Source organism: Lycorma delicatula, chromosome 2 (assembly GCF_047948215.1).
Source record: "Lycorma delicatula isolate Av1 chromosome 2, ASM4794821v1, whole genome shotgun sequence".
Lineage (NCBI taxonomy): Eukaryota > Metazoa > Arthropoda > Insecta > Hemiptera > Fulgoridae > Lycorma > Lycorma delicatula.
Window position 1 is genome coordinate 14,383,863 of NC_134456.1, and position 129,623 is coordinate 14,513,485.

The following is a 129,623-nucleotide window of genomic DNA, read 5'->3' on the forward strand; positions in this document are numbered from 1 at the left end:
TTTTAACATAAGTGCATAAAAATATCAGAATATTTAGTTTAAATAGCTTAAGTAGGTTACATGAATCATATTTGTTGACATCAATTAAAGACCTAATAGCCCAATTTTACATCTTAAAAACTCAGTCCGGCTTTTTAACATGTAATGTAAAAGAAGTGTTGTCTTGTATTGGGCAACCTAGTTTTTTACACAATAAATTGCATTCTTCCCATGTAGAAAAATAAAAATTTTATTAAAGTTGTAACTTAATTTTCAGTTGTAGACATAATATTGTTCTCTAAAAAAATACCATTAAACCTGCATCAATTTTATCCTACATCTGCATTTTACATTAATTATATTAATGATTGATAATTTTTAGAAATGAAAAACCCTTTTTATATTTTATAATGTTGTATCAAGAGTAAAAGGAATTACTGACTAATTTTCTGCAGTAAAAAATATTAGTTAAATTAATTTAGCTGAAATTCTGTAAACTTTTGTTAAAAGTGTTTTCTAAATTTTATTTTAATTATTATTATTTAGGAACATAAGGAGATAGTAATAGTAGTGGGACAAAATTTTACAGTAGAACTGTGCTGCTTTTTGCAGCCATGTTTCTCTAGCCTATTATAAAGTTACTACTTCACATTAGCAACAGTCAGTCTGTAACAGTTATTATCTCAGCTTACTGCCTCAGTTTACATTTAGTTTCAATGTTACCTTGTCCCATTCACACATTGTTGTGTAGTTTTCTGATAACCTGTTAAAGTGATAGTTTATTTGTTATATTAATTACATGTATAATAATTAGGTTTTTTATTATGGGTAAAAATACACCTAAATGTACAATTTGTGTATTAGCAGTTATTGCAGTTGTGTCATTTGCTATTGTTTATTTAGTAATTCATCATCATAAGGTATTTTAATTTATATTTTTTAATATCTCACACACACACATTTTATGTAAAATACATATATTTTATCAGTTTCTTTGTGATGTATTTAGCTGTAGTATTCAAATTTAAAAAAATATTATTACAACATTTTAAGAAAATACAAAACTTTGTTTTTTAACTCGTCCATATTATCAATTAAAATAATACATTTTTAAAACTCATTTGAGTTCTATTAAAAAGAAGTGAAAAAGATTGATTAGTTATTGTTTATAAAGATTATTTAGTTATTGCTTAAAACTTTTTTAACAGAATTGAAAAAAAAATTCATATTATAGATTTGTATGTGTATAATGTACTTTATTTGATATAAATAATTAGAATTTAAATTATGTATTTTAATTTTATTAAACATATTTTTTATATATTTGATGATTTATGTAATAAACGAAATTATTACTTTTGTCATGTTCCAGCCAGACCAGTTTATGTACAGATAAACACTATTAACACATAAACACTATTGTTTAAATATTTAGATTAAGTACTATTGTTTAACCGTAACATCCTCAGCAGATAAAAATATTACAAATTACATTAAAAATTCTGTTTTACTCAATGTCAATTATTTAAAAATATTTTTTACCAATTTGAAAAAAAGGAGATGGTTTTCAATTCTATCTGATATTGTTTTTATGTTGAAATTTCCTTCACCAAGTAAATTGATTTTGATGATGATTTTTTTTTTTTTGTTTTGTAAAGGAAGTTTCTCTTATGATTCTATTGTAAATTTTTCCTGATTACTTAAACAGAAGATTTTTTTTAAACAAAAATTACATTGCCTTCGTAGATGTTTGAAAATAATTTAATGATGTATAGAAGAATCTTTTTTATATTAAAAAATCTTTGCATGAAAAATTCAAGAAAATTTATAGACTTCTAAAAAAAAATTAATAAAACCACCTTAAAGTAAAGCATACTAAAAGCTAAAAAAATAATACTTTATTAGTTCATTTAAAATTTTTTAAATCAGAACCAAATTAACATTTACTATTTTTAATTTTATACCAACTTCTAAAAATTGAAATTAAAATTAAAGAATTGAAAAACTATATAAGTTTTTAATGAGAGTTTTTGGTTTATTTTTAATTATTGTACATAATTAAAACTTAATATATGTTTTATTTTACATAAATTTTGTTTTAAAATATTACTAATATTATATTTTACATTTACATTAACTTTTTTAGGTTGCCCTGTAATGCCAAATGCTGCCCTCCAAATTTTAAATGTTCTCTTTGAATTAGAATACTGTGATATTTTTTGTCTTGATAAAACTTAAAAAATATTATAGCCAAATGTTATATACATTTAACTAAGGTTTAGGTTAACAACTGGAGATTTGGGGCAGTTCTTTTTTTTAATCTTAGAGTGTCACACATGCCCATTCCATACATGCTAACTTTTAACACACCCAGAAGCTATTTTTGAAGAGTTATATTTAGAGCAAAAATTAACTCAGATTCAGGTAAAGGCTATATAACCATTACCTTAAATTGTGATGCTGTTGATTTAAAAATTTTTAAGAGTGATACATAGCAAAATTAGCATTTTTATTCTATTCAAAATATTTTTAAATGCTCTTTGTTAAATTTTACAGCAAGCGTGTGATTAATATTGTTAATCTTGTACTTATTTATAAATGTAAAATTGGTTTTTATACAAAATCAAAAAGTGATGGTAGATATTGAGATTAATTTAGTTTAATTTTTTTTTTTTTTCAAAAAAAAAATAGGTTGAAATATTTTTGTTTTTAATTACATATTTCAGAATTTATTTTAAGTCAACATTAATTTAGCATTTAAGTTATTGTATTAACTAATCCTATTAAGGGATTTTATAAATTTATTAGTATGAAGAAAGGATTGAACCTCCCTAAAGGATATAAACAGATATTGTTTTAAAATGTAGGCAATACTTTCCAGTTCAAATATGAATATTATTGAGCTAGTTCCTCTCGTTTTAAAAAATGAACTGTCAGATGATGAATGATGTATTATCCAAATAGAAATATATAGTAGAAAATTATATGTCCCTTTAAGATGTGCTGGTTTAAAAACTAATCAGCCAGGAACTTGATTTCAGGAAATAGAAATTTATAAATATCTTTACACTATTGTAGAATCTCATTTTATTACGCCTAATTAAAAATAAAATATCTATTTTTGATGTAAAACTTCAAAATTAGATAATTTGTAAATTTACAAGTATCACATATACGTATTAATTTACACTTTATCTTCCTCTGTTTCTCTCTCTCTCTCTACAAATGTATATATGCAAATGACATGTGGATGAATTAACTGATTCCCAGCTTGATTGACATTTTTTCATTAGTCTCCACTTCATATCATTACATTGTAGGCTTCATTACAAGTATAAATATCGGCTGGAACAATCAATAAAAAAATATCATTTGTACATTAATAAGCTGTTGATACAAAAATATTTAATACACTAGGGCTCTTGTAAATGTATTATATGATACTACTTTTTTATACTCACTTGTACTTCATACTTAATTTATCAGTATGATAAATATTTTTTTGTTACAAACGTGCAGCATTTTTAAGTGTAATGAAACAAAAGTTCAGTTGTTAAAGGTATTTTTCTTTTTTTTTAATCTGCTGTTACAGTCTTATTAAAAGAAGTTTAATACTTTTTTGGAAAGTTTATAAGTACTTTATTCTTATCTCTTATTTCCATCAATAAAAGTATAGCTGTTTAATTAGTATTAGATTGATAATCTAATGTGCTCATTAACACACAAAATAAATTTAGAATAAGTTTATTATTATTTTATTTTGCAATAATTAATTATTTTAATAAAATAATTTAATGGGTAGGTGTGCTAGTCTAAGGATAAATAAATGAATTATCCCAGTATTTGTTTGGAAAGATCAAGTGGTATACCTGGATCAAAGTTTTTTTTTTTTTGGACGTAAGTTATATGAACTAGTCATTTTATTCATGACTGAATTCCTAAAATATTTTTAAAAATAAATATTCTATGATTCTGAAACAGACTGATAGAAAATTTAAATTAATTTTATCTTAAGTTACAGTGGATCTTTTAGTTTATGAACAGAACTTGTAGATTTTTGTAACAATCATTACAATATTTATTCAGACTCAACAAAATGGAATTATCCACTTTAATTTTTTTATTGCTATACTTATCCTGTTCATGACAAGTTTCTCCTGGATCATTTTTTGTGATTTCTTTTATATTTAAAATCATTCATTCATTCATTTCTTTTAAAATATTTATTTTTGCTAGGAAATGTAATAAATATCTATTATACAAATTTTAATTTAAAATATTTTTAACTTCTTTATATTACAATCCTTCAAACACGCATTTATACATCCTCATTAATCAGTAACCTGGATAAATGAAATGAAATTATCTAAGTAAATATAATTTATATGTATGTGTTAAAAAAAATTATATTTATATATATATATATATATATATATAATTTTATGTTACAGTTTTATGTATATACATAAAACAGAATATTTTTATTTTTTTGAAGTGTTAAGGTCTTCTTTGACGGTGATGAACCTTGGCTTGATGAGTTTCATCTTTCTTGCTTCCCAGATTTTCTTCATTCGCTCACTTCTAGCTTTCTGTTCGTCAGTCCACTTTAAGCCCGTTCCGCATACCTGATTTTATTCCTTAAATTGCTTCCAATTATCTATCTTTTTCCTAAAAACATTCCTGTCATCTACTTCTTCTTCCAGGATAACCATTTCCACCAGATCACTTAAGATTTTGTTGTGTTTGAGTTTCGTAAGATGATCAAAAATCAATTTCATCAGCCTGCTTGTGTCTCTGCCCGGCAAATTTCAGTTGCTTTCTGGTGGTGGCCATTTTCAATGGTGTAGTATGGATTTTATCGGTAAACAAAACAGAATCTATGCTATTAACATTGTCCAGAATCCAGTAACAAATAAAGGAATATATATATATATATATATATATATATATATATATATATATAATTGTTTTTTTTTTCTATAATTGCAGTTACAACTCTTAATATTTCGCTTTGATTTTTGTGATGTTGAATTAATACCTTATAGTCACTGAATAAAAGATTTGGACAAAATTTATTTAAATTTAACTATTATATTTTCACCAACTATAGCTTATTTTATTTAAGAACTCTGATTTCGTGATTAACTGATGTGTACAACATTTTCATTACAATATCATACTGGTTTGATTACTTTATTACAGTATTTAGATGTGGTTGTGCTTTAGAACAACATATGCTTTTAAAACAATTTTTTTTAGGTTTTAAATATTTTTTTAAAACATAATGTAAAGAATACAAGTATTAAAAAAAAGGGTTTGAATTGTATTCAATATAATTTTATAAACATTTTTAAAACCAGTTAATTATAGATTTTTTAAGGAAATTCTTTGAAAATAATTTTTATAATACCTACAGTATTCTACTCAACAAATTTTTTTTAAAGTGACCTTCCCATGTCATTGATGTTATCTTTGTTATTACATTGTTATTATTTCTGTCCTTAATAGCATTTTTTTTTATTCAGTTATATCTTGCATGTTTTATTTTTGTAAGAATTATGATTTATCGTTTAATTATCGAGTCATATTTTACTTACAGATTTTGAATTATTGATAATTGAGTTAATATTATTATTAAATATAAAATATAGTATTACTATAATTCCATTTACATTACACATAACTATTAATAGCATATGGTTGATTAATTACTTAAAAAATTCATCTTTTGTTTGAAGAAAAAAATATACTTGTATACATATACAGTGATTGGTGAAGAATGTAACAAATATTCAGTTCTTGTTGTATCGATGAAAATAAGTAAAGTTAATATAAACGTAAGTTCGGAAACACTTTCTAACGAGTGTCGGCTGGTGACAAAGATTCCCCCTGATTTCTTGGAATCCTAATTATGGGGTAAATTCCCCTTTGCATTATTGTTTTGTTTGAAATCTGACCTGAAAGATTGGAAAAGTTTCAGAACTGTATTTTAAGTAGTTTTCGAGAAATCTGGCGTGAAAGACCCCAGATTGTAAACACGAATTGAAAAAATATTATTTTATGTGATGCGTAAAATAACTTTGTTAAATCGGTAATAAACACAAAGGTTTCAACACAACTTGTAGAGAATTTGGTTCTGAGTAAAATGGTATGAATAAAGATCCACAGAAACAAACTTGAAAGTTTGAAGTTTATTAAAAACAAAACATATCAAAATGCGTCACACGATTTTAACTAGGTACTAAACGAAACATTTTCAATATTACAAAACATTAAAATTAAATATTTTACAAAAATAAGGTATACAAATAATAAAACAAATTTAAACAATTAAATAAATAGCTAAAAATATCCTCCGCCACAGTAAATGTAGCAGCACTCTGTCCGGTAAATAATGTTTTTGGTGGCTTTCCGGTGATATCCCGTTTCGATGGTGCAGTTTGGATTTTCTAAATTACATATGTGATTATTTTAATTAAAAATCTCATTTCGAGTAAATGAGGCTTCATCGGCAAACAGAATAAAATCTACGTTATTAATGTTGTCCAGAATCCAGCAACAAAAATTTAAACGTATAGAAAGATCTGTAGGAAGTATTTTTTTACTTTTTGTCGATTAGAAGTTTGGAATTTACCTTTTCTTAGTATTCGCCGTACATTACTTTTTGTTAAATCAGTCCAGCAAGAAGCGTCTCTGGTTGATACCCGGACTACATTCAATGTGGTAAATTACGTTTTCTTCTTCTCCGAATGAATGTTCTTGCCGTTCAGCAGTACACGAAGAGGACTGCAATGATCCATCGGTATGTAAGCACCGAAATACGGAAGGAAAGGTTTTCTGGCCTGGAATCCTACTGTTCTTTGATGTTAGTCTCGCTGTGCAGTTCGTGCGTTTCCTTTGTAGACCCGTAAACAAAAATTATCTTTACCTATTCTTTACTGAAAAATTTATAAACCATCGCATAATGACATATGTTCTATTCCATTCACTTATTTAAATGTTCATTCCTATTCAAATCCAATACAAAAAACTTAATTGTTGGAATCAGCTGTTAATATTATTAGCTGTTGTTTTTTTCAAACAAACAAAGTTCATTTTTTATTAGCTTTAAAGATGTCGAATAAGTTGATTTATTTGATTTTATTTTTTTTAATTTAAATTTTTATTTTTCTAAAATATTTAATTCTTTGGTTTGTAACATTAAAAATTTTGTTTCGTTTAGTATCTAGTTAAAATCTGCCACATTTCGATATATTGCATTTAATGTATTGCGTGTACATATATATATATATATATATATATATATATATATATATATATATATATATATATATATATATATATAATATACGTTATATATGCGTTTGTGTTTGTTGAATTTTACATTTAATTTTGAAATTATGTATTAAAATTTTCTTTAATGTAATTTTTATAATTATAGTTTAAAAGATATTTTGAATTTCAATTGCATTATTACTAGTTGATATGTAAAGTACAATTAAAATATTTAATCGTTTATTTATTTTTAATTACATCAGTAAAATAATATTTATGAAAAAAAATAGTTAACAAAGGAATGCGATTAGACATTGCAGATCTAAGTTGGATTGTATTTCATTTAAAGTAAATTATTTTTGTATGAATAGTTTTTAATTTTAAATTAATAAATACTATTGAAATGAAATGCTGTAATCAAATATACATTCATGAACGATTCTGTAATTTGATTAGGTTCTATTACTTTTGCATATTTTATTATTCTTAATATTAAACTTTGTTTGCATATTCATAAATATATATGTATATATGTATGTATATATATATGTGCAAAGATCTAAGTGCTTCAAGTTACGGTTCACTTTGGGAATTTATTAAAAGAAGACTGTTGGAGAAAACTGGAAAATTTGCCGTTAATTAAATGTGATATTAATTACTTAAAACTTTTCACGGTTAATTTTTTTTTCTGTAAATTTACACCCCTTGAAGATAACTATCGTTACAATACAGTTATCAAAATCTTAACTCGGGCGAAAGTGATCATCCGTAAACGAACCGTATTATTTGTTTTGCCGACGCAATATTTTAAATAAATTTGGCGTCCAAAACATGAAGCCACATTTATACGGAACTTAAACAACGATTTTTAACTGAAGGTAACGAATGCTTTTTTAGATTTCATAATAACTAGTGATGAAACTTGGATTCATCATTTTGAGCCGGATCCAAGCGTCAGAGTAAGAATGGAAACATCCGATTTGCTCGCCAGGAAACAATTCAAAACCTATACGTCAACAGGTAATGTAATTCTAACGGTGTTTGAGACTGTAAAGACCCAATTTATTGCGGTTATTTGGAAGAACAACGTTCAATCAATAGTACTACTGAGACACGCTAAAAAATTAGGTGAAACCCACAATAAGGTTGAAACGTCCTTGTTCTTTTCCAGAAGGTGTAATTCTTCTGCACGTTAACACCAGCCACCATACGCTCAAAAGATATAGGAAGCTATTCAAAAGTAGGGTCTGACAGTATTACTATACCTTACTTGGTACCTTACAGTCCCGATCTCAAACCATCAAAATTTTTTTTGTCTTGTCCTCAAGGAGTTTTTACATAGCACCAAATTCGGCAACAATGAGCAAGTCGAGAACGAGTCAGGTTCCGAGATGAACAATTATTTACTGCCGGATTAAGAAAGCTCACAGAAAGATTGGACAACTACCTAAAAATAGTCAGGATTATGTTGAAAAACATTAGTTTTATTGTCATTGAATAAAAATAATTTTTCACAGTCATTTATCTCTTTAATAATTGAACGATGTGATGTTCGTATAAAAGAACTACCGACTAATCCTTAATTTGTCACAGGCTTCAAAACGTTTTAACTAAGGAATTGTTTAAAATATTTTTATTTTTACTTTTTAGGGTATTTTTTATATGGACAGGTCAACAAAAAACACCGTTTGCATGAAAAATAAGCCGTTAAAGAAAACAAAGCCGAGATAAAGAAAGTTATATAGAACGGAACGCAAGGATAGCGGAAGATATATATCTCTGCCTATTAATCGAAGAACCTGGAAAATAGTCACTTGCTGCTGGGTCTTTCTTATTATCGGGCGAATATCTGTTATTTAATGTTTGTTAATATTAGTTTTGTTTATGGAAAGAATTGTGGATCGCGTCGCTATCCTTACAGATTAATTTGAAAATTGATACTTGGGATGACCTTGGGAGACCAGCGATGTATTTGCGTTTTCCTCCCGGCAAGATTCCCTTCGGTCCGTCCACTGAAGTCCTGTCAGTCTAGTGCTTTTCGAACTAGCAGGATTGCGCTTTGATGGGATCCTAGTTGTTGGAGGATGCATGCACTCTTTTCGCCGGAAGGAATCGCATGAGCTAACAACGGGTCTAAATTGTAGGGTAGAAGAAAGAAGAATGGTGAATTAAGGTTCGATAGACTCTTCTTTACTTTCGCTTTCCTCTTTGTCTTGCATCGTCCGGGTCATGGCTGGACCGGGTTCGAATTCTGATACGTAGTTACTTTTTTCTTCTTTAGCCTGCCTTTCCTTATTTCCGGTTGTAAATAATTACAGACCGTAACCTCAAAAGACTTGTGAACCCTGAAAAGGACAATACAGGAGAAGTACTGGCCCTTCGTTCTTCCGTTGGGCGACTGCTGAGTTTCTTCTTCCATCGTCATCATCTTCTCTGAACAAGATAAGGATGTTTGGGTGGTTTGCGATACGTAGAGAAACAACGTTAAAGAGATTTATATAATAAAAAAATAAAAATTATTTGAAAAACTAGCAATGTGACCAGCAAAGGACGTTCGTTCACAAAATAAAAAAGATTTCATCGAAATAGATCCGTTCATTGAAGAGCAACAGTTAAGCAAGCATTTAAAAAAATACATATGGAGTAAATGGAGAATCTTATTAAGTATTTTTTAAAAGAATAAATAAGCTTTTAAGCTCCAAAGCAAGGGGGACTCATTGGCTTAAGAATTTACAGCTTTTTTTTATAATTTTTAATAAATTGTTTAAGTTGTGGCTGTTATTAAAAATTGTTATACAAGGTAGCTGTCGAGCAACGCGGTCAAATAGGACCAAATCTTTTAATAAAGATATTAATATTTTTTCTCTGCTCTACTTTTAAGATTGCTTAATTTTAAAGGTAAAAACGTAATTTGATCAAGGAGCTCAAATCGGACCCAAATTTTGATTAAAAATTACTGAATAATTGTACTCTAAATATTATACAATTAAATCATTAATATTTAAAAACTCTGTGACGTATTTTAAATAAAAACTGTCTAGGACAAAGCCGGAAAATTTATGTAAGCCTTCACCCTTTCTTTTAATAATCATTTAAATTTGAATGGCACGTAACATGCATCATGCATACAACAATTGTTTTTTTTTTTTTATAGTTACTAAATCTCTAGTGATAGCAAATTAATTTATTACACTTCAAAGCTTTTATCTGTGTAATGAAATGTAATTTCTTAAAAGATTTTCTTGTTCTTGACAAAAATTGTGATATATGATGATAATAATAGTTAACTCTTATCTATAAATATATAAATAATAGTTAGTAGAAGGTTTATTTGCAGGTACAAGGAGATTTTGTTTTTATGGATAGTTCATTTTTAATCAATACTATATTTATTTTATACTTTTATTATTACTGCTTACTAGTAATTCTAAAATGTAAGTTAAAAAATGTATAGTACTCGAATAATCGGAGAGTAATTATGATTTGTTTACATAACGATCTAATACAACTTTAATTGTTTAGTTCTTTATAAAATATTTATTTGAATGTACGTAACTATCTACGGAATTGATCTTAATCAACAGTTAGTTGTGGTTGTCATTTTTTTTGAAGAAGAAACTTATTAGTAAAATGCTTTTTTTTACAATAACTTATCAAAACCACCTCCACTGCCTAAAGAGATTAGATTTTCCTTCCAACAGTACTTTCTACCCGTACCAGTTAGAAGTAAAAATTAAAATTGAACATTTTCAGTTGGTCTTGTACCTGTTAAAGGTAATAAAGACTACAAAAAATAAAAAACGTGTAAAAATATTAAGAGACGTATAATTTAAATATTAATGGCAACGTAAAAAAACTGGAAAAATGACTGCATACATAAGAAATCAATAAATGTCAATAGTGTGGTTTAATTTTAACTACATGCACCAAAAACGAAATTAATGTTATTAAAAAAATTTGATATTCCAGTACTTTTTCCAGCGCCCATCGACAAAATGCTACTCTTAAATCAAAGTCGTTGCCATGCAATTCCTGATGCAGTGAAATATGGTGCAGGTGGTATTTCAGACGTTTTAATATTCTCAGAATATTGGTTTTTGATATCCCGGAATCGCGCGAAATTCTACTTGAAGTAACATGAGGATCTACAATGACTGCCACAGCCACCGCCACCGCTATTTCATTGTTTTCTACTATCACAGTATTTTGACGGTTCCTATTTTTGGCCTCCACACTTCCAGCATCGTTAAACTGTTTTAAAATTCTATACACAGAAGCGCAATTTGGAATATTTCTAATGGGGAATCGTAGAGCATACAAAGTACTATCTGATCAACTTATCGGTAATATTCCTCCTAAAGCAAAATTACCTCAGTTTTTTCTCGAATTGTAAATAGTTTCATAATAATTCTAATAAATAAAAACTAATTAATTTAATATTTATTAATATTCGGCAAGTAAAAAAGTAATAAAAAAATTAGTTGAAAACACTGATAATGTGTTCACTTAGACAAATGTTATCTGCAATTTGTACTTCGCTTTTACGTTGTTTTAAAAAGTTTGCTGTGTTTACATGCTCAATTTCTTTTTCATTATTGTTAGCTTCATTATTGTTAGCATCATGTTTTTTTTTTTATTTATTTAAAATTTAATTTTCTTTTATTTAAAATTTAACATCAGCCGGATGTAACTCGTCAGCTGGGCCAGACCTAATGAAACTAAAAACACCAATTTATAGGCCTACAGCATTTTTGAAGATGAATAACTAAAAAAAAACTATCAATTTTAGAAAAAAAAAGTTTGAAATGAAATTTTATTTTTTTTTCAAAGAATTCGATTCTGCAATAAAAAATATAGGTTCCTGTTTAAAAAAATAAGTTGACCTTGAAATTACCTTTATTTGACCTTATCAAGGACTACATAGGTTGTGAACATATTTCCCCCTTGAAATGGAAAAACTTTAATAGAACACATTTTTTTTAGTTTTTGAGATATAGATTGGCTCAGTTTAAATAGTGTAAATATATAAAACGCCCGCTACAAAAACTTTCGTCAGTCGCCTTTCTTCAGAAACAATTGTGAAATTTATTTATTTTATTTTATTATAGGCACTATAAAGGTTAATTAACTTCCAAATGAACCCGCTTAAGAAGTGATTTCTGTAACATCTGAATAATAATTAATCATCATTTGTAGAGTTTTTTAAAACAAAACTTTGGGTAAATCTTTAATGAGGTAATATATCATGAGAATTATTAACCGATTCCTGAAAAATGTTCTCGTTTAAAATTACTTTTAGTTAGGTAAAAACAGTTTGAGAATATTTTACATCGATTTGATTGCGAAAAATTATATCTTCGCCTACCAACGAAAGTTGTAAAAATTGTTTCGTTAATCGGTTTCGAACAGTTTAACTGATTTTAACAAATGAATTAATTGTTCTTTATGCAACGAGCCTGTAATGAAAGCCATTAATGCACGAGTGCGAAGTAAGTTATGACGCGGCCTTGACGAATGTCGTAAACTTCGCAAGAGTCAATGATAGAATATAAAATTTACGGAATATTTTTTTTAATTTTTCAAAAAATACATTAGGCAATAGGTTATCAGTCATAAACTCTGCCTTTTCTTTAAATTTCGATCGGTATTAAAGACAGTCTTCCTCAGAATCCTACATAATTAATAAAAGGATAAACAGTGTAATATGGAAACTTAGTTACCTATTGGTGTACTTTCAAATTAACCTCTGTTTGCTAACTACTAAATCGAATTAAAATCAAAGTAAAAAAAACAACTGATGCGTAAGAGAATATCTACTTCTGATCGGTCAGCGGTTGAAAAGAGTAGACTTTTGATTAGTTGGGCACCTCTATCGTAAAAAAATCTATTTCATAATGACCCTCATTACAATACAGGTTCCAGCCGCGTAATACAACCGAAGGAAGAAAAAATTGAATATTTTTTAAACTTTATTAACAGGAACTATGCAGTTTTCTCTTAAAGAACGTTATTTAATCAGGGCCTTAGACTATAACTACACAAAGGATTGCTTTAAAATATGACCATCTCTCAGTTTAACCCTACTCCTCATCTAGTAATGATGTTCATGTTTAGATTTACAAATATGACTTTCCTCAAAAATCATACATTACAACAATTCTTCTTGTGTAGAAGTAACATTGCTAATCATGCTATAAGAACTTCCATTAATTATCATTTTTGTTAGCAATAAAGCGAAATTTTTGGGGTTTTTTAAGTGACAAATCCTCGCGGAATGATCAAATTGATTTCGTTTACAACAAATCAAATCTTACTGATGTGTTTTGTAACGTTTTAATAAAATGCTAATTTTATCATCTCGATTAAATATTTATTATGCCTAGTATAATGATATCTCCTTTCTCAAAAAATCTCAACCAATTTTCAAGTTACAAAAATGTGCAATCAGATCGTTGTTTAACTGACATAAATATGAATCTTGTGGATTAGGATTTAGAAAATTAAAAATGACTTATCCTTGTGTTTACATTTACGAATTTTCACAACCTTTACTAAAAACAGTAGTTAGTTATTACTAAAAAAAAAAAAAAAAAAAAAAAAAAAAACAATATTAACCACCTCTTATCAAACCAAACTCTCCCTTTTTCCTGTTTAGCCTCCGGGAATTACCGTTCAGGTATTACTGCAGAGGATTAATGAGGATCATATGTTTGAGTGTAAATGAAGTGTAGTCTTGTACAGTCTCAATTCGACCGTTCCTGAGATGCGTGGTTAATTGAAACCCAACCACCAAAGAACACCGGTATCCACGATCTAGTTTCAAACCAAACTATTTTCATGTAACTCAACACAATTTTTAGGCTTACAAGGGATTTTATAGTTCTATGACATTTTCAATAAAATAAAAGCTATTTAAACTAAAATCAGAAAAATAAAAATTATTCGGTGAATGAATTTTCAAATAATACTAATAAAAAATAAAAATATGAATTTCTTGCGTCTATGTTTAACATGTACATAAATATGCTTAAATAATCATTTTCATTAAGACTTTCTATGATTTATTTTGTCTACGTAATTAGTTTATATGGATTTGTATTATAAATTGAATATGGACTTAAAACACTTCTACTTTTTAATTTACAATTAATTGTGTATTGTTTAATACTGCTCTGATCAAGGTTTTGCCAAGATTTCCCTTAATCTATCCAGGAAAATATTATTGGACTTTCTGTTTTTTATCGGTGTAGTAAAAACGATAAAGAAATTTCCATTTCTGATAATGTATATAATATAAGAGTGTCCCACAAAGAAACAGTGAAACTTTCAAGGAATGTTCTACTGGTAAAAATAATGAAAAATATTCATAAAACATAGGTTTGGGAACGCTTAGTTTTCGAGTTACGGCTAGCGAAATATTTAGCCCGGATTTCAGCACTTGTATAAAAAGATCCCTACTGTAATTTTTGGGATCTAAATTAAGGAGTAAAGTTGATTGTTTCTTATGTAATTTGACTGAGGAAATTTTGTAAAACAGGTCGCAGAATTTAAAACCAGTAGTTTTATAAGATATTCGACGTAAAACACAAAATTCGGTATCGATAAATAAGTTTTTTTAGGTTTGTAGTACAATCGCTTTGTTAAATGACTAATAAATGGGGAAGATTTAGTAAAAAAAACTTGTAGAGAATTTAATTTTAAGAAAATTAATGTAATTATAGTCAATAAAAAGTAAATAAAACTTTTAAAACTTGTTTTTTTATTGAAGCAAGACAGACGAAAAATAGAAAATCGTATTATTCTTTCTATACTTAATAAACATTAAACGCTAATTTTTAAAAACATAAAGGCTAATTACTGAAAATAACTTTAAATGATTCACAAAATTTATAAAAAAAAATATTTTAGCTGTGTATATTCAATAATTTACGCAGCTAAAACTAAATAATTACGTAAAAAACTAAATTGAAATGTATGTTACTTTTTTATTTTAAAAAATTTTATTGTTTAGGTTGGCAATACTAACAACTGATCAACAATCAAATTTTGATTGTTGATCAGTTGTTAGTACTACGTTTGAAATTGTTGTAAATTATTATACAGGTAAAGGAAGTGTAGTGTTATCATATCGTAGTGTAAAAATGCCATTTCAATTTTCTAACGTGGATTATGGGAATATAATCATTGTTTATGAATTTTGTAATGGAAATTCTGAAGCTGTTCGACCTGAATATCAGGAGAGATTTTCTGAAAGGCGGATTCCAAATATGAAAACTTTTTTCCGGTGTATCAGCATTTACGAACGAAAAGGTCATTTCCAACGTGTTTATTTTCTGTTGAACGCCAAGTAAATCGTGTTAATGATGAACATCGTGTGATTCAGCGTAGCCGAAACACTAGTACAAGGCGAATTTCATTTCGCACTGGTTTGTTAAAAAACAAACTGTGGCGTATCCTACGGAAAGAAAAATCTTCTTCCTTACCGCCTGCAGAAGGTTCAAAATTTGTGTACCCTCAGTGGTTAAACATCTGTCACTGGTTACTAGACAATACTGATAAGTTAAATTCAATTTTATTTACTGATGAAGCCACTTTTACGAGAAACGGAGTCTTCAATTCTAAAAATAGCCATTTATGGAGTGAAGACAAACCACATGGTAGTGTGGAAATTAGTTTCAAACATAGATGTCACATTACGGTCTGGTGTGGCATTATTTGTGACAGTATTCTGGGACCGTTTTTTTTCAATGCAAACCTTACGGGAGATGCATACGTTCATTTCTTGAAAAATAATTTTCCGGTTCTTTTGGAGAATGCACCTTTACAAACATGATTACAAATGATTTTCCAGCACGATGGTGCAACGCCACATTTTTTTTTAGTAGCTAAAAATCACTTTAATAAACCTCAGTTACAGTAATTGTTTAAAATTCCCTCCTTCACAACCCGACCAAAACTCTGCCCGACTAAAAATATTTCCGGTGGCTTTCCGTATCATCTCAGGATCGTTTCGTGTAAATTCAATAGGATTTCGTATTTTAATGAGCAATTCTTCTTTAGTATTAACTTTTTGTCGGTATACTATCGTTTTCATATGTTCCCAAATGAAGTAATCTAGTGGCTTTAAGTAAGATGATCGTGGTGTCCAATTGCTTGGTCCACCGCGTCCAATTCAGTTTAAGAAATTAGTATTCTTCTCTTACCGTTTATCATTTTATTTTTTTGTTTTGCTATATTAAGATTAATGTTTATTAGGTACAAAATGATATGATTTTCTGTTTATTTTTTATCTGTTTTGCTTCAATAGAAAACCGATTTTTAAAGGTTTTTATTTAATTTTTATTGGCTGTATTTACATTAATTTTCTCAGAATTAAATTCTCTGCAAGTTTTGTTACAAAATCTTCACATTTATTAGTCATTTCACAAAGCTATTGTACTGCAAACCTAAAAAAAAACTTTATCGACACCGAATCTTGTGTTTTACGTCGGATATCTTAAAAACTACTTGAGTTCTGGAACCTGTTTTATCCTATTTCCCAGCTCAAATTACATAATAAATCACCAACTTTACACCTTAATTTGGATCCCAAAAATTACAGTAGGGCTTCTTTTTATTAGAAGAGCTGAAATCCGAGCTAAATATTTCGCTAGCCGTAACTCGATAACAAAGAGTTCCCAGACTTATGTTTTATAAACTTTTTTCATTATTTTCACCAGTAGAACATTCCTTGAAAGCTTCTCCGTTTCTTTTTGGGACACTCTATAATATACCGTTCAAAATAAAAATGTATTTAGTTGTAAAGGAATCACTCAGATCAGTAGGTCTTGAGTTTTAGGTGGATATGGATGAGAAGGGATAGCACTATTTCAAAATAAATTAGCATATTTAAAAAAATATATACATACTTTTTTCAATTATAACACTTTATTTACAAACTGATTTGTTTTCAATACAATGAAATATTTTTTTCATATATTATTTTTCAATTAGGTTGTACTAAAATAAAAGAAAAATAAATTTTATTTCAGCATTTTTAACTTTTTTGTTGCCATTCGTAATAGAAAAAATGATAGTTTTTGATGTATTAAACTTTAGAAATAACAACGAAAATGATATCGATTCAGCATAATCACAGTCGACTAAACTTTCTAGTTTCCTTGTATCCCTTTCGGCTTGATTATTATATTTGAATAGTTCAATATAAGTTTGGACCGCATAAAACTGCTACTATTAATAAAGACACAAAACGAGTTATTCAACTGAGATGAGATAGTATATTATTATATATAGATAGTATATATATTTGTTGTATATGAACAGGCAACTTATAATTACTCGTATTTATTATTCATTAATTACTGTTCTATTTGTACATTACTCACTACATTTTACATTGCTGAAAAATTTAGTAGATTTAAGTATATAAAATTACATATCTTACTAACAATAAAACTATTTTTATTTCGTTATAATCGTTAAATTAAATTATATTTATAAAATATTACGAACATAATTTCAAGGTAAACCCGTACTACTAGTTATGTAAAATTTTGTCTATAAAATCGTAATAAATGTGAATTGTTTAATATAAAACTCACTGCCTGTTAGAAGTAGATGCTACGCAATAGATAGATTTTCCCTTATTTCAGTACACAGAAAGCAGTTTATTCTGTTTTAACTGTATTTATTATAATTTAATTGTTAAAAGCAGTTGAAAAACCTGAATTCTAATAAACAACTCTTACCCGCTAAAATATGTGAAACAACCATGTAAGGAATTAAACCATCCTGGAATTCTAAACACTTAAAGCATTTTTAAATATCCACCTCTATTTTTCAGGCTTAGGAAGTATTTTCAGATTGTTTTTTTTTTTATAAATGTAAGAGAAAATAAAGCAAAGTTTATAATTTAGAACATAAAATTTGAGCAATTTTGAACATTAAATTTTGATTTCACCATTTTTATGATATTCCCTTAATTTATTTTGATAATGAGGATTAAAAAATATTCAATAGACAAAACTGAAATATTTTGCAAATGAAATTAACTTCACTTTTAAGAATTTTGGATAGTGAGGCATCCTACTTTCGGGTTCTCAAGAGAAACCAACTTTTGTGTGTGCAACAGCCACTGAGTCTAATAATTTGCGTCAAATCTTAATTTCCTTTAATTACATTTCTAACGTTAACAGAGAACAAAAGTATTTTGATACTGTTGATGTGAAAACTGTCAATTTATTGGAGAATTTATGAAATGATCAGATACAATCTATTTCAATAATGTTGAGGTATATGTAATATCATATATGACTACATTTACTTACTTTCATAAACTCATAATCTGTATGCGTTCATTGTAGTCGTTCGTTGTTTAGTTTTTTGTTAATGTAAAATGTAAGTAAATACTTTACTTAGCTCGTAATTCATCTATACATTATATGTCATGTAAGGAGCGGTAGGTTTATGATTCCACAAGTAACAAATAGAATCATCATTTTCCTAAAAGAATCAAAGAGAATCATGGAAAACTTTGATTAGAGCAGCGTTGCGAAATACAAATTTAGATAAAAAAGAGATTACTACACTTGAGTTTTAGTTTATAACTACACTTGAGTTTGAGTTATTACTACACTTGATCATCCTCTGAAGTATTATCTTAACGGTAGTTACCGGAGACTAAACAGGAAAAAGAAAGAAAGAAAGATAAAAAGAGATAATCACAGTTAATAAAAATTCATTTAAGTAATTATTTTATGGAATAATTAACGATGCAGCTATGCAACAATAACAAATAAATGAAATTACAATTTTAAAGGCATTAATTGCTAAATATTTTAGTACAAAGAAGTATGCAGAAAACTCGGGTTCATCTAATTTGTAGCTATTATTTGTAAACGAAGTATTAAGTTAATATTATTCCTGTTAAATGAAATCTTTCATTTAATTTTAAATTACAAATCATATTAAAAATAATGTATCGGGTTTTTTGCAAATTGTAGTTGTAACGATTAATCGACAGACATTTCGATGAGCTGGTCGTGAATCTCAACTGGTAACTTAGCAGCTGCAAAAAGGTTTTCATTAAATGGATTCAGTGCTCATCTCTTCCAGAAATCATTTTTATCAGCCGGAAAATACCTCGCCACTGAATTTTTAGCTCACGCAAATGAATCTTCATGCTATCTAAACTGTGGTGGATAATAGTGTCTTCTTCATCCAAATTTTTCTCAGTGTAATCGGAAGTGAATGGAAACATTCAAAATTTAGGCTTTGAAGGCGAATAATGCAGATATTAAGCTTCTTAATGAAAGCGTGAACTTTGGCTGTCATTAATAAAATGTTATTATCACGTCCTTATAAATTCACATTCAAGTCGTTTAAATGCGAAAATACATCAGCTAAGTAAGCCAAAAGCAAAATATACTCATTATTTTGTAAAATCCTTGAGAATCGCATCCTTCAATCCGTCCAGTAGTGAGGCGTAAATATTCGGCGTTGATGATTCTGGCTTTTTCCAGGTAGTCTATGAACACATACGAGGATCCAAAAAAAACCGTATCCGTGACTTTTCTTGCAGATGGAACTGTTTTCTCTTTTTTTGGCGCAGTTTCACCTGCTCGCACTAACTGTTTGGCCTCTGTGGCGTGTATTGGTGAATCCATGTTTCATCTGATGTTGTTGTAAAAGGTCCAAAAAAACTCGGCGGAATTGCGTTTACATAAGTCTACAACAACCTTGAGAATAGTTTAGTCGATTGCAGTTTAGGTTGACTGTTAACAAACGCGGCAGCCATAGAACGGAAAGCTTTTTCATTTCTAAAGTTTCGTGTAAAATGTAGTGGACGCAGTCTATTGAGATGTTTGCAATGTCACCAAGCTCGCATACCTTCAGTCGTCGACCATTTAACACGGCATTGTGGATTTTTGTGTTGTTTCGTCTGTCATATCAATTTCTGGGCGTCCCGAGCGTTCATCAATTTGAATGGGTGTAGTATATCCACGTTAAAATTAAGCCAGCCCACTTTTTATCGTAGAAATCGTAGGGGAAAGAACCTTTAAAGTGAAATCTAAATCTTTTTGTATGTTTATCGTGGTTATACTTTTTAAAACAAGGTACTTTATAACAGCTCAACCTTCAATTTTTTTCATTTTTCAGAAAATATGAAAACTTCTTTGATTTACTCGCACCAAAAAGTAACCAAACGCATGCGACTGAAAATTTGCAGAAGGCCATCATTTAAACGCCATTCTCTGTCAGGCTGAGAAATTTCTGAACAATCCTTGAAAAAAAAATGTGCCTACATAATGTACTTGGAATGCAAAGTTGGCAGAAGTCCACCACTCCCCACTCTATCGCAGAACCTGGACAGAGTCCCTCGCTGCTGGATCCCTCCAATCGGGCCTGTCTTTTTAAAAGGTTATTTTCAATCTCGGATCCAATTTTTCAATCCCTGTCTATTATTACTTTAGTGAATTTAAGACGGATCCAATTGCATTCCAATCCGTTGTTGAACCAGCGTTATCGAACCCATTTCATGGGCCGACCGCGGAAGGCTAGGCTTATGAAGCCTGTCCTCCCGACGTAATTCCCCTTCAGACCGTCCACTGAAGTCCTTTCGGTGCTAACTCTTTAATAGGCTAGCAGGAATACGCCACAACGGGGCACTACCTGTAAGGAGGGAGCAATGCGTCCCCTTTTCCGGAGGAGTCGCAATTGCTGGGTTATTTTTTATTTTTTTTTTTCTGATTGTAAGTTTTGAAATAGGAGAGGTTGTGCAGAAGCTCTTCATCCGCTTCTGGTATGGCTGCCCTTCAGGACGCATCTCTGCTGGGCTCTGTTCCGGACTCCAGTCCGTGATGTTGAGACGAGTGGGTGGTCTTCCTTCTTCTTCATCTTCATCTTCTCCCTCTTCTTCTCCCGAAGACCTCTTCGTTCTTCTTTGGCCTGCACTTTCCAAGAATTGGTAGTAACCGAAGTTACATACCATTAACCTTGTAATTCCCGAAGCCCCGAAGGGCTGAACGGGGGAAAGTGCAGGTTTCTTCGCTCTTCTGTGCTGTCAGTAGCTGCTGTGCAGGTCGCTGCTGGGCAGGTGGCTGCTGGGCAGGTGGCTGCTGGGCTTGCGACTGCTGGGCTGATGGCTGCTGGGCTCGTTCCCTCTTTCTTCTTTCTTGAAAGGAAAGGAAGGTAATAGGGAACTTACAAATGGTGATACCTATTCGCGATCGCGGTTTTGGGGCGGCGATTTTTGTGGAAGAAGCAAACAGTAATTATTCACTCCACGTAATTATTAACCTTCAGACACACGTGTGTCTGAGAAGGGGTTGGGGGGACCGCGTGGCCGCAGTGAAGAAACCATTTGTTTTGTGGTGGCTGTTGGTATCTGCAACAAAAGAAGCAGAACACACACACGAAAAAAAAAAAAAAAAAAAAAAAAAAAATTTTTTTAATTATAACTTTTCTTTCGGCTGGCAGGATGAGACGGCACGTCGAGTTCCACATCCACGTTTCTCCCGTTTCTGAAACAAGAGAAACAGAACAAAACACACGCGAAGAAAAAAAAAAAAAAATTATTAAATTTAGACCGCGTTTTTGTTGTATGCGCGACTTACCGTATTTGAAGTCTTCAAATTATATAACTCGCGAAAAACTATTCACTCGCGACCCCCGGAAACGCGTCTGACGCACTATTCCGTTTATGGCTCACGCGATATGGAGGCCCCTAAGCCTGGTTTGTCGATTTTCGGCTACCGCACCGCACCATCACGGTGGTTCGTCCAGTACGGCGTGAGGCCGCTTCCTTACAACTGTCGGAGTTGGGTCCTCTCTGCAGATGTCCCGAAGATGACTGTGTTCGGACACAGCCGCTCTCCCGAACAGTCTGCGCGCCTGCATAATGTACTTGAATAGTTTAGAAATTTTTCTCTTTGTTTATTAATTTTTAATTACATCTTTCGTTATATTTTTTAATTCTACCGTTACAAGATTATGAGCCATTAATTGATGCTTTCTTTTTCTTTCAAATTCAAATTGGCCATACTTATATAAGGATAGACATCAAGTTACTAGTAAAACTTCTATCCTTATAATCATAATAAAATTATCATTGACAAACTGATGACATCAGCTTTTTGAAATGAACACTTCCAATTGTTTTTTATAAAACAAATAAACATGCCAGATAAGCATGAAATTCCCTGTGGGGAAGTTTTCTTGTATACAGAAGTGAACTTATCTCAAAAAACCTTGACATTCAACTACCCGTATATTTAAAACTATTAATCACCTGCAAAATTGAAAATTTGTATGGTTTTTTTAATGATGACATAAATAATTTAATGCTGATATAAGTACATTAAGATAGGAATTTTATTGTAATATTTTGTGTTAGATTTCTATTATGAACTACATGAGAAACTTTATGCGGCTTAACCTTATTTTAAAAACGTATAAATCAGTTTTAAATAACAGATTTAATAAATCAAATCAAAACAAAAAATTAATCAGTTTTAAATAAAAACTGATTTTTTTTTTAAATGAATAATTTTGTTTTCATTTTCTGAAAATTGATCTACTAATCGATAGATTATCATATTTCTCAACTAAAAGAAGATCTGTGTTCTCTTTATGAATTCTGGTAGTTTTAACTTTTTAAAAGTTGACTAAACATCATATTTCTAAAAGGGTATATATATATATTAACAAATTACATATCACACTACATTCAGAAATGTTGCACTTCGAAATGATAGAAATGCATACAAAGCTGCAGATACAGTTGGTATTTAATAACCGTAATGATGTGCTTTATTTTATATTCAGTTGTTATAAAAGCAAAACAGTAAGATTTTAAGCTTGCAAATAAAATCAGCAGGTTTATTCCTTAAAAATTCAACCTGTTTCTTATTCTCCAAAAATTTAATGCAATGAACAACAGATATAGTAATACGAGAAATGATTTCTAAACTGTTTTCACTATAATGTGCAATTTAAATGCATTTTGAAACAATTTTTCTCATAATAAAACTAAACGTCAGATAAAAATTCAAAAAAGCAATTACATTCTTTCACAGTTTCATTCTAGATACATTAAATCAAGAATTTTTTTTTCTCCCAATGACTTTTAAGAAATATAGAATATTTTTTTCTTGTATTCATTGAATATAGTTTATGCATTTTTTGTATCTGATATTCTGTGAAATGTAGCTAGCAATTCTACTATAACAGATATAAGCAAATGTAATCTATCTGTATTGTAATAATTTACTGTAGTTAACCATCAATCTAATTTAGAGAAATTGCTAATTTATTCATTAAAAACAGTAGACGAATTCCTAAATCATCTATATTTTTTTATGACAAAGTAATGGTAAAAACTAGTTGGACTTAAATTAGTAATTTAATCTGCCATTGCTACTACAAGGTAACAGTTTTACAGACATTATGTTACATTTTGAATCGAAAACTTTCTTTTTTTAAGATGAAGTTTCAACAGACTTTATATGGGCAATAAGGTTTGTCTTTAAACAGATGTAAAACACTTGTCTAATTCCAAAATCACTAAATTTTTTGTTAAAAATTAAATTTATTGTTAAAAAATGCAGAACTGAATTGAAAAACTTTAATCAGATTGCAAAGCAGTATGTCACAAACAAGAAGAGATTTAATGAGAAAGAAAGTTCTAAAAATGAGAAAGATATTCTTAAAAATATTTATGTGATATAAGTGCTTTTTTGTAAAGGACAATAGTTTAGGACAATAGGAAAAGGAGAAAGTAACTAAGTAGAGGCCATTGAAAATTGGTATGCAGGAGTAGGTGGGTTGATGAAGTACAAAATGAAATGGTCTTAAAATAACAGGTGAGGTGAGATATTTGTGGATGAATCTTGTAAAGAAATGAACCAGGTAAGTTGTCATACATTAGCACATCAAGGTTTAGTTAATTTAGTAATAGAGGATGTGAAGAGACTAAAAAGTCTAGAGATAGACAAATATTAAAATATAAAAAGCATACACCTGAGAATATAAGATGTAGTATTTATACAGACGAAAAAAAAAATAAATGCAGAACAGAAAGGATTAGAGAACAGTGTCAAATCAATAAATAATTAATGAATTTAAAAAAATCCTACTGATATTTTTTTTTCTATTATTGGTAATCTAAAGATTAATTTGTTTCATAAAAACCCTTATTTTGAAATACAGCTTATTTTTTTTTAACTTTATATTAAGTAAATATGTTAGAATGTATTAATTCTTAGGCATGATTGTGTAAACATGAGTTTTAATGAAAATTAGTATGAAATATTCTTACACCATTTTCCCATTTAATAAAATTAATTGTTTTAAAGTCATGTAGTGTTATTTACATGATTTGGCATTATATGTTTAAAAGATCATCAAGGTTAGAATCTATACCTATAGCTTTCAATGCAACATTGACATTGATATAACAGTTACTATGTCAATGTAGTATTATAATAGTTTCATATTTTCATGAAAAAAATCTGATAGAATTAAATTTACGGTATTTATTTATATCTACTTTATTTACGTAGGAATATCATAAATTTTAAAAATCTATTAACAATGTTGATAAATTCTTTCTTCATTTGAATACAGCTTAAAATTTATTCCTTCTCTTCCAACCATGACACAATTGTTGCTCTTTCTATTACCCTATCGATTATTTACTTATTTTCTTTAAACAAAATTATAAAATAACATTATAGCATGGTTTTAAAAATATTTTACCTTCAGCAATTCAGTAATAGTTTTTAAAAAAATTAGTGCAGATTCAATCCTCTGCAAATTAGTAGTTAGTGGCATAAGGTATCACAAAAATTAGCTGTGATATTCTAACACTATAAACAATTTGTGATACTTAAATTACACTATAAACAATATTTAGTTATTTAAACAAGAAATATTTATTTGTACTAAACAAAACATATAAATGAAATATTTATAATAAATATTCAAACTAGAAAACAATATTTAAATAAAAGTGGAAATCTTAATTTTGTCATGAAATATGAATGGAATAAGCAGAAACAAGTAATTCAAAACAGGAATGAAAAAATCTCTATAGAAAAGTAAAATATGCGCCAACTAATCACAAAACTAGAGACCAGTTTTGTGATTAGAAAATATATCTTCTAGTATCTCACTAGAACATAAATTTTCTGCTACTAGATTTTTTTTTAATATAAGGATATATTGCATAATTTCAAATTGCTAATGACTAAAGCAGATTTATATAAGGCCTATATATATTTTTTGTAAGTGGGCAGTATCTATCTTCTTGTATTTATAAAGAGTGTCCCACAAAGAAACGTAGAAACTTTCAGGACTTCTTCAACTAGTAAAAACAATTTCATATAAAATAGGTCTGGAAACACTTTGTTTTCCAGACGAAGATATTTTGCCCGGATTTCAACTTTTCTAGTAAAAAGTAGCCCTACTGTAATTTTTGGGACCCAAATTAAGGAGTAAAGTTGGTGGTTTCTTATGTAATTTGAGCTGAAAATAGCATAAAGCAGATCCCAGAACTGTAACTTCAATAGTTTTTAATCCGATGTAAAACACAAAATTTGGTATTGAAAACAAGTTTTTTTAGTTTGCAGACAATAGCTTTGTTAAATGATTAATAAATGTGAAAAATTTATTAATAAAACTTGTAGAGAATTTAATTCTGAAAAAAATAATGTAAATACATTCAATAAAAAGTAAATAAAAACATGTTAATCCTCCCAACTGAAATGAATATTTGGCTGCCAGCTCTAACTAGCTCGTGAACCAACACATTTTGCTCTTTATATCTAATGTCACTAATATATATGGAAGCCTATAGTCCTGCAACCTTAAAGCTTTAAGCAGAAATTTAATATGTTATCTGAAGATAGAAAGTATAAAAATTCCACAAACATTTCTGAGTAAAGCACATAGCTTTGTATGCTTGTGGGGTACCAAATAATTTCTTTATAAAAATATTTCTGGAATTTTTTAATCACTCCATTTTCCTACAACACCAAACCTGTGCCTCCATAAGTCATTACAGATCAACAAACAGCTCCATATATACTATTACATAAATAAATATTAAATATCACATATATTTAATATCACATAATATCACATATATCACATAATATCACATATATCACATAATATCACATAATATCACATATATTTAATATATAAATATTTAATATCACACAATATTAAATAAATAAATAAATATTACATATGCCATTTTGCAGATATAGATACGTTGTTTTTAGCTATTACTTTACTGCAAATAAATTTAACGGCGTACTTTCCTGTTGTTACCTTTTCTTTGCAATGCTGAATAAAAAGCAACAAAGATGTGACCATTACTCCAAGGTACTACTTAATTGCTATTTCAATTACATTCTCCCAAAAAGAACCATCGTTCCTCACCACTCACCTTTATCCTTCACCGAAATGCTATTATTTTAGATTTATTCATATTAACTGAAAGAACATTGGAATTGCAGTACACCCCCAGATTATCTAACACAACTTGAAGGGCACACAGCTTGTGAAAGGATCAAGATGTCTCCTGTTCAAAACAAGATTCTGAATATAAAATTATCAATCTTTATACACCCCCCAACCTAATTTCCCATGCTTATGTATTTTAATAAGAATTTCCCACCATATCAATAAACTTAATAGACAGACCAATATTATGTAAATTATAAAAAAAAATTGCTTCTCTATCTACACAGTCAAAGTCTGCTGTCAAAATCCACAAATAACAATACAATTTATTCCCTTTACTCAATAATCATAGTTGAATTACTCGTATATTACAAAGATCTATTATGTTAATAAGTTAAATATGTTGTCTATTTTCACAGGTACTGATGTAATGCAGTAATTTCTTTTGAACTTTGATCCATTCAAATAATACTGTCCTGTGAACTTACACAATCATATTTGTCCCATTTTTTCTAAATTTTAAAATCTGACTTCCTACTATTAGTTATTGCTTTTTTAAATAAAGAATAAAGGAACAGTTATCAGTTCAATTGTAGGTCTTTAAAAGATTGTTTTCAGATTTCTTTAACCCTACCATGTATCTGATTTTCTACATCTTTATTTATTTTCTTTTTTGTTTTAATTTTCTGTAGTCTTAAAATTTTTCTAATTTTCTTTTAGGTATTGTTTTAGTTATTTTTTTAAAGCATATTGAATATTAAACAAGAGATATTCTTTATGGGGTTTTAAATGGATACTGTTTTGAAATTTGAAGGTTGAATTTGATATTTCATTAATTGCTAAGTAATGAATTCCCTACTTCATATATTAGATTTCCAGGTAGACAAAAAACAGTTATATTTATCTGTCACATCTTACTTTCTCAAGAATCAGATTACTATAGACAGCCAGATAGATATATTTGTAAGCAGTAATCAAAATTCAAAACTAGAAAATCATGATTAAGACTTTTGTCAGGAGATAAATTTTATTAATTATTGTTTTTGCAATCAAAGCAAGAATTCCCTTTATAGATGTCTAAGGAGAACGAGAACCCCTAGCTTATTTGTACTTGATATGCTTTAGTAATCATTATCCTATTATATCAACTTATTAACAGTCTTTTATTGATTTAGTACATTTTTATTAATCAAATTTTATACATTATTATTGTATAAAATTATTCCATTAAAATATTGGAAGCAATACTGATTTTCTGAAGAATTTTTAAAATTGACTTCTTATATTAAAGTATAAGTAGGATAAGTTTTCATAACCCAATTTAAAGTTAGTTAATTTTAAAGTACAATAAATTTTGAATATCAAAATTCAAACTGATTTCTTTTTATTTCAGCCCTGTAAAGATGGAGAATGCATAGTTAAAATAGATTTAGGACATCTGAAAGGTCGTGAAAGAGTTACAGTTGTAAACAAAAAAACATATTATTCTTTTCAAGGTATACCCTATGCTAAACCACCGATTGGATCTTTGCGATTTAAGGTAATATTTGTTTTTATTCTCTGTATATTTAGTTGTTTATTCTTTTGTGACATAATAATATTCTGATGATATTGCTATAAAAATTTGAACTATCAAAGTTGTATGAAATGATTACTCAGGTGATAGTAGATACAATATTAATTTATTTTAAAACTGAATGATTTATTGATATTTGATGTATCACACAATGTGTTTATTACATATTGCGTGATACATCAACTTTAATGACTAAAAGCAATGTTTTCATTGCTTGTCCAGTATTTGAGATGTTAATGAACTCTGTAAATTATGTTAAGGCTAATAAATATAAAAAAATAAAGTAATTCACTGCAGTGTTTTTAAAATTTTCTCAAAAAAAAGTTCTGTAAAAATTATTAAAAAAGAAAAAAGATTCCTTCAGAAATATATTTTAAAAATCAATAGAATAATGCTAAACATAAATTCAAATTCTCTTTTGCAAATTTTTACAGTTATTATGTAGATGTAGATTATTTGGGCATCTATATAAAAGTATAACACTAATTATTAAAACTTTGAATTGTAAACAAATTCTTGTTAAAATTTTCTTCACAATTCATGATAGTACATTAAAGCAAATGAGCCATGCATTGCACTTATTAAATTGATTTTACTACTCTCCTTTTAGAGAATTCCCTTCTTTTTCTTAATACTCTCACCACCAATGGTATTTAGATTACTTTAACACCACTCCCCAAGAATATTTTTAGTACAGTATGTCAATAAGACACACACAAAAGTTAAAAACATAGCTGTATTTGTTTGACTATAACTCTGAGTGTAGTCAGACAGTCTCAAGGGTGTAGTATTTAACTTCCAGGACCACCATTAGATATTGCTTCAGAGGATGAGAATAATGATTTGTAGTGTGTTAAAATGCCATACCTAACTGGGATTCAAACCCGGAACCTTTCATCCGGAGGTCGTGGGTTCAAATCTGGGTCAGGCATGGCATTTTCACACACTAAAAATCATTCATCTCATCCTCCTCTGAAGCAATACTTAACAGTGGTTCCAGAGGTTAAATTGGTTTTTGTAATATCAAAAACCAATTTAAACATGCTTAGCTGTATGTAGTTACAGATAAGCTGTAAGATAAATATAAAATGGTCATGTGTTTCAAGCAACGTATTTGGTGACAAAGAATGTTAAAGTACTGTATATCTTCTTTTCTTTTGTTTTTGAAAAAATTTTTGATTTTTTTTTTTTTTTAAATTCAATCTATATTTCATAATTTGTTATTTTATTGTTGGATAAAAAAATCTAGCTGTTAATAAGTAAAATAATAAGTCTGCATTCCTTAGAATGTGAAATAATCCAAATTCTCAAAACCACATTGAAGTATAGAGATTTTGGGTAGCTTCCAAAAGAACTACAAAAAAAAAGATTAAATAACTGTGATCAAGAAGCCCAAGCTACCCAAAAAATTAGCAAACAAATTAGAAAAAAATAGACAAGCACACTCACACACACACATATATTTACAAAAAATCAGACATTACAAATAAAATTAATATATACATAACTCAGATATAATCACCAACAAAATCCATTAGAGCTCTTAAATGATTTTTGAGTTGCACAAATGCAAGCATGTAAAACAAAATATAATTAACATATCAAATTGATTATCCTTATTTGTGAGATGATTGGAAAATCTTTACAGCTCCGAAGTGGATATTCAAATTAACCACAATTATATTAAATTTAATATAAACTAATCTTTCTCTCTTATAGTTATTATTCTGCACTTCCATCTTCAACCAAGTTAAGTACACTGAATGCCTTAATGTGTTCTTTTTACATAATTCTGTTACAAATCTCTTTCTTCCCCATTTTACCTTAGAACCTTCATTTCATAGTCTACCAAAGATCCTAATTTTTAATATTTATCATCATGTTTCAAAGGCCTTTATTTTTCTGGCTTCACTACTGTTTCATTACCATATAGACTACATTTACATAATAATATTTTTAAATTCCATGCTGTAAATTTGAAAGACATCATGTTTTTTTTTTTAATTTATTATCTGTATTTACTTATACACTTTATTTAAAATTTTAAAAAAATGCTGGCAATGTGGTTGTGAAAGTTTCCAGGCTGTAAATAGCCTCACAATGGACTAAAGATTAACTGTTACTTGTCCCTTGTTTGATTTTTCTAAACCTTTAATAACATTAATGTTCTGTACTAATGAATTATTATTCTAAATTTCATGATCATATGTTAATTAATTGCAAAGATATTACGCAAATTAGACCCTAACAGAAACACTCACACATGCGTGTATGTGCACAAACACACACACACAAACAAACTTCCATAATACACAGTTCACTCTCAATATTTTGTATTTTTGGACATGGGCGACCTTCTCTTTTTATTTTTTCTCCAGAACTACCGTAAGGTATTAATTCACCATTATCCACAATCTAGAATTCAAATTCAAATAAAAATAAATGCCTTTACTAGGATTTAAACTTTAGAACACTCAATTTTGAAATCAGCTGATTTGCGATGACAAGTTCACCACAACCCGGTGGGTTGGACATGGGTGCCTCAAAAAATTGCAAAAAATTATGTATCCAAAATTTTTATCCATTAGAGTACTTTCTGCCATAGAAATTATAGTAGCCAGAAAACTGAAAATTCCCATCTGAACAATGAAATGGGATTGGAGTCCTCAAAATTTAAAAAAAGTGAATTTTTCCAAAAAATGTAGAATATTTTTTGACTAATTTTAAAACCATACTATCAAATAATGATCAAGAACTATTTTTTGTTAAGAGATGGGTTAGCCTACTCTTAATATTTTAAGATATTAAAGAAATGATGTTGAACACAATAAATTTGTCTTTCACATTTCATTAAAAATTTATTCTGCTATTCATATAATTATAATGGCTTCAGTGCATAATCATGTCACTCAGGACATTAACATGCATAAACATTCACTCATTTCAGAGATACTAAGCAAAATATATAGCAACATGCACCCACTCACCCACACACACACACACATGCAAGGTGAACATTCATCCATACAGATAGAATTGTACTTTAATTTTATTTGGGGGATTCAGGGGACCTCATATTTGAGTAATAAAAAAGTACTCAAAATTTTGGTCCAGTGTTATACTTTCCCTTATACAGCGGGTAGGTACAGGGAAACCTACATATTAAACAGTAAAATTAAGAAGGTTCAAAATGGAACCTTGGGAATTAAAAGAAAACTATGAATATGTGAAGAAAAAAGCTAAATATTCATCATTGACTAATGCAGTTTTCATAACAGAGTAAAATGCATTATTCCTATATTATCCATACCTTCCATTCTAATTCTTCATATCTACATTTTATTTAATATTTTATTCATTAGAGAGTCTATGATATATTTTTTTTGAGTATTTTTCAAAAAACAACTTCTTGTGAGTATATCTCAGATTTACAAATTTTATTTAATCCAGCAAATAAAAATAAATGGTGTAGAAATCAGTTTCATAGTTCTGAGAATGTACTGGCCAAAACTCAGAGTGCAGCACTACAGTACCACAAATAATTAATTTTTTTTTAATCATTCTTATAACTAAATTTTTATATATACTTCTGAAAAAATATAATTTCCTTATGAGAAAATAAATTAATAAAAAATATATCTACTTACAATATAAAATAGTTTCCTAAAAAATGATCAGAAATTGTTACTAGTGTTTTTTTTTTTTGTTTTTTTTTTATAATATTACATTTATTGGAATATTTTACACTGATATCAGCAAATTATTTTTTCTGAGGACTTTAGTAAAATATTTTATCTTACATGTGAAAAATTTATGAGCAAAATTAAGATGATATTTAGATAAAAGTTTGTATTAATTTTACCACTGGTTTCTATGTAATAAAAAATAATTATTACCTTAAGGATTCTGTTAGTTTGTTGTGATTCTCATATTTTAATTTTATAGTAGGTGAAGGTCCTTCCCATCTCATCTGGCCTTGTAATCTTTAATCTTTACTATCTGTTTAAATATGCTGTCTGATTTATTTTGTATTTAATCTCATCAGCTATCAGTATTTGTTAAATACTAGTAAAATCAATACTAGCTAATCAATCTAGTAAAACCATTTTACTAGAAATTAGTTTCCAATTATTAATAAAAATAATAATAATAAATACATCTAAATCACAAAATATCTCTTCTTTAAGTTTGTAAATCCAGTAAATCATATTAGATAAATAAATAAACATTTTATTCAGATCAGACAGAATTATGCATTATATAAACTACACTGGGAATGGATAGATCTGCTTTTTCATGGTTAAAAAAAGAAACTGCCTCAGCGTTTGCCTGCAAAGATCAAGGGTAACTATGTGAAAACCTTGATCAGAGAGAATAAAAAACACAAAATTAATAAATAAATTACAAATGTGTTGAAAAAGTAAGAAATACATAAATTAATAAATTAAATAATTTGGAAGGACATTAATTGAATTATACAAGTACATTATTTTTACATGTTAATCAAGATTAAGGAAAATTCAGATTTTAATAGATTGGATTGAATTTAGATTGTAATAAATTGACAGGAATACCTTTTAAATAGGTAAATAATTTAATAAAAATAACATAATAATGTATTCTCTGAAAGAGTATTGAACTGTATTATATAAAAATATTTTTTTTTTCTAATTTGATAAAGGGAAATGTTATTCTTTTTAGGAATAAATGAGAATTTTCTTTTTTTTAAGCATATCCATAAGGAAGCATGTGCGTGCGTAAATATAGAAGTATGGAAAAGTTAGATTTTTAATTTAATAAATGTCAGTTTATATGATTCTTATTTGTGGGGCTATCAAAACAATGCCTATTTGTTTTGATAGCCTATCTTGCATTCAAGAAATGCTTTTTTACTTTTTTTTAAAGGAACCACAAGATATTTATTTACTGGAAGTAAACAAACTTTCCATCTCTATTTCTGAGATAAGGAAAATAAATTGTTGCAATCATCTGCTATAAAGGAGTAAAAAAAAAAGAAAAAAGAAAAAACCAGAAAGAAATATAAGTAAACTCATGTAATGTTAGGACAATGATCTAAAAGGAAACTGGAGGTACCAGGAACTCAAAAGTTTAGCTGGAAATAAAAATACATGAAGGTAGGAAAAGTGCAAGGGGACCGCCTCATGGGGACCTTTATATTGGAAACACATGAACAATTATTTACTTACTTTTTTCACAGCAGATAAATTTTGTTGTGTATAAAAAATCTAAAACCAGACCAGAATTTGAACACATAGTCTAACAGATAAGTAGCAGTTAATCTCACTCTGCTACAGATGTTAGTAGAGTAACAATGACTCTTTATCATGTAAATGTTGATTCTTTTTTTTATAAAATCTATTTTGTTTAGTACTATTTGGAACAATTACCATTATATTTTACTAAAGTTGTCTCATAATTTCTTTGTAGAAAAAGATTATGATTTAAGTTTTCTACTTTCAGAGGAATGTGCATTTTGTAGATGGAACTCTAATTTATTTGTTTTATTGCTAAACACGAAGAAAACTGTAAATAAATGTCATATTATTTTTTGATAGTTCTGTTTTTTTGTAGAGTTAAGAGTTTAACTAGCCATTATTAATATAGTACTAAATATTTATTAATTTTATTGTTGCATACTTTCCTAACTACAGTTTAATGCCAAATTATTTAAGTGTAAAAATTGTCATCAATCCCTATGCAGTCTCTTCCTTAGTGTAAACTTTTTTACTATTAAATAAGTATTTTGTACACTTTTCACTTTTAAAGGCTAATTTTAATATTTTATATATTTATTTTAATTTGCTTTATTCACAAGTAAATAAAACTTATTTCCAATTACCATTTTTTGATAGCTCCAATTAACAACTTATCCTGGTCTGGTAAACATAGAACAAAACTGAATCTTTATAAAGAGTCTGGCATGCTGACACTGGCATGTTCACCAGCTCTTTACAAACAAGGAACACAGTTTTCCACTACGGGTTGCAACTAAATAAAGCTGCACCAGATTATCTCTAAAACTTCCAAATTATCATAAAAATTGTTCACAAAAATTTACAGATCTTTTATCTTTGTTTTAGTTTAGTACATTGATATTTTTTCAACTTCAAATTATATTTCACTAAACAAATGAATCTGATTATTGTTTTCTTTTAATTATTTTTATGAAAGATTTTACTTTACAAGTTACTAAATTTCAATTTGCAGGAACCAGAACCTGTTGAGCACTGGCATACTGTAATAGATGCAACTAAAGAAAGCAATTCATGCTTGCAAAAGTATCCGTCTCAAAATAGTAGTGTTGAAGGATCTGAAGACTGTCTATATCTTAATATTTACACTACACAGGTATTTATTTATGGTGTGAAATTTTTATTGCTTTTATTAGATTGCAATTTTATAATTAAAATAAATTTACATTAATTTCTTAATATTAGAATCATTAATTTTACAGTTAGTTGTATCCGTTCAAAATGCTACAACAAGATAGTTATTATGGTTACCAACCTGAAATTTGATACAGACATAAAGAAATATCCAAGGTAAAAGTCCACCAAGATATTAGATGTGTTCATAATATTTTGGACGCCATTTTGGAAGCAGAAAAGGACTATTCTTTTTTTTATAAAAATTAAAAATAGTAAAAGATTTTTAAATTATCCAGGTACTAAATTTTTAAGATAACGTTTAACATACAAAACGGCGCATTTTGTTTCTTACATTTCTTTTAGCTGTAATTTAAAAGCATTATTTTTAATTATATGATGACACATTTTATTTATTCAAAGAAAAAATAAAAATAGTACAGAATAAAATTAATTCTAATTTGCAAAATTCATATACTAATCCTTTTTTAAGAATTAAGAAGCAATTTTGCCATACTCTAGAATGATTTTGAGAAGTATAAGGTTGATTTTTCAAATCAAGGTTAAGGATTTTTTAAATAGCTGAAATAACATTAGATATAAACCATACAGCTTGAGTGCAACATTATATGACACTCTTATTGTCTAGTAACAGTATAGCATAAGGAAGAATAAGCAATTTGTACTCATCCCTATTGGGATTTACCAAGTTATGGATTTGAAACCTAGATCATGTATACTGGTGTTCTTTGGTGTTGCGGATGCCCAGTGGCTGCCGCATCGTGGCTTATGCCGACGATAGGTTGCTGCTAGTCGAGGGCAACTCGCGTGCCGAGATAGAGCTCAGGGTGACACAGGCATGCAAGGTTCTCAGGTTGTGGTTCTTCAGCATAAGATGGTTTTCAGTTCGGAGAAAACCACTATGATGCTTCTTAAAGGACGTCTAGCCGCGACTCATCACCCGCGTGTCGTGATGGACGGCCTTCCGATTAGGTATGTCACCGTTCAGAAATATTTGGGTATCATCCTTGATGAGAGGCTTCAATTCAAGGGGCACCTTCAGTTTGTCGCAGGGAAGGCCATTGATGCCTTCTTTGGTGTTCATAGAGTCACCCATCCCGATTGGGGGTTGAATTATCGTACCATGTGTATTCTGTACAAAGGTGTCTGTGAGGCCATAATGTTGTACGCTGCGCCCGTCTGAGTTCATCGTTTACAATTCCAATGTTATAGGGTCATTCTATTGCGAGCTCAGCGTCTTCTATTGTTAGCTGTTGTCGGTGGCTACAGAATTGTCTCGAGAAAGTGATCGCAGGCATTAAACCCATTGATATTCTAGCTACGGAACGTAGCAAGCGGTATGTTTCTAAGAAGGGAGGCCTTCTTACTTCTGGGCGTATGGGAGAAATCGAAGACCAAGGTTTTGACTCTTGGCAAGCCAGGTGGAATGATTCTTCTACTTGTCGATACACAATTGGTATTTTTCCAAATGTTAGGGAGCTACGAGCAATTAGGTGGGTCTCCCCCAATCGGTACACATCTCAATCCCTTTCAGGAGATGATGTTTTTAGGAATAGTTTGGCTAGGTTTGGTTTGATTGATTCTGGCTTGTGCCTGTATTGTAGGGTCGATGACACTGTAGACCAAGTCCTTTATGTTTGTCCCCGGTACGAGGCTGAACGTACCAGAATTGTTAGGGAACTGGAGAGAGTAGATTCCTTCTTTGATCTACGAATCAGCGGGAAGACTCGCAGAGAATGGATTATTGTGGCTGGCTTCCTCCGTTTCCTCGCCCTGAGCAGGACGGCTGAAGGGGAATAGTAGAGTAGCGCCCCGAGTGGCTAGGGACCGCCTGGGCAGTTGATTGGCCGGAGGTAGGCGTGTTGGCATCGAGCCACAGTTAGATAGAAATTGTGGTGATTATTATTGAATGTTAGCTGTCGGCGGAACGGCGACTGCACTGCCGAGGGTATGGGTTACCATGCAGCCGTGAGGTGTAGCACTGTTTTGACGAGGGCAGTTTTTGAATGAGCAAACATTTCTGTCGGCGGGATGGCGACTGCACTGCCGTAGGCATGGATTCCCGTGCAGCCGTGAGGTATAGTGGCATCTCAACGATGGTAGTACGTGAAGTAGAAGTCAAGCGGGACTCTGCGATGGAGCTGAGTGCGAGTAGGAGGTCTGTCCTCCTCTCCCTTGTAGACCCGACCGGAGTCCGTAAATTAACCAAGTCAGGGGTATGAACTGAAGTTGAGTTCATTAATGGCACTAGGACTAAATTTTCGTTGTTGCGAATATTTTTAGTGGTATGTTGTTTTTCAATTTGCCTCGAAATCTATGAGACATTTATAATAAAGTGGCTCAGTAAAAGTAGAACTAAGCGCGGGTTTCGTGCTTCCGTAAACTCGGTTAACTAGTTCAGAGGACAACGACGAATGACATTCAAGATGTCCGGACGAGGCCTACAGCTGAGTTTAAATATGTAAATGTCTACCGAAGCATTTACATCGGTGGCATCCCAACGAGACCTGGCTTATTACTGTGAGATGTAACGAGTTAAAAAGTTAGAGTGCGAAAGACGACTCCCGTTAAAGCCCATCAGAGCTATGAACTTGGGGGGATGGCGACCGGAAGCGTCACACGGCGGGTATCTTTCCCTACGGGTTTGGGATGGTGTTCTTTGGTGGTCGGGTTTCAGTTAATCACACCCTTTTTTTTTTTTATACTGTACTCCCATGGGCCGGTCCGACTGGTTGGTTTTACGCCTCCCAGGGGAGTATCTGCTATACTCTAACGAGCCTTCCCGCCTACCGGCTGTTTGTCCGGCATGGCAGGACGGCTCGCCGGTCAGATCTTTTGAGTACTTATTTTATTTTTGCCCTCTTTTCTGACACCACGCCATACCATGATTTGTCTTGACGTGGTGTCGGGTCTTTTCTCTTTTATTTAATTTAATTTTACAATTATTCCCCTAACCTAAATTCCCATGGAGTCCCCAGTAGATCCTTGAAGCCGGCACACCTCAGCATGCCGACCCTCACTACTGGGGCTGTCCGCCCTTCCCTATTGACAGGAATGGTCAACCTGAGACTGTACAAAGCTACGCTTCATTTACATTCATACATATCATCGTCATTCATTCTCTGAATAATACCTTACGGTGGTTCCAGACGCTAAACAGAAAAGAAAGAGAATTAAAGGATTGTTGGCCATGAAGATGATATTACAATCAGGGCAAGCAAGCTCCTTATTACCTGGTAAATCCTAATAGGAATAACTGTAGTCACTTGTTCTTTCATATGTAATACCGTTGCTATACAAAGTATCACGTAATGCTACTCTTAGGCTATTCTTTATTGTTTATATCTAAAATTTTTTTTTAACTTTTATAGTTTTTGCAGGTGAAAATTATTTTTTAGACATTATTACACCGCTATTAACATACTACATGCTGCTTAAATTTAATCAAGATACATGGTGACAACCTTCCTGATGCAAGTTTTATTAAAAAACCAGAAAGAAGAGGGTTTTGCCTGTAGTTTTGTTTTATTAGAAAACTACTAGCCTATTGCCTATTTTATTTCCACAAAACATTACATATACTCTACACAAATATTTTCAATAAATTTCTTTAGAATTCTGCTTTTGATGACTAAAAAATTTAAGGTAACACGTTTTCCTTTTTTAAGAATTAAGATAAAAAAATAATAATACAAATTCTGCATTCCAGAGAGCCCTTATTCTATATGGGGTAGTTCGTGTTGTTTTTTTCCACCGTTCTTATTTTTATCAAGACTCAGGTTCGTGGTTTTGCATTTCTTGTGAATAATATTTTTTCTCACGAGCATTTTTTTATAGGATTACACTCTTTATAAATAAATTAATAAAAGAACTAAACAGTTTCAATCCCTAAAAGAAAATTTAAAATCAATTGTTTAAACAAATGCATTAAAAAGTAAAAAATTAAAATATCAATAATTAAATTTTTTTCATTTTAAAATTGGTATCAGATTAAAGGTCAGTAAGTTGTTAATAGTTGTGGTAGTTTTTACTTTGATATCAACTTCAAAAAATTAAAATGAAATATACATACACTTTTTGATCGGTATTTTTTATTGTACGGTGTATATCCTTGTACTTCCTTGTACGAAGTAAAGGAAGTATTGTGATCTCGAAAAATTTCGGTTTTCAGATTTCAACGGAAATATTCATTTTAATCATCCCTGAATCCATTTAGACTAGTTTCGGCATTACGTCTGTACGTACGTACGTATCTCGCATAACTCAGAAACGGTTAGCCATAGGATGTTGAAATTTTGGATTTAGGACTGTTGAAACATCTTGTTGAGCACCTCCCCTTTTGATTGCAATCGACTGGACCAAAAGTGTCCAAAAGCCCTTACTGAGCGCTTTTCAACAATATATCATAAGCGGTACTTATTTTCATTGGTTCCAGAATTATATCCAAATAAAATTTTAATAAATTAAATATTTGGATCTTACAAGGAGAAGGCAGATCGATTCGAATCCGACCTCATCTCCATCTTTTTTTAAACTTTTAATTTAAATATATTGATTTATTAATAATTATTAACCTCCGATTGTAAAAAAAAGTTTTACAATGAATAATAATTCAATAATAACAATAAAAAAAAATATGAAAAGATATCAGAAGTTATTAATGAAATAAAATTTTATTTCATTTTAAAAAAATGTGTATATGTAACTTAATAGGCGTACAAGGAAGTCATGTGGTGTCCACATCAGATTTTTTATTTTTTACTAAAAACATAAATTTTAATTGTTGTCTCACCATACTCACCATGTATTTGTAAGACATTTAGTCTTATCAGAAAAATTTCTGATAAGACTAAATGTCTTACAAATACCAAAAATACTTTGGACAAATGTATGGTAAGACGATAATTAAAACTTGGTTTTAGTAAAAAAATATATATATAATTTGTTTTAATGCAGTGTTGAGTAAATCTTGTATTTATTTTTTTTTTTAATTTATAAATCAGAAAAGTAATAAAATTTATTGTAATCACAACTCACTTTACAGCTGTTAACATTTAACAGGTGATTTTTTTTTTTTTAATAAAAGTATTCTATGAAATACATAAACTTATATGTTGTTTTAGGTTAAAAACATTTTTTGTTTGTTGTTATTTTGATAAAAATAATTGCAGAGTTAGTTAATTTAATTACCTCTTTAAAATAATTAATTTTATAATGATTAAAATAAAATGACCAAATTTGTTTCTTCTTTTAGAAATTATTCCAATAAGTATATTTCAAATAAAGTACTAAATATTGATAACATGAACCAGCATATTGTTAATATGGAATATAATATTAAAAGTGAAATATTGAGGAGAGCTAAAGAAATAATTGAAGAGCTTAATAAGGGAGTTGATAAACCTTTTGCTGAACTACTAAGTGCTACTGCGGGAGATGCACAAGGTATTGGTCAACCACCTATAACGTTTTTAAGAGAAGTACTATCACTGTGTCTATTTCCCGCGGCAATTAATTACTGTAAATTTCCTGAAGATGCTATTTGTAGAGCAGAATATATTTTATCAAATTGTTCAAACAGATCCATCGGTGCGTGTACTGAACCGCAAGGTTTGTTAGCTGTTAGGAAACACATAGCGGAATTTATTACTAAAAGAGATAATGGTGTTAGCTGTAATCCTGATAATATTATTATGCAAGATGGTGGTTATTGCATGAATATGTTTTTTAATTTATGTAAATATGATAAAAGTGGTAAACCTGTAGGTATATTGATACCAAAACCTGGGTATCCTTTATTTAATAGTAAATTAAGTGAATTTAATATGATGCCTATTAATTATTATTTAAATGAAGATAAAAACTGGGAAATAAATGTAGATGAACTAGCAAATATTATTGAAGAATCAAGGTGTAAATGTATACCAAAAGGTATCATCATTTTAAATCCTGGAAATCCGACCGGACAAGTTTTAACAAAGAAAAATATGGAAGAAATTATTAAATTCTGTCTAAAAGAAAAATTATTTATTGTAGCAGATGAAGTCGATCAAAATAATATTTATGATAAAAGTTTAAAGTTTCATTCATTTAAAAAAGTTAAACATGAATTAGGTTGTCCATATACAGGTATTGAATTACTCTCAACATTTTCAGCATCAAAAGGCTGTATTTCAGAATGCGGGTTACGTGGAGGTTATCTAGAATTTGATGGTTTTGATGATGAATTTAAATCAGTATTACTCAAAGCAATATCAATCAATTTTCCAAATACATCTGGTCAAATTGCAGTAGATGTGTCTGTTAAGCCACCTGATAAATGTGATGAGAGTTATGAAAAATTTTTTAAAGAAAAAACAATCATATTGAATAATTTAATTAATAAATCTAAATTTATTGTTGATAAATTAAATTCAATTAATGGTATTACAGTTAACCCATTACAAGGTGGTTTGTTCGCTTTTGCAAATGTTGATATACCTAAAAATGCTATATATGAAGCTGGAAAACTTAGTATTTCTCCCAGTTTAATGTGGTGTTTACAGTTACTTGAAGAAACTGGCATTGTTCTTGTACCTGGTAGTTCATTTTTGGAACAAAAAGGAGCTCATCATTTTAGAATTGCTATAGTACCACCAATAGATGTTTTAGAAAAAGTTGTTAGTGCTATTGAACATTTTCATTCAGATTTTATTAAAAGATATAAATAAAACTATTAATTTTTAAAGTGTTTTTTTAACATTGTAAAAATTATAAACGCGCGCGCGCGCGTGTGTGTGTGTGTGTACATTTTCCATTCAACTGCAAAAATCGGTCAATAAAGTTGAAATCTCTTCAAATCTGAAAATTCTCTTCCCACACAACTGGAAACATACTGGTCTATGTCAAAATTGTGTTCAGAAAAATCTTATTCTCCTCCCCATTCCAAAAACGTCTCGACTGATTAACTTGTATCTTAAGTTAACTGAGTTTGTGAAAAATTAGCATCATACTATACCTAATCAACATGTTACAAATTAGCACTCACTGAAAATTAGTGATGATAGTGTTTTGATTTTGCATATTTATTTACTGATACTTGAAGCAGCATTCTTTTCCTTTCATTTGGCCTGTTACATTACCTATTTAATATGCAAAGTATTTCTGAATTAATTATATAAAAGTAATTTTTAATAATGGAAAAAAGTAAACAACTTGCAGATTTATTTGATACAACCCTGAATACAGTATACAAGTTTAATTACCGCCTAACACCGTTAAGCTGGATTTACAGATGTAGTGTGTGCGGGTTGGTCTAGTGGTGAACGCGACTTACCAAATCAGCTGATTTGGAGGTCGAGAGTTCCAGCGTTCAAGTCCTAGTAAAGGTAGTTACTTTTATACGAATTTGAATACTTGATCGTGGATGCCAGTGTTCTTTGGTGGTTGGGTTTAAATTAATCACATATCTCAGGAATAGTCGAACTGACCCTGTACAAGACTATACTTCATTTAGACTCATTCAGAACATCCTCATTCATCCTCTGAAGTAATACCTGAACGGTAATTACCGGAGGTTAAACAGGAAAAAGAAAAGAAAGGTGTGCGCGAATTGTATCGCTACCGTGTCGTGACTGTTTCAAATGAAAAATGAAACTTGCACATGAAGGACTGTACGCATTCCGTGTTCAGACCGTACGCTCTTCGACTGCTTCGAAGACGATTCATCAAGGTCATGACAGACGACAGTCCGAACACACGCATTTCAGAACATTTCACGCACAGACGCACAAACAAACAATATATACTCATATTTTTATTTCATTTTTGTTCAATTTTTTATTGTTTATTTATTCATCTTTTCTCATTACAATAAAGTTTTTATTAATTCATAATAATTTCGTAAAGGAAAAAAGACGGTAACAAAATTTTGTATAACGAATTAGGAAGTTTATTTGTAAATGAAACAGAAACGAATGAAAATTCAAACAAATTATTAATAAAAGAATTAAATACATAATCATTTTTTATGTCGGAAGTGTTGTTACATTTCCGTTAATCTTTGCCAGCACTAGAGCCTCTTCTTATAGCATCAACTTGCCATGTAACCGTTCCTGGTCCTTCAAAATAATCACTGAATTTTCTTTAATGATTTAGTGACTTTTCCGTCTACGAACGAGAGAGTACTACTAATAAAGTAAAAAAAAATCACGATGGAAGGAATATGCGTAAAGTTTTTCAACAACAGTAATCTGAGTTCCGTACGAGCACAGTACCATATGTGTAAATTGAGATGGTCGAAGACAGCTACGACACGGTAGCGGTACAGTACGCGCCCAGTACTACATGTGTACCTTTATTTTTCCTGTTTAGCCTTCGATAATTACCTTTCAGATAATATTTCAGAGGATGATATGTATGAATGTAAATGAAGTGTAGTCTTGTACAGTCTCAGTTCGACCATTCCTGAGATGTGTGGTTAATTGAAACCCAAAGGGTGTTTGTTCCTTCGCTTCCAAGGAAATATCTATGAGCTGCGTTACCGGATAACACAAACGGTTGCCAATATGGATTAAGGCATGCTTCATAGAATTGGCAGAAAATTGATTACAGATGGAACTTTTGCCATATTAAACATTTGTAAATCAAACTTGAAGATGTACTGTATTCAATGTTGTATCAAATACCTCTGTAAGTTATTTACTTTTTTTATATTAAAGATTACTTTTGTATAACTAATCTAGATTAACTTGTAAATATTTATATATAACTGCACCTGTTTTTTTAATTTTCTTAAATTAATTTATTGAATGAAAAAAATGTAATCAAATTTTTTTATGAATGTACCTTTTTACTCTTAAGAAAACAGCTTTCTTCTTAAAGTATTTGTTATTAAAACATGGTTTCAAATACACATGAAGCCTCCACAATTTCTATATTCAAATTGGCTAAATTTAAAAAATTAAACTATTATGGAAAAAAGTGTTTAAAAAATTCACAGAGAACTTATTTTCTACCTAAAAGAAAAAGTTCATATCACTTTATTTTTTACTGTTTATGAATTTTGTGGAAACTTAAGAATTCGACAATTCTTAAAAATAATCAGTTTTTATATTAACTTAGGAGAAAATTACAATTCGGATAAATAGACAGACTGTGCCATAAAGTTTATTTAATCAGTGAATAAAAATCTGTTACCAGAATCAGAATGTCAACTTTAAAACTACAGATTTTCATGATTTTTCAGTTCTGATTTTTTGTTTATCCATTGTTTATATTAAGTACTGATAGTACAATATAACTCTAATATTTCAGTATATGATGAGTTTATTAATTTGATAATATAGCACAAACTCATCCAACTCTTATTGAGGTAATTTACAGTACTCTGTGGAATATTGTAGATTATTATACCAACTTGTGGTATAATTGAATATTAAAACCCAGAACACAATTTTCATATGAAATAATTAAATAAAATTAACAATGCAAGGCTAAATAATTTACATCTGCCTAGTAGTCATTTTCTGCAATTTATTTGGTAATTATTTCTTAAATACTCACCTCTAATTAAACCCGCAACAAAATTGCATTAATTCCTACTGTCAAGAGTCCAAGCCTCAAGTAGCTGAAGTATGAAGAGGACTATGTATATACAAATGTCTAACATACTAGCGGTACTTGTACAAGGACACATTTATCATATTATAAAAATTACCTTTTATACTATAAAAATAGCTTTCATTAAAATCATAGTCGGCAGTGCATTTCAGTTGGAAATTGGTAGCTACAAACATATGGATAGCTCTATTAAGACATTACTGACAGATTTAAAAACATGGACACTGCATTCCTTCCAAACAGTTAGAGGTTAAACTCAGCCAGTAATTAATACTCAGTGTGAAAGTATATAATTGAATAAATGGGAGTAGATTTTTTCTTTGCTCATTTTTTATTCAGGTTTTCGGTTTAATAGTTTTCATTATTATAGTTTTGTGCAAATCACACATCTACATATCTGTTACACCCTTCATTCTAAATTTTCTGTTTTATACATTCTAACTTGTCTTCTTTTATTAATATTTAGTTTATGTTAAGTGGACTGTAAATAAAACTAATACTGATTCGAACTAACAATTATGTATATTCGTGATTTAATTTAATTTATTACAGTGTTGAAAAATATATATAATTTAATGTACGTACATATCTACTGTATAATGTGTAAAATATGAGTCTTCAAATGACAGATCGAGACTAGACTAAATGAGATGAGACTGGCAAATTGTAGTGTTGAGCCGACTTATAGTGTAGATAAAGCCCAGTGAACCTCCAGGAGCTGTGTGAATCATACAAAGCCGAGTAAATTGTCAGGAGCTATAGAAATCATACGGAGCCGAGTGAATCGTATGGAGCTGTGTTTCAATATACTGCCCGCCATAATTTAACACATCTTACGATAATATAATAAGATTGAATCCAACAAGCCTGGCGACTAGGCCGTATCGTATGGTTGCGTGATATGCACTGACAATTAATGAATAAAAACAAATGTTCAATAAAATACAAACAAATTATGTTGAAAAAAGGAAAAACTAATATTTAACATCACATGGTGGCAGACCCAAGTTTAAAAATCATAATAGAAGAATATACATATGGAAAAAGCCAGGCGATACTGTAAGGTATCAGATAGATTATATCATGGTTAAGCAAAGATTTAGAAATCAACTCGTAGACTGCAAAACTTACCCTGGAGCAGACATTGATAGCGACCATAATTTGGTGATAATGAAATGTAGATTGGGGTTTAAAAACCTGAAGAAAAGGTGTCAGATGAATCGGTGGAATTTAGAGAAGCTTGAGGAAGAGGAGGTAAAGAAGATTTTTGAGGAGGACATCGCAAGAGGTCTGAATAAAAAAGATAAGGTAGAAAATGTAGAAGAAGAATGGGAGAATGTTAAAAAGGAAATTCTTAAATCAGCAGAAGCAAACTTAGGCGGAATAAAGAGAACTGGTAGAAAACCTTGGATTTCAGATGATATATTGCAGTTGATGGATGAACATAGAAAATATAAGAATGCTAGTGATGAAGAAAGTAAAAGGAACTATAGACATTTAAAAAATACTATAAACAGGAAGTGCAAACTAGCGAAAGAAGAGTGGATTAAAGAAAAGTGTTCAGAAGTGGAAAGAGAAATGAACATTAGTAAAATAGACAGAGCATACAGGAAAGTTAAGGAAAATTTTGGGGTACATAAATTAAAATCTAATAATGTGTTAAACAAAGATGGTACACCAATATATAATACGAAAGGTAAAGTCGATAGATAGGTGGAATATATTGAAGAGTTATATGGAGAAAATGAATTAGAAAATGATGTTATAGAGGAAGAAGAGAAAGTCGAAGAGGATGAACGGGGAGAAACAATACTGAGATCTGAATTTAAGAAAGTATTAAAAGATTTGAATGGCAGAAAGGCTCCTGGAATAGATGTAATACCTGTAGAATTACTGCGCAGTGCAGGTGAGGAAGCGATTGATAGATTATACAGACTGGTGTGTAATATTTATGAAAAAGGGGAAATCAGACTTCATAAAGAGTGTTAAGGAATGATACCAAAGAAAGTAGGAGCAGATAAATATGAAGAATACTGAACAATTAGCTTAACTAGCCATGCATCAAAAATCTTAACTAGAATTCTGTACAGAATAATTGAGAGGAGAGTGGAAGAAGTGTTAGGAGAAGACCAATTTGGTTTCAGAAATAGTATAGGGACAAGGGAAGCAATTTCAGGCCTCAGATTAACACTGGAAGGAAGATTAAAGAAAAATAAACCAACATAATTGGCATTTATAGACCTAGAAAAGGCATTCAATAATGTAGACTGGAATAAAATGTTCAGCATTTAAAAAAAATTAGGGTTCAGATACAGAGATAGAAGAACAATTGCTAACATTTACAGAAACCAAACAGCAACAGTAATTATTGAAGAACATAAGAAAGAAGCTGTAATAAAAAAAGGGAGTCTAACAAGGATGTTCCCTATCCCCGTTACTGTTTAATCTTTACATAGAACTAGCAGTTAATGATGTTAAAGAACAATTTAGATCCGGAGTAACAGAACAAGGTGAAAAGATAAAGATGCTACGATTTCCTGATGATATAGTAATTCTAGCTGAGAATAAAAAGGATTTAGAAGAAACAATGAACAGCATGGATGAAGTCCTACGCAAGAACTACCGCATGAAAATAAACAAGAACAAAACGAAAGTAATGAAATGTAGTAGAAATAATGAAGATGGACCACTGAATGTGAAAATAGGAAGAGAAAAGATTGTGGAGGTGGAAGAATTTTGTTATTTGGGAAGTAGATTTACTAAAGATGGACGAAGCAGCAGCAACATAAAATGCCAAATAGCACAGGCAAAATGAGCTTTCAGTCAGAAATATAATTTTTTAACATCAAAAATAAATTTAAACATCAGAAAAAGATTTTTGAAAGTATTTTTTGTAGCGTCGCTTTATATGTAAGTAAAACTTGGACAATCAGAGTACCTGAGAAGAAAAGATGAGAAGCTTTTGAAATGTGGTGTTTTAGGAGAATGTTAAAAATCAGATGGGTGGATAAATTGACAAATGAAGAGGTGTTGTGGTAAAATAATGAAGAAAGAAGCATTTGGAAAAATATAGTTAAAAGAAGAGAGTTAGAGGCCACATATTAAGGCATCCTGGAATAGTCGCTTTAATATTAGAAGGTCAGGTAGAAGGAAAAAATTGTGCAGGCAGGCAACGTTTGGAATACGTAAAACAAATTGTTAGGGATGTAGGATGTAGGGGGTATACCAAAATGAAACGACTAGCACTAGATAGGGAATCTTGGAGAGCTGCATAAAACCAGTCAAATGACTGAAGACAAAAAAAAGGTGCCAGACAGCAGTACCTGAACAACTATTTTACTTTCTATAACCAAACTCACTAACGCTGGATGTGTTAATGCATAATTAATCTACCAGTCTTGTACATTATTTTATAATATTCTTCTATAATCTTCTTCCTTCTTTATTACCTCTTAAAAGCTCATCAATTCATATTTTATCTAACCTGAAATTTTCAATATTTTTTGTAACATTTTTTAAAAGCGCTATTGTTTTGTTTTTCTCAGTCCCCTTTTTACTGTATATGTTTGCTTGCTTATTAAGAGCTACACTTCATACAGTTGTCTTACCAGAGTTAAAGGTTTGAGGATTAGCCACTATGCTCTCGAAGTTTGATTCATTCCTCATTCTGATAGATGTTATAAATTTTGAGTTTCTTGTTTACAACCCTATTGTCAACTATGATTAAAACATAGATGGGTAGGGTTTTTTTGGATTAGTTTCTTGGGTAGGGTATTTTGGGTCACGGTTTTGGATAGGTGAGAAATAGAATTGGCGTATAACGCCATTTCTGGCTCAGCTGAATTCAAAACACAGCAGAATGCTGTGTTTTCTGTTACATGTTTTGACCTGCACCTACATGGATTAATCTTGTCCACTTAGGGCTCACTCTTCAGTATTAGATATGATGTCATAATATGTGACTACATATTTAATTAATTTTTTAATATTGTTTATTTATCGCATACAAATTATGTTAACAAAGTTAAACGATAAAAAATGAGCTTCCAAAATACAATATAGAATCTTAAAATGCTGATTATACGTTGAAAAATTAAGAAAATCCTTTAATAATAATTTTAACATTTTTCAGTATTGGTGAGTGATAGAAAGATTTTGAATTCATATTAGTTTTCAGCATCATAAAACAGATAAAAATCATGTATTGCATGTTAGGAAACAAAAATTATGTTAATCGGTGTAGTGATGAATGTCGGTGAATATCAGTTGTAATCTTTGATACTGAAGAGTGAATATTGTTTGTCATTGATTTAATTTTTATTGGCTTTTCTCATATAGATAGTTACTAAAAGAACCATTGAGGGGGGTGGATGTTTGGTCTAATCTGAGAAACTTCCTATTTTGATACATTGAGGGTGGTGAATATTAAGTTTAATCTGAGATACTGAAGAGTAAAGGTCTGTTGGGATTGGTTTAATTTTTATCGGCTTTCGTATTTTAACTGAATAATTACTGAAGTAGTCTTTGTGAGCAGTGAATGTTACATGTAATGTGTGATACTGAAGAGTGAAGGTCTGTTGGGACTGGTTTAGTTTTTTTGGGTTTTCTATTCTGATTAGATAGTTAAGGAAGTAATCATTGAAGGTGGTGAATATTAGTTGTAATCTGAGATACTGAAGAGTTAATGTCTGATTCACTGGTTTAATTTTTATTGGCTTTCATATTCTGATTGATATTTAAGTAATCAGTGATATACGGAAAAAAAAATTTATTGTTCTCTAAGTGTGATACCATTTATTGAATTGCTTTTTTGCATACATTACAAATCTTTAAATACAATTTTTCTATCACCCTTAGTTTTAAATAAATTACGCATCAAAAAAATTAAGGAAAAATATTGTTAAAATATGAAATATTTATAATTTTGCATGACTATACCTTTGTTAGAATGATTCCTAAGAATTTTACAGTATCTTTCCCAACTTATTGCTGCCCATGTTTTTCTTCAACCAAACAAAAATCCGACGCCTGTCACAATACCTGCTTATGTGCGCAATTCACTAGGTACACTATATACCTGCAAATTATGTTGTGCGAAAAAGCTCTCAATTAATTCATCGCCATCATGTGTGAAGCAGCTATGCCACAAAAGTGACTTAGCATTGACATCTGCAAAAAGAAAGAATCGACTGGCACCTGAGAATCGTAGGATTTTTTACCAGAACTAAAGATGATGATCAGCAGTATCTCTACATGGAAAATATGAACTTCCAACATGCAGTTGAGAGTTCTGATCATCCGAATGGACAACAACGTGATGATCGTTTGTGAATTGTCGAATGAAGTTCCTTTCTGTACAATGCAGCAGACATGTTAACAGACACAAATTAAAATCTTTTACAACAAGAAAAACCTGGCAGTTACTGGATACATCATAGGATGCTGCAACAAAACAAAATCCAAACCCTAGCGCATGGCGATCTCGCCAATTTCAATTTGTGGAATGTAAGCCCCCTACACAATTAATTGGCGAATTTTAACCATCTAAAGATTTTAGATTGTAATACATTATGAGAGCCTACTTATAACGCGCACAATCCTAACTATTTACAGAGTGCTTTACTCTCATCCACAAAGTGGAAGCACACTACCGCCAGATGATTACACAGTTCAACTGTGTGTTCAACCGACGGCATTTGTACGAACGTTGAACATCTACAAATTCTTTGGCCTTAGACGAAGAGAAGTCAGTAAACTACCTGCCCTCAGATTGGACGCCTTATAATAATTCAGAAATCACCTAGAAGACAACAACCTGGCTGACAGTGGTCTCCTTCTGGTCGAGGGAGGCTTGTGGGCAGATGTTGAATCTCAAGTGACTTATGCATGCAGGATACCCGAGCGAAAGGATCATGCGGCTAGTCAGTGTATCGATGTCTGGAACACGAAATATATTCTAAGTCCTCACAGAGACAATTATAAGCAAATCACTTTATCTAATTTTTCTGACTTTCTGTTCGTCCCAGAACAAAACCAGGCCCAATCTCCATCGATTTGGGTCTCCACTATCTTTTGACCCGAAATCCAAAAAACCCCAAAAATTACCCCCCCAAAAAATCTTTGCCAGGCCAAATCTTGCTGTTTCTAGGCATTTCACATTTTTTTCTTAAGTAGGGTATTTTGGGTCAGGGGTTCGGATAGGTCAGATATGGTGAAAAACATCTAGAAATGGTAGGATTAGTACCAGCGAAGATTTTTTTGGGGCGGGGAAATTTTTGGGGTTTTTTGGGTTGGTGGTCAGGAGATAGCAGTGGCCCGGATCGGTGGAGATCCAGGGGGGGTTTTGGCCTCAGACGAACAGAAAGTAAGAAAAATTAGATAAAGTGATTTGCTTATAATTGTCTCTGTTCGAACATCAATACGCCGACTGGCCGCCTCACAGCTAAACTGCCTTTGAGGAGCATCATCGTGGACTTCTCTGAGCTAAAGGACAACTTATGTTGATGACCCTTTACCTCGTGTATCCTGCATGCATGAGCGACTTGGAATTCAAGCTCCTTCTACAAGCTTCTCTCGTCCAGCAGGATAACATCTTCAGCATAAGCAGAGATGCGACACCGGCTGAGAAACCTGAATCAAACCCTACCACTCACAAAAACTGATAAACACACTTCCCTGCGGACAACCCTTTTACAGTATCTTCCCCAACTTATTGCTGCCCATGTTTTTCCTCAACCAAACAAAAATGCAGACAATTATAAGGAGAATCACTTTTTCTAATTTTTCTGAATTTCTGTTCGTCCCAGACTAAAACCACCACGGATCTCTACCGATCAGGACGTCCACTATCTCCTAACCTCAAATCAAAAAAAACCCAAAACTAACCCCTCCAAAAAAAAAATCTTGGCCGGGCCAAATCTTTCTGTTTCTATGCGTTTCACATTAAATGTGAAACGCACTTTATTTATTGCTTTTATTATGATGTGACCATTTCTGTATTTCTGTGGAAAAAAGATCTTATAATAACTTCCCTCATTTTGTTTCTGTCTAATGTTAAATAAGCTGACATTAACTAAGTTTTATTAATATTAAAGATTTACTTTATTCTACTTATTGACAAAACTTCATACCGTCTTAGTTTCCAGACCACAATATAACATTACATCCAGTTATGGTTTTTATTCATGGTGGTGGTTTTACAATTGGAAGCAGTTCAGAAAAAGAACTTGGTGCTGACTATTTAATTGAAAAAGAAATTGTTTTAGTTACATTTAACTACAGACTTGGTGCTTTAGGTAAGTATGTAATAAAAAAAATATTTGATATGCATGGCTATGATAACCTCTTTGTTTACCTATTTAAATCAGAAGAAAATATTTTTCAATTTTATTGCTGTAATTTTTTTTTTTAATTATTAAATATTAAACAGGTCATTTTCAAGTTAATAATTTTTTTTCTTTCAAAGCCTTTCAGTTATTGGCTCCTCCTCAGTGGAGATCTAGTAATATCAGAATAATTCTAGAAGAACTACAATACCCTAGAAAAGTATTCCAGTGCTAACCAGGATTTGTAGCATCTGATGTTGGTGTAATTCTGTTGGACCAAATATTTCACTGAAGAAGAAGAAGAAGCCAATAATTAGCCTCAAAAAGGCCTTTGGAAGAAAAATTGCATTAATTTGAAAGTGAATCTTTTAATACCTAAGTTTTAAGTGTTTTCGCATTCTATCATGTATTTTAATAAATCCTTTTATTATAATTTTTTTAACCTACTTACTGCAAAAAAGTGAGATTTTTTTTACTAGCTCTTCAATAAATTATATAGTACATGTTCATAAAAGAGAGAGAATCTAAATTAATAGTAAAAGTGATAGAAGCAGTATGCTAAGAGTTTCATCTTTGGTAACGGTTATCAACTAACCCACTGTAACTTTTATCTATAATAATACAAATATCAATAATAAAAATTACAATTCATAAATAACTTATTCAAATCATGATCAAAGCACATATATGTATCTATAAATGAGTCATACATTTTCTGAGAAGTTGAACAAAAACCATAAGGATTCTACGTTTCATAAGGATTCTGAATTTTTACTAAGATAATATAAATGATCAGGGCTCTGAAAACTTCCCTGCAGAACACACACGTACTTGGGAACATTCAACATACAAACATTAGTGCAGGCAGGCAAGTTACACAATCTAACCAACAAATTAGCAAAACAAAATTTCCAGATCCTCGGAGTTCAAGAAACCCGATTTCTAGACTCACAGACAATGGACTACAACGGTTATAGAATTTTTAAAAGTGGAACAAACAGGAAAGTCTGCAAAGGGGTGAATATGCTGGAAATGGCCTTCCTAGTAAGTGAGAAAGTTCTGGATTCTGTACAAGAAGTAAAAGTAATAAGCAACAGGCTTATGACAATGAGAGTCCAACCCACAAACAAGAAATATACATTTATCAACGTACATGCCCCGACTATTGAACAAAATAGGAAAGACCCGGAAATGACGGGCAAATTTTGGGAAGTACTCGAAATCGAGATGTCCAAAATCACAAAGAATGATGTAAAAGTTCTACTTGGAGACTTTAACGCCCAAATTGGCAGAGAGCGGAAATATAGAAAGACAGTCAGCAAGTACCCCGCACATAAGTCCACGAACAAAAACAGAACCTGCTTAATCGAACTCTGTCAACAAAACAATTTAAAAATCATGTCTATCTCCCTCAGGACAATAGAAATTACTATGCTTGAACAAACAAAAAGGTATGTGAGGTACTGGAACTGTAGGTCAGGCCTGAGGCCCAGAGATATAAATACTGCCAAGATTCAGTGGAGTGACAGAATGTACACATACTAGCATTAGGCCATGTAATGCCACCTGCGCCAAAAACCACTTGCGCCATGATTTTACATAACCCATCCTTTCCTCCTAAAGAAGACAGAAAGAGAAGAATGAAGAAGCCTCTTCTCTCTTCCTATTAGTTCTTTTCAGAACTAGAAGACCACCCTGCAAAGTAAGTATGTTCTCTCGCTTGCATAGTTATTTTCAGAACTAATGGTTATTCAAAGGACAATAGTAAAGAAGAGAGATAGACAGTACAAGATCACTTGGGAAAATCACTTCACCATCCTGATTGCTTTTCTTATCCAATTTCACTGACCAGGCAAACCTAGTGTGCACATCCTAGAAGATCCCAACCAACTGCACTTGACTAGTTGCAGTAGATTGCCACATAGGATCAGGCCCTAAAATTGCCTCCAGCACCCACCGCTTACAGGAAGTTGGCCCCTAATTACAAGGCTCTAAAAGGAGTGCATCACGGAAGATAAGCTTACAAGTAAATCGTTACATCGGGTTCTTACCCCATAAACTGGTCTGGATCGGAATGCAATCCCAAAATTCACATAAACCATGAATATCAGTAATTTTTTTATTTAATATCTGCCAGTCCACTAGAAAGACCCAGCAGCAAAGGACGTAAGTTCATATACTGCATTAGGCAAGAGGTATCCGACATCCTTCCGCTCTGTTCTGGAGTGACAGTGCATTCCTGCTAGGCCAAAAGAAACTAGCACCAAGAGACCTTTCTGGATGGACTGAAGGAAAGTCGCATCAGGAGAAAGACGCAAATATCTTGCTAATTTCCCAAAGAATAACATAAGTAGAAATAATGTTTCAAAATGCTGTTTACAAAAGATTGGGATGCAATCCCAAACTCCGCCCTTCTTAAAATAAAATAAATATATAACCATCATTAAAATTTAAATACCCACCCAGCAGGTAAATAAGAAGGACCCAGCAGGAAGGGACCGATGTCCAGGGTCTGCAGTTAACAGGGGAATAAAATATTCCCCGATACAATTGCATTCTGTTATGTTTTGGAGTGATAGATCAGCACAGTGTTCAGTAAACATGAGTACAATTTGCAATCAAGTGTGTGGTAACAAACAAGCAAAGAGTGCATCATGAGTATTCCATTTTGGTGAGTGGTTAAGAAGGAGAAATTTTTGATGAGTTCTTTGTGAGCAAAAGTCAAAGTGACTTATTCATTCATAAAGTGTAAGTTTAGTTTGTTTCTGTAAACATTAAATGAATTGCTGATTTTGTGATTATTATCTTGTATTAATGTCTTGTTAATTCTGTATTAATTTCCATTTGCTATTGTAAGGTGTACTGAAAATCAGAATTATATATTGCTATTTTATATAATTATATATTATATATTATATATATATACCTATTATTATGTTACCTGTTATTTAAGAGTAATAAATTGTATTTGTAAGAATTTTTACATGTGCTATCTTTTGATATCCTTGTCGAACCACGAACAATGTTGATATAAATTGATATTGATATAAATCAATACTATCAAATCACGAACACACCACAGTATTGTGCAGACAGTCTTCTCTCAGATAAGAGAAAGAATAAAATTATCATTAAAGTTTCTACTAGAAAATTTTATCTTTTCCTTTTAGTGACCATAAACAATCAGTTATTATGAATAGCGCTGATCTACCATAACAACAATGTTTTATAGCACAGTTTTTTTAGTCATTGAGATAAATTTTTATACTTTTATCCATAACAAAAACATGACATTTTTTTAATTTAGATTTTTAAACAACAACCGATTCAAATTTAATACATATAATGATTTCAAAACTCACATCATAACTTTTTCAGTCAGTCTTGCAAATATGATGAATGACTGGAGCTGCTGTTCTCAATCATGTTTCAGTTGTGGTGATACTAGGTTTTTATTAAACAGACATATTCAAAGCATATACACTTTTCAATGTCATTCTAGATACTTGTCTGCCTATTCAATAAAAACACCAGGTGATGTCAAGACCATTGCAGATGGCTATAAGAGTGATTGAAAATGTTGTGATGTGTGTTTTTAAAAACGTTATCAGTTTAGTTTGATTTGACACTTAAAATGTTGAATGTTATAACTAAAATAATGTTATAACTACATAATTCTAAAAAAAAACTATAAGCACACGAGATATTTGGTTTGCTTGGCATTTCTCCTGCCACCATCCCATTTGGTTGCTCTAAAGCATAAGACCGAATGTTTGTGCCACAAACTGCTACTGAGCCTTGAAACAGTTTATCAACCAGTGTCCTAACTAGCTCCTTAAGCTAACCTAAAAGCATGACGATATAACCTAAAAGCATACAAGATATGAATTTTATTTCAATTTATATACAAAAACTCTTCCAAAATTCTCTTTATACAAGTGTTATTTAATGAACAAGATTCAGTTCTGGAGCAGTAAACCAATGTTTTTAATGAGGCCATTAATTAACTTATAACTTAATTTAAATTAGTTTATTAACCAAATTTTTATTATGCTTTTTAAGATAAAAATAATACCTTACTGGAAATAATGTAGTTAGTGTAAATCTTTGATTAAATCTAACCACTTTGTTGCTGTAATGAACTATTACTGGCTTTATTCAGTTGTAAATGTTCTAGTGTACTTTTCTTTGATGTTTTGTAAGAAAATATTATTTTCTGGTTAAAGGTTTTTATTAAAATAAATAATACTGATTGTGAATGTATTAGTAAAAAACACCTACTTTATTAGTAGATAATAAATAAATTTAATTAAAACACAAAGTTCTTTTTCAGACACCTGTACCTTAATTTAAAATATAATTGCAACAATAAGCTTAACCAAATTTATAATAAAATATTTTTAAAAACTTACTTCAAACCATTTTTAGCTGTTTTTGCAACCACCTTCAGTGACTAGTGATGCTGTTTTTACACATATCAGCTGGTGTTACTGCTGACAATTTTTTATTTATTTAAGCAAACATGTATTTAGAGTGTGGTTTAAAAATATGTTTGATTAAGCTACATCTTAATACACTTGAACATACAGAAAAACACAACAAAGATGTACTAGGTGAACAGTTAGAATTCAAATGCAATACAGTTTTCTACTCCATTTTACATATTTGTCTCCCTAATTAAAAAAACCCACACAGTTGATTCAGTGTGAGAACAGCATCACCAGTCACTGAAGTTGCACACAAAGATAATAATTGTAAATGTTTTGATATAGGTTTTTAAAAATATTTTATTACATATTTGATTCAGTATGTCATTGTTGGTTATTTTATTTTTTATTTTTTTTTTTTAATATCATTTCCGACTATTACAGAAAATATATATTTGAAATACTTAATTTTCTTACCATACTTATGGAACTGCTTGCTTCTTTCCTGCGTTAATATTTACTGCTCATCATTTAATCAAAAACATTTTATATATAACTTTTTTACAGGTTTTCTATCATTAGACAATAATGACATACCTGGTAATGCAGGACTAAAAGACCAACTTGCTGTACTGAAGTGGGTTAAAGCACATATTAGTCACTTTGGAGGTGATCCAAACAATGTGATACTCTTTGGTAACAGTGCAGGATCAGCATCTGTTGTTTACCATCTGTTATCTCCATTATCTAAAGGTTAGTTGTCTGATTAAATTCTAAAAGATTTACCAGCAAATAGTAAAATTAATTTTATAAATTATTTCTAAACATGAATTTTGATAAATATGTGACTCATGGTTATATCATTTCACATAAAAATTCATATGTGAGTTCCATATAAATGAACTTCAGAAATTATTATAACTTATTCTGAAAGCAGTCAAATTTAGTCTTTTAATTTTCATATTCTACAGCTCAGTGTCACAATCTTCCTTTTGCACTGGTTTTTAATAAAATATTACTTATCAGCAACAAGTATGTTTTCTGTTTATTTAATTATTAATACCATTCATCAACATTGCTGATAATTTTATTTCATTAAAATATAGACTATTTTATGCAGAAAAAACTATGTAATTATCAATAACTAAATTGTATAAATTTTACATTATGTTATGCATACTGTGATTTACTCATAACATAATAATTTTGTGTAGATTTAACATTCATGAGTTGAGATTCATTCACTACACTCATGAGTTGAGGGTTTATAAATGATTTAAGATAAAAATACCTGAGCACAAAAATGATTATAGAAGTATTTATTACTATTTGCTAAGCCATTTTCGTGAGCTATTTTGCTCACGAGAAGCATTTTTGATCAACTAAACATAGTACCAGAAGAAAGCCAGTGCTGAATATTTACAAAGTTTCATGTTTGCTATTACTATTTTAAGGTTGCTGATGCAGAAGCACCTGGAGTGGAATATTTTAATGTCATAATATTTTTTTACCATAGAAGTCTTACCAAAAGCAGCAGGAAATTTGTCACTAGTTTACTTAGCTTACACCTAGAATGAAGTAAAAACCAGTCTCTTGGTTGATAATATGTTTTTTTTCCTAGTAATGTGTTAAATGTTTTACATTAATTTTTTTTTACTTAATCATAAGGTAATAGCCCTATTCTACAAAAGTAGGTATCCAAAAGTGTTTTTATTTAATTAACTTAAATTTTTCTTTGATCCTGATTGAAAATAGATGGATTTCTAAATAAGACAGGCCTAAAACCTAACTACAGTCCAAAGAGACCCAAATTCCAGTAATTTTTTAAAAATACAGAAATGAACAATACTGATACAGAGGTTGTACACATGCTTAAAAATTGAATCTAAATAAGATGGTTAACAAATAAAGAAAAATTAATGTGACATTAAAAGAAAACAGATAGTTACATGTATCATTCTTTTTAGCCTTCATAAAATTTAACAGTTACTACCCTTGCCTCATTACTATCCCCATCATTAGACTTAGGCTTTTTATTACCTAAAAGGAGACCAAACAAGATAGTCTGGTGACATTAAATCTAAACTCTATGAAGGGTGAGGTGGCACATCCCACTTGAGACTTGAAGAGTTTCCATCACTGAAGCATCAATGTGAAGGTAAGCTTGGTCGGTATTCATTTCACTAAATTTTAAATAGTATTCATTAATTATATAATACTAATTAAAACCTAATGGTAATTCATTGATTTTTTTTTTTTAATAAGTGCTTCAATTTTAGTCTGTCTCCAGTGACTGAAGTTCTTAACCAACAAGCATGAAATTCATTTTCTATTCTCAGCCAAAACTATGAATAACTTGCTCCATTCATAACTCTCAAATACTTACCCCCTAACGATTTTTAACACTCGTGTAAATCTTAAATGGAATGATATCAAAATTTTTATAACCTTAATTTGTCATACTTCTTAACGAACTTTATTCATAAAAAACTTAATAATAATAATAATTTACACATTACATGCTCTGTACTTTCTGCTGAAACACGTTGACTACAACTGACAACAAATTCAGATATGCAAAATTTTGTCCACTGAGTCATTTCTTCTTTGAACTTTTTAAAAAAGTAAAACATGAAAATTTTTGTTTATATACAGAAATTACTCAAAAGAATATATTTTTTATAGTTTATTTTCATACAAGGAAGAAATTGAATTATATTTGAAATTCCCTCTTATATTAAAAGAAGCATTATGCTTTATTAGTCAATTCTTTCCTTCCTTCCTTAATAATCTCATATTATTGACTAATAATTAACCAAATAAAAATGAATAAAGCAAAGTACAGTATTCTGAATGGTGGTAGCTAATAGAAAAGCATATATGTAAATGCACCCATGAATCTAAGTTAGGTAAAAACCAAAGAATACCAATCAGAATGAAGAAAGAGATTGTTATAAAACTTTATAAAATATTGTTGTTACATCTATGAATATGCTTCTCAGTTTTATAAAAGAATATAAACGTAGCTTACAAGAAATTCCTGTGATCTGTTGAAAACAGTTTACTTAGATGCATTATTATATAATTTTTATGTATTACATAATTTATTTATAGAAATGAAGTGTTTAGACATCTGTTACAGTTCACTGACTGATTTGTAATTTAGTAATATAGAGAAAGTTGTAAGAATGCTTTAATGAAAATTTTCAAGAAATTTTATTATTTAATACAGAAATAATTACTGCTGGTTTTTTATTATGTGGATACAAACAAAGCTGTTTCAGACTGACTCTAAACCATAAGGATTTTTATTGTGCTGATCTTCATCATGTCATCACTACACCATCTCAATGGTATTGACACTTTCTAAAGTTATGGTTTTTTCAGGTCTTTTCCATAAAGTGATTATGGAAAGCGGTAGTGCTCTTAATCCGTGGGCTTTTCAAGAAGACCCTCTTCAGAATTCATTTAAGTTGGGTAAAATTCTTGGCACCAATACAACCAATCAATATGAATTAGCTAATTTTCTAAGGAACATATCTCCATCAGACATTGCTTCTTCACAAAGCAAAGTTATTCTGCCACAGGTAAATCAATTTTAGTTTTTCTCTTATTATTATATACCCATATAATTCAAAATTATATGGGTATATAATTTTGAATTCAGTCGTATATGCTAGGTTATTTACTCTCTTCAAAAACATGCTACGTCAAGATTTTTAATGATTCAGATACCCTTCATTACCTACTGAAAGGAGATTTAACCTGTTTCCATAATTTGTCATAAAGCTATTTTACATTCTTGTCAAAAGTCAGTGATATGAAAAATATCAAAAACACTCATCATCCAAAAAATTACTATTTTAAGTAGCTACATTTTTGGGAGTTTGTCAAAATTATTTATAAAGTTAAAAAAAGATTAAGAAGAGAAACAATAAGAAACTGATAAGTATGATATTAAAAGGCATGAAGGGAGTAGATTATTTTGGAACTTTTTATCAGTTTAGTATCCATAGTTACACGTACATACATAGAAAAAGATATAGATTTCCATTTAGAGAATTGAAGACTGCACAGATAATGATAAAATTCATTCAATTGAAATAGGATTCCCTTCTTTTTTTAAATTCTAAGTGAAAACAAAATATTATTGATTTTATTATACAGAAACCCCCACTTTTATCTAGCAACCTTTACCAAAACATAACGTACTAAAATGCATCTAGTAAAACTTTTTAAATTATTATAATTATTACATAGATAAAATTGTACAAGAAAATGATTTTATATAATTTTTGTTTTACCTTTCCTGTATTCAATAACAATATAACTTGCTTATTTATCATTAAAATATTAATTATCTTTGTTTTAAGTTCTTTAGCATAACTGAAGTTTTACTGAAGTAAAATATATTAATTTAAAATATTTAATATTATTTATCATTTCTTTTAATTAACAATTTTCAAAAAGTACTTTACTTCTTTAGAGCTAAACACTACATTTATATATATATATATAAAACATGTGTTATTTTAAGATAATATTTTACATTCATTCAGTATCTGTATGTAGGATCTTTTCCATTAAGAGAGACATTAATAATAATTTAGGCATGTGCTTGGGCCCAGGGTGGCAAATTTGAGTAAAAATGTGAAATTTTTTAAAAATATATTTTACACATACGTACTACTGACAAAATAAAATAGGAAAACATGTCCTTTTCAAAATAGTTTAAACCACGATAATTGCGGCAGATCAGTTGTAGTATAACGTTATCTTTTTCCAGTAAATACATGAAGTCTGTTAAGTGTACGACAGGCTATACGTAAATCGGTTGGAGCGAATGGCTGCAGGCGATGGTACAGTGTGGGCAGCACGTAGTCATGATGCTGTCTCGTGTGTGTGTAATGAGTCACCACTTTGAGCCTCATCGCTTAAATTCAACAACCTCCAACCAGAATGTTTACTGCCGACCGTTGCGGGCGCTGAAGTCTATTTGTTGAAGTTGATAGCCTGGTGTGTTGTCATTGCTCCATTACCATTTTTGTATTATTCTACTGTTACAGTGAAAGTTTTTGTTGTGTGTATATAGTTTTTTTAAATGTAACTTGCTTCAATTCAAATCATATTCCTAGTATACCATATTGCATTTATTTTGTAAATACTCTGTTCATTTAGTTTAGTTTTTTTAAGTTAATTTTGGTTATGTTATTTAACCAAAAAAATGGATGCACGTAAAAGGCTTAGCGGTGAAAAATACAGAATTGTAGTGGGCGAGAGGAAAATTAGAGCGAATGAAATAATAAGTAATACTGTAAAATTAGATAATTTTTAAAAAATTAATCTTAGTACAGAGGAAACTTCTTACTGATCTAATTCAATACCTTCACAAAGTTCAAGGATCGATGAAGAAACATGTGTTGTCGAAACAATTTTTGTTGATCCTGTTATGCCTACTACCGAACAAGAAACTCGAGTTAAATGATATATCTAGTGGATCGTTGTCAACCGCTAGTGAAGGTCCAAATGAAGTTGCATGTGATACTGAAGAAAATGAAAACATCCTTTAAAACTTGATATCCCTGCTCTATTATTACCAGTAAGTTGATGCCAAGTAATGATCCAATATTGTGGAAAATTAAAAACATTACGAGAGACTATTTTGTTAAAAATGGTTCCAATCAAAATAAAGATGGTGACTAAAAAATCCAAAAGAGTATACCCTGATAAAAACAGATTCTTGAACAAATCGTTGTTTGACAGAAAACTTGCTAATGGAGATCTAGTGATTAGGGATTGCCTAGTTTATTGCCCCAGCCAGGAGTCTTTGTTTTGTGACACCTGCAAACTGTTTTGTCTTACTTCAAGTCAATTCAGTCACAGTGGATTTAGTAATTGGAAACATGGTTACCAGCAGGGTAAAGAACATGAGACCTCACATGCTCACCTCGATAGTGTGTTAACCTACAAATGGAGAGCTGTTGAAATGGGTAATACTGATGACCAGTTACAGACTCAAATTGAAAAAGAAGTAAAGTACCGGAGAGCTGTTCTTCAAAGAGTGGTTGCTGTGATAAAAAAACTAGCATCATATACGTCTCCTTGCCTTTAGAGGAGAAGATGAACTGTTTGGTCCTACTAATAATGAAAACTACATAGAACTAATCTCAGAGTTTGACCCTTTTTTAAAAGCCCACATTGATAAGCATAGAAACCGTGGTAAAGATAAATCATCTTACTTTTCTTCCAAAATCTGTGAAGAGTTGATTGAGATAATGGGTAGAAGTATTATAAAGAGTATCTTAAAAGAAGTAAAAACTTCAAAATACTTTTCAATAATTCAACTCCTAATGTTACTCACAATGATCAGAGTTATCTTTCATCCTAAGGTATGTGAATTATCTGGATATCCTGAACAATGCTTAGTAGAGTTTTTAAAAACCAAGGCCATACAGGAAAAAACTTGTTGATTCAGTTTTTGAATTTCTTAAGGTTCATGGCTTGCACATTCAGAACTGCCATAGACAATCTTTCGATAACGCTTTAAATATGCCTGAGGTCTACTCTGGATTACAAACAAGAAGCAAATCAATTGATATTTTATATGCCATGCTCTGCCTATTTCCTTAATTTGATGGGATCTAGTGTGGCAAAATGCTGTAATCTTTCTAGATCATTCTTTAATTTGTTGCAAGGCCTCTAAAATTTTTTTTCTTCATCAACCCATCGATGGAATTTCCTAGAATCATTTTTCAAGCCGGGTGATATGAGCCTCTCCATAAAATCACTGATCCTAACAAGATGGTCGGGCAAGGAAGAGGCAAGCAAAAGCCTCAACAGAGATTTTGAAGCAATGGCAGAAGCTCTCAGAATAATGACTAACAGCCAAGACGAAAATGAAAAAAACAAAGCCAAAGAACTTCTAAGAAAATTTGTTTGTACTGAAACTTCATTTATGGCAGCCTTATGAAGTAATATTCTCAATAAATCTAGTGAAAAAATACAATCACACCATATGAGTGTAGCTATAGTTGTAATACAGCATTGGAACTGCATAAATCTCTCTGTGTGCATTTGTGGATGAACTGAAAGATATCTTTAACTTCTATAAGATGGCTGGTAAAAAAAACTGTCCAACTGTTCTTGAAACTGATTTTGATGGTGAATGTGTAGAAGATAAACCTAAAAAATCAAGGGAAAGGAAGAAGTTCTTTGATAAATACGATTCATCAAAGAGGAGGAGGAAGAAGAAATCACAGACCATAGTTTTCAAGAAAGCTTTGATATGATCCTTAATAAGCTTCTTTCGGACTTGAACAAAAGAATCACTATCTATATCAAGTTTTTCAGCAGATTCTCCTTCTTAACAAACATATGTAGCTTGAATGCTGAGGAAATCACCACAGCAGTGTCTTTTTTGCAGAACATTTATGCAACCGATATAGAAGAAATGTCATTTATTGTTGAGTATCTTCATTTAAAAGGATTTTTAACTCAATACAAATTAGGCAATGCCAATGCTGAAAAAAATGTCACTATCGCAACTTAACAGATTTCTAATATCAAAAAATCTTCAGAACATATCCTAACATAAATATTCGCATTAAAGTGTATTTATGTACACCAGCTGCACAGTTGCAGCTGAAAGATCATTTTCCACATTATCAAGAATCAAAAATTCTTTAAGATCTACTACTTCTCAGAAAAGATTGGTTCATCTATCTGTTTTAACAATCAAAAAAGACTTGATTAAGAAAATTACTGATTATGTTATTACTGATTTGCTCATGTCAAAGAAATACGTTAGGAGTTTTGATGTACTACAGTTTCACTTGTTTTAGAAATTTCACATTCATAAGTTAGCTTTTTTTGATAATGTAATCTCTATATTATACTTAACAACTGTTGTTTTCTGTTAATACCTTTTTACACCTGTTTTGAAGTTGATTTTCACCTTTGTAATTACGGTTGTAAACTATAAGAAGTTAACATAGTAATTACCAGTATATAATAGGATGTATCAGTGTATAATTTGTCCATGTTGTTTTAAAATTTTGAAAGAAAATGATTACAAAATTTTATGACTTATATGATGGTGATTTAGTAGGAATAGTATTGGTTAAAAATTGGATCCAGGAGGAGGATAGTCGAAAGGGAAGGACGGGATAGATGGGGATATGTAAGAGCAGCAATTTTGCCTGGGTCCATGGGCACAAAACACGTAAATTCAGCTCTGTCTGTATGTGAACCAATAACACTTTCACTTCATAGTATTTTGCTGCAGTACCACATAATATTTTCTGTAGATGTTATCACAATCCCCAATAAAATTTGATTGTTACTGATTTTTATTAAATGTATAAAATATGTTAAATCAAATCTCTTTTCAATGGGATGTATTAATCATAGGTTGTAGATGGCTGACATGAAACAAAAATCACTCAAAAACTGGCTAGTCATTCTCATGAATAACAAGCATCCCACATCATCTTTATTAAGGAAATGTAGGACGAATTGGTTTTTTATTGTTTTCTTTAATGAGCGCAATATTCTGTTACACATACATATCAAACTTATTGAAATCCAGGTGGTATTCTTTTCATTTACACTGGGAAACCATTCTGAATAGTGAACATCATTACTCTCAGAAAACAAAGCTCTTACTTTACCAGTACAAGAATCAAAGTTTTTTAGTTCAATGGTTTTACATGCATCACAGCCACAACAAAAACGTGTACAGGTTAAGTAAAGCAAATCTACCCCTTTCAAGAACAATGCATTATATTCATTGTTTTACTTTTTGTAGGGGTTAAATTAAAATATTTACCCACATTTATATTTGGGTTTCTGAAATTTTTATATCGTACCCATTTTACCTTATTGATAAAGATTATAGTATCTGTTTATGTAATTTGGTTTGCAAGTAGGTTTTCTCTTGCTGAAGAAGAAAAGTGCTTTCTTAAAGTGTTGAAATGAAAAGGAATATACAAAAGTTACAAAACTAACCAGAATAAACAAGTAATATATATATTTTTTTAAACAAAGGTGAATATTTCGGATTATGATAAGGTTTTTTTTTTTTAATATTTTACTACTGAATGAAATTCAAGAATTTATTTGCAAATTAACAAATTTTATAGTTTTTGATAAGAAAATGTTTTAATTTTTCAACAGGAAGTGAAGAATTGCTTCAGTATTCCATTTGTACCATCTGTGGAAACTCAGAAGTCAGAGAATAGTTTTCTTAGGGATTACCCTGAAAAACTGTTTGAGGAAAGTAAATTCTTTAGTGTCCCTACTATAATTGGTACAGTCAGTAATGAAGGTTTGATTACATTAGGTGGTAAGTTTCTTTTCACTATAAAATTATAATACTAATTTTGTTAAATTAATTTATGGTGGCTAGCATTTATACTTTGTAAATCTACTATACGTATAAAAATGAATTTTTGTTTGTCTCGTATGCGTTTCTGTATCATTCATCCGATTGCAATGAAACTTTGGTGAGTTGTGCGCACACCTGCGAAAGTTTCTGAATTAGTTTGGACTCGCTAGGAAGTGCTGGGGTCGAGATATTTTGAAAAATTATATTTACCGTCCGTATTGGCTCAAATTCAGAATATATATTAGTTAAGTGAAAATAAAAATTTTTATAAAAACTATACCTGCTAGCTGGCACCAGTGTCGAAGAAATATTTACGAAACAAACATACAGATGAATGTTTGTATGTATGTCCACTATAGACCAAAAAACTACTGAACCGATTTACGCGCGGTTTTTGTAAAATGGTCCACGTTGTCCAGAGAAGGTTTAAAGCTATTGAAATTCTTGATATGACCAGTATTTTGAACCGACTACTGTGTATAGAGAGTAGTTTGAATTAAATCCGATTGGTAGTGCTGTTGTTTTACCAGTTGGATTTATTTACATTCTGACATTTATAAGATGAAAAGTTAAATTTTGTGAAATTCCGTAATGTTTTATCAAACTTTCAGTTGTGTTCATTTAATCTATATATATCAAATCTAGCAATATCAAAGCATTGCTGGGTCTGCTAATAAAAAATAAATTTAATGGTCTTTTAAGAGGTTAAACTGGAACTAAGACTAGCACTGTATAATTACAAATAAAATTTTGTTTTGAAGAACATAGCTTACTTTTTGTTACATATATTGTTTGTGTAGATTTAATTATATAATAGATATATCTCACTAATAAGCACAATTTTTAGCACATGAAAGTTTTATTGTGTTCCAAACATAACTTTTTATGCTGAATTCAAAAATGCAGTCAGAATTTTTTCATTACCCACAGTTTTTTACCTGATAATATTTTTGAAGTATTGCTTTTCCAGAATGTTATATATTGGTTTTAGGAATAACACATGTACTCAAAAGAATCTATTAAATGAGGGTGTGGAACAATTTTACATGAAGGCAATAGCTATATATGCATGATGATTCATTTCCTGTAGATTCTGACATGTCAGTACAGAGCTGTCTTCTGCATCATATAATTAACACACCAGTATTGTTGAAACGTTCACTTTGTATGAATGCTCTGTTGTTTCATTCTGTTTTGTGATTTACATTACTGTGTCAAGAGTGTTGTGTTGGTGAATAAATATGCCAAGGAAATGTGTAATTTTTTTTTTTACCTCAAAATTTGTTTATTTACAATTCTTAGGGAGCTCCCTTGCACCATGTCCCATGTCCTTGAAAATATCTCCATTCTTCTCTATTCCTTGTTAAAGATCCTGATAGAGCCAATTTCCTTTTAGATCATCTGTAATTATACTCTTTTCCGGCCTCATTATTGAACCTACTACTTACTGATCTCACAATAGTGTTCCAATCAATCCTTTTCTCATGATATATCTCAGCCAGTCAGCTTTCATATTCTGAATTTTGTTGATTAAGTTTCTACTCTTGTTCACTCACCTCATTACTTCTAATGAATTAAAAACTTTGTGTTTACTTTATAAGTAAATCAATCAATTAGAGGTTTCACAAGTATTAAAGGATGCTGTCATAAACAAGGATATACTGACTCCTGAAGGGGAAGACACCCTCTGCCACCTCCTCTGTTCCTAGCCCTTATGAACTTTACTGGAGGACATCTTTGAAACCTCGGCTTTTGACATATTTCAGTCTGCCTTGGCCAGGATGCCACCAATGTGAATGCCATGACATTCCCATTGGTATATTACTATTTATTGAACTCAAAACAAAACACATCTTACCGAGTCTTACGCAAGACTTAAAGGACTTAACTAAACAAAGGAACTGAACTACCTACACTTAGAAGGTATAAGTGAGAAACATATAACAAGAAACATAAGGATATCACATGGAACAATAACAACACAATAACACTGAAACAAAACAAAAAACAAAAATAACAACAACAAAACCTAATTTATAAAGAAAACATCAACAAAAACATAATACAAGAGAAATCCAAGCAGGGCTCTAGATCCTCTCAGCGATCCTTTTTTTTGCTAAGTACACTATAAAACTCCACTACTGCCCATTCAGCCTGGCTCCTTCAGTTTACACGGAGATCCAATACCGACCCAATAAGATCAAGCTAACAGATGGTTTCCATGTGCATTAACTCGTACTTTGAGCATTCATAAACAACATGGTAAGAATATCATCCAATTTTCCATACTGAGGACACATCCCAGAATCTACCAGGCCAAATTTCTGCAGTCTGCCCCTAAAAGCACCATGGCCACAAAGAAATCGCATCACATATTTATTACGCTGTACCCAAGAGGTGCCCACAAATCAACATCATTTGGAAAGAGATCATGCATATAATGCCCCCCTCAGTCTCATCCCATATGGTGTGCCACAAGGCATTGCCATGTTGTTCAATTTCTCAAACTTTATCCAAAGTTAACTCACCAGACTTCTTAGCAACATACTGCCTGCTGCTTCTCAGTTGCAATCAAGTCTATCTATCGGTTTCACACCTGCAATCACCAAGATTGTCTTCTGTGAAAAAGTACAGTAACCACCCATTACCATTAACAATATTAGACGTTGAGCTCTTAATAATATGTCCCGATAGCTTTTATATTTTAGCCTATCTGCCCAAACAGGTGCTGCATATAACATAATAGCCTTGCAAACGCCTTTGTACAGGATGCTCATGGTCTTAAAATTAAGAATCCAATTAGGATTGACCACACTTCAAACACTGAAACAAGTAACAAAATTTATCTTGTTTTTTCTTTTTTATGTTATGTGTTTCTTGAAAAGCAGTGCAAAAACAGCTTCTTTTCTTTCCATGCCATCAGTATTAAAAATAAGGAAAATAAAAAAAATCCACTCTTTGTTTTATACAAAAATAATTATAAATTACAGTGATTATGTTTTTTCATATGATTTAATGAAAAGATACCATAATTTAAACAAAGGTATCATCTTTAGTGGTGGACAATTTAAAGTATTTAATAAATCCATTTAAAAATGAAAATAACAATTCTTTGAAAAAAATATTTCTCAAAATAATCTGCTTTCAAGTCTATATATATTTACTTTAACAATGCTCAAATTTTTCAATCCATCGTTATAGTATAATTTAACCAAATCTTTAAACTAGAAATACTTCAGCAAAAACATCATCATTTCGTATAAATCTCTTTCCAGTAAGTCTTCATAATTGAAGATATTGAGTCTTCATAATTGAAAATAGAAAATAGTGTGAAGCTGCTTAGTCTAATAAGTAGAGAGATACAGAAGGATTTTGTAGTGTAATTCTAACAGTTTTCCTGTCGCAGTCACAAAAGAGTGGTCTGGCGCATTTTCTTGGAGAAAAAGAATCTTCTTTTTCATTTAATGTAGATTTTTCTTTATTTCCTCTTTTAGACATCCAGCAAAGTTGCATAATATTGCCCAGTTTTATACTTCTCCAGAAAGACTATAAAGATTATAACATTAGATATCTGAAAAATCAGTAGTCATCACTTTCCTGAACATGGAATGGTTTTCACTTTCTTTGGAGCAAGTTCTCTAACTGCAACCATTGTATTTACTGTTCCTTGATTTCAGGTCAGAAGTGAAGTATGTAAATTTCATCAACTATTAGAAAACAATGCAAAAATTCCTCTGGATTATATTGAAGCAACTCCAGACCATGCCAAGAGATTCTTATTAATTAACACTTTTGATTACTCATGAGAAAATACGACACCCACCTTGCAGACAGTTTACACATATTTGTGTAATGTATGATAACCCATTCATTCGAGATGCATGTTATCTTAGCAATCTCATACACTTTCAATATTTTTTCTTCTATTACTATATCATGGATTTTTTCAATATTCTCTGTAGATGTAACTTCAACAGGCTATTTGGAATGTTCATTGTTGTTTGTGCTAATATGATTACTCTGATGACAACCAAACCACTTGTAAACTACTTAATCATGTACAATGGACCTTACTCATCATATTTATCCAGCTGTCTTTAGTTTTCTGCGCAGTTTTACCTTTCAGAAAGTAATATTTTATTACACAAAATTTCTTTTGCCCATTTTTCACAAATCACAATACTTAATTCACTCAAACAACTGTCAACAACAGAATTATGAATCTGACTGAAGCTTGGAGCAGCAAGCTTCTAGCAGAGATGAAAGAAATGGAAAATGACCTTAACAATGTACTACAAGTTCCACCTCTTAATTTTACACTCTTGATTTTCTGCTGTAAAATAAACATGCAGCTACAGTAATATAGGTTCACTGGTCATGACCTATACAAGCTCCCAGCTCAACTTATTATGTGTTACATGTTCAACTGGTGTCATTTTTTTTATAAAAGTCATCAAGCAATGTTTTCAGAATTAAATTTTCATTGTTATGCAAAAATATATCTTCCATGTAATTTTTTCATGTTGTCATCTACTAACTAATCTAAATTATTGCTATTGTACTACTATTATAATGAATACCAGTTAGTATAGCAGACAAATTGCACCACTGCAATGCTTATTCATCAAAAGCATTTTCAAACTCAATTGAGTAAAATTGTTGTATTCTTTTAAAAAGTTAATTTCAAGTACTTTACTGCAGTTGTTTATGTACATATTAATTTTATTTTTTACAAGACATTATTTGTTTTCATGTCTATAACAATCATTGAATTACACTGTGATATATATTTGTTGTTTTGTTCAGCACCAGATTTTATGGATTATTATAATGATGATTTTGGGCGATTTGTACCTGATAAACTACATTTACATCAGAATGATTCTCAATTTCAAAATATAACAGAAAGTATTAAACAATTTTATTTTAATAACCTAACTAATAAAGGTCCCCTTGATAAACAACAAATTGGAAATTATGTTGATGTAAGTAAAATCATGTGTTAAGATAATTTTACTTTAACATGTATCAGTACAGAAGCTGAATATATATTAATAAATATGAAGATTATCTGTGAACAACCATTCAGATGATGTCAGGTTCTTGAAATTTCATGTAATAACTATCACAAGTTGGACTCCAGAGCAAAGTAATTTAATTAATTAAAATTTAATAGATCTGGCATTTTTTAAATCTTTTTAAAGTGTTATTACTCAAGAATAAAAATAAATAATCATTATCATAAGTTTATTCGTACAGTTTAAGATTTTTAACAAACAGTTACAAATTAAGTGAAGATTTAAATTGCATCAAGAAAAATAAAATTAGTAACGTATCAAGTTTAGAATCTTATTTAAAAAGACCTTAGATAGCCTCTCTATCAACATATCTGATGTTACATACAAAACAGAATATATAAAATAATCTTTACCAATATCTTCCAACTGAAGTAATTGCAACACATAGGATTAATTCAAAAAAGAATGAAGATTTATTAATAACATCAGTGATTCAAGTGCTTACCAAATGATGACACTTGCAGAATTTTTCAGAAAAATATAATGGCACATGATTCATTAAATCTGATTACTTAAAATCATACTACTAAATTTTGCTAATTGCAATTCTACATGACATACGATGTCTAATCAGAAAATAACCGAACATTTTTAATTATGCGCCAACGAAGATCTGTAGTTGGCAGCATTACTTTTCTCACACACCTTGTACATATATATATATAAGAAATTTAGTTACTGTACATAAAAATCAGATTTAAAAATAAAGTGTGGACTTAGCTTAATTTTACCCTTCCCACACAAAGATCAATGTACTTCTTTAATGTTGCCCTTCATAAACTGAACTTAATCTTCATGAATTGTTAGCATACTACTCTATGTGATTTGTAAGAAATTGCTTATTTGATGAAGTTTGTGTAATTTTTCAATAACAGTAATTTGAAACAATTGAACATCATAATGTTTTTGTTTTATAAAATGTCTTGTTTAATTTTAAATGATGTTTTGATTATTTGTATTCAGCAACTGAATATTTGTAGAGTAATAATTTTGTGAAGTTGATTACTAAGCCTTTTGGGAAATTTTCTAAAGAAAATTTCTAACAGCAGAATTAAACTTGATTACGGCCAATTGAGTTTAGTCACAGATGTAGGAGACAGCTAAAACAAAGAATTATTTGTTTTTATCATGAGACATGATAAAAACAAATGAGTTACTTTAGGAATAAAATACATTTACGAAAAAGAAACATGTTTTTTTGTTTTTTATTTTTTATAATAAAACTGAGCTAAAAGCCTTCCATTCCACTGAAAGCAGTTTCATAACTTTTCTTAAGGTTATTATAAGTTTCAGCAGGATGTTTTTAGTATAAATAAGCAGTAGCGTTACTGATTTTTAAACATGTAGATGAAACTATTGTAGCAATTGGTTGAGTTTTGCCCCTTGTTAAAAAACCCAATAAAAGATCCACCAATAAAACGTCCATTTTCAAAAGTGTAATGTGATTTAAAAAAGTTTAAAGGGTCATAGTCTATGTAACAAAGTTGGCAGCCCAACCATCAGATGAATGCAGTCAACATAATGTTGTAAGAAAAGTAGAAGAATGATTTTATTTTTTCATTAGGGATCAAGATTCAATTTGTATAAATGATTACTTAGATGGAGTACATTTTGAGAGATGTTGATTGCATTTCCTCACATAACAGAGAAATTGTCTATCCTGTTTTAGTTCTGTAGACGCTATCCATTACAAATGTTGTGTAAAATAGGCTATATAAACTGTACTATATTTACATTATACATAAATACACATATATTTACATTTTACCTAATAGCACCGTCATTAACAGATATGACAAGTGCAAAAAAATAAATTAATAAATTTTGAGAATAAATAAAAACAGGAGTTAATAGAAAATAAGATTTGTTTTTAACAATTAGTGCAAGATGTTTTTTTTGTGTGAAGTAAATTAATCATTTCTTATTTTAAGCTCTGTGGAGATGTGGATTTTAATATTGGCATACAAAAGATTATAGACTTTCTTATAAAACGTACTGACATTCCATTGTATGTTTATAAGTTTACTTATGAAGGAAGCCATGGTCTATTTAAACAGTTTTTAAAAAAGAAGTGGCCTACATTCAAGCTTCCTGCAGGTATGTTTACAGATCAGTTAAGTATTCAGTCTATATTCAGTTGACAGTGAAAATCACATATTTTTTTTTAATTACAAATTAAACCAAATGTATTCAACATAGCATTTTAAAATAATGCAACCAGCACAAATGAGTTAAAGATACCATTTTATTGCAGCAAAGAAACAATATAACATGAGCAATTATTAAAATACATAAATTGAATATACATTAATATTTAATAAAACAATATACACACCACAAATTTAACTTTATTAACAAATTCATAAATGTTCTTAATCTCATTATCACAAAAGGTAGCTGATAAAAGCACACTTTCAATATGTAGAAAATTAAAATTAATGGACTAAATTATTCTTAGTCTTCTAGCCACCTAACTTCACATAAATTATCAGTTTTCAGGTATAAATTCCAGGTTATTGAACATATCCATTACAAAGGAACATAATTAGGCTTAATATCTCCAATCCCTGAATGAAAGTTCCCAAATAAAAAACTAAAGTGACATACTAGTGTAATGCAATCATTTAAATCAGTATAAAAATATTACTGAATCAAGAAATGACAAAAGAGAAAAAAGGGGTTTTGTCTCCACCTCTGTATGGCACTTCAAAAATAAGACCAAACACCATCAGAAAGTATCTTAGCTACCAAAGTGGCATTAATTTACATGAAAAAATTTTACCCTATCCTTTAACTAAAATCTAGTAATGCAGAAACCATAAGTTTCATATCTCCCTGCTTCCTTAACATTTGTGATCAAAATTAAATATCATCAATGCCCCAGTATACAGAAATCCTTGTGTCAAATCTCAACCAAATTAGTCTATCCAATCTACAGATATCAAACAACAAACCAACGTGCATGCAGTACATATACACTACATCCTTCTGGAATTTTTCAATGCTAAAATTGTTTTTTGGTTAGAGGGGGTGAGACAACAATATCTGCAAAAATCTGATCCGATTAGCATTGTTTTCCTTTTACAATGTACTCTACCGGCTGATTGAAAAAGGACTTTACAACTTCAGAAGCATATAGAATTTATTGAGATAACTTACAGATTTGGTTGAGGTCTCATTTCATAGAAAAACACATAAAGTTTGTCACCCAACTTTGGTCCGATACAGCTTCCATTTGTAATCTTAAGTCGATTTCATTCTAGACTACAGCCAGCAAGTTGGACGTTACCTCTGCAGCTGAGGTGTTAATTCAAAATCTTAGCCCAACAAGATCAGCAGGCAATGGCATATAAACCCACTCTTTAATGAGATCCCACAAGAAAAAATCTAGCGGGATCAAATTTGGGGAGTGAGGTGACCGTGCAATTGGACCTTCAAGGCCAATCCACCGAACTGGAAGTCGAATATAAAGAAAATCTGGGACTTCTTAGGTGGTAGTGAGGTGGTTCCCCATCTCACTGCAATCTTTGTTTGCTTAATGCACAAAAACCTGACCTTGGGCTATCAGGACTATACTACAAAGTTTCATGAAGGTTTTCACTACCTCATATTTAGCAGTTATGGGTATTCACCTTGCCACTGATGTGAAATGTTTACTCATGACTAAAAATTACATTGTCTAAAAGTTTTTCATTGTCTGCAATTCTATCCATTTGTACACAAACTTCAGCCAAGCAACTTTATTTTCATCTGTAATGTGTTGTACCATGGTTAGTTTGTATGGCTTCAAGTGCAATTGTTTACATAATATGCGCCAAACAGTTGTGTATGGAATTGCAGTCACATGTGATCCACATCAAGTTGATTTCTTCAGACTACATGCAAAGCTTTTTCTGAATTGCTCCACAGCAGCTTCAGAGACACATGGCTGTCTCAGTGATTTTGTAGGTTTAACAAAACAACCTGTCTCAACGAAGGTTTGGTGCGAAGAGTTAAATCGTATTCTACTAGGAGACTCCCTACTATACTCTCTGCAAAGATTACATTGAACTGCAGTTGCTGACTGCAAATCATGAAACCAAAACACACAGCGAACACATTCCATGCCAGTAAATTATCAATTTTTAACAGCACTGGTGACAGTGTTGGTGGCCGAATTTGGTGCTAATAAACTATGCAAGTCAAAACTTGATGTGTTTTGCTATGAAATGAGATCTCAACCGAATCTATAAGTTATCTAAATAAATTTTTATGTGCTTTTAGAGTTGTGAAGTCCTTTTTTAATCACCCAGTATAATTAATTATACAGCACATAAAGCCAGATAAAAAATACATGACTAACTTTACATTGTACATATCTTATAAATTTTATATTTTAATCTATTCATTGTTTTCATATTTTATTTAAAAGTTCTTTCAATGTTAACAGCATTCCGCTATAATTGTTTCCAAGTGCTATATTTTTTAATTATTTTAAAATACTATGAACAAACAAGACCACACAAAAAATTTGTAAAAGCAATTACTTTTTCTTGTTTTATAAATGGCACTAGCTGCTGATATCATTAACAAATAAATGCCAAAACTTTGAAATTGCCATAATCGAAGAAACAAATAATTATAATCTATAGCAACCGGTTTATATGCAATAGCACTGATATTTTAAACTTTCTTTTTATTTTTCAAAATGGTGCTTCCTAAAATATTCCGTATGAACTGGAATACCAACAAGAATAAAGCAAATTACCAGTTTTTTCAGAACTACTTGACCATAGCAAGTATAATTTAATAATAAAAAGAAACCTTTTCACTAATTTACATATTAAAAATGGAAAAATATTGTTTACTTGATCCATCACCACTCTTTCTTAAGTATATGCACATTTACACAGCACACAAAGAGAAATGAATGTGAAGTAAAATCATCAGCAAAAAGCTAGTGTGGAAAACCATCACATGTAAGAGGAATATGCCACACATTCAATAAATAAATGACTTTTACAATTAATCATAAATGAAATTGTACATTTCAGTTACCAAAAATCTTTCAAAGGTGTTTATTTATTAAACATTTATAAAGTAATGCAAACATACACTTTCTTCCATGACCCATTTGAAAAAAAAATTGTTGTTGCAAAGAAGCTTAATAGCACATATATGTTAGATGAATGTATAATAATTACATCTTATTCTATAACATAATATTTATTTCAGGTCCTGCTCATTCTGATGAAGTAGGATATCTTTTCTACAACGCCATTTTTAGTAACTTTACCGAATCAACGAAAGAAAATAAGATAGTGGAACAGATGACTTCTTTTTGGACTCGCTTTGCTACATTTCAGTGAGTAAGAGTAGAGTGGTCAACAACTTTTGATCATGAATGAACACAATTAATTATCAATAAACTAAACAAAAGTATCTTTAGTTAACATAATTATATGTAGAAAGTTATCTATCAGCCAGCCAACTGGTTACATCATAGTGTATCATTTAGTTGTAATAATTGAATGCCAAAAAAATAAATAATAAATATGGATTTTTATTTCTTTATAAAATACAAAACTAATATAATTTTATTTATATAAACCAATGACTATCCAACTTTTAATACCCCCTGTACAATGCGATTTGTCCAACTCTTCAAAATAAGCGGTTATCTCAGCTTTGACCTTATCATTTGAAATAAATCTTAGTCATTTCTTCAGGTTTGGAAAAAGGAAGTAAATGCTTCATTTGCTCCCATTCCCTGTCTGGACTGCTGTTTAGTCTCTTAACGTGTAATGGTGAATCCAAGTCAGCGGTTATTTAACATGGCATGATGGATTTTTGTGACGATTTTGTCAGTCATACAGATTTTTGGGCAACCGATTGTTCATTATCTTGAATGGATGAACAACCATAAATTAAGCTGTCCCCTTTTTTACCATCAAAAATAAAGGGGAAGAACCCTTTTAATGGTATCTAACTCTTCTGTATGTGTGTTGGATTAAACATTTTAAACAATATACTTTACAACAGCTCAATCTTCAATTTATTCCATTTTTCAGAAAATGTCTTAAAATTATTTGCTTATAAATAAACAACTAACTTACGAGTCTGAAACTTCGCAGCACGCCATCTTAAGGATCATACTTGAAAAAATAATATTGTAATTTTGGTATACTTATGCCAACTCTGTGTTAGGTCGAGAACTTTCCGAATGACCCTAATAATTCATGGAATGGTGCTGGTGCTTCCATAAAATCTTTTCAGAACTGTGGCCCATACTTTATTGGTACTCCAGATGGTTACTGTTACAATGTTTCTGAAATGGGTGCAAAATTCGTTTACAGTATTAAATAATTGATGTGGTCAAATTGTTATTAGACACATAATAATCACATAATCATACATATCAAACATATTTATTTGAGTACATTGTATCTGTCATTTAATCCATTATTTTTTTTAAAAATATAGTAATTAAATTATAGTAATTAATTAATTAGTTTTTGTTTTAATTTCATATTACTAGAGTACATTGATTTCATGATTTTTAGAAGAAATGAAAAAACAACATTTTTACTGGTTGATATCTAAATTTAAGTGCCTTTTTTTCTACGAGATGTTTAGTAGAGATTGTCTTACAATAGATATGTAGTACTTGTATAGGTCCTTAATATCTCTGGTAAATATAATGGTCACAAAGTCTGTTTCCACAATATAATATAAATTGAGTAGCTTCAAATTGAGCAGCTGAGGAATTCTCTTTATAATCTTCTCTTAGGTTTCTCTTCTTCTCTCTCATTTCTTCATTCAAACAGGAAAAGATCTAAATAAATAAATGAAAAAGAATTAAATATCCCTGTTGAACTCCTGAAAATAATTAAAAAACAACTTAGGTTGTTTTTTAATTTTTAAAACACTTTTAGCCTGTTCGTACTGAGCTTTCTGACTAGGACATGACTTACAGGGAAACTTGTAAAGCTCTTCTAAGGAATTTTCCCAATGTCGAATCACAGAAAAGAGTTTTCTTCTCCGATGAATGTTACATTTACTAGAGTAATTGAACTCAAACATATTTTTGGTGTAAAGAAAACCCTCACTTTTATGAGAAAATCACAGACCATCCCACCACATTAATGATATGGACAATGATATCTGGAATGCACCTGATAAGACCATACTTTTTTTAAGGAAGTGTTAATAGCATTTCATAACTTAACATATGTAAGAATTAACTACCATTTTACAGTAATATGAAGTCTTCAGCTAACTATGCTCAGTTAGTAAGGGACTAATTAAATGAACATTTTGAAGTCCAGACTTAACAACCTGTGGCAACTCCCTTTGGGGCATGTTGATTAATAATGAGGTTGGTTGATTAACCAACCTCATTCTTTACAAGTTCAACTTCCCAAATGGATAAAAATGTCAAAAACATTTGTGCAATTATTCTTAAAGACCGATGACTACCATTGGAAAAATCAAGAAGTAGTCTGGAGTAATTTGGAGCTCAGTTCAGCAAATTTTATAAGAAAATTTGGAGATGAGATTGGTCGCTGCAAAATCTGTGCCTCGGCTCCTGATTGATTACCTATTTTTGTATGGCGTATTTTTAAAGTACGCCATACTTTAAAGAACAGTTACAAATTCACCCAGATTTCCTTTCCAACATCATTACTGGTGATAATCATGGTGCTACGGTTATGACCCTGAAACCAAACAGTCAAAAGCTTGTCAAGTGAAGTGAAGTTAAACATCAAGACAATGTTCATTTGTCTTTTTGATGTGGGAGGGGTGATGCATTCAAAATTAATTTCACTAGTTCAGACTTTAATCATTTCTACTTCAAGGTTCTGAGACAATTGTACAACAGTCTGTGGCAAAAAAGGTCCATTTTTGGCAGATAGATGAATAATTTTTCCACTATTCGCACTTGCTCTCAGTGCGCCAATTTTTAACGTAAAAATTGGCCTGATTTCCTTGCCACACTCCCCCTTCTTCACCTGATTCAGCTCTGTGCAATTCTTTTCTGTTGCCACAAATGAAGAGGTACCTGAATGGAAAACATTTTGCCATTGTGGATGAGGTGAAGAAAAATACAAGTAAGGTGCTGTTCAGTACTACAAGAGACAAATTTAAAGACTGTTTTGAACATTGGATAAGTGTATCGCTTTAATGGAGAATATTTTGCAGGGAATTGAAGGATTTTTGTAAAAAAAATAATATATATATTTTTTTTTAAATCCGGTTATTTTTGGATACCCTCATAAATCCCCCCCATAAAGATAACCTGTTTGAGATTAAAAAAAACTGAATTAATATCCAGTACCGGCATCTGCACATTATTTAAATATGAAAGTACAATTTTAATAAAAATCACATGATTTCCAATTTCTTTACTCTTCCTATTAAGCGAATCTTTGGGGTATTTTTACAAATTTTTAAAAGGTATTTTATATCCCCTTTCCCATTTCACGGTTGGATTTGTCATTTGCAAATATTCTTGTGTAGAATACTTATCAAAATGTAATCATTCCTGTATTTATTTTCAGAAATCCCAATGAGGAGGTTGATAATTTATTATGGAATGCTACAAGTGAAGAAAAACAAACGTATTTAGAGATAGGTTCATCAATTAACCAAAAAAATGGGAGTATATTATCAGAAAAAAAGCAAGAATTTTGGGATAATATCTACAATTCTGTTTAAAAGTTTGTGAATTATTATATATATATATATATATATATACAAATTGATAAATTATGTAATATACATACTCTCTGTTCTACTATGCATCTATTACTTCATTTGTATGATACTGTAAATCTTTATTTATTTTGTCATAAAGCTGTTATTAAACTTCAATAAAAGTGATATTTTGTATTTAATCTTGATAGTTATTTTCCTCATACCTAACCCATAGACAGGTAGACCCGTAGAAATCTAGCTCATAAGCTAGATCATCTATCTCTGTCATGTTCTAAATAAGTTTCATGCAAATAGTGTTATTGTTTTTAAGAATATTTGAAAATAATTAAAAATTGAATATTCCTTTGTATGCAATGGAACAATTAACAAAACCTGTATTTTCCCTTGGTAATATGCTTTAACAGCTATTATAGGAAACCAATCAGTCACCTTCTTCTCAGCCATTTTTATGCTTTTCAACATTTTGATTTTTTGTATAAAATTCTGTAGAAAAAATTCACTAATTATAAGAAAAAGTCCAATTTTTTATAAAATTGAGTTAAATCATATACTTTAAATGTAAATACACTTCTTGGTATGCAAAAGGCACGTTTCCAGTGAATAGAAGAAAGCTTGCCGTCACTGAAATTAAAAAGGATATACAAGGTGCGACAAAAAGTAATGAGACTGATTTTTCTTTGCAAGATGAGGCAACCCTGCAGCTTGCGTAGGCACACCATCTTTTGACTTTGGTCTATAAGCTACTTCTAGTCCAAGCGGCACATTGATGCAACTGCTCAGTCGTGAATTGTGCTGTAATAAGTGAACACGTGTTTGTGTCTCTCGTAACAGAAATGAAACCGCAAAATATTGTGCAATGGTATGCCATTTCTTTTTACGTTAAATCGGGTGAAAACGCGACGATAACTTATGGTAAGCTTCAGAAGGCTTTTGAAGAGGAGGTTATGTCAAGAGCTCAAGTTTTTCGGTGGCATAAAATTTTTGGTGAAGGCAGAACGAATGTTGAAGATGAAGACCGCAGTGGACGACCATCAACCTCACGGACAGATGTCAACTTGACCAGGGTGCGTGAAATCGTACGATCTGATCGAAGATTATCCGTGAAAATGATTGCAGAAGAACTCAACATCGATTGAGAAACGGTTCGTCTAACATCTTGGTATGAGAAAGATTTGTGCAAAAATCTCACACAACACCGAGAAACACGGAAAAATGTGGCAGCCGATCTGTTAGAGCAAACGGAAATCAATCCAGATTTGTCGAGCCGTGTTATCACTGGTGATGAAGGTTGGTTTTTTCAATACGATCCAGAGACAAAACGCCAAAGTTCGCAACAGTGCTCAAAGGGATCACCCAGACCAAAAAAAGGTCGCATGTCAAAGTCAAAAGTGAAATGCACGCTTGTGTGCTTCTTTGATTCCAAGAGAATTGTTCATAAAGAGCGGGTACCTGCTGGACAAACAGTTAACTGATATTTCTACAAAGAAATTTTAGAAAGACTTCGTAAACGAGTTCTTCGTGTCCGTGCCAACATTGCTGATCATGATAATGCGCCATCCCATACTTCTGTGTCAGTACAGCAATTTTTAACCCCAAAACAAATCTCAGTACTACCACAGCCACCTTATTCACAAGATATCGCTCCGTGCGACTTTTTTCTATTTCTAAGAGACAAAATGGCGGTCAAGGGACACCATTTTCAAACAACACTAGATGTCCAAAAAGCTGTGACGAGGGTCTTCGAGGATATTACAGAAGATGAGTTCCAGAAATGTTACCGTCAATAGCAGAAGCGCTGGAATAAGTGTGTGCAATCAGAGGGGAACTACTTTGAAGGAGACAACACTAAACATGACTAAAACAGTAAGCAACATGTTTTTCCACATCAGTCTCATTACTTTATTGTCGCATCTCGTATGTCTACGGATATAAGTTTTCCACTTACATGATAGGCTAAGTGAATATGATAAAATCAGCTGTTGTAATGTATTAGTAATTTGAATATGATCTCTACTTCATTATGCTTTCCATCCTATATACTGTATATATTTTAAGTTTTAAGTCATTTTAATATTAAAAATAGAGTGTTCTGATTGCTTAGCGACTGTTCACATTATATCAAAAATGCCAAATTAAGAGTTATATTAATTAATGTAGGTAACCGTCAGTAAACACTCTATATAACTTAACAATAGTATATAACTTGAACAATAATAGTTTAATGACCTATGTTTAACAGAGTTCATACAGAAAAACAGTCAATGTTTTAGTTCATTATGTATTACTAGGGAATCTGTTGTTAATGAAAAATAAAAAACTTCACTGTTTTTTAATAACTGCAATGGACAAAACACAAACCAAGCCCTTATTAGATGATTTATGTCATTGGTAAAATTAAGATGAATTAAAAAAATAAAAATATTCTTTTCCAATCAAAGGGCACTCATTCTTTCCTTTTTACCTTTATAAGAAAAAGTTATAAAACTGATAAAATGAATACATTAGATGAGTATATTGTAATTTGTAAAACTTATGAAAATAAAGTTGAGGAAATGAATTAGAAAATAGTGTTATAGAGGAAGTTGAGGAGGATGAAATGGGAGAAACAATACTGAGATCTGAATTTAAGAGAGCATTAAAAGATTTAAATGGCAGAAAGGCTCCTGGAATAGACGGAATACCTGTAGAATTACTGCGCAGAGCAGGTGAGGAAGCGATTGGTAGATTATACAAACTGGTGTGTAATATTTATGAAAAAGGGGAATTTCCGTCAGACTTCAAAAAAAAGTGTTATAGTCATGATACCAAAGAAAGCAGGGGCAGATAAATGTGAAGAATACAGAACAATTAGTTTAACTAGTCATGCATCAAAAATCTTAACTAGAATTCTATACAGAAGAATTGAGAGGAGAGTGGAAGAAGTGTTAGGAGAAGACCAATTTGGTTTTAGGAAAAGTATAGGGACAAGGGAAGCAATTTTAGGCCTCAGATTAATAGTAGAAGGAAGATTAAAGGAAAACAAACCGACATACTTGGCGTTTATAAACCTAGAAAAGGCATTCGATAACGTAGACTGGAATAAAATGTTCAGCATTTTAAAAAAATTAGGGTTCAAATACAGAGATAGAAGAACAATTGCTAACATGTACAGGAACCAAACAGCAACAGTAACAATTGAAGAACATAAGAAAGAAGCCGTAATAAGAAAGGGAGTCCGACAAGGATGTTCCCTATCTCCGTTACTTTTTAATCTTTACATGGAACTAGCGGTTAATGATGTTAAAGAACAATTTAGATTCGGAGTAACAGTACAAGGTGAAAAGATAAAGATGCTACGATTTGCCGATGATATAGTAATTCTAGCCGAGAGTAAAAAGGATTTAGAAGAAACACTGAACGGCATAGATGAAGTCCTACGCAAGAACTATCGCGTGAAAATAAACAAGAACAAAACAAAAGTAATGAAATGTAGTAGAAATAACAAAGATGGACCGTTGAATGTGAAAATAGGAGGAGAAAAGATTATGGAGGTAGAAGAATTTTGTTATTTGGGAAGTAAAATCTATTAACTTACTCCTTTAGTTTATCTTTAAAATAAAGCAAATTTCTACAGACTGTGAGGAAACAAAGACAGCATTGCATAAAAGAATGGTAAAGAGATTGACTATTATTAAACTATAATTTCATAACAGAATCAACAGACATCTGAGCATTTGTTACATAAACATGTTGTAATGTCTCCCACAAGATTTCTTTTTGTACTGATTTCTGTAAGGTTTTAATAATGTTCAACACTACACATTGCTGAAGAAATTACAATTGTTTGGAGTATTTAAAAACGTATAAAAATATTTTGTGTTTGGTTAGCCAACAGCAATTTATTCATAACTGAGATTTATTTTTTGTCAGCCTGGCACACCTTACAACCAATTTGTGTTCTCTATATTTCATTACACACATTATTGAGAATGTTATTAACCAAATTGCAAAATTATTATTTAATAAAAATTGTTCAGTTATTTCATTTTCTAACAATTCTAAATGCGTTATTTAATTATACAATGTTAGCAAATAAACTTAAATGCATTATTATTATTATTATTATTATTATTATTAATAAAGTTAATAAATTTTTAATTTAAGAGTTGTTATTCTCAATTCTGATTTAACTTGTTAATGAACAAATTTTTACCACAATAAAGAAAATATATTATTGTGTAGTTTGATACGATATATTAAGAATTTTAATATGAATATAATAGAGCTAATATCATTATTCATGACACCTAAACTTGAATTTGCTTTATTATCTGGAACTCTTTATTTCTGAATTTATTGATTAGGCTGAGAAAAATATATTACTGTACTGTATATTTAGTATTTTGCTACTACATGCAAGAGTTATTAAAATATATGAATTATAAAGCTTACAAAGCCATACTTTATATATAAAAACTAGTGAGGAGGAAGTAGGTGATTAGATGATTTTGAGATTCATTTCATTTCAACATTTTAGAGCTAACTCAAATACACAGTTTTTCTTTTAAGATTTATGCAATTATTTAATTAATCAATCCTTTGACATGTTTTTTCTTTGTTGAATAATAAATACATGTTTTCCTTTAATGTATAAGTAAGGAATCCAACAAGAGACAACATTTTGAATTGGATAATATAATGTTAAAAAAATAATTATTATCTTATGTTTGTGCCATACATAATTCAACAGTTGCAGGGAAAACAGTATTCTTCAGCACTATCTATCTTCAACACTGAAATTTAATTTATTTTTATCTATTCTTTTACATCTATTTTTTTTTTAATATTTATTTCTGTTAATAATATTTTAGATTAGAACTTGTTTGTTTTTCTTTATTTAATAATAAATATTATTGCAATTAGAGTGATTGTTTTGCAATGATACAATGAGACTATCAAGAAATACTAAGTCTTAAATTTTTAACACATTTACGGTAAATTTCTCATTAAAACTGTAACTCATGTCTGTTGAGAGAAATTCCAAGTAAATGTTAAAAATATTTTTAACTTCCTGAATATGATTATGATAAGAATTTAAGTAAAAAATAATAGACTAAAATTTTAAACAAAAAATCTTATTTCTAAATGATTTAAGGAATTAAAATTATTTACTCAAAATAGAATAAATTATTACTGTTATTATTCATCACAAAATTAGTGATAAATAAAAATATATTACAAAAGAGCATGACTGTACCACATTAAAATTATTTACAATAAATATTTCATTCAATAAAGTAATACACACATTTTAATTCTATTTGCGACAAAGTAATTTCACTTAATAAAATATAGCCAAAAATATACATAAAAAATCCTTTTTAAACGTAAAGAATATGTGTTTCAGAAAAAATCTAAGACAATGCAGTATTTAAAATAACAAACAGGAACTAATTTACCATAACTAGAAAGAAATTTTACAATTAACCCCTTTAATATACTCTTGATTGAATGCTTCTTACTTTTATTAAACAGTATGTAATGATATTTCTTATTGTTAAATACATTACCAAATACATTATGTAAGATAAATGCAGGCTTACTATAATTACTTTTTTCCTAACGCAAACAGAATATTAATAATTAATACAATGAATTAATTTTGTCATATATTTTTAGCCAATATTCACTCCCTCTTGAAAAAATAATACAAAAACCTATACAAAATGAAACTTCCTTCAGTTTGTTTTGTCAAATTTAAGCGCTTAATTAAACCTAAAATCTGAATTAATGCTTACAATATACACAAATATGAATTCTAACTGTAATATAACAGATTATGAAACATTAATTAGAGGAGCAACACATCTAAATACAACACCCTTTCATAATATCTCTGATTTGGTGCAGTGCATGTATACACTTTTGGAAAATAAATTCAAGAAATATTTACATCTAAATTCCTACCATTAAAATAATGAAGGAAGGCAAATTAACAGAAGCTAGAAAAATAAGCAAACAATCATGTATGCATTTGATACAGGAACATCAACAAAGAGTATAATCTGTATTAAAGAGGTTAATTACAAAATTTGTCTAATAGTCATATAACAATAAAAACAAAACTAACTAGATGAATATTAATTACAAAGTAAAACTTCACAAAATGTACATACACTACATCAAATCTTATAAATTTATAAAGTAATTTTTTACTACCCACTACCACATGGTTTTTGTTTTAACAATACAGGAAAAAAATTTAATATGATATTTAATAAATAAGGATAATCATAATAATAAATATTAAACATTTATTACTATAAATATGTATTATTTTATAACAGAATATTAATTTATAATGTGAATTTATAAACAGTATTTTACATAAGGTAACAATGATTAATAATTACATTTGTAAGTAACTAGGTTGTATCTCAAATTTTACAGTGTAACCCAGATTTAGGCTGTAGACAATAAAATTCTGCCAGCTGATCCACAAGAGGGTAGAAAAATTAATGAATATTTTCATGTTGGAATAATCTCTGCATCATTAAATAGAAAGAATGAAAATGTAATAATTATACAATAACGTCATTATGTATCTTGCTCAAGACAAATTAATGAATTAAAGATGAGATCACTATCGCATAGACCAAAATTTTGTTAAGATTTTGTACATTCTTTTTAACAGTAAGGTGGTACAGGTCAAGCGCCTGATGTTAAAAGTGGATTAATCAAGATAGCATACCTTTTCATATAATTACAGAAAGATAAGGGGAAAGATATAAAAAAAATTGTAAAATAAACTTGTTTAAATTTGTTCAAACCTCCAGAATATTACTCTTGCTAAATAAATTTTTATATTATTAAATACCAAATTTCAGAATATAGAATGTAATTAAATATATTAATCTGTGGGTCCTCATCTACCTTTATTCAAGATTTATCAGTCTAACAATACCATTAATCTTATACACGATTCTTAGTCATAATGATTAGCATTCACATCATGACTTATTCTACGCCCCGATTTAAATTCACTATGAGGGAGTGAAGCTGATTGGTCCATGTCCTGCCCCTGGATAGCTGCATATCATTGCAGTAAACTTAACATCAGCAGTTGCTTTCTTAAGAAAGTCCTCTTAAAATGTCCAACAATCTGTCACTTTTAGAAACAGTATCAAATAGTTCTTGTCAGAACTTAAGACAAGTTTAAAAAAAAAATTCTCACATCCAGAAAGACAAAAATTAAATATTTTGAATACTAAAGAAAACAACATACAAACTATTAGAACATTTTATAACGTAGATAAAAATATAATCATGAGGAAAAGGTATATTGAAAAGAATCGAAGTTTGGTGTAATTCACGATCTAAAGCTAACGATTTATTTAATGATCTCAAAGGGAAAGCAAACACAAAAAAGAGGACAGATAAAAATCATATTTCACTGGGCATAAATTACTGGGTTAAACTTTATACACTATATAACTCTACAAGAGTAATACTCCAAATGTAGTAAAAAAATTAGCTGAGTAACAAAGTTATTTACTTATAGCTTTTACAAAATTAAAAAAATAATAAATCTATTATTAAATGTTAAAATAATACATTTTACACTAATATTTATTAGTTAGAATTTAATTAACTGAATTAAACTCGTATGATTAATTTCAATAGTAATTGATCTGTTAATTTTATCACAGCGCCTAGAACTATACTTTAAATTTAATCCAGTTGTAAGCTACTATTATATATTTTTTTTATAACCATGCATTGTATTTATAATGACATCTGAAAAATTATATTATGTGTGTGTATTGTAAAGGTGTAGAAAAAAATGTCTTCATTTTGACTAGCTTAACTGTTATCTACACATGAAAAATTTTAATTAAATACGAATGATATATTATTTGTGCTGCGTTGGCTAATTATCATAATGCTGAAGAACCATTTACAAGAAAATAACTGCTTCTCTCTTTCTAGAAATACATTTTTCTTGAACACTGCTCTTTGGTAATTGAAGAGAGTTAAGTGAATAAAAATCTACAAGTAGAAATACTAAACAATCAAAAATAGAGGTTCTTTAATATTAAAAAATAAAAATAAAGTATTATTCACTTAAACCCAATTTCACTGAACTGTTTATACAAAGAGAACAGAAACAGTTATCAGTATAAGTAGAAAAGATCAACAGTAACTATACTAAATTTAGATTTAAAAAATGGCCACTTCCAATTAATTATACCATAAATTTGAACATTTCAATACTTCTTCCAAGAAAGATTAATATTTAGTACACATCATTTTTCAACTCATCTGTCCAGGTAAAAGGACAAATTGTAAAATGCATATATAAACACCTTTGCAAACTGTTGAGGATAAAAATGTCGGTTTTTAAATTTAATTAATCAAGCACATGTTGATGGTACTTTTTCTGCTATTTCAGGCCTCAATGTTTATGATTTTATTAACGAATACTATAATACCAAGTTATTCACATCTTCAATATCAAAGTATACATTCCTAAAATGAGATTTAAGTTTATAACTTTTAACTTAAAGGACTAACTGGATGGAAGGAAGAAATTTTACGAGGCAGTATCCTGAAAACTGTTTTAAAATCAGTAAGTCTATTTTGTCTTGTAATAAATTATACACACACTTTTATATATATATATATATATATATGTGTGTGTGGGGGGGGGGGGCAAAGCTGTGCTGTTCATAAGCAAACCATGTATTTGATTGCACAATTAACACGCATTCATTGCATTGGCAGCCAACTTAGCACAAAATTTATGAATTGTATATGTTTTAAACAAATGTATTTTTGTGAGATGTAAATGTGAACATTTGTTCATCATAGTAATAATGCAGAAAAAATATCAAAAAGAAGAAAACTTTTATTCATTTCAATAACACAATAAAAAAATTACTATAATAATATTTTTATAACTCTTATATCTAAATTTAACTCAGTAAATGAGTATACCTTTAAAATGAAACATCTATCAACAGGAAAAAAAAATGTTTTCTATACTAACATCGATGTCTTTTTTTTTTTAACAATGAAATATTTAAGAAAAAAGTTAATCATTGAATAATAATTTAATAAAATATAATAAATAAAACAATGAATTATTAATAAAAAATATACATTAAAAAATAAATATTAAAAAGAAATTTCTGTAAGCAACCTCTTTTTATATTAATTCTATCATCTTATTACTTCCTTAAGTAATAACTTAAAGAGATCACTAAATAAGGGATAAAGAGTTTTTTCCAATTAACATCAAACAATTCAATGGAACTGGAATGTAAAACCACTGGAGAATGGACCACCACCACCAAAATGGAATGAACCGGCACCTGGATCGCTGAAGAAAGTTTGGAATAAATGGTTTGGATCAATATTAGCTGAAACAAAAAAAAATTGAATCATTTAATAAATGTTTTTTTAACATGAAAAAAAGTTTTTGTCAATATATTAAAATGAAGTTCACTATTCAACTATTTATAATCAATAGTGACATCAGTTGTTAACAGAACATAATACTATATATTTGGAAAACAAATGAGACATCTTTATCGTGCTTTCTGCAACGACCTTCAACTACTCACAACTGGATCAACTTCTGCAGCAGCTACCTCCTGCTATACTTTTAAATGTAAGCTATTCTCCTTCAGTAGACAGATTCACTGTCATAAATCAACAGGCTAAAAATTATCAATTCAATAACCATACTGGGCTAATCACTAGAAAATAAACATTCCAGAGAATAGCAGTTTAGAAAACTAAAGGCTGTAGAGTAAGAATAAAATTCCAATGGGCAAAAATCTTCTATAAAAGTACTAGAGTGCCTACAGAAGGTTTTTAAAGGTACAAGATTTGGTAAAGGGAAAATTCTGATACTCATCTCCCCATGGTAGAGAGGACAATGATCGTATATATTAACTGCTAGTACATGTACACATCTAACAAATGAAGGGTTACTCTCAGTATAAAAAGTTCCCCCATTACAAGTTCCAATGGCCTCCTAAGATGGTGGATAAGCAGTGGTGAGTACAGGTTACTTACTGCCTTGGAGGTGAGAAACTGCCCCCAAAAGCAAAGGAACTTCTTAAGGAAGTCAATAGTATTAGAATATTTAAGGCGATGGTAAACTACAGGATTAAAAATCCAACTGATAATTCCTTGATGCTGGCATCTGTTAAATGTTCTAGTTAAAATAGCTCCTCATTTGGATCTCCAGGAGGGACTACAAAAGAAGTCAAAGGTCTGACTTCATATACAAACCTGGAATGTCAAACTTTGTTAGAGTACAACATTAGAGAATTTCAAGAAGGAAATGAAATAAAATGGATATATTAGGACTGAGTGAAGTAAGGTGGGAAGACCATATTCTATAAGTAAGGTGGATCAGTTTCCACATTCTATTCTGGCACAAAGAAAGGAAAAATGGAGTAGCAATAATTATGACGACTGAACTAGTAGAATGGATACAGAAAGTATCTTATTTAAATGATAAATTAATTCTGTTAAGGATTGGGATGTTACCAAAAGATCTTGTTAGAGTACAAGTACATTGATTTATGAAGAAGAAAATATTGAAGAAGTGTATGAGTATTGAAAATGAAATAAAATCAGAAAAAGGGCTGCTGTAAGGTACTGGGAGACTGGATTGCTGTGGTTGAAGAAGGTAAAGAAGGAAATGCGGTAGGAAAATTTCGCTTAGGATAAGGAATAAAAGAGGAACAGATAGTAAAATTTTACAAAGAGAAAAAATTACTTATAACAAACACTTGATTCAAAAACCATGAAACAAGGTATATATGGGTATCTGCTGGGAACTACGTATATCAGTTAGACTACACTTTAGTAGATGAAAGGTATAGGAATGCTATTAAGAAAGTCAATGGAATACCAGATATAATAACAATCATGTGCTGCTTATGATGAAATTGAAAATAGCTTTAAGGAAAGAAGAAGAACCAAATGCAGTCAAGAATTGAGACTAGAAAAGTTGAAGAAATGGGATGAGGAAACAATGGGAGAAAAACTAGCTAAGGGGGCAATTAAAAAAAAAAAAGCAAAAAGGGAAATAAGAACAGTGAAGAGACCAGATGTGAATAAAAAATGGCATATTACAACAATAAAGGAAGAAGCAGACTATTATGGGGAAAACAGAACCAAGAAACTGTGGGTAACAACAGAAATGCAAAAGAAAATGGAAGAAGGCGGTGTAAGAGACAGTTGGAAAATGAAAGAACAATGTATTGGAAATTAAACAATGAGTTAAGAAGAGAAACACAGAAAGCTAGAGGATCTAGAAAAGAAAGAGCACTACAACATGTAGGAGAATGAATAAGGTGCTATATAAGATCCATGTAAAGAGAATGGTAAAATGAGAGAAGTTGAAGGTATGGACTTAAACATGGAAACAGGAAAGGAAGGTACTGAAGAGGATAAATGATTATATTAAAATATAAAGTTCAGAAAGCAATTAAAAAATGAAGAATACAAATGCTTGGAGGAAGCAGTGGAAGAAACAGTTGGAACAGTGTAATAGGATACATAGTACGGGAGAATGTCCTGAAGACTTTGTGAAAACAGTAATACCTACTCCAAAGATAAATGGTACCAGAAAGTGTACAGAAAGACAGAACAATAACTTTAACAGCCCGTGCAACTAAAATTTTGTTTGAAAATTAAATTAAATTTTGTTTAACTAAACTTTTGAGTCCTTAGTAGCTTGATGACAGAGATGCCATCAAGCTACTAAGGATGGTTGGAGAGATATTTAGAGAAGAAGAAGAATGAATCTGTGTTTCGTAGATTTAGAGAAGGCAATCAATAGAATCCCGTTACAGAAAATGATGGATCCTTCAATAGAAGAAAGCAGAATAGTTAATTAAATAGAATGTTAATTAAATAATTATACATGAGAAACAATAGCAATGAAAGTAAAAAGTATGTGACTGTATGTGTCTAGGTTGGGGTGTTAGGCAAGGATGTCTCTAACAGACACCAACATATACATTGAAGATATAATGAATACATAAGAAGAAAGAGAATAAGAGTATGAGGAAGCATTAAGGTTTGCTAATGGTATTGTAATTCTAGCTGATGACACCACATGATTCAAAAATTTTTAACAGTTCTAAGGAAGGGATGAAATATTATGTAATAAAAATAAATATAGGAACAACTTATGTACCAGAAGTAAATAAAAAAAGGATTTAGGGATAAGACAAGTGAAGGAAGGATTGAAAGTAAAATTATTTCGGTACTATGGTGACAGAGGACTGGAAGAGCACGAAGAAAATAAAAGGAAGGATAGCAATGCCAAAGAAAGCCCTCAGTGAGAAGAGAGAATTACTATGTAATAAAAGTCTGAATTTTAAGAAAGAGGTTAGACAAATGTTTATGTAAGGATTGTCTTGTAAAAAAATCTTCTAAAAATCTACAGCCTTTCTCTTAAAACAAATATTGTATAAAACATAGTTAATGGTAAGTAATTAAACCATTAAAACTGGAATATGTGCCCCATTAACAATGTTTTATAAAATTATCTTTGTAAACTCTTTCAAGAACATGCTTGCTAAACATCATTTATAGGTATACAATTTTTATTCGCAGTGCAGTAAAAATAGACTGAAATAAAGGGAAACAATCAATTTCATTAAATTAAAAAATTATACACAACAGTACATAATTTTGGAACTAATTAGTAAATTCAGTATATTTACAATGGATTATAACTTGATGTGTAATTATTTGATAAATTAGTTATTTACCTCCCATACATTCACCATCATCTAAATCTTGTCCATTATCATAACGTGCTCTTTTTTTTGGATCTGATAAAATACCATACGCTTCTCCAACTTCCTTAAATTTCTTCTCTTGTTCTTTCTTCTCACCTTCTGACGCATTCGCATGACGATCTGAAACAAATAATGAACTTTTCAAGTATTATTCAAAAACATAAATAAACAGTATTCAATAAACAATGATGATGATGATGAAATTATGTAGAGGCAAGTTTATAGATAAAAAACAGGCAGCTTGTTTATAGAATAGATAAGACAGAATAATTATAACAAATTGATCTTTTCATTACCAGTGGTATTTCTCAATAATTATATTTTACAAGTTTAATTCCATTTTATCAAGTAACAATAGTAGAAATTATTTGAAAATTAAATATCCAGAATTCTCATTTTAAAAATCTTCAATTTTGATCTTCTTGCCAAATGAAGTTGAAGTAACTATGTATTCTCAAGTTATGTAGCCGAGCATTGTCATGGAGAAAGACAATGCCTGATGACAACATTCCTCTCTGCTTATTCTGAATTGCCCTTCGTAGACGTTGAAGAGTCACGCAGTATGAGGCTGCAGTGATGATCATGCCACGTTCCATGAATCCCAAGAGAACTCCATTCCAGTCCCAGAACACAGAAGCCATACACTTTCCGCTGGAGAAGGTTCACTTGAACTTCTTTGGTTTACTGGGAGAATGAGAATTCATCCACTGTTTGGATTGTTTTTCTGTTTCTTCAGTTTCTAAATGGACCCATGTCTCGTCCCCTGTGACAATTTTGTTCAAAAAATCTTCTCCTTCATTGTGGCAGCGCTGGAAAAACGTTAGGGAGGCGTCCATTCTCATTGTTTTGTGATGGTCGGACAGCATCTTAGGAACCCATCTCGCACACAGTTTGCGGTACTTAAGTCTCTCACTCACAACGGTGTAGAGAGCTGACCTTGAAATTTCAGGAAATGAATCACTCAATACATAACAGAAATTGTGAACCGACGATTTTCTCAAATTGCCTCATCCACTCACTCAACGAGATCATCGGCTGACACTCGCTTCCTCCCCTGACCGCCTGCATCCTGAACATCTATATGTCCTGCTTTAAAGTTCCTGCACCACTGTCGCACTTTGCTGTCACTCATTGAAGTTTCACCATACACATTACTTACTCGTCGATGAATTTCGGCTGCACCCCTTAGCCTGAAGAAATCAAATTACCACACGCACTTCACACTTGGCAGGAGATGCTATTGTTGTAGACAAGTTTACGTGCTAGCTGCGTGTTCAGAACTAAACGAAGTAATGCGGCGTGATTGAAGGCCATACTAGAGATGCTGCGCAACACATATGCACAAAGGTTTATCTGATTTTTGCGCGGGTTTTTATTTCGCGACCGATCGGACCTTGAAAAAAAATAACCCTTGTATATATATATTAATTTTAAATAGCAACATTCTAAACCCATCTCTCAAGAATCATAGGAAATAAATACAAAAATCAGATTATTCCCCTTCATCCCCAGTTTGTTGTTAATAACTATATTTAGTCAAATAAATTTTATTCAACAGGAAAGTGGAAAACAAAAAAATAGATTCATTTAATTATAAATAATGCTATTTACCACAAAAACTTGACCACATTTCTTGTTCTTTAAAAATTTATAAAAAAACAATTCTGTATAGATTAATTATCCAAAATATTTAATTAAAATTATATAAAATGATAAAACTACACACAGCATAGGTAAATTTACAAGCCTTATACTACAAAAAAAATATAAAATTTATGAAAAGTTATTCAATCACTTTATTTTGTTAAAAAACAATAATATCAAACACGTTACACAAGATGAAGTAAACTATAATTAAAAGTAGCAGATAAATTCATTGTTTGTAAGGACACAAACCTGGATGGTGAACAAGTGCTCGTTTTCTATAAGCTTTTTTAATATCTTCTGTTGTGGCACTTCGATCAATGCCAAGTATTTTATAATAATCTTTTCTTTTTGACTTTTTCAGTTCTAATTTTGCTTCAGCCAACAACCTCTTATTTTCTGAAAAAAATAATTAAATGATTATACTTATTTTGAATAACTTTAAATCATTATTGTGAATGAATAAAATTCTTTTCAATACTGGAAAAATTAGTACTAAAACAATTCCTGTTACGTAAAAAAATTTATTTCAGTCAGATGTAACTTAATGGATCCATTTATTAGATAAATTATCAACATATAAGTACTATTATGTACATATCAACTCTGTTATATTTTCGATACAAATGATAAAAAAATTTAAGAAAATAAAATAATGTAAAAATAATGCACATATTTATATTTTCAGTAAGAATCAAATACATTTGTCTTTCAAATCATTTAAATTTTTATTAAAAATAATAGTAAGATATTATTTAGGACTATATGCTCAGGATGTGCAGATAAAATGAGATAGCCATTTTACCAATAACTACAAATATACAGAAATCAACAACATTATATAATAAAAAACCTAATAGTACAACTGATAACATGTACAGCCTTCACCATGCTTAACCATTTCCAATGTTTCACAACACCAATTTCAGCAAAAACACACATTAAATTATAAGGAGAAAGTATTTCTCCTTATAATTAATTTCTCCAGATCAAAAACTTAAATTAGTGGCAACTGTGTCTGTAACAAATAAAATAATTTGGAAAACAAGCATATTTTTAAAGCATTACCAGGACTTTTGTCCATGCGAACTACTTTCTCATAATCATGTACGGCATCTTCATACTGTTGAAGATCCATATAGCATTTTGCCCTACGGAGAAGTGCTTTTAGGTAGTTCTCATCCAATGTGAGGGCAGATGTACAATCTGTTACTGCTTCATTAAGGCGTCCAAGCTGTTAAAAACAAAACGCTGTTTTACATTTAAAAATACTTTACTATAAATAGCTTGCACATACTATATTAAATAAACTAAACAATAACTGAACGAGACTGTCCATCTAATTTTCAAAACAATCAAAGTAAAAGTCACCTTGAAAAAATTCCAATAGTCTTAAAACCCCAGTAAGCAGTTTTAAAAATGAAATTACTTCGGAGGTACTTTTGAGAGTTTCTTCAATGCTATTTTACATAATACTATTAAATAAACAATATTTTTTTTTTTATAAGAAAATACTACATTTTGGGAGTTTTATTCATAGAAAGTATTTAAATGACAAATAGTTGCAGTCTAAAATTACAGGCGGAACATTTTACACCTTTCAAATTGTTCATTCATAAAAAATTGTAATAAATTCAATCTTACTAGATCCTTTAATGTCCTTTAATTTTGTCAAAAAATCATCATTTTCATTCCTACCAAACCATACTGAATGTATATTTACATTCAGCAATGCAATTACCTTGTACATAGTTCAGAATGAAACATTTTTGATGAACATAACATTATTTTTAGAAATGAACAGTTTAGGTAGTAATTCAGAGTGCAATATGCAATGATTCCAGTTTTAGTAACAATGGTGAACATGAAATATTGTCATGTATGTTTTCATGTTTATCTTAAATTAAGTTTTTATTTGGTAATTTATCATCTTTCTTATAGTTTTATAGTACTTATCTTGGAAGATAAGTACATCTTTTTCATTCCTTTGACATTCAGATAGTGTGAGAGCCAATAAGTTTCTGGCATTGTATGTCAAGAGTAGATCAATTCTATTGTAGAATTAAGTAATGATTCTTGTTTCAAAGTTTATCATTATGTACTGTACGTTAATAACTTCTAGTTTCTAAAAGTTGTATATTAGTTATAAAATGATTTGCATATAGTATTACATACAGGAATGAAAATTATTTATTAATTTTTTTATTAGCATGGCTTTTAAAAGAAATATGTATAAACACAATAAGAATAGATATATTATAAATAATCTGAATATTTATTTTTTAACTTAAAAACAGAAAAAATATTTTAAAAATATTTTTTTTAAATATATACTCTGCAGCATTGTTATGTACTAGAAAATTTTCGTACGGGATGGCATGGTAGGTGTTAATGAGTAAAGCATGATAAATAACAATAAAATATTAACTAAATGTTTGTTGTACGAGAAACTGCATCTCTCCCTCCCTTCACCCACATGTTCTATCTTTAACATCAAGAAGTATAATTCTGCAAATTAAAGGGTATGTAACAAAGTAAAATTAATAACAAACAAATAAATCCAAATTTAAACCATTTTTCTACATAATGTTAGGCGGTTTTACAGTAGTGTATTATTATTGAGTTAAGGATGTAGATTACACCATTAAGAAAATTTGAAGATTTACTAAACAATTACTTCACTGAAACTGGTATTCTTTGACACTTTCAATTAAAATACACCCAAAATAAAATCAAAAAGTGAAACTTATTAAAATTGTTACATTATTACAATTTTTAATTGTATAGAATATACTATCATCAAGATTTTTTTTTACACTTTGAAAAAATCTTAATTTTATGATCAATAATACATTGCCATTAGAATATTTTACTATCTGCATGTTATTCCTGAAATATTTAAATTCCAAGTTCAATACCATAAACTTTGTAAATTCCATTTCCACTGTAACAACTATTGCACATCTAACAATATTTACAAATTTATAAATTGCAGTTAACCAATGTCCACTGAATAGCCTAAACACACACTAGAAGAAAGCACTAGTGTAAAAAATTAATAAATGATCACAGTGTAATATCAACAAAGAAATCCATGAAATCAACTGTGTTATCCTTAATGAGATCGTAAAACCACAGAAAGCTAAATCTGCCACAGAATATACTAACTCAATTTCTTCAAATTAGTAATTTCTAATACTTTGGTTTATAATACTTTGCATATTTCATACAAGGTTTGGTAAAAAAAAAAATAGGCAGAATTTTTAAATATCCTGGGCTATTAGGTCCAATTACCACAATTTTTTTTTGTTGCATTGGTACATTTCTAATGTATATTAATATCGGTAGCCATATTGAAAAGATTTCATGCGATTTTAACTTGTGGAAAAGGTAGAACTAAGAATTTTCATTAAATTTTGCTTTAAGAAGGGAATAAAGTGCTGTATCGCATTGTATATGTTGAATGTTGCTTTTGGGATTCTTCTATGAATAAAACAAGTGTTTACAAGTGGTACAAATGTTTCCAAGAGGGCCATAAAGATATTGAAAAGATGCAATCGTCCTGACAACATCTCATGACAACATTAAAAAAGTGAAGAAAATAGTTATTTATGGACAATTGCTGAATCGCATTAAAGAGATTGCAGATTAACATTAGCATATCATTTGGCTCATGCTGGGCAATTTTTTCAGATGTTTTGGGCATGAAACACGTGGCAGCAAAATTTGTTCCAAAACTGTTGAATTTCGACCAAAACCAGAGCAGAATGAACATTGCTCAGGAGCTGCTGAATGAAGTGAACGATTCAAAACTGCTCAGAAGGATCATAAGAATTGATGAAACATGGGTATGACGAAACTAAGGCCCAATTGTCCCAATTAAGCTTTCTGAAGAGCCAAGACCAAAATAGTTTGTCGAGTTTGATCGAATGTGAAGGTTCTGATCACTGGTGTTCTTCAATTTCAACGGCTTAGCGTATCATGAGTTCTGGCCACCAAGTCGTAGTCAATAAGGAGTACTACCTGGAAGTTCTATGCCGTTTGTGTGAAGTAATCCAAGGAAAACACCCGGATTTGTGACATAACAATTCATGGCAACCGCACCACGATAATGCAACTACTCACACTTCACTGCTTGTTCGTGAATTTTTGGCCAAGAACAACACAGTTTTGATACTTCAATCTTTGTATTTGCCAGACAAGGACCCCCTGTGACTTCTTCCTATTCCAAAGCTGAAAAGAACCGTGAAAGGATGTTTTTCCAACACTGAAGAGATAAAGACAGAATCGTCGAAGGAGCTAAATGCCATATCAAAAATTGCATTCCACAGCTCCTTCAAAGATTGAAAAAAGTGCTGGCACAAATGTATTACATCTGAAGGGGAGTACTTTGGAAAATCAATATTGTTGTATAAATATTTTTTGAAAGAAACTAAAATTCTGCTTTTTTTTATCATACCTCTTACAACAATTTTTGTGTGAAATACAAAAAAATGTGTTCATTTTAATAAGTTTACAAGCCTTAAAGTGAAAGATATAAAACAAGCATTCTATAACAGTAATAATAATACAAATAAAAGTAAATAAAGCTTAAAGTTCATTTTATGGAACTGTGTAAATATCTTGGTAAAACGATACCAAGTTATTCACTGATATTCAAAGATCATGATAAATAACAGCGAATAGCAATAAACCCAACAGCATTCATGTTTCTAAGCATGGAATGGTACTCTACACATATGAGAAAAAATTAAGTTGGATACCATAATCTACACAATCAACAAATTTAAAACATTTAATCACAAGTCATTGCCTAAAGAAAACCTGCAGCCATAATATCCAATTAGCATCACCTAGCAGCAGAGAAAATATTAATAATTTACATAACCCAAATTTTTTAAAATTGCTAATGCAAATGATAAGTCGGTAAACTAAAATGTATAAAAAATTTATTTATACATTAAATAAAGCTGAAGATTTATGAATGGTGAAGTTTTATTAAAAATTAACAAAATATATATAACGGACTAATCATGTTTAATAAATTTACAAATAACTTTATAAATTCTTAAAACCCATTTCTTTTTGACTATATATAGAACAAACTACTTCTAATCATAGAAGGTGTTTGATTACAATTAATTAATACAGAAGATGTTAATAATGGTACTTCCTTTCATACCTTTGATGATACTGTAGCTCTGTTAAAATATAATTTTGCATTTGCCGATGTATTATTTGGATCAATATGAAGTGCTTCACTGTATAGTGTATAAGCCAATAAATAATTACCGTTTTTGAATGCCTCATTACCTTCTTCTTTCTTTTGTTTCAACTGTTTTGCTCTCTTTCAACAGAAAATAAATCAAATACATATTTATCAGAAAAGTTATTAAGTTTCACAAATTGAATACAAAGCTAAAATTTAATAAATGTCAATAATGTATGAATAAGATAAATAAAAGAATTTTATACATAAGCAAACAATGAACAAAGAAAGAAAGAAAGAAAGAACATTTAATAAATCATAAAGACTTTAAAAATTAAACCAATCAAATAAAATTATTTAAACATTTAAAAAATAAAAAATTAGCTCTCATTTTCTAGATTAAATTTATATTACATATTCAATACAATAAACCAACACAAACATACATCAAATCATATAAAAATAAATTTTGAATTAACTTTAAATAGAGAACACAATTTATTTTAAATGCCATCTGTTCTACAAACTTGGAAGAGAGTATTAATATTTATGTTATGAGATTTATGAATTATTCCTTATCAACTTATAAATGTTAATGAGAATATAGATTTGCATGAGTAAATTTCAATTCATATAACAAATTACAACTCTGTTATGAACTTTTTAATCAAAATAAATAATCAGTATAAGCAAGAGGAATTATTTACATTTATTTTTTTGAAGCTTATTTATTTTTCAAATATTGTTATTTTAACCAATCATATTACCGAATTCAAAACATTGTTTTACTGAAGGGGGATTACTAATCAACAGACCAAACATCAATACCACCAGTCTAACATTACTGTAAATTAGCAAGATAAAAACAATCACGTGGGTTGAAAAGATTAGGTTTTTATTTACATACACGTAACTAATTAACTGTAAATGTAGGATTATGAGGGGTCATTCTCATGTTTCATCAAACTCAGTGCATAATGCACGAGTATTTGAAAATAAAATAGTTACCTTCCTCGCATTCAATAAATATAATAGTAACAGAATCATTCAATTTAACCCAGTAGCGCTTCAGTTTTATGTGAATTTTTATTTAAAAAATGCAGATGTTCTTATTTATATGCGAAAGTGCAAAGATAATAAATTGCAATCATAAAATGTAATAAATAACCATAGAGTCTATAATATACTACAAAGATATTCCAAATCAAGCATTCATCAATTAGCAGTTGTTTTGTCAAGGGAAATCAATTCTCTCATTTAACTAGCTATAATATCTTTTAAACAGTTTTCCTCCAAGGGAAATAATTTAAAATAATACTGGAGTCTACAGTTATACCATTGTGGTTCACAGAATGCTGAATTATCATTAATTTCAAACACAACTATTCTTACATCACATCATCAAAGTGATAAGACGATAACAATGTTAAAAACTGTCAAAAAAGTAATCTCTCTTCACTTATAATGAAATAAAATGAATCATTGATAACATAATAAATAGATACTGCTACATAATTAGGTAAATTAACAAAAGAAAACAGTCTGCAAACCTAACAAACTGAAATTTTTAACTCTGTGAAATGACCCTAAGTCGCATCCTATAACTCAACTATTAAATCTAAATTCATAACAATGTAGAGAGGATACCTGTTAAAAAACCTATCTTACTTAATAAAAATAAAATTTTCATAATTTATATCTTAACAAAGTTAGTCAGGGCTGACTTTACTTGCCTTCCTGTCTAGCTAGAGGACTCCAGCCCCTGGACCCCTGCTGTGTTCATTATCCTCATGGTTGTCATAATAGTACTGATAAATAACAAGTAAAGCCTGAAAAGCTCTCTTCCTCCAAAGTTTACCTCATTCATTTCAGCTGTTTCAGAGGATTGAGATACTCTCATTCTTTTAGCAGACTGAGAATAATAAGAAAGGTTACTACTTCTCTTTGTTGAAAGCATATTTTTTAACTTTTTACAATCTAATATCAACAACCAGAATAAACAATCAAAACCCATAAAAGTTCACCAAATGTGTTAATTAAGCTAATTATAATAATAATAAACTAATAAAATATTTAAAATAATAAATATTTTACAGATCTGAACTCTGAGATCTTTTACCACAGTAGCATAAATGTAACAAAGCAAAAAGATTCATTTTTTTTTATGATTACTTTTAATATCATAATCCCCATCATATCATGATAATTAACATCATATCATATCATGATTAATATCATGATAATTCTAAATGAAACCTCTAAAATATAAATCTGCAAAGTTTTATTAAGAATTATCCAATAGTCTCTGCTTGATATGAACATAGAAAAAACCCTACCTACTTTAAAATTACATGTATAGAAGACAGACGTCCTTAAAAAAAAAACATTAAATAACATAGTACCTTATATATATCCATAGCTTTAGCATGATCAGGCGCCAATTTAAGTACATGTTGAAAATATGTAAAAGCTCTTTCAACGTTATCCTGGAAATATAGACACAAACCACGTACAAATATTGCATCTGCATTGTTTTTATCGGTACCGATTATATCATTTGCTAATTCTTGAGACTCCTGAAACCTACAAAGATAAGCCAAACATTCTGCCTTGAGGACCTTAAGTCTTGTACAACCAACAGCAATGTCCAAAGCTCGATCTAAACAAAACAGAGCCTGAAAAACCAAAAAACTAGTAAAAATTCTGCTTATTACAAGATTTTTTATTTAATAAAGGTAACTTTTTAAAAATCTTTAAATAAATACAGAAAAGTAAACTGATCTTAACTCACTTCTGTAAAGCAATTAACTACACAAAGATATAAAATTATTTAAAGATTAATTTCAAATTAGTAAAAAAGGTGTAAATTTTGGCAGTATCATTAGATATTAAACTTAAAAGGTACAAAAATTAATTTGGATCAAAAACAACTAGAGAAACTTCTAGACATTCATAGAGACAAAAGTAAGGCATCCTCCAGTAGCCCTAACACAACTGTTCAGAGCCCCATTAATAATAAATAAATTAATTCAATTTTTGTAGAACTGTTGCAAATACAAACTGGTATCCATAAAATCCAAGGTTCAACAATTATAACATTTAATGAACAAATGGAATTTTATCATACCTCTTAAAACAATTTCCAACAGAAACCAATCAAATATTAATACAAAGGGTACACAACCTTTTAACAGACAGAGACATATTCTGCCAAGAGAAATGTGTGTGTAAATGTATAAAAAAAAAAATAAGTAGGTTTACAGAAAAAGAATGAAAACCTAGCTGAGAAAAACTTTGTTCCCAAATTCATTTTCATAGATTTCAAAATATGATAATTAAAACAATCTGAACCTATATAATGATTTGATAATTTTATATTCTGATATCTGAGATTTTTGAACATTTGTATCCTGATGGAAAATGATAAAATTATCAACCAGATTGATAAATTCCATTGCATCAACCTGTAATCACTTTTACAAATTGTAATCTTATTGACAAACACTATTTAGAATATCTTCACAAATTAAAGACTGTTAGAGGAGAAAAACCTTTCTAATAACCATGTCCTTTAGTACAGTATATCTCAACCACTGGTCCATAGGATCAGTGCAGGTCCGCAAGATAATGCTACAGGTCCCTGAATAAATTGGCCCACGAAAAAAATTAAACTTTAAAAATATAAGAAAAAATGAAGATTAAAAAATTCATATAACGGTAATATAAAATTTATGTATTACAAGGGTGTCAAAAAGTAAAGGGAAATTTTAATTTCCCTTCCAATCACATGTATGGCAGCAATAATTGTTCTGCTACAACTCATAACCTCTATCAGCTGTTCATTGAAAGTATTGTTTCATTGTTAGCTATTTGTCATTTGTCTCTTTAAAATGAGTGCTCCTTTATCTCATTGCACCAAGGAAGAATTGCGAGCAGTGATAAGTTTCCTCAGTTCAGAAGGGACGAAACCAGCAGAGATTATTCGTCAAATGCAGCAGGAATATGGATTTGTCTAAGTGGAAGCAAGATCTACAAATAGACACTTTAAAAATGGTAGGATTTCTCTCTGTGATGAACAGCGCAAGGTAGGCCTTCCACTTCAAAGACCACAACAATATTGAAATGGTTAAACAAATGATTCTCAGTAATTGATTAATTTATCCTCTGAAGAATTATCTAAATGGTAGTTACCGGAAGCTAAACAGGAAAAAGAAAGAAATTGCAGAATGATGAATTGCAGCTGATGACATTGCAAGTGAGTTGAATATAAGCCATGGCTCAGCATCTTCAATCATCCACGATTCTTTACACTTCTGAAAAGTCTGTACTTGCTGGGTTCCACGTCACTTGACCAGCATCCACAAAGAGAATCATTTGAAAATTTCCCAGAAGCTTTTGAAACGTTACAAAGATGAAGGAGACTCATTTCTAAGCGTTGATGAGACATGGGTCCACCACTTTAAACCAGAGAGTAAACAACAAAGTTTAGTGTGGAAACATCCTTCATCTCCCACAGCAAAAAAGTTCAAACTCAGACGTCTGCAGTAAAGGTGATGATGACGATATTCTAAGATATGGAAAATTTACTTTTGTTTTACTTCACACCTAAAGGTCAATCAGTAAACAGTGACAACTACTTGAGCTACTGCATTTACTGAAGCAAAAAATCAAATCCAAAAGACATAGTAAACTTTCTAAAGGTGTGATTTTGCTTCAGGATAATGCTCAACCTCATATGGCAAAAAAAAAACTGCCCTTTGCCTTCAAGATCTTGGTTTTGAGCTGCTGAACCACCTTACATACAGTCTGGACCTGGATCAAAGTGATTTTCATCTTTTTGGCCCATTAAAAAAACGTTGCGAGGGAATCGTTATCAATCTGATGAAGAGGCCATAGAAGTGGTGAAAAGTTTTCTGCACACCGGATCGAAAACTTTCTTCCAGGAAGGAATTCGAAAGCTCATTAAAAGATTGACTAAGTGCATAGAAGTAGGAGGGGATTATGTTGAATCATTTATTTAAGTACAAATAAATATAGTGATTTTTTGAATTTCACTTTACTTTTTGACTTGCCCTCATATAATTATTTAATAACGTTCTGTACCTATACATTGACAAATACTGGTACAAGTTTAATTTAATGAATACATTGTATTCTTTGCACAATCGGCAATGATAAACTATCCAGCAATGCTTGAAGTGTAGTAGGAAGATATCAAAACAACGCGGCAGTAAGAGTGCAGCTTTGGCGGTACCTTTGTTTTATGACTTGGCTATGTGCATGTTCAATTTGTTGAAAATACTACATTTGCAATTACATTTTTTTTACTTTGTACAGTCTACTACTATTGTTGTAGTGAAATGGTTTACTTTTAATTATTGCAAAAACACAAAACTTTTACTCCTCTCAAAATGAGTAAAAGAAGACAAGGAACTTTACATATTTTTTTCTGCTTACAGTTCTACTCTGGAAAATGGAAACACAAAAAAATTGGTGAAACAGAAAATGAATGTCCACCAAACAAGAATAATAGATTCCTTTCACAAGACGCTCCTAAATAAAGAGTACTTGAAATATGGATTTATAATTTGGTCAAATTCTACAGATGTCCAATGCGCATAATATGTATGGAAGTTACAAGTGATATCACGAAACCATCCAAAATGTTGCAACTCTTAAAATCAAGACTCCCGAACTAGAACAGAAACCACTGGAATATTTTGAATGACAAAAACAAGAATTTAATCTCCAAAGAAAAAATTTAAAAAACTTTTATTCAACATAAATTGCTATTGAAATTTCATATTTAGTTGCACTACGTATAGCCATAATAAAAAAATCGTTCACAACTAGAGATAATTTAACCGGTGTTAACAGATGTTTGCAATAAAATGTCTGCACCCTCACCTGCATATCAGATCAGATAAGATCAATTCCTCTTTAAAATGATAAAATTATTCATCAAATTGAAACTTTATCTGAAAATACTGAATACCAGTTAATAAAATGTATTAAAGAATTACAAATGTTTGCCATTCAGATCAACGAATGTGATATTTCTAAAAAAAAACTATTTTGCTCTGCTATGTACTCTTCTGAAGAAATTGCGGAAGAATTATTGCGGAAGACTTAAGATTCTCACACAAGTTCCAAAAATTTTTGATTTACTGAATTCATATATTAATAACCATTCCTTAAACTGGAAAATTTGTATTTGTCTGTGTACCAACAGAGCAGCAAATATAACTGGTAGAGATTGCGTTATAACAAAAAGGATTCTAGAAATCCCTTCTCCTGACATATTATAACACACTGCACAATACATCACCAGCACTTAGTAGCCACAAATATGTCACCTGAATTAAACAATGTTCTCCTGAAATTGACAAAATTGTTAATTTCATAAAGAAAAGTGATCTTAACTGTAGATTATTTACTATTCTTTATCAAGAGGTAGCAGCAAAACGCCAAAATCTCTTACTTCATGCAGAAGATGGCTCTCACAAGGAAAAGTGCTTACAAACTTTACGAATTAAGGACAGAAGTGGAAATATTTTTGGTAGAAAAACAATCTCGGATATCAAAATGTTTTTCCAATATGTACTGGATTGTGAAACTGACTTATTTAAGTGACATATTTTCTTAGATAAACAACTTAAATTTAAGTTTGCATGAAAGTATGACAATTACATTTAATTTAACAAAGTTGCATTTTTTAAAAAATGCAATTTTAGTAAAAAAAAAAAAAATGAAGAAAATAATCCTGATGTATTTAAATCTTATTAAGATTTTATTACTGCACAAAAGGAATTAATAGTTGATAATCTGAATGTAGCAATAATAATTCAACATTTACAGTCATTATATGATGAGATTTGAAAAATATTTCCCTACAAACATAAACTTGCAGGAGATGAATTTATGGATAACTAATCCTTTCATTGAGAATAATTGCAATAACATAAATTTAAGTAACGAAGACCAAGAATGTCTCTTGGAACTGACAGACACAACATTAAAAAACAAATTTTCAACTATGAATTTAATTAAATTTTGGATTGCAATAAGAAATTAATATCCATATTTACATAACAAAGCCATGTAAATGCTATTTCCCTTTGCAACATTTTTGTGTGAAGTTGGATTCTCAGCTATGATACTTATTAAAACCAAAACAAGAAATCATTTATCAATAAATTCATCTCTTCAATTAGGTTTAAGTAATTACACACCCAACATTGAAATAATTCTGCAAAATGAGGAACAAAAAATTTCTCATTAACTTTCATTATTAACAATTAGTTTGTAATGCGATTTGTTTATAGTTCCTACTTTTAAATAAAACAACCTATATTTATTTCCAGATTTTCATTCTATATTGTTTTGCTGTTTATAGACAGAAGTGATATATATTAATTAATATTATGTACATGTAAATTTAATAAAATAAAAATATGATTATAATTTTTTTTGCAATAACATAAATAAATCCCTGTATGTTTCCTGTAGGTCCCTGTATATTTTTCTACAATTTTACCAGTCCACCACAAAAAAAGGTTGAGAAACACTGCTCTACTTTACAAGAGCCTCTGACTTGAATTAGGAAGAATGAAGTCACAAAATACATAACCAAAGAAAAATTAATATCAAATGATATATATATATATATATATATATATATATATATATATATATATATTTATTTATTATTTACTTATATAAATACTCACTTTTCTATATTCCTTCTTGTCAATTGATTTATTTCCCTCTTCACAATAAGTTCTCAACTGCTGTAAATTTAGAGCTTCTTGTACAACCGTTTGATCTGGACTTATATCACGAAGACGTGATAATGCATTTTCAGCATTAGATATATCTCCCAAAGCAACACAACATTTTATCACTCTTAGCCAACCCTAAGAAAAAATAAAAAATCATATAGGCAAAACAAAATTACTATAAAGATTCTACTGAAGCTCAATATGAGTTTATGTCAAATTTAAGCTCACTAATATGAATCAACACCAAAGTTAGATTTACAACACTGAAACTCTCTGCAAGAATTCTGACATCTAATACTGATATACTAATAATTAATATTTTATCAAATTAATGAATGTTATGGCTCTAATTAATACATATAAAACCAAAACAATTTTAATTCTAGATTAACAATGTTTATAAATGAAATTAAGCTGTTATTATGATGATGATATATCTGCTAGCCACCATCACCAAAATGCTAATATATTTTTAATTAATTAAATCAAATCGTTAGCAATTCAAAATTGAATACTCATCCTGAAGAAAAAACCCAAAATAAATTAATACATAAAAATCAATAATATAAATATAAAATTTGACAAGAGCCCAAGGTACATGTGTTTTTTTTTTTTAAGCTTGAAGAAAAAAGATTTCTAGATAAAATTATCGCATATAAACTGCAATTACGTTGAATTGTAGTAAAAAAGCACGGAAACTGGCTGTGCAATCAGTCAATTCTTTTAAGTCTTTATTAGGCTTTATGATCAACTTTCAATCTGCAATTGTAACAAAATACAGAAAGGAAAATTTGAAATAATTTTTAATTAACTTTTACTTTCATGGCATCATAGCTCTAGAGCTATGTTAAAAGAAGTAAAGTCTGGTAAGCATTCAAAAAATGGGATATGGGTTTTGCATTTTTCAATGTTTCATGACCCAGGAACCCCAAATAAAAGAAACTAGTAATGTTCATACGAACATACATATATTGGCGTATCAAAATTTGTATGTATATGAAGATTGTGTATATGGGGCAATTTGTTGATAAAATTTAGGGATCAATAACTAGAAGGGGTGAAAGGGTTTTGGGGAACTAATTTTCTCAAAATTTTTTAAACATAACCTCACATCTTATGTTAAGCTCAGTACATGCGTGCATGATTAACAATTTTTTTAAAATTTTGTCCCAAAATTCCCCTTCTCCAAAAATTGAAAAAAGCTACCTTTTTATTTATTGCATATTATTTAACCAAGTTTTTTAATGTCTTCCTAAGCATAGTAGAGCAAGCAACCGCAAAATTTATGTATATTGGGGGTGTAGGAGCTAATCAAAATTTAAAAAAATGATAATTTTACAATAAAACTTCACCATAAATTACTTCCCACTCTTCAAAAGAAATCTTAGGTAACTTTTTTCATGTATAACTATTTTTCCACTATATCAGAATAAATAACCAATGCCAGAAAAGTATTACAACTTTGTCGGCTTTTTTTTTTAGCCAAACAACACATTTCACTAAAAATAAGAATTGCAGTTGCAGTGAAAACAACGATATAAGCAAATCTCACCTGATGATCTTCAAAGCAAGGTCTCATTATATTACACCTTACACCCAATAAAATTATTTTACATTCAACTTTTTCAGTTTAAATAAATCACCTAATTTCAAATCAAAAGAAATGTAAACAAACTTAAATAGTTAAGTTGTAAAAATTAATGGAAGTAAACTTTTCTTATAGAGGAAGAAAATCTACCAAATATCTGATCAATCAGTTAAGACGAGGAGACAGCACCCCCTACTTAGATATTCTGTGTTATTGCAAAATACTTGTCAAATTCACTTAAGCATAAGTTGTTTTCTATACCTGAATGCCATATAACTGACCACTTTGGTTGCTGGGGCTGAATAATCAGCACTGTTCAGAAGTGGTTGCCCTTAGAATGTACAAGAGCAATTGTTGCTATGTAATTATTGGGTTTCAGCCAATTAAAGCAGTGTGATCTCAAAATAAAAAATTAATCCCTGCACAACACACTAGCAGAAAAAATTTTAATTAATTAAAACTTCACTAATAAGTAAAATTAATTTTACAATTCTTTAAATTATTTTTAATTATAATACATTATTTTATTAATGATGTATGATACTTTCAACAAAAAAATAATTAAAACAAAAAATAATATAAGAGAGGTTATTTCTAAAATAAAAACCATTTCATTGTAAAAAACTTTATTCTAAAAACTTTAAAAATATTTTTTATTTCTACATATCTTATACTACTTCTCTTTATAATCACCACATGAATTAAAACATTTATCGTAGCGATACACCAGCCTCAATATACCCTCGTTGTATTCTTCTCCCAACAGACCATTTAACCACTGATTAACAGCATTTTAAAGATCATCGTCACTCGCAAATTTCTAACCGCTCAAAAGTCCTTTCAATTACCCACACAAATGGTAATCAGAAGGAGCTAGTCCAGACTATATGGTGGGTGATCGTAAATTTTCCATCAAAATGTTCTCTGTAAATCACATGTCAGACCCACAACATATGAAGTGCATTATCATGCAGCAGGACGACACCAACTCTGAATGGTGCACCGTAACTTACGTAGAGTTTCACAGTAGGCTTCTGCATTTATAGTCGTATCATGTGGCATGAAATCAATCAGCAGTATGCCAAACCGATCCCAAAAGACTGTGGCCATCAGTATACATCCAAATAGCTGTGGCGTGACCTTTTCTGATTTGGTTGGTGATTGAGGATTGACGTCATTCTCTTGACTGCTGTTTTCTCTCTGGCTTGTAATACGAAATCCATGTTTCATCACCAGAAACAACTGAATTAAGGAACTCATCACCTTTTTCTGTACAGTACATAAAAAATTCCAAAGCAGATCCCATTCGAATTTTTTTGGGACATTCTGTTAAGACGTATGGCACCCAACATGCACAAACCTCTGAAGCCTAAATGGTCATGAATAATGCGACCAATAACAGGTCTTGAAACATCAGGAAAAAGAAGGGCCAGTTTGAAAATCATTCATCATCACATTCATCATGCACATTAATTCGTTATTTCTAAACCTACCACAACATTTTCAGATGTTTTGTTCATTCATTACATTATCACCATACACAGCCAGCAACTGCCTATGAATTTTCATGGGCTTAACGTTTTGATTGTTTATAAAACATGACTCTATGTATTTCAAGAGTCGGCAGCAACATCATTTTTCCTATCCATTTTATAACATAACAACTCACAAGTAATCAAAGATACTGCAACGTGACAACTTACAAACAACAATGCAGTGTGTACATTACTAGCGTGGCCATGAACAACACAAGTTCGTCAACTTTAAGGAGAGAAATTTCCCAGATATTTACTTAAGATATCCCTCGTAAAAAAAATAATATGATTAAATCATGTTTCATTAATTAATTTTTTTGTTTTATCTGTTAAAAAATTTTGTCTAGGAAAAGAAAACTTATATTACAACAATCTAAAAATGAAATATAATTACAATACACAGTAAATGTAAATACCAGCATATTACAAAATGAACATCGCCACCACATGATTAACATTACTTTCCCCTTTATGTTGATCTATAAACTCCAACATACTTCCTACAGCATAACTTACCTGATTTACATATTCTTATCCACTCCCCATCTTTGCTCTATTAACTCCTATATGACATTTATTAACCCCAAATGGTGGGATATTTTGTTCTCTTTCAACTTGACTTATTATATCATAATTTCAAATTCTGTTAACCTCCAAATTCAATATTCTACCATAAGACTACACTTCAATCAACTCCTTACTTTGTCGTTCTGGTTGTCTTATGGTTCACTTTTGGTTGCTGTGAATGTTTTAATTAAACATTTTTAAGAATTTCTTAATTTCTAAATTAATATTCATCTTTATTTTCATGGCTTGCGTGATCTTCCGTATTTTGTACATTCTTTGTAAATTTACTGTCAATAAAAATTGTAACTTTATACTAACTCAAAAATCACATTTCAATATTTACTTCACTATTATATCCCACATTGAAACATTTCATAAGGAACCTTGTACTCACTTATTTGTGCTTCAATTTCCCTTCTGACAACAATCAATATCCACAATAAATTACCAACACATTCTAATATTATTAATACAATATTCCCAAATAAACAATCAACCTACTATTAAAACATGTCTATAAAGTTTTTTCATGTTAATCTTTTGTCTCTGGATTGTTAATTTGGTCTTACTAATTGATTTAGTGCCTCTGTCAACTCCTCCATGTACAAATTAAGAAGTGATGGTTTTAATTACATCGATTTTTCTATTACATCCAACCATACCTATCTTACTCTTAAAATAATAACTTTCTAAATTAAATTTTACAATTAGAACAAAAAAATCAATATGAAATAATAATACTCACTTTAATAAATTTTGGATCAAGTAAAACAGATTTCCGAGCATCTTCTAATGCTTCTTTATACTTGCCCATCATTAAATAACACGCTGCTCGGTTTCCATAATTTGCTGCTAGATCTGGAGAGAGAGCTGGAAAGAAATCAATGTATTTTAATAATCTACAAACAGAAAATAGGCAAGGTGACATACACATAAATAAAACTATGTGCACAGTCACATACTCATGCCTTTTTTTATTATGATAATTAACTTTTTAATCAAATCTCTACTTATTTAATTTAAATAGTTACTAAAGATAGTTAAAAGTCAATTTTAAATAGTTTCTAAAAATGGATAAATTTACAAGAAGTAATTTTTTTCCACTGAATGATTTAAAAACAATTTTTATAACTTTATTTATGAAAAAACTATTATTAACGAATTAAAAAGAATTCTGTGTAAAAAAAAATCCATGAAAAGATTAAAAAAATATAAATTTTTCATGTCAACAATTACAATGCAATGTGTAATAAGCTATCAACAAAGGTTCTACACAATTTTTTTAATAAGAATACTTTGAACAATAATAATATTGATTTGTAAACTATTTGACAATATCAGAGAATATATATTTTTGTGCCCATTAACCCTCTCCCAATCATTATTTCAAATATCTATATGACTGTAACCTACCTTATTAATTTGAAGAAATGTAGATTTCAGCTTGATCTACATTCACATTTATGGGGTATTCCATTTTAATTTAACAAATTTTCACAACTTTTATTGCATAACTATTTTTGATTTTGATGTATTTGGTATATGATAACTACCCACCTTATAGTGGCCAAAAAATATTTTTTTATACTTAAAAAAACTTTTTTCTTGATTAATATACTATTTTATAACTTGCAAACAGGAAAAACAGCCATTTTCATCACTTTTTCCATGAGCTACAGCATTCTTATTTTACTTTGTACAGAGTCAAAAAGGACTTTTTGGAAAGAGTAAAGATGGAACTTCATCTTAGTGTACTCAAAATTCATTTTGTCACATAATCAAATCTTGTAATGTTAACTGGAGATAAGTTTACAAATTGTTTTTTTTTCAATTTTGGGCCCAAAATAAATAATGAAGGGCTTGGGTGGCAGGCCTGTTTTTTACCTTTTAAATCTTAGGTACTAGTAGTACTTAAAAAAAACTGTTACTGAGTGTCCATCATTAAAAAAATGGCTGCCAAATCATAAGATTTTGAAAATGTCTCATTTTTGGGCCCAAAAACACCATATATGGAACAGGTGGCAAAAATCTGAAATTTTTACAGCAGTAAGAAATTTTTATGTACTTAAAACCATATAAAATTTATTTTCTTACACAAAGGAGTTGACAAGTAATGAAGCCAACAAAACCACTAAAAGAAAATTTTTATTTTAGCTGTAGGGAAACTGAGATAAGACTATTTTTATTGTACAGAACCCTTGCATTTTATAAAAACAGATTATGGAGTGTTCAGTTGGCATTCACACTGAAACAGTATGTCACAAATTGTCTTACAACAGATCTTCAGTATTGCACGATATTTTAGAGTTTACTAACAGCAAATAACATTGATATCTTTAAGAAGTGGATAAAGTGAAACAAAAAATATCAGTACTTTTCATAAAACCAAATATTTAAATAAATATTTTCATATTAATGGGAAAAGTTGCTCTGACCCATTTAGCTGTCACACGAAACCGGTTAAAGAAATCTCTTTGACACTTTCAATAAGCAATCCAAATTTAAAATTAATTCCAGGCAGAGCACTGTACAAAATGCTTAAACAAAATACAAAAACCACAAGATGATACAGAAAGCGAACCAGAATATATATAGCGAACAAGATATATTTGAGCCTTAATGTGTTAAAAGTAGAGTTGGTGAATAAAGCTTGTTCAGCACTTGGCATTTCACCCAGAAAGGTTCAAAAATTATCGAGTAACACAAAGGATCCAACTTTAAAAAATAAAGTTAGAAAAGTAGCAGTCAGTTGCCAGTAAATTAAACGATTTCTTTGATTTAAATATTTCAACAGAAGAAACCAGGTTTAGTATCACAAAATTATGCTGATTTCAGTTGGGAATATGAAGAATTAATCATTAAAATAAAGGATAAAATGAAAACAGCTCCATCAACCCATGAAAAAATTTATATTTTAATTTTATTACCGAGCAGCTGCAGCATTCAAAATAAGATTAGTGTAAGTCAGTATTTAGCACGTCAATCCAAACAATTAGTTAAAACAAAGTGGAATTTTGCCACAAATTGGCAAAAAGAAACTCAGTCATGTAAGTGATGAAAATGTTATATAATGTGTCCAAGATTTTAATCTGAATGATGCTAGGCAAGGATTGTATCTCTGTAAGACAAGCTGACGCGAAGAAAAATATTTTAAAAAAAGGCTTATTATCTTATGTAACTTAAAACAATTGTACACACCCATCAAAGAAAAACATAATTAAAATTTTTTTAATTTGCTTATTTAAGAACTAAATTTTATGTTCTGGCTGTTGGATCAGGTACTCATCCTTTTTGCGTGCGCGCGTGTATCACCCACCAAAATATAAAACTCATGCTGTCACAGTGCAAAAAATGTCCAGACACTAATGAAGTGCTCACATTATTGCAAGAGAGCTGGGATGATTTTGATTCTGAGATTATCTTCAAACAGTGGGTTTCTGTTAACTGTTGTGAGCTAACTACTCAAATTCTTCCATTTCAAGAGTACTTATAAAAACTTACTGAAAATTTAAATAATCTAAAAAGGCATAATTTTGTTCTAAGAAACAAGTTGTTCTCTCAACATTAAAAAGGAAAACTTGTTGGAGTATGAATGTATTGAAATGGGAGACTTCTCTCAAAATTCTCCTTTTGTGATACAAGATGAAGTCCAGTCATATCACTGCTCAAAAATGTATGCAACAGTACATCCATTTCTCATACATTTTAAAAACGAAGGAAAAATTACAAAGCCAAAGCTACTGTGTGATTACTGAGTACTTGAACCACAATACCTACATCATTCTCCTGCTTCCAAAAGTATGTTATAAATAAAATAAAAACACTGTTTCCACAAGTTAATTTTTTTTTTCTCTGATGGCTCCTCAACCCAGTATAAAAACAAAAAAAAATTGATAAATTTGTACTACCATCAAGAAAGAAGATTTTGAAATTGCAGCTGAATAGTATTTTTTTGCCTCATACCATGGATACAGACCATGTGATGGTATTGATGGAACTGTGACTAAAGCAAGTCTTCAAAGGGCAGTTAACAATCAAATTGTTACACCTTAAGAAATATATTTTCTGCTCTAACAAAAATGTTCAAGAGACTGAAGAATACCTCAGTTCTCATTATCAGGTAATCACAACAGTCCCAGAAACAAGAATCTTTCACAGAATGTTCCAACAAGTCAGAAATGTATTCTGGAAGTCCGGGCAACCTCTGAATCCGAAACATTTACGTTAGTATCAGTACACAACCAAACTTAGTGTTTCTGGTGTAAATACGTAAATGTAGCCAAAATGTAAATATTATGTCTGCTGCATATACGATGGCAAGTGGGGGTTAGGCGAAGTCATTGAAGTCGGAATACATGAAAATGAAGAGGGATAGCAAATACACGTTTTTTATCTGCAGGGTCCTGGTACTTCATTCTTGTCCTGGCACATCAAAAGAATGTGCTTGTCATATATTAACTGAAGAATTGGATATGCATAAGCTATCCAATTAACGAGTGTTGGGTGCAGCATTTGCTCACTTTGGACCAAAAACACATTCGAAAGAGCATTTCGAAGGCCCTGCTGGAGGAGTTTAAGCAAAACAAGTCAGATTTTTTGTGTCAATTCATAACTATAGATGAAACGTAGATCCACCACTACACCCCTCTCTCTTTTTCTGTTTAGCCTCTGGTAACTACCGTTTAGATAATTCTTCAGAGGATGATATGTATGAGTGTAAATGAAGTGTAGTCTTGTACATTCTCAGTTCAACCATTCCTGAGATGTGTGGTTAATTGAAACCCAACCACCAAAGAACACCGGTATCCACAATCTAGTATTCAAATCCATGTAAAAATAAATGGCTTTACTAGGACTTCAACGCTGTAACTCTCAACTTTCCAAATCAGCTGATTTGGGAAGACGCGTTAACCACTAGACCAATGGGTTACCACTACACCCCCTGAGACAAAACATCAGTCAAAACAGTGGACTGCAAAGGATGAACCTGCTCTGAGAAAGGTGAAGACGATTCAATCAGCCAGGAAGGTTATGGCAACTGTTTTTTGGAATAGTAGCAGAATTTTGTTTATTGATTTTCTTCAAAAAGGAGAACAAAAATGGGACAGTATTACGCATCAATACTTGACATGCTGAAGGCAGAAATTTCAAAAACGACCACATTTGAAGAAGAAGGTGCTTTTCCATTAGGACAATGCGCCCGCTCACACTTTGATGATCATCATGGCTAAAATTCATGAACTGCACTTTTAACTGGTTAACCATTCATATATTCACCAGATCTGGCTCCAAGCGACTTTGTCTTGTTTCTAAACTTTAAAGTTTCGCTTGGAGGAAACAAATTTTCATCAGACAAGGAGGTTATTGCAGATGTAAACGCCTATTTTGCAGAGAAAGATGCAAGCTACTATTTGGAAGGGTTAAAGATGTTAGAGCATTGCTGGAAAAAGTGAATCAACTTGAAAGGAGACTTTGTTGAAAAATAAAACTACATTTGTCAGAAAAAATACATCTTTCTATGTTAGGCTCAAAACCTTTCTGACAACCCTCATAATTGCTGGATTCAAAATTTAATACAGGATATCAATAAACTAATGCTTTAGCTATACTATTTCTATAAATCGTACCTTAAACCGGCGCTTAAAAATAATTAGAAAAACAGAAAGATATACTTACTGATAGCTTCTGTGTAACATGTTAGTGCTTTGCCATATTGTTTTGCTTTATAATGTGTGTTTCCAAGCTCTTTTTTAGTTTCTGCCAATCTGAAAAAAATTATAACAAATGCATAATTACAAAATATTAATTAAAATGAATAAATAAATAAGAATTTGCAAAATCCACAAAATACAACCCAACTAATTCTAGAAAAAATAAATGATGCGCACTCATATTGCAACAATGAACTACATCAACATTTTCATTATTAATTATTAGTGCCATTCAATTTTTCTTTACTTATAAAACAATAACTACAGATAAGTGATGACAGTAACAATAACAATGCTCAGTGGTTTAAAGGGTTTAGATAATTAGCTATCAAAAACATCACAATGACACATGTTGGTATACTCATACAACCCCCTACTTCGGTACAGGGTCATAAATTTATGTACATGCATACTTAAGAGAAATTAATTTTTTATTAATAAAAGAATGTAAATTAATACAAAACAATAAAGGAATGTAAACAAATTTATACAACTTGTCAGCTAAAAGCATATTATTTTATATGCTTTCAACTAAAAAAAACTAAAGTTAATCCACGCAAGTTAATTACAACTAATACGTGTGCAAATATGTATGTGTGTGTATGTAAAAATATGTGCACACGGACACAGGGGGTGTAAAATACTGTTGTTATATTTTTCTCTTCAAATATCAAATAACAAAAAACAGATGCTTTCTTAGGATACAGTTCTGTATTATTCATTAAATTTTAAAAGTGTAAACACACGGATGTGTAGCAGTTCTACCTGAGGTGTCTAAAGTAGTACTGGCATTGCTCATCATAATATAGTGAAGGGAATAATGTACTGCAACAGAACATCATAGGTAGAAAGAAAGAAGACATTTGTTAATTTTGCATTCTTTGTTTTCACATTTTATTAAGTATATTTTTTCAAAACCCATTATTTTCTGTGCAGTATAAACAATAATTGTCAATGATCACCATCAGCTTTTTTAAGCTGTTCTCATTCATGCTTACTTTGTAATGCCTAAACAGAGATCTAACTACATATTACAACACAGTGGCTTTAAAAAGTCAAAATAAATGGATATTAATGAATTTTTTTCAATTTAAATAACTGAAGAAAACCCAGAAATTTTACGTCCAGAAATTCAAATTTATATCTTTACAGGATGATGTCTGCCCTTAACAATTACAATTTATTTATTTGCAGATTAAACCATCCTCTGAATATAATAAAAATAAAACTTAGAAATACATAATGAAATAGAGCTTCACAATAAAGCACGACTACAAAGAAAGTAATCAATAAAAGAACAATAAAATGAAAAGGTATAATAGAATACAAAATAAAATACTAATGCAAAATTAAGATAATTGATTTTTCATTAAGTTTTTTACCAGAATTAACTAAAGAAAAAAAACATCATTACACAAAAAGAAAAAAAACATCATTATCTGCTAGCTAGTTAAAGAATTATAGAATTAATAAGAATTATTTCAAGTTAATTATTGTTATAGAATTCAGTTCATTCAAAAGTTTATTTACATGTGAATGTTTGCCTACAGTTTGTTTATAAGTGAACATTTACAGAATAATCTTTGTTCAAAAGTCTGTTGTTTCTTACACTTCTAGACAAAATAAAATCAATACCCAGTTATTTAATATTTTGAATAATAATTAGATACCATCCATCAAACATCCACGTTCATAAGACAGTTCATATTAAAGATTAATAGCAAGTCTTCATTCCTGTTAATATTCTAAAATCTTAAGTTCCATTAGACCTTCTCAACCATCTGAATGTTTCATTTAGAGAACAGTGACCGTAAACCTTAAATGCATTCTTCAATAATAGAGCACAAAAGTGTTAAATACGGCTAGCAACTGTTTAATTCATCTACCTTTAATATAGTAACTGAAAACAGTAAACCTTTCTCTACTAAGAGTCATAACATGATACCTCCTAATATTAAATACAATTTATTTCACACCACTCAATATACCTAATTAAATACCATTGTAAAATTTCAAAATCAGAACTTTTCTTAATAAGCATTAGGCATTCTATGTCACTGGGAAAGAGATCTTTGAATAAAATATGTTGCATACATCACTGATAAATATTAAAAGTAGAAGAGAGAGATATACTGCAAGAACAACCAGAAGACAAAGCCAAACCCACCGGGTTGGTCTAGCGGTTAACGCGTCTTCCCAAATCAGCTGATTTGGAAGTCGAGAGTTACAGCGTTCAAGTCCTAGTAAAGCCAGTTATTTTTACAAGGATTTGAATACTAGATCGTGGATTCCGGTGTTCTTTGGCGGTTGGGTTTCAATTAACCACACATCTCAGGAACGGTCGAACTGAGAATGTACAAGACTACACTTCATTTACACTCTTACATATCATCCTCTGAAGAATTATCTAAACGATAGTTACCGGAGGCTAAACAGGAAAAAAAGAGAAGACAAAGCCAAAAATTTAGAAGAGCAAATTATATTTTTTCAGATGAAGATCTATCTTCAAGATTCAGAATGAGTCCGGAAATTCTCAAACTAAACAGAGAACCAACAATATCTACAACTTTTGACAATAAGCAGCTGCATATTTACAACAAAATTTTTTTCTAGATCAGTTTAAATAAATCAATCTGAATCTTTTTCAAAGTAATTGATTATAAATCATTCATGACAATAGTTAGAAGAGAGTGTTTTATTAAAAATCATGCTGAATGTGTCTGCTCTTCTCTGGACTAACCATACCATATACTACAAAATCAATAACTTCAGATATTTGAACAATTACAGTAACATAACAATTGTTAATATCTTTCTTATCATCATTCATATTTTTTTATCATCTATCAATTTTTTTTTATTTTTTTTTTTTAAGCAGCATTTTAAAATGAATATTGAAAATCACAAGTAGTAAAATGAGCATTTTGGCAATTATTTTTTAATAATAAAGGAAGAATACAATCTAGGTTGTAGATAAACTACTTCTTAGCTTTTGAACTTTATGAATATACCAAACACATAAAACAGTAATGAACAAATGTTAATATCAAATTTGTAACCAGCATTAGTATAATTCGGTTTATCTTTAGTATACATAAAAACCGTAACAACTTATACTTTATTAGAAGCTAAATCAAACCCAAACCCCACAAACCTAACTTTATATACCCCACAACTTTTGTTATAACAGTAACTTGGGTTATAAGTTATAACAGAATCAAGAAACGGGAAGAAAATAAAAATTTCTTTTAAAATAGGAAGAAGAAAATTAAAATAATAACTTTCAAAGATGTACATTAAAAAAGATTTTAAACAAATTTCATATATAGTGGAAATCACTTCTAACATTAAAAACGTTTAAGTTGGCAGTTCTAAAATGATTTTATAGTGATTTTAGAAGTAAACTGCACGCAGGCAAAATTACAGAAAATTCTTAGTATAGATTTTGTTGGAAAGACTTGTTGGAAAAAATTATCTAGTTAAGAGTAAATTATTTAAAACAAATGAAAATTTACAGATGGAGAGAAAATTCATTTTTAGGCGAGTCATATATTCAAGTCAATGCACATCAATAGTTTTGATGGATTTGATGATTATTAATGGCTGTAAGAAACTGATACATAAACAAAAGAATCAAAGCCGATGTTGGTGCAAACTGGCAGTATTGCAGGAGAAAATACAAATGAACTTACACATTTTAAATTGGGCCTAAACAGAAGAAAAAACTACCAAAAGAAAAAGAATGCTGGGAGCAACAAAAATCATCTCATCCTCTAAAGTAATACCTAACGGTGGTCCCGGAAGTTAAAAAAAAAAAAGTTTACAATATCTGTGTTTTATCAGTTTATAAGCAATCCATTTATTCTTCATATAATATTTTCATTTATGCAAAAGTGTTTCAATACCGACGGTCTCTTCTAATGAAAGGTTATGCCACACTGTGAAGTCTCTAAATACAGGGTGTATCGATAACTTGGTAAACAAAAAAAGTTTATAAAATCATCTTTCTTCAACATGGAAAAAATAATTCGTAAACTTAAATGAAGAAAAACCAAGTAACAACAATTGGAAAATGACTCTAGAAAGAGAAAGGAAGTTAATAAAATGGTATGTACAGTAAGTTTTTTACTAGTAAAACAAGCTTCCATGTGCCTGGAAGTAAATTACACATATTGTATTTTCTCCAGATTATTAAAATGTCTGAACTTCAAAATGTATTTTATAATTCAATTCATAATTTATAGGAAATTTTGCTTAAAAACAATAAACAAACAAATGTCCACCTGATAATAAGAAGCATCCAACAGCGAAGGAATGTTATTAAGGGTCTGCGGTTAATAGGGGAATATGAATCCCCAGTATCCTTTCATTCCATTCCAATCACACTATTGCTGAAACCTAGTAATCTATTATTTCATCACAAAATTACATGCTTTAATATGTGCCTCTGTCATAAACTGCTTGTTACAGTTATGTTGTACTGTTGGACTGGTATTTACAGTTTTGTTTACAAATGGAAGTGTTAATTATTATACAGAAGGTACTAAGAAAGTTTTGCAATTTTTATTTTTACAATAAAAACTTTATTTTTTATAATTTATCAAAATAATCTCTACCACACTTTACACATTTCTTCACCTTCAAAACCAGTCTTCAAAGAAACCCTGTCATATTTCATCAGAGATCTGGGCACACTCATCGTCCTAAGCCCTTAGATCATAATCGCTCGTAAAACTCCTCTTTCAGTGTTCTTCACTTGGGGGTGCAATACCAAGTCACATGGAGTGAGGTCAAAATTGTAGGAAGGGGGCTTTAACAGTTTTCTCCAGTGCTGGCCAAATACTTAAAAGAAAATTTTGGAGCAGTGTGCTGGAGCATTATTGTGGTCAAAAAACTGTTACATCCATTTTAGAGTTTGGCCGCACCGTTGTTTGGAAGCTCGAGAGCTTCAACAACTTTAGACAGGCATACCACTTCCTTGTAACTGTCTTCTGAGTCTCCAACACAACTCTCTCTAAAACTCCTCACACTAAAAAATACGGCCCATTCTCTTCTTCACTGATCTGCATTTTCAAACAGCAATGGGGTTTTCTCATCTTCAAACACTCACACTTTGTTGCCTTGGTCAGGTCTTCATAATACTACAGCCGAGGTTTTTATCACATATCACAATACTGTTGATATAAGTAAATTTCCCATTTTCAGACTTTTTCAGCATTTCACAGCACATGAGACACAATTTGCCATCTGATCATTGGTCAAGTTACATGGTAATCAAGGGTACAGAGCTTTCAACTTGAAGCTGATCTCACAGATGTCCAAGGACACCTCTATTTGGTGGTCACATACCTGTCTCTCTCAAACATTTTTCATACTGCAGCAATGTTTCAAACAGACACTGACAAAAACGTCTTCAGAGGTCAAAATTTCCTCTTTCAAACTCTCATTACCATCTATCTACATATTGTTGAAAGATGAGAACAAACCTCTCCAACAATAGGAACAATTTCCTCTAAATACTGATAAACACTTAATCCACATGCAAGATTGCCCTTTATTCAGTTTTTGAATATAAAAAACATCACTACCTCTTTTCATTAACACAGCTATAAAGCAAAATGACAATGAAACAGTGAAAGGAGTGGCTACAATGTAAGTCGGGATTTGTCTAAACACACACTAACTTGTAACTCCCCTACAATGAACCGTAGAGATATTTCAAAACTTTCTTGTGCGTTTTGTATTTGTAACAGTAGTTTGTTGATTTTTGTCATGTTTAAGAAATATTGTTATACTTTCACTATAATTGAATAAAAACTACACTGATGTAATATAATGAGCAAAAGTGATTTAACAGAGAAGCCTAAAAAATAAAATTAATGCTTGAAAAGTCAGTATTAATCAGGAAGTCACCTGTGTTGTAATATATATAATGATGAATTTCAACTGCATACAAAGAGAAAATTAATATAGAAGAGCATATCTAGAATGAAAACATATAAAAGGGTATTGGATTTGTCTCTTAGCATAAATGAGTATCATATCATGTCATTTTTAATGATGTTATGAAGGAAGCATTTGAATATCACTCAGGAGTCTAATAATTCAAATTCAAATCTACAGACTGCACATACAAGTTAATTAAACATGTTTTCATTTGGAAAAATGAAGATCAAACCAGTATGACATTACTTCTCCAATTACCTTCAACTGTTAACTGAACTTCATAGTTAATTTTATAACTGTTATAACTCTAAGTGTTGATCCATCAAAAAGAAAAGAATCAAAATTAGTTAATTGTAAAATAATTTACAACATATTCTTCAACCTGGTATTAAACAATCCAATTTTGAAGAACTTTCACTATTTCAAAAGTAAAATGTTGGAATATATATTAGTTAATCCGGTTTGCTCAATCTTTATCTATAATTTTCCACCCACAAAAAGAATATTTTCTATGAAGGATAACACTTGGTTAACTGAATACAATTGTCATGTAGCTTTTCTCCAAGAGTATTAGCTAAAAGGATTTGCTTAATTTAAAAAGAAATTATAATTACAATTATGCTGATTTTTTCAACAAACAAATGTAAAAAAAGTATACAAATACTATGAAGAAAGTTTTGTCATAAGAAAAACATACATGAAACAAGAACAAATCAGACAAATTTAAACCAAACAAACAAAATGATGGTCAACCATAAACAGGACTCCAGCTAACAGAAGGAAAACAAATAATTTGAATGTAATCACATGATGTGATAACATGGATTACACGCTACAGAATGGTATTAAATAAAACTATAAGAACTAATTCATCAAACAATACAAGCTTAGAAAAAAATATAAATAATACTAATTCTTTAAAAAAACTTACTACTCATCCTTACTTAGCTAATCAGACATCTGTTTGAAATGTTTCAGGATTTTCCCAAAATTTGCTCATGAAATTTATGGCAAGCCTTGGTAAAAGGTACTTCAAAATAGCTTCTACATATCACATTATTTAGAAAAAAAATGTGATATTATTTACTCATAATATAACACATCAATTACATTTATCTAACTCAAATAAAAATTTTAAAATAGAAATTTTAATTAGTTTTGTTTACTGTCAATTTTTATGACTACATTTCTATATATACAATAAAATATTCAGCCTCCGCAAGACGCAGAATTAAGAGATATAATTAGAGATTTCTCTAATTCTGTGCTTTTGAAAGAATATTATATTGTGAATATAGATATTTACATACAGAGGGGAAATTGACTAGAGAAAGTTTACCCTAAATAAATTAATAATTGCATTTCCCTATAACACTTAATTCATTTAATCTTGTAAATGAAACATTTCATCAGAAAAATTACAGCAACTGCCTACTTAATCTAAAATGTTTAAAGGGAATAATAAAAAAAAAATAGGAAAAAACATCTAGGCATGATATACACATGATTATTCAATCTGACCAACATAAGGCTAGTACAATATGCTGATAGTATGCAATTAAAACCCAAACCCAGAATATAAATTTTTAATATATAGGTCTATTCAAAATAACTATACTATTGTAATTAGTGAAGGTTTTCAATGAATTGAATAAAGTTGTTACAAGTTTTATGCATTATTTCTTTCAATACCTTGGGTGGATACCCTACATGTTAAGTCAACTTGAGCCATTATAAGAGTTGAAAGAATTAGTATTCAGAATAACATTCAATGGAGAAAACTGAATTTTCAGGTATACAGTACATAAAACCCAAGCAGTTTAGCATTAATGTAGAAACAAATTTAATGTAATACAAGTATTGACATAACTGTCCACATGGTTAACCTCATTTACAGAAGACAGACAGAAGATAAACACACATTCATACAGCACAAAAAGTGAAAGAGAAAGAAAGACTGAATATATATACACATAAAACAGTTTAGTGATACAGATTACTTTTCTCCAGGTCATAACATAATCCCATTTTAGAGCTTAAACAAATATTTGACAAATTTTACAGTATTAAAAATGTAAAAGATTATAGATAAATAAATGTAATGTATGTATGAAACAAGTTAAACTTTACTACATGTTCACCTTATAACTACATATTGCACAACCATGTTTAAACAAAAATTTAAAAAAAACAGACATTTAATAATACATTATCCATTACTGAAGAATCCACCATTAAAACATTTTCTGCAAGAATAAAAATGTACAAAAAAATAATATATATACACAACTACTTCTGGAACTCTTGCAACCAAAAGAAATTCTGATTGCATTTGATTTTAAAAAAATGAATTTAAATACATGTGGAAGAATTGTCTATAACTAAATACTACATCTCCAAAAAGATATGCAATAAAAACTAGAATCAATTGTTCCACTGCATATGTAACAAAACATGCAAAGAAGTTTCATGATGATATGATATAAAAATTCATGCTTTAACCTATGAAATCAACGATTATTTCAACATCATTGATCTGGAGTGAAATTTAGGAAATAAATAAATCAAAAGATATAACTACACATAAAAGATCTGGCTTAATAAGTGAATAAAACAAATTTAAATAAATAATATGGCAGAGAAGTACTACTGTATAACACAATATTAGATAAACTAAATAAATGAAAAAATAAAATAAACTAAGTAAATAAATGAAAAGTTAATAAACTTAACTAATTAAATGAACAACTATATTTAATTAAACAACAGGTGCGTAAATAACACATTACGAAACTATTAAACAAAGCGAAAGTGAATAAAACAAGTACTCCATGATAAGATTACGCATGACGACGATAACTAGGTACACAATATGAAACTAAAAGTCGAAAACAAAAATCGTATCAGCAAAATAAAATCTAAATATTAAACTTATGATTTATTCGAAGAGAAAAATTCAATTTTAACAAGACATACAGATTCCAGGTTACTATGAAAAATAAATACTAACATTGTTAAAATCTCATTAAAAAAAACTTACTTCTCAGAACTTTCAATGACCGTAGGATCATTATCATCCATTTCAACATCTAAATTAATTGTTTCTATCGGTACAGCCATTTTGATTAAACGTTAATCTTAAATTTAGAATATTTCGGTACAAATCGACACCCTCACGTACTTCACCACCCGAGGCAAAGACAAATAAATGGAAGAAACACTGTGACCACTACACGCTCACAAATATTGTCGAATATTCAGCAAAGAGTAAATGTTATATCTCGCAATAAGAGTTCGACAAAAAATGATTACAAAAATTTTAAATTGTCAATATCTGGGACAATATTTGATTGGTAGTTTTGAGAAGCTAAAAAAATCCTCTTAATTTTAAGGTAATTATATAACATATGATGAAGTGTTGATATTTTTATCCCATATAAAATAAATTTTCCTGTGAATTTTGACCATAAATTGACCATAAACCTTTGTAAATTAGAACTTATTCTACCGTCCACCACTAATAGCCAGTCATAGCGTATCACGCTTTCAACACCCAATGATTTCCTTTCAAGCATAAATAGGAAACATGTCTGACAGACCACATGGTTAATTTCTTATTTATTTTTATTTTTTTTGTCATGTAGAGATATTACTAGCGCACTATTTCCTCTTTATTAACTTTTATCAGGTTAATTTCCAGTGGAAACTATTTTTCGTTCTTTGTAAATATAATACAGAATGTAAATTACATATTCCCCACAATGGATGTGTTCAGTGAACAAACCTGCTCCGGCGATCGCCCCAAGGAATCTAAAACCTTCTATACTGTTAAAGTAATTAAATTTGATAGGATTATCATTCGGCTCCGAAGAAGAGATTGGCGGTTTAATAGACATGCGTGCATTTGCATGTATATACGCAGAACAGTTCCTCAAGTATAGTTTATTGCACCACTAAATATTTAGACGAACAGAATCTGTTCGAAGATTGAGGAACTAGAAGTGGCAAAGACAACTAAAAATGTTTGAAGTTTTTTAAATTTATTTTACAGTTTGATTCAGTGCAACGTAAGAAAAAATTAAAATTTCAAATTAATGTCTTCGCCGATTGTCATGTACAAGAACATAGTAAACCAGAGAAGTGAATACATCAGTAATTCGGAGATTTCACAACGCCGTCAAATAAACTTGTTTAGATTTGAAACTTAAAGTAAGATATTTCCTTTGCCAGTTTACATTGGTTTTGGTTCAACAGCCATTTCTCTCGTTAAAATGTAAGGAACGTGTTTCAATACGTCTTTGTTAGTGATGGCGGCTCCACCTACTGATCTTTTTGGGAACCTGTTTGGTATTTTGTAACTAATATGTCATTACTGAAAGATTTTCAAAAATATAAATTTTTGGTTTTTTAGTTTGTGGTAAATATTGCCCAAAATTAACACAACTCAAAAATTAAAATAGTAAAGTTTTAGCTGTAAATTTTGTCTGGATTTTTTAAAAATTTAAATTACATTGCAAGACTAAAACCATTGCTGTATTAAAGAAGACAAGAATAGCTTCTAAAAAATTAAAACCCCAAAGAGTACTTGCATTGCATTGTTTTAGAGATGTGTATATATAGTGAGGTTATGTTTATTGAATGCTAGAAAAGCATTCCATAAACGCTTAAAAAAGCATTTCATGTAAATTCTACAAGTAAAGAAATATTGAATAGAATTCAACATTATATTAAATTCACTTCAAAAATTAAATCTCATTATCTATGAGTGAAAATTTATTGAGAGCACATTAATGGAAGTTTAATTTGTTTACATAAAGTTGAATGAAGGAAACAAAATATGTGAAAAAAGTCTATTTATTCAAAAGGTTTTAGCTCTATACCAATGATTTGTATAAGCCGAAAAAACTTCCAAACATTGATTAGACAGAATTTAGCTAGTGTCTTAAGTTCAGTAAAATATTAATAATAACCCACTTTTTCATATATTTTTGTATTTCCTGATTTGTTTTGACTTTGTGTTTTTATTTGTTTTAAACATTTTGTTCAATTTTGTGTTCTTTAATTTTAATTTTCTTTTGTTCTTTTTTTTTTTGAGGTTGAAAACAGGTTGTTTTCAAGGTGGGCGGAATGCTGTAAATTAAATACATATGTTTTGGTTACATATGTGTGTGCTTGTGGCGGGAATGGCAGTGCAAGTCAGTCAGCTTCAAGTCGAGCTGCCAACTAAAAGTGAACGTGCAGTGTTCAGTTAATACATGTTTGGACAGGATTATAATTTATACAGTACAATTACCATTATTCATATAAGTCACTTCTATATGATAAAAATAAAACATTATTTCATAAATTCAATTGAACTTTATTTGGGAGTAGTTCATACCCTAACTCCAAGATTCAATGAAGTGCATCATAATTAATTCTTTTGTCAGTTGTTTGAATCAATTAAGTATTATAATTTATTAAAAATGAATAAAAGAGAATTTTGTGGGGTGATGAAACATTACTTTTTGAGAGGCAAAACCATAGAGGAAATTAAAGCCAAGCTGGATAAATATTATGAAGAGTCATCCACATCGATTAAAACAGTTTAATTGATTAACAATTTTAAGTGGTTTGGTTATTTTTAGTGATCGTACAAGCAAAAATGATGCTTAACATTCAGGACAGTCTGTTGAGGTTACAACAGAGGCAATGAAAAATTCCATGATATGGTGATGGAAAATAAAAGATTTGGAGTATATAAAATTGCTGAGATAGTAGACATCTCAAATGGATAAGTGAATCATATTTTATTGTGTTTGCTGACACCTGATAACAAGCATGAACAAATAAAAATTTTTAAGCATGTTTTGTGGCTGTTTCAATGTAATCAAGGGGGATTTTTTTCCTGTAATAATAACTGATGAAACTTTGATATGTTACTACTAACTTGAAAACAAGAACAGAGAAAATGGTGGGTTACAGCCAAGGAACTTGTTCTAAAGAAAGAGAAAATTGTTCCATTAGCAGATAAAAAGTGAGGTTACTGTCGTTTGGAGTAATCATGACAAAGTCTTCATTTAGTTTCTAGATAAGAGTAAAATGATAACTGGTAATGTAGTACAACTTTGTGGATCCTCTAAATGAGGAAATAAAAAAAGTGACCAGATTTAACAAAAAATAAATATTTTTTATCGTGAGAATGGTACCAACTCACTTTTTGGTAACAGCAAGATTGTTCAAATTATGCTATGAAATTCTTTTGGCATCCCTCCTACTCATGAGACTCAACACTTTTTATCATTTGTTTCCAAATGTGAAGAAATGGCTTGGTGGAAAAAGATTTGTATGAAATGATGAAGGTGCTGAAACATGTCCATTCTGAAGACTTTGATAAATCATAGCATAAGAATGGAATTGAAGAACTTGAGCATCATTGGATGCTCTTTAATTGTATATAGTTGAAAGGAGATTATGTAAAGTAGTAAAGAAAATTTTTTCTGAAAAACTGTCTTCATATTTTTGCAAGGAGTTATAAAAACAATCCTGGTACTTACCACATATACGAGGTCTGTTCAAGGTATACATAGACTGTTTGAATTGCTCAGGTCCAGTTGGTTCCAGTCAAACCCACTTGGCGTCGCCATGTTCGTACAAATCGGCAGATTACAACGCAGTTTTTTAATTGCAAATATCATTATTGGTTGCTTAGCTATGCAGTTGTTTGTGAAGTGTGTTTTTTTTGTTTCGCGAATTTTAGAATGAGTGACTTGAATGAGCAAAAAGTTATGTGAAATTTTGTGTTAAAGTCGGAAAATCTGCAAGTGAAACTTTTGATATGCTCAGACGGCTTACGGCGACATTGCTGTGAAGCGTGCGACATGTTTTAACTGGCATGGACGTTTTAAAGATGGTCATCAGTCGATTGAAGACAATGACGTCCTTCCATGTCAACTGATGACTCACACATAGACAAAATTAACACCCTGGTTCAGGCAAATTGACATATGACCATCAGAGAGCTTGCTGAAGAGTGTGGGGATATCAGTTGGATCATGTTATGAGATTTCGAGATCATTTTACGAGAGTGGTGACTGGTTTTTTCATCACGACAACGCTCCAACCCATTCAGCCCTCAGAACTCATGAGTTTTTGGCCAAACACTCGATCACTATTCTTTCCCACTCATCCTACTCACCTGAACTTGCTCCTTGTGACTTCTTCTTGTTCCCCCAAACTCAAAAGACCTTTGAAAGGAAGAAGATCTCAGACGATTCCCGAGATTGAGGCAAATGCGACGAAGGAACTGAAGAACATCACAAAAGAAGTGTTCCAGGACTGTTTCCAAAATTAAAAACACCATTGGGTTAAGTGTGTGCATTGGGGAAGAGAGTATGAAGTGGACCCAGACAAGTAACCTCTAAATAAAGTACATTTTGTTTTATGATGTTAGTCTACATATTTTTTTAACAAACCTCGTAAATTTCTTGTTACTGATTAAAAAAAAAATTGTTTTAAACAGATAAATAACATAAGCATTCACTTATTCATAAATTTATTAATTCTGAACAGTAGCAAAGTTATTGAAAATATAAGATACCAACTATACCATCTTCAATACTTGTCAATTGT

The 129,623-nt window shown here is 30.2% G+C and overlaps 2 protein-coding genes and 1 long non-coding RNA gene across 4 annotated transcripts; 1 reads left to right on the forward strand and 2 right to left on the reverse strand.

Moving 5' to 3' along the window:
• Positions 1–629: 629 nt before the first annotated feature.
• LOC142320480 (juvenile hormone esterase-like) lies at positions 630–79,398 on the forward strand. The gene is made up of 11 exons (XM_075358313.1): positions 630–899; positions 28,118–28,264; positions 34,529–34,669; positions 51,446–51,602; positions 56,627–56,812; positions 59,447–59,646; positions 65,234–65,402; positions 70,251–70,429; positions 72,454–72,619; positions 75,737–75,866; positions 79,063–79,398. The coding sequence occupies exons 1-11, from the start codon at positions 804–806 to the stop codon at positions 79,217–79,219; spliced, it is 1,728 nt and encodes a 575-aa protein (XP_075214428.1). The 5' UTR covers positions 630–803; the 3' UTR covers positions 79,220–79,398.
• LOC142320481 (uncharacterized) lies at positions 17,259–56,164 on the reverse strand. 2 transcript variants are annotated; one of them, XR_012755402.1, is made up of 4 exons: positions 56,045–56,164; positions 34,829–35,052; positions 32,197–32,660; positions 17,259–17,481 (listed from the first exon to the last, which is right to left on the reverse strand). It is a non-coding gene; the product is annotated as an uncharacterized LOC142320481 (long non-coding RNA). The 2 variants fall into 2 exon arrangements; XR_012755403.1 differs by having other exon boundaries at positions 17,259–17,484.
• Positions 79,399–88,086: 8,688 nt separating the features above from the next.
• Positions 88,087–125,224, reverse strand: Tpr2 (Tetratricopeptide repeat protein 2). The gene is made up of 10 exons (XM_075358316.1): positions 125,053–125,224; positions 116,032–116,120; positions 111,101–111,225; positions 106,615–106,800; positions 101,287–101,559; positions 98,858–99,022; positions 94,744–94,909; positions 93,928–94,074; positions 92,002–92,151; positions 88,087–88,620 (listed from the first exon to the last, which is right to left on the reverse strand). The coding sequence occupies exons 1-10, from the start codon at positions 125,130–125,132 to the stop codon at positions 88,505–88,507; spliced, it is 1,497 nt and encodes a 498-aa protein (XP_075214431.1). The 5' UTR covers positions 125,133–125,224; the 3' UTR covers positions 88,087–88,504.
• Positions 125,225–129,623: the final 4,399 nt, after the last annotated feature.

Coding starts and splice junctions, on each gene's coding strand:
- LOC142320480 (XM_075358313.1), top strand. CDS start 804: ATGGGTAAAAATACACCTAAATGTACAATTTGTGTATTAGCAGTTATT. Junction 51,603..56,626: donor CTACAGACTTGGTGCTTTAG/GTAAGTATGTAA, acceptor ACTTTTTTACAG/GTTTTCTATCATTAGACAAT. Junction 59,647..65,233: donor GCAAAGTTATTCTGCCACAG/GTAAATCAATTT, acceptor ATTTTTCAACAG/GAAGTGAAGAATTGCTTCAG.
- Tpr2 (XM_075358316.1), bottom strand. CDS start 125,132: ATGGCTGTACCGATAGAAACAATTAATTTAGATGTTGAAATGGATGAT. Junction 106,801..111,100: donor TTGATCCAAAATTTATTAAA/GTGAGTATTATT, acceptor ATTTTTTCTTAG/GGTTGGCTAAGAGTGATAAA. Junction 99,023..101,286: donor AAGCTATGGATATATATAAG/GTACTATGTTAT, acceptor TTCTGTTGAAAG/AGAGCAAAACAGTTGAAACA.